The 144,179-nt window shown below is 43.6% G+C and overlaps 1 protein-coding gene across 6 annotated transcripts; it reads right to left on the bottom strand.

Moving 5' to 3' along the window:
• Positions 1 to 85,661: 85,661 nt before the first annotated feature.
• Positions 85,662 to 135,014, bottom strand: LOC146800041 (uncharacterized). 6 transcript variants are annotated; one of them, XM_085620954.1, is made up of 8 exons: positions 134,707 to 134,995; positions 127,544 to 127,652; positions 125,466 to 125,603; positions 123,772 to 123,864; positions 122,525 to 122,800; positions 116,876 to 116,986; positions 103,657 to 103,764; positions 85,662 to 86,972 (listed from the first exon to the last, which is right to left on the bottom strand). In XM_085620954.1, the coding sequence occupies exons 1-8, from the start codon at positions 134,728 to 134,730 to the stop codon at positions 86,146 to 86,148; spliced, it is 1,686 nt and encodes a 561-aa protein (XP_085477080.1). In that variant the 5' UTR covers positions 134,731 to 134,995; the 3' UTR covers positions 85,662 to 86,145. The 6 variants fall into 6 exon arrangements, with proteins under 6 accessions (XP_085477080.1, XP_085477079.1, XP_085477083.1 ...); XM_085620953.1 differs by having other exon boundaries at positions 127,544 to 127,670; positions 134,707 to 134,876; XM_085620957.1 differs by lacking the exon at positions 125,466 to 125,603 and having other exon boundaries at positions 134,707 to 135,014.
• Positions 135,015 to 144,179: the final 9,165 nt, after the last annotated feature.

Here is a 144,179-nt window from a genome sequence, read left to right as displayed (position 1 = left end):
TTCTTTTCCTGAACTTTGATTTTTTCTCACTGGTTCTGGGTCTTCATCATCACTGGAATCTGACTCTTCAAAATACTCTCTACCAGTCCCATCTTTTGGGTTTGGAACTCTCAGAGTATGACTCGCATGTACCCAGTTTTTCACACCAGCACACTTCACTGCAGTTGTCGTAGTTAGAATGACTTGTCTTGGTCTTCCCCACCTTGGAACCAAGCAATTTCTTCTTCTGTGAACTTTAATCCTCACCCAGTCTCCTGGACTCAGATCATGAGCTTGCTTCTTCTCAACTGTGGTAGCTTCTTCTCCAATCTGGTGAAACACAGAATGAACTGCGTCAGCCAGGCCTTTACAGTAATCCAAAATCATGTCATCAGTTATTGTCATCAACTTATTGACAGGTACATATGCATGTCGCATTGCACGTCCCATTATGATTTCGTGCGGACTTAAACCAGTAGTTCTATCTGGAGTAGATCTAATAGTCATTAGCACTAGAGGCAAGACATCCGGCCATTTCATACCAGTGGCTAAACACATCTTACCAATCCTGTTCTTGATTGTGCCATTTATCTGCTCAACAACACCAGAAGCCTCTGGTCTGTATGCACAATGTAGCTTCTGCTGTATGCTTAATGCTTCACAAATCAAACTCATGAGTTCATTATAGAAGTGTCCACCTCTATCAGACTCAATCGTCACCGGAAATCCGTACCTAGGAATCAACTCTCTTAACAGTAACTTTGCCACTGTTACTCCATCATTTCTCCTAGTCGGATAGGCCTCAACCCATCTTGAAAACAAACAGACTACCACTAGTACATACCTCAGTCTGTTCACTTGGGGCATTTCAATGAAATCAATCTGCATTCTTGTAAAAGGACCACCTTCTCTGCCTATTGTTCCCAAACTCACCACTGTCTTTTTCCCAGTGTTAAATTGCTGGCAAATCAAACATCTTTGACAGATACTTTCTGCAATTGTCCTGAACTTTGCATTGTACCAGGTTTGTTTAAAAGACCTGATCATCGCATCCCTTCCCAAATGTCCCTGGCCATGATACATCCTTGCCATTGCTGACAGTATGGAGCTCGGCATTACTGGTCTGCCATCTCTATAGACCCAAACATGGTCTGTCTCTCTTGGGGCACAACCTGCCTTGATCCAATCTTTCTTTTCTTCCTCCTCTGCCTCATCCTGCAACTGTTTCACTTCATCCCACGTCTCTAAAACATTAGTAAACATCACAGAACAAAAAGACATTTCACCTTCTCGTTCCCGATTAATTGATTGGTTATTCTTGGCGCAATATTGAGCAATGTCATTTGCATATCGGTTGCCAACTGTCACAAAATCATCTCCTTGTCCATGAGCAGCACATTTCACAACTGCTAATTCTTTAGGCAGCTGTATCGCCTCAAGTAATTTCCCAATCACTTCAGCATTCTTTATTGGAGTCCCACTTGACGTCAAGAAACCTCTTTGCAGCCAAAGTTGGCCAAAGTCATGCACAACTCCAAATCCATTCTGACTATCAGTCATCACAGTCACTCTCAAATCTTTCCCAATTTCACAAGCTTTTGTCAAAGCCACTGATTCAGCAACTTGCGCAGATTTCACTCCTTTCAATGATGATGCTTCCATTACTTCTGAAACCTTGCACACTGCATATGCTGCACATAGCACACCTTCATCATTCCTCAGGCATGATCCATCCACAAACAACACATGATCACTCTCATGCAAGGGAAGATCCCTTATGTCTGGTCTCGGTTTTGTACAGTAATCAAGCACATCCAAACAATTGTGATCATCCTCTGTTTTCACACCCACATTTTCAATATCCGGCAACAATGTCGCTGGATTCACATTCACACATCTCTCCAAAGTCACATTTGATGCTCCCAGAATGACTTTCTCATATTTAGTCAGCCGACTATGTGACATGTACTGAGTTCTGCTTCTTGTCAAAAGAATTGCCACATTATGAGGTACGAATACCCTTACAGGATATCCCATTATGATTCCCTCACTCTGTTCTAGGCTTCTGCATGTTGCAGCCACAGATTTCAGACAACCTGGTAAACCTACAGCTACAGGGTCAAGTGTCGATGAGAAGTACGCAATAGGCCTTCTCAGTAATCCATGCTTCTGAATTAACACTGAAAGTGCACATCCATTTCTCTCACTGCAGTACAATTCAAATTCCTTTTCATAGTCTGGCATACCCAAAGCAGGGGCTTCACACATTCTGCTTTTCAACTCTTCAAATGCTGCCATTTGTTCTCCATCTAGTTCCAATGGGTCTGTCATCTCACTTTTAGTCAGCTTAATCAGTGGCTGTGCTATCAGCGAGAAATTAATTATCCACTGACGACAATAACCCACCATTCCCAGGAACATTCTCACTTCCCTCTGGGTCTTTGGGGCCTTCATTTCCCTGATAATTTTGATCCTGTCATCAGTCACTTTTCTCAGACCTTTTTCAATATTGTGTCCAAGATAATGCACCTCTTTCTTGCAGAATTGCAATTTGGCTGGAGATACTTTTAACCCTCCATCTGCCAGATGATTCAGTAAAGCTATAGTATCTACTTCACAAGCTTCACGTGTTTTTGATGCCACAAGTAGGTCATCAATGTACTGCACTAGTACTGAGTTTTCAGGCATGATCAAACTCTCCAATGACTTTTTCAATAACTGATTGAATATCGAAGGACTCTCTGTATACCCCTGTGGGATACGACACCATGCTAAAATACGCTGGCCAAATCTAAATGCAAAAATCGGCTGGCTATCATGATGCAATGGAATTGAAAAGAAAGCATGACACAAATCAATCACTGTATACCACTCAGCATCATGTGGAATCTGATACAAAATCACTGATGGATTTGGCACAATAGGACAACATGCCACCACAATTTGGTTAACTTTTCTCAAATCTTGTACAATCCTGAACTTCCCATTAGGCTTCTTTAGCCCCATTATCGGTGAATTACACAGACTACTCAGTAGTTCTCTCAGAACTCCCTGCTGAATCATTTTCTCAATTATAGGAGTTATTCCCTCAATTATTTCTGGTGTCATTTTGTACTGAGGAATGTTAGGATAAGTAATTCCCTCTTTCACTGAAATTTTCACAGGATCTACATTATTCATCAATCCCACATCCTCTCCAGTAAAATCCCAAACTGTCCTTTTCACTGTGTCTCTCAGCTCTTGAGGCAAATCCTCCGGATCAAACACAGCATATGCACCAATTAACTCACTCTCTCTATTTTCTAGAGTCATTCGGTACAAAACATCCTCATCTGGTGTTTCAAAAGCTATTCCATCCGGTGTACAAAAAATTGTACAATTCATTTTACAAAGTAGATCCCTACCTAACAGGTTCACTGGACTAGTGTCACAGACGATAAATCTGTGCATGTCTGAAAATTTCCCTATTTGTACTCTTACTGGTTCAGTAAGACGTGTCCTGATTTGTGTATTGGCTACACCAACTACTTGGATTGCTTCATCCGAGAGAGGAAGATTTCTAATATCTGTTGACCTGACAGTTGATCTTGTCGCACCAGTGTCTACTAAAAAGGTAACACCTTCTTCATTTATTTTTCCATCCACAAATGGTCCTGCCTGGTCTATTTCTAGAGTTGCACCAAGTATGCACTCTTCCTCCTCTCTTCGGCACCGTCAATAATCACCCTCAGACTCACTCCCTTCATTCTTTAACAAGTACTGTTGTACCTGGTTAGAACGCCTTGGTTTGTTTACCTGCTCATCATTGTAGAATCCCGAATCCGGATTATACTTTTGTGATCCTCTATTCTGCGGCAAGGGCGGTTTTGGCTCTTGACTCTGCTGTCTCACAACTTTCTGTTGTTGCTGCTGTTGATTATTCCCCTCGTTCTGCACCTGTTGATTTAAGGATTTTCCCTCATTATTCACTAATGGTGGATTGGTACACTCAGATCTCCAATGTCCCAGTTGGCCACAGTTGTGACATGGGAACTTTTTTTTAGCTTCCTCAAGATTCCCCTTTCCTTTCCCTGCATACCTAGGTCTATTCCCTGCATTATTTCCTTCATTATTCGCCTGTTCCACCAACTGTGCTTCCTGTCTTTCCTCAACTTTCACTTGTGCCCACATTGCTTTCTCTTTCAGCTTTCTCTGTTTTGCTTCAATCTCATCACTGAAGTATTTTGCATGTCTCAGAATCTCGTCTATTTTCTTACTCTGCCAATCCACAGTATGGTCACGAATTCTTTCACTAATCTCAGGTCTCAGGCCATATACAAATCTGTATACAAAATGACTCAAATCCTTGTCACCCAGGTGTTCATCTCCACTGAATTGTTTAAAAGCCAGTATCAGCCTCTCATAAAAAGCATGAACTGATTCTTTCGCTTCCTGATGTGTTCGATCTATTTTAACCCAGTCTGTCTCTTTTGGAGGTACTTTATTTTTCAGGTATACGATCACCTGCTCATACTTTCTCATTACTTCTGGATCTGGTGCTCCTGTTCTCTGATCTCTTGGATATTCCTCAGTAGGCCAACTCACAACTATTTTACACTCAGCCCACAAGTCTGCTGGAACAATTATATCAAACAGACTATTCAGGTCAATCCACAGCACTTTTGACAATTTCACAAACCTGTCTACCTGCCTATACCACTCGACGGGCTTTTCTCTCAATAGAGGGAAATCATTCGTAAATGATAAAATATCCTGTCTGGTCCATGGAACATGTACATATCCTCCTCCAGGTAATTCTCTCATAGGATAAGTATCCACTGGTTTCTCTTTTTCTCTCACAGGAAATGCTGAATAAGTCCTATCCCCTGATTCTTCTCTCTTTTTGTACCACCTATCCTTCCACTTCTCAACATCACCCCATTTTCGCAATAAAGCGATCATCTCTTTAATCTGTCCTGTTCTACCAGTACCATTCAAATTTTCAATATCTTTATCTGTGAAATCCATCCTGTAAGACTTCTGCAAAACTTTCACTTTATCAATGTCAACTCCATAGTCATTTGCTATTGCTCTTAATCTGTCATGTGTATTTTTAGTTCTCCACGTGATATTTTTACACATAAACAATAATTCACCATCATGATGATTTTTAAGAATTTCTGTTGGAACTGTCCCTGCAACAAGCTCTTCTAATTCTACACGTAACCTAGCAACATCAATTGCTTGTGAATCTTTATCCCTCTTTTGAAGAACTTTCATCCATTCATTCAAATCTTCAGCCGTTATTTCAGATTTTCTCACTGGAACCACTTTTTTCTGCGGTTCTAAAATTGGCATCCCTGAACAACTAGCTTCACCAGCATCCAGTCCTGCATTAGACTGTACCTCTAATCCTTCACTACATGTGTCATGTCTGAATTTTCCTGCCCTTTTTCCTGAATCTCCTGAAGGACCAGCCAAACTTGTCAATCTATTCCCAACATATGGAATCACCAAACCATTCTCACCCGTCCTCTGCTTATCAAACACAGGCATAACCGGACCTATGGTTACGGGTACCGTAACAGCGTCTAGATTCTTTGTCAGCTCTTTAATCTTTTCAGTCAATTCCGATGTAGTTCTGGCTAATTCTCTCGTATTTTCGCCACTGCTTCTATTCTCTCTTTCCCTGAAAGGATTACCACTTCTTAACTCAGGTGTCACATTTTCTGTCTCAATGATACGCACTGTATCTCTTATCGGAGAAACAACTGGTGTACTCTCTTCTGGTTCCGGTCTATATGGAGGTGGTCTTTTGTAAATCATGTCATTTAAAACCTCATCCTCATATTCATTAACTCCATATCTTCTCACTTCTGCCTCAGGAACCCTTTCTGTTCCCTCTTCAACTGTTCTCATAGGATATAATCCCTCTGACATACTAGCATCTCGCCATCTCGTCATTCGATCATGATGAGTTTCACGACCATGTCTCCTCCCGAACATGTACCTATAGTTGCCTCCAGACCTCTGTTTCTCTCGCTCATGTACTTCCTCTTTCCATTCCACTAAAGCCTCGAACTGTGTCGGCCTTGGTCTTGGGTCAAGACATAACATCTTTTCCCGTAAATGTTTCAACACGGCCAAATTAAATGAACCATGTTCTGGAAATGCTAAAACTCCATCTTCCTTGGTATACCTAACCCAATTTTCCAACCATATACAGGTATGATACCCATATCTCGCAGCCATGAAGGATGCAGGCGTTTTCGATGGAGGTAACAATTCACCCTCTCTCGTTTTAACATCTTTATCCTTGTCAAACCAATTTTTAATCTTTCTGAACAAAGATTTTTTCTTTTTCTCTTCTTGGTAATACATTTTAACGTTTACCAAAACTTTCTAATCCCTTCCGTAATACAACTGCACAATATGATTTTTCAACCAATAACAGCGCGACTCACACTAACGCACCAATCCTGGAGCGTTTATGTCACTAGAATAGCTCTACCAATCCTTGCGCGGCTCACACCAACGCACCAATCTCAGGGCGAGCACTGTTCTGATCTAATATCCAATCAGAGCGCGGTCTGTCTGACGTCAGCAGTCGCTGCAGTCGCTGCAGTCGCTTCTGTCTCTTGTCACTCGTCTACCCCTCCTTTACAAACTTTCTCAGTATACTCCGTGTCAAATTTTACAAAATCTATTAGTTACAACATATAAACATCTCCATTGTCTGCTTCGCTAACCACAGAATAGTAAAGAAAATCTATTTCACAAGAATCCCGTTGACACAGTAGCATATCCCTCTACTCTGCCCTTCTAACATACATTCATTAATTGTTTCCTCTAGGACTTGTCCAAAGAGTCTTACAATCAACTAAATATGAGCATTCACGCACATTCATACAAGAAAATATATAGTACATACACACAGAATCCTGCTTTTCCCGAGAACAGCGAACAATCTGCTCCACTACAGAATTATAACACACATTAACCAAGCAGCTTCCCTCTGCCCAGTTTCTCAAACAAGCTCAGAGAATACCTATTATTTCTCCCGCGATAAGCTTTAACGGCGAACCTTACGGATCCCTGGGACTTAAAACCAGAGTTTCACAGATAACCTTCACTACCATACGCACTCCTTATATACCAGAATTATTTCTAATAGTAACATACGACAATGTCACTGATTCCGAACCCAGACAATGTGACGCGCAACTTCAATTGTCACACGTTTTCTTTTCCTGCATACATACAGGACCAACAATCCCGTCTTTCCCGAGAGCAGCATATACTTCCCTCTGCCCTACTACGGAACTGCTACTAGCTCCCAAGTTCCAGAAGTACTACATATAACTCAACATGACAACTCCAACATATAGTATTAGTACATATACCAACATCAATCAATAATCAATAATCAATAAGCTAATGTACAAGCAATCTAATCAGATCAAGACAATCATCAATAACCATCCTCAGTCTGCTACCAGGAAATTGATGCAGATTGGGGTGTACAAAATCTCCCTACTTCCACGGATAGAGTAATTTCACAGTTACACGCACATACACTCACCATACACTAGGGCCCATTTCACTAACATACACTCAAATAATCCACCAGCACTGAACCTGTATAAAGAAAACTCCTAAACACCCCACATCTACACTGAGGTCGATAAGACCTAGTTATTGTAATTGTCCTAAGTCATAATCTAAACAATCTATACAACAATAATCAAATAGAGTACTCAATAATTGACAAGAAATAATCACCAACACCGTATTTAAAATTATGATTCTTTATCTAAAATTAGTCAAAAAATTAATCAGAGTAAATCATTTTCTCATAATTACCTATTCTAGCTAAATGTCAGAATGGGTCATCAGGACAAGTCTCTCAGTAGAAATCTCCCGAGTCACCGTCCTCACAGCATCGATCCTCACCAACACAGGTTTGGGAAGAAGTGGCAAAGTGGCCTCCCACCCTCTCTAGGCTAACAATATTTATAATGAAACTTGCAATATTATAGAAACATAAAATGTTCTACACGTCCGCCGAACCGCTGAGCAGAGCGAGCAGGAAAGGATGTAGCATCGCTACATTTGGAAGATCTCCGCTCAGAAAAAATCACAAAAATAAAAAGACAGAACAGGAACTAAAAAATGTATCTTTCAACATCCACATTTCCTCGGAACTAACATGATGACTTCAGAGTCCATTCAGTTCATTCGTTATGGCTCCTTTGTCCTCCAAGGTTATTCAGACGCTTCTTGGTTCTTGGAAACTTGCCCAGCACTGCTGCTGTCCTCACGGAAAATTTTAACCAGGCGAAGACTGCGGTCAGATGATTCGACCATATTCAGCAAGGCCCTCTCATCACAAATCTCTCACTCGAGGCCAGGCTGCAAACGGCGGACATTTTATTCTAGGCCAAAATAGACCATCTTAATTAAAAGAGACAAAAACAACGTTACCACAGCATAGTGATTAAACAGTGTTAACCCCACTAATACCCTTATGTGTATGTAATTATCTAGCTTTTGTAACACAGAAAAGCATTAATTCAAAAGCGTTTCGTGCTTTAAAATAAACAGCACTCAGCAACGTTTATTTAATAAAACATGCACATTTATTAAATAGCAATACGAAAGCATTCCCTCGTGTCGGTTTTCTTCTCTTTAGTTCATGTTGGTAAGTTTAAACATATACACAAAACAAATAATTAGTAATTTAATAATTAGTAATTTTAATTATGACAAATAGACAAACCAGAGCTTAAAAACCCAATAGATTTTCATCAGAAAATCCTGCTCCAGCAATCCCCCCTTTGGTGATTTTATCACCAAATAACCCAAAAAAAAATTTAGTGAAATTTAGTCCCATTTTAGGAGAAATTGGAAATGTCTTTTTCTCCTTACACAACACTACACACTAGACACTCTTTCATCATCCCTCTTTGTTTCTAAATAGACACTCTCCCTTAATTCTTCTAATTCAATTTCTTGTGGTTCTCTTTTCAACCTTTTATTTCTCTTTTCATTGTTTCTTTTAATTAATTTATTTTTCCCTCCCCTTTTTTTACAACACAAACACACCAATCTCAATATCAATAAAGCAACAATTATACAAGTTAAAGGAAACAATATCTTACCTATAATAGTACTACCTATTTTTGCAATAAAACTCTTAACAGCAACTATTTTATTAGCTATTTTAGTCCAAATACTTTCAGCTTCAAGTGGTACTAATTCTTCATGCAAATCAGTAATATTTTTGATATAGACCTTCGGGTCTTTGCTTTCGTCTGGAATGTAAGTGCAACAATGTTGAACTTTTAACATTCCACAAACTCCACCCTCCTTAGCTAATAGAATATCAAGAGCAAGTCTATTTTGCATAGACATGGCACGTACGGCAATTAGTTCCGTATTCACCAAAAGAAACCCTCCAGCGGTATTTGTCGATAAGCGATCCACCACTGTTGACAGTTTCCGAATCCCATAAGCATTCAAAGAAATTCCCACTGCTGGAATTAAAGCTCCAAAAATGTCACCCACTATTTCAGACCAAGTTTCCCTCTTGAAGCGCATTAGTAAATTAATATGTTCTACATCTTCTATTCTATCTATATGAAAGATCTTTGGAAAAACCAGGCCCACATAACACGTGCCATACCAATGGTCAGGCAACTTGTAATAAGCCTTGTTCCCACAAACATAATACACTCCTGGAAAAATTGTATCTTCTCCACCTCTGAAACCCCATCCTGTTGCAATGAAGTATGTATCATGACATTCACTAGTCCCAACAAAATATGTATCATATTGGGATTTCCCTCTTGTAATGCACAGCTTACCCTTCTGTGGTGCATCTAAAGTTAAAGTTGGACTAACCCCATTTCTTAATTCTTTTCCCATCTCAATGTCCCAAATTGTCTCACTCACTTTATATTTCCCTGCCTTTTCATGCATACTCAATCTCCTTTCCTCCACCATGTTTAGGAAAGCTTTCTCCTCTTCTTCCAAACTACAAGTTAAATTATTCTTAAAAATGTAATCTAATGTTAATTCTTCTTTCTCAATAAAAATCTCACCAAAAATGTTAGCTTCTTTAGCTGGATTCAGCTCTTTGTTCATTGGCAAGTGCCCAAAAATACTATCTTTGTTAGACATCTTATAATCTATTTTCCCTAACAGATAAAAAACACTACTTAATACACTACAAGAAATTCCATACGTAGCTGGTAAATGGTGATAAGTAACACCCTCTGAAACGGATGCAGGTAATTGCATACAAACGTAGCAATCCCTAACTTCCATTGTTTTCACATATTCGTATAACAACTTTGAAAAAACATTACTAGAAAAATCATTAATTGACCTATCTTTATGCATATAAGTATTACTAATTCTAGTTGGAACTACTTTTTGTAAACTTTTCTCCACATTTGTCTCATTCTCAGTATGTATTTCAAATGTACCTATTGAAACTCTAAATGTAACTAATAAAGCTAAAACACCCCATAGAAGCATTAATAATCCAGTACAGCAGCAGCACATTCTACACCATCTTCTTAAGAAGGCACATCTACTTTGATTATTCTCTATATTAGCCATTTTACTACTTTGACATTGTCTTTTGACTTAGCCTCTACTACTCCACTACTGAAATTTCTCGAACTTTGGATTACTTCAGACAGCTGAATTCCAGACTTTCTCCTTATCACTTTCTCCAAGTGATTTCTTCAGTTCACTCAATTTGGATATTCATCACTTTTCACTCCTTCTTCTTCAGCAACATCAAATTGTATCAGATCATCAACAACATCCTGTGCATCCGACTCTTCTCCAATGTCAGTCAGGATAACTTTTAAGATTCCAACAGATTCTTCCTTTTCCTCAACCACTTTTCTCAAGATCCCCTCCGGATTGTCTCGATTCACTGTTTCTTCTTCTCCTTCTTCAGACAGTGCCACATAAGACCATTCCGGTGATCTGTACTTTTGGTTGGGTCTTCTAATTCTCTTTATTTCCTCAGGTTCTCTTGACTCCTTTTGCTCCTTCCTCTTTACTTCGTTTTGACTCGACACTTCATTCACTTGTTCAGCTTTCGATGTATTCCCTCTTATCAGTCTGTATCTCAGCCTCTTTACTCTGTTGTTAGGCCAAAAATCTCCTCTTACAACCTTTTTCGGTCTTGCTTCTGTATTATTTCTTTCTCCAATCCAAGTTCTCTTTCTCAGAACTCGACCCTCTGATTTTCCATTCTCACTTTCAACCGATTCTGTTTCAAATGTCTCTTGTTCTTCAGCAATTTTCTTTCGCTCCACAGTCTTTTTCACCACTATTTGAGACTTCCCTACTTCTGTCCCTCCTCGGGTCTCCGACACGCAATCTTCTTGCTGTCTACTTGTCCCTTCACCTAGCTTGTCAAGAATGTTCCCTACACCTCCTCGGGGGTCTTCCGCAATCTGTCCCTCTCTATCTTCTTCTGACCCTACTTCTTCAGGTATAATCTCAAGTGGTTCTTCAATCTCCTCCTCCTCTGATTCAGGAGTAATTTCTGTGGAACTGCTCTTTTCTTTTCTTTTTCCTCCACTGCTTTTTGGAACTTCAGGCTCTCTTTCAGAATCTGATCTCCTTTCTGAGATTCTCAATGGTTCTCTTGAAGTCTTTTCTGCTTCTTTTCCTGAACTTTGATTTTTTCTCACTGGTTCTGGGTCTTCATCATCACTGGAATCTGACTCTTCAAAATACTCTCTACCAGTCCCATCTTTTGGGTTTGGAACTCTCAGAGTATGACTCGCATGTACCCAGTTTTTCACACCAGCACACTTCACTGCAGTTGTCGTAGTTAGAATGACTTGTCTTGGTCTTCCCCACCTTGGAACCAAGCAATTTCTTCTTCTGTGAACTTTAATCCTCACCCAGTCTCCTGGACTCAGATCATGAGCTTGCTTCTTCTCAACTGTGGTAGCTTCTTCTCCAATCTGGTGAAACACAGAATGAACTGCGTCAGCCAGGCCTTTACAGTAATCCAAAATCATGTCATCAGTTATTGTCATCAACTTATTGACAGGTACATATGCATGTCGCATTGCACGTCCCATTATGATTTCGTGCGGACTTAAACCAGTAGTTCTATCTGGAGTAGATCTAATAGTCATTAGCACTAGAGGCAAGACATCCGGCCATTTCATACCAGTGGCTAAACACATCTTACCAATCCTGTTCTTGATTGTGCCATTTATCTGCTCAACAACACCAGAAGCCTCTGGTCTGTATGCACAATGTAGCTTCTGCTGTATGCTTAATGCTTCACAAATCAAACTCATGAGTTCATTATAGAAGTGTCCACCTCTATCAGACTCAATCGTCACCGGAAATCCGTACCTAGGAATCAACTCTCTTAACAGTAACTTTGCCACTGTTACTCCATCATTTCTCCTAGTCGGATAGGCCTCAACCCATCTTGAAAACAAACAGACTACCACTAGTACATACCTCAGTCTGTTCACTTGGGGCATTTCAATGAAATCAATCTGCATTCTTGTAAAAGGACCACCTTCTCTGCCTATTGTTCCCAAACTCACCACTGTCTTTTTCCCAGTGTTAAATTGCTGGCAAATCAAACATCTTTGACAGATACTTTCTGCAATTGTCCTGAACTTTGCATTGTACCAGGTTTGTTTAAAAGACCTGATCATCGCATCCCTTCCCAAATGTCCCTGGCCATGATACATCCTTGCCATTGCTGACAGTATGGAGCTCGGCATTACTGGTCTGCCATCTCTATAGACCCAAACATGGTCTGTCTCTCTTGGGGCACAACCTGCCTTGATCCAATCTTTCTTTTCTTCCTCCTCTGCCTCATCCTGCAACTGTTTCACTTCATCCCACGTCTCTAAAACATTAGTAAACATCACAGAACAAAAAGACATTTCACCTTCTCGTTCCCGATTAATTGATTGGTTATTCTTGGCGCAATATTGAGCAATGTCATTTGCATATCGGTTGCCAACTGTCACAAAATCATCTCCTTGTCCATGAGCAGCACATTTCACAACTGCTAATTCTTTAGGCAGCTGTATCGCCTCAAGTAATTTCCCAATCACTTCAGCATTCTTTATTGGAGTCCCACTTGACGTCAAGAAACCTCTTTGCAGCCAAAGTTGGCCAAAGTCATGCACAACTCCAAATCCATTCTGACTATCAGTCATCACAGTCACTCTCAAATCTTTCCCAATTTCACAAGCTTTTGTCAAAGCCACTGATTCAGCAACTTGCGCAGATTTCACTCCTTTCAATGATGATGCTTCCATTACTTCTGAAACCTTGCACACTGCATATGCTGCACATAGCACACCTTCATCATTCCTCAGGCATGATCCATCCACAAACAACACATGATCACTCTCATGCAAGGGAAGATCCCTTATGTCTGGTCTCGGTTTTGTACAGTAATCAAGCACATCCAAACAATTGTGATCATCCTCTGTTTTCACACCCACATTTTCAATATCCGGCAACAATGTCGCTGGATTCACATTCACACATCTCTCCAAAGTCACATTTGATGCTCCCAGAATGACTTTCTCATATTTAGTCAGCCGACTATGTGACATGTACTGAGTTCTGCTTCTTGTCAAAAGAATTGCCACATTATGAGGTACGAATACCCTTACAGGATATCCCATTATGATTCCCTCACTCTGTTCTAGGCTTCTGCATGTTGCAGCCACAGATTTCAGACAACCTGGTAAACCTACAGCTACAGGGTCAAGTGTCGATGAGAAGTACGCAATAGGCCTTCTCAGTAATCCATGCTTCTGAATTAACACTGAAAGTGCACATCCATTTCTCTCACTGCAGTACAATTCAAATTCCTTTTCATAGTCTGGCATACCCAAAGCAGGGGCTTCACACATTCTGCTTTTCAACTCTTCAAATGCTGCCATTTGTTCTCCATCTAGTTCCAATGGGTCTGTCATCTCACTTTTAGTCAGCTTAATCAGTGGCTGTGCTATCAGCGAGAAATTAATTATCCACTGACGACAATAACCCACCATTCCCAGGAACATTCTCACTTCCCTCTGGGTCTTTGGGGCCTTCATTTCCCTGATAATTTTGATCCTGTCATCAGTCACTTTTCTCAGACCTTTTTCAATATTGTGTCCAAGATAATGCACCTCTTTCTTGCAGAATTGCAATTTGGCTGGAGATACTTTTAACCCTCCATCTGCCAGATGATTCAGTAAAGCTATAGTATCTACTTCACAAGCTTCACGTGTTTTTGATGCCACAAGTAGGTCATCAATGTACTGCACTAGTACTGAGTTTTCAGGCATGATCAAACTCTCCAATGACTTTTTCAATAACTGATTGAATATCGAAGGACTCTCTGTATACCCCTGTGGGATACGACACCATGCTAAAATACGCTGGCCAAATCTAAATGCAAAAATCGGCTGGCTATCATGATGCAATGGAATTGAAAAGAAAGCATGACACAAATCAATCACTGTATACCACTCAGCATCATGTGGAATCTGATACAAAATCACTGATGGATTTGGCACAATAGGACAACATGCCACCACAATTTGGTTAACTTTTCTCAAATCTTGTACAATCCTGAACTTCCCATTAGGCTTCTTTAGCCCCATTATCGGTGAATTACACAGACTACTCAGTAGTTCTCTCAGAACTCCCTGCTGAATCATTTTCTCAATTATAGGAGTTATTCCCTCAATTATTTCTGGTGTCATTTTGTACTGAGGAATGTTAGGATAAGTAATTCCCTCTTTCACTGAAATTTTCACAGGATCTACATTATTCATCAATCCCACATCCTCTCCAGTAAAATCCCAAACTGTCCTTTTCACTGTGTCTCTCAGCTCTTGAGGCAAATCCTCCGGATCAAACACAGCATATGCACCAATTAACTCACTCTCTCTATTTTCTAGAGTCATTCGGTACAAAACATCCTCATCTGGTGTTTCAAAAGCTATTCCATCCGGTGTACAAAAAATTGTACAATTCATTTTACAAAGTAGATCCCTACCTAACAGGTTCACTGGACTAGTGTCACAGACGATAAATCTGTGCATGTCTGAAAATTTCCCTATTTGTACTCTTACTGGTTCAGTAAGACGTGTCCTGATTTGTGTATTGGCTACACCAACTACTTGGATTGCTTCATCCGAGAGAGGAAGATTTCTAATATCTGTTGACCTGACAGTTGATCTTGTCGCACCAGTGTCTACTAAAAAGGTAACACCTTCTTCATTTATTTTTCCATCCACAAATGGTCCTGCCTGGTCTATTTCTAGAGTTGCACCAAGTATGCACTCTTCCTCCTCTCTTCGGCACCGTCAATAATCACCCTCAGACTCACTCCCTTCATTCTTTAACAAGTACTGTTGTACCTGGTTAGAACGCCTTGGTTTGTTTACCTGCTCATCATTGTAGAATCCCGAATCCGGATTATACTTTTGTGATCCTCTATTCTGCGGCAAGGGCGGTTTTGGCTCTTGACTCTGCTGTCTCACAACTTTCTGTTGTTGCTGCTGTTGATTATTCCCCTCGTTCTGCACCTGTTGATTTAAGGATTTTCCCTCATTATTCACTAATGGTGGATTGGTACACTCAGATCTCCAATGTCCCAGTTGGCCACAGTTGTGACATGGGAACTTTTTTTTAGCTTCCTCAAGATTCCCCTTTCCTTTCCCTGCATACCTAGGTCTATTCCCTGCATTATTTCCTTCATTATTCGCCTGTTCCACCAACTGTGCTTCCTGTCTTTCCTCAACTTTCACTTGTGCCCACATTGCTTTCTCTTTCAGCTTTCTCTGTTTTGCTTCAATCTCATCACTGAAGTATTTTGCATGTCTCAGAATCTCGTCTATTTTCTTACTCTGCCAATCCACAGTATGGTCACGAATTCTTTCACTAATCTCAGGTCTCAGGCCATATACAAATCTGTATACAAAATGACTCAAATCCTTGTCACCCAGGTGTTCATCTCCACTGAATTGTTTAAAAGCCAGTATCAGCCTCTCATAAAAAGCATGAACTGATTCTTTCGCTTCCTGATGTGTTCGATCTATTTTAACCCAGTCTGTCTCTTTTGGAGGTACTTTATTTTTCAGGTATACGATCACCTGCTCATACTTTCTCATTACTTCTGGATCTGGTGCTCCTGTTCTCTGATCTCTTGGATATTCCTCAGTAGGCCAACTCACAACTATTTTACACTCAGCCCACAAGTCTGCTGGAACAATTATATCAAACAGACTATTCAGGTCAATCCACAGCACTTTTGACAATTTCACAAACCTGTCTACCTGCCTATACCACTCGACGGGCTTTTCTCTCAATAGAGGGAAATCATTCGTAAATGATAAAATATCCTGTCTGGTCCATGGAACATGTACATATCCTCCTCCAGGTAATTCTCTCATAGGATAAGTATCCACTGGTTTCTCTTTTTCTCTCACAGGAAATGCTGAATAAGTCCTATCCCCTGATTCTTCTCTCTTTTTGTACCACCTATCCTTCCACTTCTCAACATCACCCCATTTTCGCAATAAAGCGATCATCTCTTTAATCTGTCCTGTTCTACCAGTACCATTCAAATTTTCAATATCTTTATCTGTGAAATCCATCCTGTAAGACTTCTGCAAAACTTTCACTTTATCAATGTCAACTCCATAGTCATTTGCTATTGCTCTTAATCTGTCATGTGTATTTTTAGTTCTCCACGTGATATTTTTACACATAAACAATAATTCACCATCATGATGATTTTTAAGAATTTCTGTTGGAACTGTCCCTGCAACAAGCTCTTCTAATTCTACACGTAACCTAGCAACATCAATTGCTTGTGAATCTTTATCCCTCTTTTGAAGAACTTTCATCCATTCATTCAAATCTTCAGCCGTTATTTCAGATTTTCTCACTGGAACCACTTTTTTCTGCGGTTCTAAAATTGGCATCCCTGAACAACTAGCTTCACCAGCATCCAGTCCTGCATTAGACTGTACCTCTAATCCTTCACTACATGTGTCATGTCTGAATTTTCCTGCCCTTTTTCCTGAATCTCCTGAAGGACCAGCCAAACTTGTCAATCTATTCCCAACATATGGAATCACCAAACCATTCTCACCCGTCCTCTGCTTATCAAACACAGGCATAACCGGACCTATGGTTACGGGTACCGTAACAGCGTCTAGATTCTTTGTCAGCTCTTTAATCTTTTCAGTCAATTCCGATGTAGTTCTGGCTAATTCTCTCGTATTTTCGCCACTGCTTCTATTCTCTCTTTCCCTGAAAGGATTACCACTTCTTAACTCAGGTGTCACATTTTCTGTCTCAATGATACGCACTGTATCTCTTATCGGAGAAACAACTGGTGTACTCTCTTCTGGTTCCGGTCTATATGGAGGTGGTCTTTTGTAAATCATGTCATTTAAAACCTCATCCTCATATTCATTAACTCCATATCTTCTCACTTCTGCCTCAGGAACCCTTTCTGTTCCCTCTTCAACTGTTCTCATAGGATATAATCCCTCTGACATACTAGCATCTCGCCATCTCGTCATTCGATCATGATGAGTTTCACGACCATGTCTCCTCCCGAACATGTACCTATAGTTGCCTCCAGACCTCTGTTTCTCTCGCTCATGTACTTCCTCTTTCCATTCCACTAAAGCCTCGAACTGTGTCGGCCTTGGTCTTGGGTCAAGACATAACATCTTTTCCCGTAAATGTTTCAACACGGCCAAATTAAATGAACCATGTTCTGGAAATGCTAAAACTCCATCTTCCTTGGTATACCTAACCCAATTTTCCAACCATATACAGGTATGATACCCATATCTCGCAGCCATGAAGGATGCAGGCGTTTTCGATGGAGGTAACAATTCACCCTCTCTCGTTTTAACATCTTTATCCTTGTCAAACCAATTTTTAATCTTTCTGAACAAAGATTTTTTCTTTTTCTCTTCTTGGTAATACATTTTAACGTTTACCAAAACTTTCTAATCCCTTCCGTAATACAACTGCACAATATGATTTTTCAACCAATAACAGCGCGACTCACACTAACGCACCAATCCTGGAGCGTTTATGTCACTAGAATAGCTCTACCAATCCTTGCGCGGCTCACACCAACGCACCAATCTCAGGGCGAGCACTGTTCTGATCTAATATCCAATCAGAGCGCGGTCTGTCTGACGTCAGCAGTCGCTGCAGTCGCTGCAGTCGCTTCTGTCTCTTGTCACTCGTCTACCCCTCCTTTACAAACTTTCTCAGTATACTCCGTGTCAAATTTTACAAAATCTATTAGTTACAACATATAAACATCTCCATTGTCTGCTTCGCTAACCACAGAATAGTAAAGAAAATCTATTTCACAAGAATCCCGTTGACACAGTAGCATATCCCTCTACTCTGCCCTTCTAACATACATTCATTAATTGTTTCCTCTAGGACTTGTCCAAAGAGTCTTACAATCAACTAAATATGAGCATTCACGCACATTCATACAAGAAAATATATAGTACATACACACAGAATCCTGCTTTTCCCGAGAACAGCGAACAATCTGCTCCACTACAGAATTATAACACACATTAACCAAGCAGCTTCCCTCTGCCCAGTTTCTCAAACAAGCTCAGAGAATACCTATTATTTCTCCCGCGATAAGCTTTAACGGCGAACCTTACGGATCCCTGGGACTTAAAACCAGAGTTTCACAGATAACCTTCACTACCATACGCACTCCTTATATACCAGAATTATTTCTAATAGTAACATACGACAATGTCACTGATTCCGAACCCAGACAATGTGACGCGCAACTTCAATTGTCACACGTTTTCTTTTCCTGCATACATACAGGACCAACAATCCCGTCTTTCCCGAGAGCAGCATATACTTCCCTCTGCCCTACTACGGAACTGCTACTAGCTCCCAAGTTCCAGAAGTACTACATATAACTCAACATGACAACTCCAACATATAGTATTAGTACATATACCAACATCAATCAATAATCAATAATCAATAAGCTAATGTACAAGCAATCTAATCAGATCAAGACAATCATCAATAACCATCCTCAGTCTGCTACCAGGAAATTGATGCAGATTGGGGTGTACAAAATCTCCCTACTTCCACGGATAGAGTAATTTCACAGTTACACGCACATACACTCACCATACACTAGGGCCCATTTCACTAACATACACTCAAATAATCCACCAGCACTGAACCTGTATAAAGAAAACTCCTAAACACCCCACATCTACACTGAGGTCGATAAGACCTAGTTATTGTAATTGTCCTAAGTCATAATCTAAACAATCTATACAACAATAATCAAATAGAGTACTCAATAATTGACAAGAAATAATCACCAACACCGTATTTAAAATTATGATTCTTTATCTAAAATTAGTCAAAAAATTAATCAGAGTAAATCATTTTCTCATAATTACCTATTCTAGCTAAATGTCAGAATGGGTCATCAGGACAAGTCTCTCAGTAGAAATCTCCCGAGTCACCGTCCTCACAGCATCGATCCTCACCAACACAGGTTTGGGAAGAAGTGGCAAAGTGGCCTCCCACCCTCTCTAGGCTAACAATATTTATAATGAAACTTGCAATATTATAGAAACATAAAATGTTCTACACGTCCGCCGAACCGCTGAGCAGAGCGAGCAGGAAAGGATGTAGCATCGCTACATTTGGAAGATCTCCGCTCAGAAAAAATCACAAAAATAAAAAGACAGAACAGGAACTAAAAAATGTATCTTTCAACATCCACATTTCCTCGGAACTAACATGATGACTTCAGAGTCCATTCAGTTCATTCGTTATGGCTCCTTTGTCCTCCAAGGTTATTCAGACGCTTCTTGGTTCTTGGAAACTTGCCCAGCACTGCTGCTGTCCTCACGGAAAATTTTAACCAGGCGAAGACTGCGGTCAGATGATTCGACCATATTCAGCAAGGCCCTCTCATCACAAATCTCTCACTCGAGGCCAGGCTGCAAACGGCGGACATTTTATTCTAGGCCAAAATAGACCATCTTAATTAAAAGAGACAAAAACAACGTTACCACAGCATAGTGATTAAACAGTGTTAACCCCACTAATACCCTTATGTGTATGTAATTATCTAGCTTTTGTAACACAGAAAAGCATTAATTCAAAAGCGTTTCGTGCTTTAAAATAAACAGCACTCAGCAACGTTTATTTAATAAAACATGCACATTTATTAAATAGCAATACGAAAGCATTCCCTCGTGTCGGTTTTCTTCTCTTTAGTTCATGTTGGTAAGTTTAAACATATACACAAAACAAATAATTAGTAATTTAATAATTAGTAATTTTAATTATGACAAATAGACAAACCAGAGCTTAAAAACCCAATAGATTTTCATCAGAAAATCCTGCTCCAGCAATCCCCCCTTTGGTGATTTTATCACCAAATAACCCAAAAAAAAATTTAGTGAAATTTAGTCCCATTTTAGGAGAAATTGGAAATGTCTTTTTCTCCTTACACAACACTACACACTAGACACTCTTTCATCATCCCTCTTTGTTTCTAAATAGACACTCTCCCTTAATTCTTCTAATTCAATTTCTTGTGGTTCTCTTTTCAACCTTTTATTTCTCTTTTCATTGTTTCTTTTAATTAATTTATTTTTCCCTCCCCTTTTTTTACAACACAAACACACCAATCTCAATATCAATAAAGCAACAATTATACAAGTTAAAGGAAACAATATCTTACCTATAATAGTACTACCTATTTTTGCAATAAAACTCTTAACAGCAACTATTTTATTAGCTATTTTAGTCCAAATACTTTCAGCTTCAAGTGGTACTAATTCTTCATGCAAATCAGTAATATTTTTGATATAGACCTTCGGGTCTTTGCTTTCGTCTGGAATGTAAGTGCAACAATGTTGAACTTTTAACATTCCACAAACTCCACCCTCCTTAGCTAATAGAATATCAAGAGCAAGTCTATTTTGCATAGACATGGCACGTACGGCAATTAGTTCCGTATTCACCAAAAGAAACCCTCCAGCGGTATTTGTCGATAAGCGATCCACCACTGTTGACAGTTTCCGAATCCCATAAGCATTCAAAGAAATTCCCACTGCTGGAATTAAAGCTCCAAAAATGTCACCCACTATTTCAGACCAAGTTTCCCTCTTGAAGCGCATTAGTAAATTAATATGTTCTACATCTTCTATTCTATCTATATGAAAGATCTTTGGAAAAACCAGGCCCACATAACACGTGCCATACCAATGGTCAGGCAACTTGTAATAAGCCTTGTTCCCACAAACATAATACACTCCTGGAAAAATTGTATCTTCTCCACCTCTGAAACCCCATCCTGTTGCAATGAAGTATGTATCATGACATTCACTAGTCCCAACAAAATATGTATCATATTGGGATTTCCCTCTTGTAATGCACAGCTTACCCTTCTGTGGTGCATCTAAAGTTAAAGTTGGACTAACCCCATTTCTTAATTCTTTTCCCATCTCAATGTCCCAAATTGTCTCACTCACTTTATATTTCCCTGCCTTTTCATGCATACTCAATCTCCTTTCCTCCACCATGTTTAGGAAAGCTTTCTCCTCTTCTTCCAAACTACAAGTTAAATTATTCTTAAAAATGTAATCTAATGTTAATTCTTCTTTCTCAATAAAAATCTCACCAAAAATGTTAGCTTCTTTAGCTGGATTCAGCTCTTTGTTCATTGGCAAGTGCCCAAAAATACTATCTTTGTTAGACATCTTATAATCTATTTTCCCTAACAGATAAAAAACACTACTTAATACACTACAAGAAATTCCATACGTAGCTGGTAAATGGTGATAAGTAACACCCTCTGAAACGGATGCAGGTAATTGCATACAAACGTAGCAATCCCTAACTTCCATTGTTTTCACATATTCGTATAACAACTTTGAAAAAACATTACTAGAAAAATCATTAATTGACCTATCTTTATGCATATAAGTATTACTAATTCTAGTTGGAACTACTTTTTGTAAACTTTTCTCCACATTTGTCTCATTCTCAGTATGTATTTCAAATGTACCTATTGAAACTCTAAATGTAACTAATAAAGCTAAAACACCCCATAGAAGCATTAATAATCCAGTACAGCAGCAGCACATTCTACACCATCTTCTTAAGAAGGCACATCTACTTTGATTATTCTCTATATTAGCCATTTTACTACTTTGACATTGTCTTTTGACTTAGCCTCTACTACTCCACTACTGAAATTTCTCGAACTTTGGATTACTTCAGACAGCTGAATTCCAGACTTTCTCCTTATCACTTTCTCCAAGTGATTTCTTCAGTTCACTCAATTTGGATATTCATCACTTTTCACTCCTTCTTCTTCAGCAACATCAAATTGTATCAGATCATCAACAACATCCTGTGCATCCGACTCTTCTCCAATGTCAGTCAGGATAACTTTTAAGATTCCAACAGATTCTTCCTTTTCCTCAACCACTTTTCTCAAGATCCCCTCCGGATTGTCTCGATTCACTGTTTCTTCTTCTCCTTCTTCAGACAGTGCCACATAAGACCATTCCGGTGATCTGTACTTTTGGTTGGGTCTTCTAATTCTCTTTATTTCCTCAGGTTCTCTTGACTCCTTTTGCTCCTTCCTCTTTACTTCGTTTTGACTCGACACTTCATTCACTTGTTCAGCTTTCGATGTATTCCCTCTTATCAGTCTGTATCTCAGCCTCTTTACTCTGTTGTTAGGCCAAAAATCTCCTCTTACAACCTTTTTCGGTCTTGCTTCTGTATTATTTCTTTCTCCAATCCAAGTTCTCTTTCTCAGAACTCGACCCTCTGATTTTCCATTCTCACTTTCAACCGATTCTGTTTCAAATGTCTCTTGTTCTTCAGCAATTTTCTTTCGCTCCACAGTCTTTTTCACCACTATTTGAGACTTCCCTACTTCTGTCCCTCCTCGGGTCTCCGACACGCAATCTTCTTGCTGTCTACTTGTCCCTTCACCTAGCTTGTCAAGAATGTTCCCTACACCTCCTCGGGGGTCTTCCGCAATCTGTCCCTCTCTATCTTCTTCTGACCCTACTTCTTCAGGTATAATCTCAAGTGGTTCTTCAATCTCCTCCTCCTCTGATTCAGGAGTAATTTCTGTGGAACTGCTCTTTTCTTTTCTTTTTCCTCCACTGCTTTTTGGAACTTCAGGCTCTCTTTCAGAATCTGATCTCCTTTCTGAGATTCTCAATGGTTCTCTTGAAGTCTTTTCTGCTTCTTTTCCTGAACTTTGATTTTTTCTCACTGGTTCTGGGTCTTCATCATCACTGGAATCTGACTCTTCAAAATACTCTCTACCAGTCCCATCTTTTGGGTTTGGAACTCTCAGAGTATGACTCGCATGTACCCAGTTTTTCACACCAGCACACTTCACTGCAGTTGTCGTAGTTAGAATGACTTGTCTTGGTCTTCCCCACCTTGGAACCAAGCAATTTCTTCTTCTGTGAACTTTAATCCTCACCCAGTCTCCTGGACTCAGATCATGAGCTTGCTTCTTCTCAACTGTGGTAGCTTCTTCTCCAATCTGGTGAAACACAGAATGAACTGCGTCAGCCAGGCCTTTACAGTAATCCAAAATCATGTCATCAGTTATTGTCATCAACTTATTGACAGGTACATATGCATGTCGCATTGCACGTCCCATTATGATTTCGTGCGGACTTAAACCAGTAGTTCTATCTGGAGTAGATCTAATAGTCATTAGCACTAGAGGCAAGACATCCGGCCATTTCATACCAGTGGCTAAACACATCTTACCAATCCTGTTCTTGATTGTGCCATTTATCTGCTCAACAACACCAGAAGCCTCTGGTCTGTATGCACAATGTAGCTTCTGCTGTATGCTTAATGCTTCACAAATCAAACTCATGAGTTCATTATAGAAGTGTCCACCTCTATCAGACTCAATCGTCACCGGAAATCCGTACCTAGGAATCAACTCTCTTAACAGTAACTTTGCCACTGTTACTCCATCATTTCTCCTAGTCGGATAGGCCTCAACCCATCTTGAAAACAAACAGACTACCACTAGTACATACCTCAGTCTGTTCACTTGGGGCATTTCAATGAAATCAATCTGCATTCTTGTAAAAGGACCACCTTCTCTGCCTATTGTTCCCAAACTCACCACTGTCTTTTTCCCAGTGTTAAATTGCTGGCAAATCAAACATCTTTGACAGATACTTTCTGCAATTGTCCTGAACTTTGCATTGTACCAGGTTTGTTTAAAAGACCTGATCATCGCATCCCTTCCCAAATGTCCCTGGCCATGATACATCCTTGCCATTGCTGACAGTATGGAGCTCGGCATTACTGGTCTGCCATCTCTATAGACCCAAACATGGTCTGTCTCTCTTGGGGCACAACCTGCCTTGATCCAATCTTTCTTTTCTTCCTCCTCTGCCTCATCCTGCAACTGTTTCACTTCATCCCACGTCTCTAAAACATTAGTAAACATCACAGAACAAAAAGACATTTCACCTTCTCGTTCCCGATTAATTGATTGGTTATTCTTGGCGCAATATTGAGCAATGTCATTTGCATATCGGTTGCCAACTGTCACAAAATCATCTCCTTGTCCATGAGCAGCACATTTCACAACTGCTAATTCTTTAGGCAGCTGTATCGCCTCAAGTAATTTCCCAATCACTTCAGCATTCTTTATTGGAGTCCCACTTGACGTCAAGAAACCTCTTTGCAGCCAAAGTTGGCCAAAGTCATGCACAACTCCAAATCCATTCTGACTATCAGTCATCACAGTCACTCTCAAATCTTTCCCAATTTCACAAGCTTTTGTCAAAGCCACTGATTCAGCAACTTGCGCAGATTTCACTCCTTTCAATGATGATGCTTCCATTACTTCTGAAACCTTGCACACTGCATATGTTGCACATAGCACACCTTCATCATTCCTCAGGCATGATCCATCCACAAACAACACATGATCACTCTCATGCAAGGGAAGATCCCTTATGTCTGGTCTCGGTTTTGTACAGTAATCAAGCACATCCAAACAATTGTGATCATCCTCTGTTTTCACACCCACATTTTCAATATCCGGCAACAATGTCGCTGGATTCACATTCACACATCTCTCCAAAGTCACATTTGATGCTCCCAGAATGACTTTCTCATATTTAGTCAGCCGACTATGTGACATGTACTGAGTTCTGCTTCTTGTCAAAAGAATTGCCACATTATCAGGTACGAATACCCTTACAGGATATCCCATTATGATTCCCTCACTCTGTTCTAGGCTTCTGCATGTTGCAGCCACAGATTTCAGACAACCTGGTAAACCTACAGCTACAGGGTCAAGTGTCGATGAGAAGTACGCAATAGGCCTTCTCAGTAATCCATGCTTCTGAATTAACACTGAAAGTGCACATCCATTTCTCTCACTGCAGTACAATTCAAATTCCTTTTCATAGTCTGGCATACCCAAAGCAGGGGCTTCACACATTCTGCTTTTCAACTCTTCAAATGCTGCCATTTGTTCTCCATCTAGTTCCAATGGGTCTGTCATCTCACTTTTAGTCAGCTTAATCAGTGGCTGTGCTATCAGCGAGAAATTAATTATCCACTGACGACAATAACCCACCATTCCCAGGAACATTCTCACTTCCCTCTGGGTCTTTGGGGCCTTCATTTCCCTGATAATTTTGATCCTGTCATCAGTCACTTTTCTCAGACCTTTTTCAATATTGTGTCCAAGATAATGCACCTCTTTCTTGCAGAATTGCAATTTGGCTGGAGATACTTTTAACCCTCCATCTGCCAGATGATTCAGTAAAGCTATAGTATCTACTTCACAAGCTTCACGTGTTTTTGATGCCACAAGTAGGTCATCAATGTACTGCACTAGTACTGAGTTTTCAGGCATGATCAAACTCTCCAATGACTTTTTCAATAACTGATTGAATATCGAAGGACTCTCTGTATACCCCTGTGGGATACGACACCATGCTAAAATACGCTGGCCAAATCTAAATGCAAAAATCGGCTGGCTATCATGATGCAATGGAATTGAAAAGAAAGCATGACACAAATCAATCACTGTATACCACTCAGCATCATGTGGAATCTGATACAAAATCACTGATGGATTTGGCACAATAGGACAACATGCCACCACAATTTGGTTAACTTTTCTCAAATCTTGTACAATCCTGAACTTCCCATTAGGCTTCTTTAGCCCCATTATCGGTGAATTACACAGACTACTCAGTAGTTCTCTCAGAACTCCCTGCTGAATCATTTTCTCAATTATAGGAGTTATTCCCTCAATTATTTCTGGTGTCATTTTGTACTGAGGAATGTTAGGATAAGTAATTCCCTCTTTCACTGAAATTTTCACAGGATCTACATTATTCATCAATCCCACATCCTCTCCAGTAAAATCCCAAACTGTCCTTTTCACTGTGTCTCTCAGCTCTTGAGGCAAATCCTCCGGATCAAACACAGCATATGCACCAATTAACTCACTCTCTCTATTTTCTAGAGTCATTCGGTACAAAACATCCTCATCTGGTGTTTCAAAAGCTATTCCATCCGGTGTACAAAAAATTGTACAATTCATTTTACAAAGTAGATCCCTACCTAACAGGTTCACTGGACTAGTGTCACAGACGATAAATCTGTGCATGTCTGAAAATTTCCCTATTTGTACTCTTACTGGTTCAGTAAGACGTGTCCTGATTTGTGTATTGGCTACACCAACTACTTGGATTGCTTCATCCGAGAGAGGAAGATTTCTAATATCTGTTGACCTGACAGTTGATCTTGTCGCACCAGTGTCTACTAAAAAGGTAACACCTTCTTCATTTATTTTTCCATCCACAAATGGTCCTGCCTGGTCTATTTCTAGAGTTGCACCAAGTATGCACTCTTCCTCCTCTCTTCGGCACCGTCAATAATCACCCTCAGACTCACTCCCTTCATTCTTTAACAAGTACTGTTGTACCTGGTTAGAACGCCTTGGTTTGTTTACCTGCTCATCATTGTAGAATCCCGAATCCGGATTATACTTTTGTGATCCTCTATTCTGCGGCAAGGGCGGTTTTGGCTCTTGACTCTGCTGTCTCACAACTTTCTGTTGTTGCTGCTGTTGATTATTCCCCTCGTTCTGCACCTGTTGATTTAAGGATTTTCCCTCATTATTCACTAATGGTGGATTGGTACACTCAGATCTCCAATGTCCCAGTTGGCCACAGTTGTGACATGGGAACTTTTTTTTAGCTTCCTCAAGATTCCCCTTTCCTTTCCCTGCATACCTAGGTCTATTCCCTGCATTATTTCCTTCATTATTCGCCTGTTCCACCAACTGTGCTTCCTGTCTTTCCTCAACTTTCACTTGTGCCCACATTGCTTTCTCTTTCAGCTTTCTCTGTTTTGCTTCAATCTCATCACTGAAGTATTTTGCATGTCTCAGAATCTCGTCTATTTTCTTACTCTGCCAATCCACAGTATGGTCACGAATTCTTTCACTAATCTCAGGTCTCAGGCCATATACAAATCTGTATACAAAATGACTCAAATCCTTGTCACCCAGGTGTTCATCTCCACTGAATTGTTTAAAAGCCAGTATCAGCCTCTCATAAAAAGCATGAACTGATTCTTTCGCTTCCTGATGTGTTCGATCTATTTTAACCCAGTCTGTCTCTTTTGGAGGTACTTTATTTTTCAGGTATACGATCACCTGCTCATACTTTCTCATTACTTCTGGATCTGGTGCTCCTGTTCTCTGATCTCTTGGATATTCCTCAGTAGGCCAACTCACAACTATTTTACACTCAGCCCACAAGTCTGCTGGAACAATTATATCAAACAGACTATTCAGGTCAATCCACAGCACTTTTGACAATTTCACAAACCTGTCTACCTGCCTATACCACTCGACGGGCTTTTCTCTCAATAGAGGGAAATCATTCGTAAATGATAAAATATCCTGTCTGGTCCATGGAACATGTACATATCCTCCTCCAGGTAATTCTCTCATAGGATAAGTATCCACTGGTTTCTCTTTTTCTCTCACAGGAAATGCTGAATAAGTCCTATCCCCTGATTCTTCTCTCTTTTTGTACCACCTATCCTTCCACTTCTCAACATCACCCCATTTTCGCAATAAAGCGATCATCTCTTTAATCTGTCCTGTTCTACCAGTACCATTCAAATTTTCAATATCTTTATCTGTGAAATCCATCCTGTAAGACTTCTGCAAAACTTTCACTTTATCAATGTCAACTCCATAGTCATTTGCTATTGCTCTTAATCTGTCATGTGTATTTTTAGTTCTCCACGTGATATTTTTACACATGAACAATAATTCACCATCATGATGATTTTTAAGAATTTCTGTTGGAACTGTCCCTGCAACAAGCTCTTCTAATTCTACACGTAACCTAGCAACATCAATTGCTTGTGAATCTTTATCCCTCTTTTGAAGAACTTTCATCCATTCATTCAAATCTTCAGCCGTTATTTCAGTAGATTTTCTCACTGGAACCACTTTTTTCTGCGGTTCTAAAATTGGCATCCCTGAACAACTAGCTTCACCAGCATCCAGTCCTGCATTAGACTGTACCTCTAATCCTTCACTACATGTGTCATGTCTGAATTTTCCTGCCCTTTTTCCTGAATCTCCTGAAGGACCAGCCAAACTTGTCAATCTATTCCCAACATATGGAATCACCAAACCATTCTCACCCGTCCTCTGCTTATCAAACACAGGCATAACCGGACCTATGGTTACGGGTACCGTAACAGCGTCTAGATTCTTTGTCAGCTCTTTAATCTTTTCAGTCAATTCCGATGTAGTTCTGGCTAATTCTCTCTTATTTTCGCCACTGCTTCTATTCTCTCTTTCCCTGAAAGGATTACCACTTCTTAACTCAGGTGTCACATTTTCTGTCTCAATGATACGCACTGTATCTCTTATCGGAGAAACAACTGGTGTACTCTCTTCTGGTTCCGGTCTATATGGAGGTGGTCTTTTGTAAATCATGTCATTTAAAACCTCATCCTCATATTCATTAACTCCATATCTTCTCACTTCTGCCTCAGGAACCCTTTCTGTTCCCTCTTCAACTGTTCTCATAGGATATAATCCCTCTGACATACTAGCATCTCGCCATCTCGTCATTCGATCATGATGAGTTTCACGACCATGTCTCCTCCCGAACATGTACCTATAGTTGCCTCCAGACCTCTGTTTCTCTCGCTCATGTACTTCCTCTTTCCATTCCACTAAAGCCTCGAACTGTGTCGGCCTTGGTCTTGGGTCAAGACATAACATCTTTTCCCGTAAATGTTTCAACACGGCCAAATTAAATGAACCATGTTCTGGAAATGCTAAAACTCCATCTTCCTTGGTATACCTAACCCAATTTTCCAACCATATACAGGTATGATACCCATATCTCGCAGCCATGAAGGATGCAGGCGTTTTCGATGGAGGTAACAATTCACCCTCTCTCGTTTTAACATCTTTATCCTTGTCAAACCAATTTTTAATCTTTCTGAACAAAGATTTTTTCTTTTTCTCTTCTTGGTAATACATTTTAACGTTTACCAAAACTTTCTAATCCCTTCCGTAATACAACTGCACAATATGATTTTTCAACCAATAACAGCGCGACTCACACTAACGCACCAATCCTGGAGCGTTTATGTCACTAGAATAGCTCTACCAATCCTTGCGCGGCTCACACCAACGCACCAATCTCAGGGCGAGCACTGTTCTGATCTAATATCCAATCAGAGCGCGGTCTGTCTGACGTCAGCAGTCGCTGCAGTCGCTTCTGTCTCCTGTCTCTTGTCACTCGTCTACCCCTCCTTTACAAACTTTCTCAGTATACTCCGTGTCAAATTTTACAAAATCTATTAGTTACAACATATAAACATCTCCATTGTCTGCTTCGCTAACCACAGAATAGTAAAGAAAATCTATTTCACAAGAATCCCGTTGACACAGTAGCATATCCCTCTACTCTGCCCTTCTAACATACATTCATTAATTGTTTCCTCTAGGACTTGTCCAAAGAGTCTTACAATCAACTAAATATGAGCATTCACGCACATTCATACAAGAAAATATATAGTACATACACACAGAATCCTGCTTTTCCCGAGAACAGCGAACAATCTGCTCCACTACAGAATTATAACACACATTAACCAAGCAGCTTCCCTCTGCCCAGTTTCTCAAACAAGCTCAGAGAATACCTATTATTTCTCCCGCGATAAGCTTTAACGGCGAACCTTACGGATCCCTGGGACTTAAAACCAGAGTTTCACAGATAACCTTCACTACCATACCCACTCCTTATATACCAGAATTATTTCTAATAGTAACATACGACAATGTCACTGATTCCGAACCCAGACAATGTGACGCGCAACTTCAATTGTCACACGTTTTCTTTTCCTGCATACATACAGGACCAACAATCCCGTCTTTCCCGAGAGCAGCATATACTTCCCTCTGCCCTACTACGGAACTGCTACTAGCTCCCAAGTTCCAGAAGTACTACATATAACTCAACATGACAACTCCAACATATAGTATTAGTACATATACCAACATCAATCAATAATCAATAATCAATAAGCTAATGTACAAGCAATCTAATCAGATCAAGACAATCATCAATAACCATCCTCAGTCTGCTACCAGGAAATTGATGCAGATTGGGGTGTACAAAATCTCCCTACTTCCACGGATAGAGTAATTTCACAGTTACACGCACATACACTCACCATACACTAGGGCCCATTTCACTAACATACACTCAAATAATCCACCAGCACTGAACCTGTATAAAGAAAACTCCTAAACACCCCACATCTACACTGAGGTCGATAAGACCTAGTTATTGTAATTGTCCTAAGTCATAATCTAAACAATCTATACAACAATAATCAAATAGAGTACTCAATAATTGACAAGAAATAATCACCAACACCGTATTTAAAATTATGATTCTTTATCTAAAATTAGTCAAAAAATTAATCAGAGTAAATAATTTTCTCATAATTACCTATTCTAGCTAAATGTCAGAATGGGTCATCAGGACAAGTCTCTCAGTAGAAATCTCCCGAGTCACCGTCCTCACAGCATCGATCCTCACCAACACAGGTTTGGGAAGAAGTGGCAAAGTGGCCTCCCACCCTCTCTAGGCTAACAATATTTATAATGAAACTTGCAATATTATAGAAACATAAAATGTTCTACACGTCCGCCGAACCGCTGAGCAGAGCGAGCAGGAAAGGATGTAGCATCGCTACATTTGGAAGATCTCCGCTCAGAAAAAATCACAAAAATAAAAAGACAGAACAGGAACTAAAAAATGTATCTTTCAACATCCACATTTCCTCGGAACTAACATGATGACTTCAGAGTCCATTCAGTTCATTCGTTATGGCTCCTTTGTCCTCCAAGGTTATTCAGACGCTTCTTGGTTCTTGGAAACTTGCCCAGCACTGCTGCTGTCCTCACGGAAAATTTTAACCAGGCGAAGACTGCGGTCAGATGATTCGACCATATTCAGCAAGGCCCTCTCATCACAAATCTCTCACTCGAGGCCAGGCTGCAAACGGCGGACATTTTATTCTAGGCCAAAATAGACCATCTTAATTAAAAGAGACAAAAACAACGTTACCACAGCATAGTGATTAAACAGTGTTAACCCCACTAATACCCTTATGTGTATGTAATTATCTAGCTTTTGTAACACAGAAAAGCATTAATTCAAAAGCGTTTCGTGCTTTAAAATAAACAGCACTCAGCAACGTTGCAGTTCCGTAGTAGGGCAGAGGGAAGTATATGCTGCTCTCGGGAAAGGCGTTTCGTGCTTTAAAATAAACAGCACTCAGCAATGTTTATTTAATAAAACATGCACATTTATTAAATACGAAAGCATTCCCTCGTGTCGGTTTTCTTCTCATTAGTTCATGTTGGTAAGTTTAAAAATATACACAAAACAAATAATTAGTAATTTTAATTATGACAAATAGACAAACCAGAGCTTAAAAACCCAATAGATCCTCCTCCTCCTCCTCCTCCTCCTCCTCCTCCTCCTCCTCCTCCTCCTCCTCCTCCTCCTCCTCCTCCTCCTCCTCCTCCCCCCCCCCCCCCCCCCCAGTGCCAAGGATCAAGTCCCGCCTTCTCAGACCCTGCAGCATATGCCTTAAAGTCATAGTATTCCTTTCTGGCCTGTGAATAAACGAGTTGTGTGTCTTTTGGTGCATGAACTGAAGGGGATGGCCAGGGCACAGAGTCACACAAGTCCACCCCCATCTCACAATGGCCTTGGAGGCCTCTGGCACTGGGAACGGGACACGAGAGATATGGAGGATGTGGACTGGGAGACAGCAGTAACGACCATTAGGGCACGTTTTCGCTTGATTCAGCTTAAAATCCTCCACAGGGTCTACATTGCTCGGGACAGGCTGAAGAAGATGCAGAAGATCCCCAAACCCACCTGTCTGTGGGGCACAACACTTGTTGGGTAATTTTTCCTTCCATATGTGAATGCTCAGAGATTCAAGATGCTGGGTGTCAATATTGACAGACCTGGAGGCCATATTAGAAGAAGAGCTTCCACTGAGCCCACAATTTGTGCTTTTAGGAGTGCGGGGGACAAAGACATGCCCCGTAAGAAGCTACTATTTTGTTCGCTGGGCTTGTTGGTTGCTAGGACGGACGTGCCGAGGGTGTGGAGGTACAGGAGGTATTCACTAACGCACAATGGATTGTAGGAATGGATGCTTGCATGGTAGCTGAAAAGGTGGTTTATGCTGCCAGGGGTTGTCCTAAGAAATATGAGAAAGTATGAGGTCAATGGAGGGAGGTCTGTAGATTTGAGGTGGACGGTTCTCAGCTTCACTGAACGTCGAGATGGGCCCGGCTGGCCACAACATGAGAAGACCAGAAGATGATAGAGGCTGGCGACTCCTGATGTCACCTCCCATTCCCCCTACACTTAGCTCCTGAACACTCATGAACTGTTGTGAATAGATCTTCCTATCAAAGATACGATGGCCTGACTGTGATTCTCTTTGTACCTTTTTTGATGTAATTTTGGTATGCTCGTTTGTATATTTATACATAAAATTACAGTAAAAAGATTCCCCCCAAAAAAGAAACTTTAAGCTCCTGGAGTATGGCCTGTAGCACCTGATGCCTGAATGGGGCAAGGACCAGTAGATCTTCTAACCAAGACTGGATCATTACATCCTCTCCAAGTAGAACAGCTGTCAGAGGTGTCATGAGTTTGGTGAACACTCGAGAGAAAGATTTCAAACTGAAAGTCAGTACTTAAAAGTGCCAGTGATAACCCCCACATAGAATCTTAGAAATGTCTGGTAACAGTCCTGGATGGAAACATGCAAGTAATCTTTGATGGACAAAAGGAAGTTCCTTTTGTACACCAGCGGTAGGATAGGTTGGAGGGTCCCTCCTGAAATAGAAGGTCGCCACAAAGAAGTTGATATTCTTCAAGACTAGAATCAGCATTGTGACTTAGATTGTGCCATCCCATGAGCCTTCTATGTGCCTCCATTTCTTGTCCAATTCTTGTTGGCCGGGTCTCATCCAGAGTCTGCCAACGGGAACTAGGCCTATACGAGACATAGTCCTAACAAGGACTTGTACTGTTGGACCGTTACTGAATGTTTTGCAGACAGACTCTTTGTGATGGATTGGAGCTTTATTGTTCTTTAGATCTTTTGTGACTGAGTATCAAGTATTGCATACAGAAACTGGATCTTTATGTCAAACAACCAAACATTAATAGGGCGAGGCAAGTCTGAGGGACTCGAGGCAGTGGAGGTGTTGGCTGCTGCGTGGTGGATTGTTTATTTGAACATCCAGGTCTTGAGTTCTTTCCTGAATTGCTGGAGCAAGGGGGTGTTCCTGAGGGAGATGCAGGTGGAGGATGTTCCTTGCCTTGGCCATCAGGTGCAAGAAGGAGGGTACTCTGCTGTTGGTACAACGGATCTAGGTGGTGCCAACAAGGAAAAGAAATGTGGATCGGAGGAGTCTGATCGGTTGGTGGAAGGTCAGGCATTTGTTGATGTATGCTGGTCCTTTCTTGTACAGGGCTTTGTAAGCATGGGTCTTCATCTTGAACTGGCATCTCTTCTGAATCGGGAGCCAATTTAGTTTCTTGAGGTGGGGTGTGATGTGGGTGAGTCTTGCTGCTGAGTTTTGTATCGTTTGAAGTCTTTACAGTAGGCATGCAGTGATTCCTATGTAGAGTGTATTTCCGTAGTCCAGCCTACTGGTGACGAGGGCCTGCGTGAAGGTCCTTTTGGTGTTGACTGGCAGCTACCTGAAAATCTTGTGGAGCATGTAAAGGATGTGGTAGCAGGCGGAGGAGACTGCATTGAGCAGTTTTTTCATAGATAGCTTGCTGTCTGATGATGCAGAGTTCGCGAGCGTGGTCTGTCGGGGCCGGGGGAGGGATGAGTTCCGTGGGCCACCATGCGCTGTTCCAGGGTGAGGTATTGTTCCCAAAGATGAGGACTTCCGTCTTGTCCGTGTTGAGTTTGAGACAGCTGTCCTTCATCCATTCGGCAACGTTCATCATGCATCTGTGGAAGCTGGCTCTAACTGTTGAGGGGTGTTCGGACAATGAGAGGATGAGCAGGGTGGCGTTGGCTTAGGAAATGATGTTGAGTCTGTGCGATCCGATATGTGGACCAATGGGGTCATGTAGGTGTTGAAGAGGATGGGGCTGAGGAATGATCCTTGGGGGGACTTCGCAGACGAACTTTTTGGGCTCCGAGGTGAACAGTGGTAGACAGATCTTCTGGGTTCTTCCTGTGAGGAATGAGGTGATATATTGGAGGGCGCCTCAATGGATCCAGATGTGGTGGAGTCTATCGATCAGGATGTGAGGGGAGGCAGTGTCAAAAGCAGCTGACAAGACCAGGTGGATGAGTGCTGCAATTTTTGCCATGGTCCAGGAGGTCCCTGATGTTGTCGGTGGGTGTGATCAGGGCTGTTTTGATGCTGTGGTTAGCTTGAAAACCAGCTTGGGGGGGGTCCAGGAGGTTGTGTTGTTCCAGATGTTGAGTGAGCTACTAGTTAATCACTTTCTCGAGGACCTATGCAGGGTAGGGGGGCAGAGAGATGGGCTGGCAGAGAGAAGTGCAGGTATGTGGGGCTCTAACGATTTTTCTCTGTTCAGCATGAGACGAAAGTTCAGAACAAGACTGATGCAGGCGTTTGTAGAAGCCTTTGCCTCTTCCTTTGATGTATCCTTGACAAGCCAGTCATCTAAGTATAGTTATACCAGGTGACCTTGTTACCTGAGAAAGGCTGCGACTGATGAAAGACACTTGGTAATATCTAAAACGCTGACTTGCTCCCCTGGAACTAATAATGTTGTCCTGCCACTGAAAAACAGAGGTATTTCCGCGTTTATAGTGGATAGGTATGTAAAAGATCCTTAGGATCCAGGAAAGTTAGGCAATCCCATTCCTAAATCATCAAGGGGACATCACGAACATGAAAACAAAGCTTTCATCTACAACTTGTTCAGTTGTCTGAGGTCCAGGATTGGTCTCCACTGTACCGTCTTCTTCCTTATTCAAAAAGAACCTGGAGTAAAATCTCAGTTTTCTCTGGAAATTTGGAAATTATCTCTATCACTCCCTTGTGGAGAAGGAGAATTTCCTGTAGCAGCTCCCTCAAATGCAGGTGATGTTCCTTCTTGGGCCGTTCAATATCACACTCAATGTACATTATTTTCTACAAGAATATATGTTTCTCTTGGAGTAAAAGTTGTTTGTGTGTGTGTATTGTCTCTCTATAAGTCTCTAGAGCAGGGTGACGGAATCCTGTCTTGCTGCTTAATTTATGGAGAGAGAGACAACCCAAAGTCCTGCAGCACAGTTTCAAGAGACTTAAAGGCTGAGATTACTTGTTAAAAAAGGAGTTCCTTTGGATTAAGCATTAGAATTTAAAGGTTTGTTTTGCTATTACTACTCTGGAGACACTGAATTCTTTTCACTTCAGGATAACCCTCAAAACTCCCACAAGGAATAGGTCAATAAGTTATGTTCAACTCAATTAGTAATAGAGAAAGAACAACCTTAAGTGCTGAAGTTTTTAAACATTTAATTTTTCTCTTTCAGATCTCCCTTCCAACTGTTCCTTCCCCCAACACACTTTCCCTCGTCCGGCCACAGCCATCCTCTGTGTCAAAAAGGCAATCAAAATTGTTGGTGCCTGCAGGTGAACCCCAAAGATCTTCATGCAAGCTCCAAGGAAAGGACATCGCCGACACAGGGTGAGCATCTTGAATCAGTCCTTCCGGAGGATGGTGCTGAGAGAGCACAGGTAAGACAAAGGCCTTCATTTTTCTTTGGCACGGGAACTAGTGGGAGTAATAATCACTATCTACTGCTGATGCCAGTACCTTCTCGATGGCCCCTTTGGCCAAAAGGGTCTGCACTTCCTGCCATAAAATGGTTAGATGGTCCACCGTCAGTCATTCGAGGGATGGTGAAAGGTGCGGTGCAGAGGTCAGGAAGGGTATGGGACTCTCCTTCTGTACAATTTGCAGGACCCACTTGTCTGATCTTATAATGTGCCAACCAGGTAAGAAATGTTGGATCCTAACAAACAGTTGGCTGTGCTTCACTAAGGGTACGCTAAAGGGGATTGGCAGATGGGGCTGTGGGGTTAGTAGGCTGACTGGTACTGTGTCCCTGAGCTGGGGCCCGGTGGGTGCCATGCCTCAGCCACAAAAAGGATGGGTGCTAGGCTGAGGTTAAAGCGTCTGTCTGTATGAGGTGCCTCTGCCAAATCTGTAAAACAATTGGTGCGGTGGGCCTAGGCTCAAGGATGGTGCTGTAGCCCTGCTCTCTTTAAAGCACTCGAGTGCAGTATCTGCCTTATCCCAAAAATATGAGTCTAGACTAAGGGCATGTCTGTAAGGCACAATTGGACATTACCCTAAAAGCCTGTCGATCACAGCCAGGCATGGTGAAGAATAATAACGCTAGTGTCAATTATTCACCTTATGAAGTCCAGAGTAATTGAAAAGACTTCCAACTGCAGATTCCTCACCTTTTGAGTATTCCTCTGGCATCAGACTCTATCCGGAATCTTTTCAGCAGTACCTCTGCATACCAGCAGGTCCCATGCACTCTAGGTTGTCCCATGCGGGTCCGTACTGATGCCATTCCACTACAGAAATGATGTCAGGGGCCCATGTTGGCGCCACTACCCCTGCTGAAGTCAGTGCCATCCTTTCTGTGTCACCAGATGAGGACCCAGAGCTATATATTGTCTCCTTGAGACCGTTTTGTATCTTAATGTTATAGTGTGCAAATGTAATGTCACCTCAGGATTCAAACCTTGCAAGAAATGTCTGTGACAGATCCTCATTATGTTTGCCTTCATTAAAAGCATACATACAATTCTGCATCACGTTTGGTAAAATCAATGTAATACATGCGCATACAATCATTTACAAGAGATTCAATCAATATTAATAAGAGCTTCATTTAGTTATGACCAATAAATAATAAATTCATAGCATGTTAAAATTTCAGACCCATCTTTTCATGTGCGAATCCCACTGCAAGCAAGTATTTACTCATCCTAAAAACTAGTTCGTATCTTACTTCAGGACTAGACAAGTATTTCCTGAACCCCATTTTATTGCAGATAGACAAGTCCATTTCTTGCAAAACTTGTCATATGCTGTGCAAAAGAACAAAATATGAGCAATGTTTCCAATCCTGCCTAAAGTGTATAAAGTTGAAATAGAGTCTTCAGCAACATTGTTAGGCCACTTCCACTTTGTAGTAAAAGTTTTAATTTGGAGGGATTCAAAGCGAAATTTCAAATACAATATTTTTGCCAGGTGAGGTTGGACTGTGTCTGAAAACTCTTCAAAACTTGAATTTGGCTTGGGAACGAGGACTTATGTTGTTGCCTACCTAGTCTAGGATTTTCATAAAGAGTGTTCAAAAGGTACTCCCAATATACTTGCTTCAATTGTTTCTTGGAACTCAGTGATAGTGTTTGTGGTTTGCTTCAATAGGAAGCTAGGCTGATTTGCTGAACCAAGTCTGGATGTGTCGAAACCAGGGGAAAGTTACAGATCTATCAAGCTCCAACAATGCATTGTGCTAATTCATGCGTTGTCCACAGTCTTATCCAATAAAGCATGGACTAAGGACTACTACATGGTCTATTTGTTTGATATTTAAATGCTGGCACATGGGTGTTAATGGTGTTGATGCTGGTAAACCTAGTAGCCCTCTCATGAACTTGTTTTCACTCCGAATTAGCTGTTTTGGGCTACCTATACCCCACAACTTGGCCCCATATAAGGCTACTGATTGAGCCTTGTGTTTGTGAATTACTGAGGCAGGTGTAATTTTTTTGGTTGTGGATGTTTGATATTTACTAAAGATAGCCCTTGAGCTGTGTACAAGGGCCGCTTTTGCCTTATTTATTTGTGGGGTCCATGATAATCTAGAATCCAGTGTTACACCCAAGTAACAGAAATTCGATACATGCCTCAATCTTTGCTCACCAACTGTGATATCTTTCTTAAAGCACTTGTGAGGTTTTATGGCCATGTGCTTAGTCTTATTGATGGTTATTTCTAGTCCCTTTACAGCACAGTATGCATTGAAGCCACCAAGTAGGTTTTGGAGCCCCCTCAGCGTCGGTCAAAATGGTATAGTCTGCGAAAAGTAATGCAGGGACCGGGGTCCCACAGAGTTTTGGGGAACCATGGCTACATTTCTTAAGGTGGTCAAGGGCATCACTGATATAGAGTGAGAACAGGCTAGGTGTGAGTATGTACCCCTGCTTCTCTCCTCTGTTAATAGGGATTGGTTCTGTGAAGTCGCTGTACAAGCCCCAACCGGACTTAGGCCTAGTTACCTTGATGCAGGCTAATTGTCGGGGTCAAAATATCATCAGGTACCCCTTGCTTCTTCAGCGAGGCTCTTAAAGGATCCTCTTGGAACAAGATTGAGTGCCGCCTTAGGTCTATGAATGCAATGTACATATGCCCATCCCTTATTTATGGTATATTTCCACAGGATGCATAGTTGCCTGAAAACCTGATTGTTTTTGTACTGGTTATAAACTCTACCTGGTAGGGTGTTAGGATGTTATCGTCCATCCAATGATTCAGTTTATTCAGGACTTGCCTGGCATAGATTTGTTGCATTACATCTATGAGACTAATGGGCCTATAGTTCCCGGCTCGTACTTGCTCCCTTTCTTGTAAATTGGGGCTATTTCGCCCCCTTTCCATGTGGAAGGGACCGGTGCTCCCAATGTTACTAATCAAATCCACATAGGGAACCGACACTTCTTTATCGTGTTCAAGCAAGTCTCCTGGAATTTTATCCAAACCAGGGGATGTTCTCATTCTAATGGCATCATTTGCCTCCGCCATTTCTTCTAGGCTGAAGTGGAGCATATATTTCCTGTCTCTATTGTCATGTAGTTCCTATAGGACTCATGCAGTTTGGATAACATAAACTGTAGAATTGGTGGCAGACTGGTTACGTACACCCCCACGAGAAATGTTAGCCTGTTTGCATTTAAGCTAGCTCACAGAGAGATTAGTTTCTGTTAACCTTAGAACGTGACAACCCTGATCCCTCAAGATCGTGGAAACAATGACCTACTTTTCGCTCAGTCACTCGTGCTCATTTAGTTTATCTCAGAGATACACAGAATAAACAGTCTGGGTGTTTCAATAAGGGTTAATTGAACAGTTGTTATACTCGTGTAAAATATATGAGCTGCAACAACCATTAGACAGTAGCAGAGATATATGATTAGCAGTACAGCGAATATAAAAGGATAGTACAGTTCTACCATCTTGCAATAAGCATGAATAAATACGTGAATATAAAATGCATGATAAAAGTGTGCTTACTCCTACAATGCCTATCTAGATGTACCTAAGTGTACCTAACATGTGAGTAGATGTAAAGCCAAGAATCCCTCTAGGTTTAGTCGAACCCCATTACCTGAAGTGTGAGAATGCAGGAGCACTTCTTGGTCTCGAGTTGGACACCCCACGAGGGATGTTCAGACCACTGTCAGCTGGAGCCTCTGCATGCAGGAGCCTCAGCGTCTCTGCTCAGTGTGTCAGCCTGGAAGTCTCTGTTCCCTCTAGCTAACACTAGCAAGAGGTGCTGTATTTATACAGACAGTATCTAAGGTTCCTTTGTCCCTTGTTACTTGTATTAACCATTGTTGGATTTAAGGATGACGTATGGGATGAACCATGTACATAGATATGGGGAGGAAGGTAGGGGAGGAAGGTGGTGTAGCCCCCAGCCTAGTTTCTAAAAACCCTTTTGGATATTCATTAATTCTGTATCAGTCTAAAGATGAAGTCATAGAACGCCATTGATCAGGGAAACCCTCCTTCTGCGCCCAGGACTAGAACTAGGTAAAAAGTTCAATCCTACAAAGGCTCATTACTGTGTAGTGTAGGGGAAGTGATTTATGTGAAAGGGTATGATGTTACCCGGGGCTATTTTAGGGTACCTATATGAAACATAACACCCACTCCTCTTCCGAACAGTCAACAATGATAAAAATGCTAGTGAACTATTCTCTGTACTAGATAGTAGTGCATAAAACATTTATCAATGAGCTTAAAATAATGTTTTAGAATCATTTTAAAAACTGCTTAAAAAGAAAAAGGGGAGACATTTTGTTTTTCTACGAAATTAGTTTGTTTGAATTGTCCCTTAAGCCGCAGTCCTATTGAGTTCGTTTATACAAGTTGAATTCCTACAAGCGTCAAAAGGCCATGCTTTTCAGTGAGAAAGTGTCAATTTATAGGAAATGTTACAAATTTAGTTGAGTTTAGAAGAAAGGAAAATCCGAATTCTTTACCAGCACTTGATGAGACAATTATTGATTAAATGTCCTGGCTGGGAGACGCAACATCATCGCTGCTTCCTGCTGCAGGTGACGGTCCTTGTAACACCTCGCAGAGTACGTCAATGGAGCACAGATGATATTCAGTACTGCCACTAACTGATGCAGAGGCAGCCGGTGCAGTAGTCGATAACTGGGTGCTAGTGGTGCTAATGGTGGAGCTAAAGCTTACTCCAGTTGTAAAGGGCACCTGTGGTTGCTCAAAGAATGCGGTCATTAGTATAGAAAGACGCTGGGGACATTGCAGAGCATGAGACCTTAAGGGTTCCAGCCTGGTATTCAAGTCAGCAGGCATGTCCTCTGCAAGTGCCAGACAGAGGTCCAAAACGCATTCGTCACTGCAAAACAGGCATCGAAGAACAAGTAAGATGCAGTCCATCCAGACTGGTCTAAATGATAGGAACCAAGAGGCGCTCAGTTACCGTAGGCGAGGTGTGCCTTCCTGCTGTACCATGCGTTCATGGTATTTCCGCTCCAGGAGCGCTTTTGCCATCTCGTTGGTGATTGGGCCGTCCACTGCGAAGCAGATAAATGACAATCAGGATTCCCGCTATTAACAGCAGGATCAGAGGTAGACCTCCAAAAATGCTTCCAAATACGGAGTGTATAAAGTTAGGAATAACTCAGAGGATTGTCTGAAAGGTGCTAAGGAATCTTGACCCTATGGTCTTAAATAGGTGTACAATACCACTCGTATCAGACATGTTAAAGATACGACCCACCATTTCTGCGAAATGAATGGGGCAGTTTGTACGTATAAGTGCCTGTATCTCAGTCGAGGTCCTTGCGATTTGAAGATCAAAGGTCTCTCGAGCGGAGGTTAAGGGTACCGTTTGCTGTAAAGGCATGGCTTTCAGTCTGCTCAAAGTATCAAACTGTATAAAAGAAACATTCAACAAAGGCCATAATGGTGCCTCCCTGACTGTACTTGTCAGGGGAAACAATACTTGCATACAGAAAGTAACCCTGGAGTTCACACTGACCAGATAGGCAATGCCCGGAAGCATACCATAGCAACTTTGATCGTTCAGCATCAAGTAACTCCCATTCGAAAGCAGCTCGACTACTGGTGTAATCACGGCAGCTGGAGTCCCTTTCATGTAGTAAGACAAATTTGCTACCGAACCATTACATGCTCTGTGCAATAAAATGTCCTGGCACATGAGAGAACAGCTCAAAGCATTCTCGCAGTTTGTACCACTTAGAAACACTTCTCGATCCCCACTCTGGCATCGAAATCTATATGGTAAATCCCAGGATTCTTTAATGTAATCCTTACCCATTTTTTCATATTTGCCCGTCTGCCTATGCTCAAGGCAATATTGAAACTGAAAAGTAGTGACCGGTAGAGTTATGCGTCCATGGATAAGCCATTCAGTAGACGGAGCTTCCGCTACTGTAAATGGTAGTCGGTCCAGTTTTTCAATACGCAGCATTGTATATTTAGCTCCCCTTTGTGCCATTTCAACTTGTTTATCTGTTAGATTATATTCAGAATACAGAGACGTACTGTTTATAAAACGCCAAGGCACAAAGCCTGAACGCAATGATAGTAGCGTCCAGCTCAATAACATGATAGAACATAATTGAGATTGCCCGTGTTGTAATATAGCCAAATCGTGTTCTAGGATGTCTATCGCAGAACACACAATGCTGCCTAAAGAATATATTCTGGAGGACAAAGTTGTTAACCCATTGTCTACCACAGCTAATGGTTTTTTCAAGTTAATACGGTCTATTTCCTGTATTCTTTCTGCAGCCTCTTGTTGAGATATTTTCCAGATTTCATTATAGGCAGCATAAATACCAGCATATATGAAACGTTTCTGGTTTGTCTTTCTGGGACCTAATAAAAAATCCCTAAAATCCTTGTCTTGTGAGAGTAAAGATAAGTGTTGTTTCACGTCTGTAAGTGTTGAGGTTTTTGGCCAATCAAGGCACAACTTTCCAACACTGTATGATGTCACTACCCCTGGGTAATCTCTCTTTGTATATAATGTGGGTCTGACCTGTGGATACTGTTCCCTTCGGTAATACCCAAGAATCTCTTATGACATATGTTTGTGTCTACAGGCCAAATCACCCATTCTTTCCAATTTGAGTCTGTTCTATTGTACTGTAAAATGTCATCTACTGCTGCCCCTTCCTTTGTAGTTGAATTTTCCACCCCTGTGATGGTGTTGAAAACCGAGGTGTAGTAAGGCTCTTTATCTTGGCTAATCCAAGACAGGATGTTTGTTGTACAGTTTTGTTTAAGAATTATCATCTGCTGTGGAATGAGGCATGCTCTAAATAGCGCTTCTGTTCCCTGGACTTGCCAGTCTTCAGAACCCCAGACTGATTTTAAGTCTATTGTGTCCATCCATAGGTTGAAACCCTGTTCAGACAATTGGGCAATAAAGGAAGCAGAATAAATCTGTTTGATGTTAGTCAGTATAAGTTTCAGTGCCGATGTCGGTGTAACCTGTTTAATCTGAAAAATATGAAAATTTCTGTGCAAAGGTATGCAAACTACTCTTTGGTGGTGTAGGGCAATGCTCCCACTGATGGTACTCAAAACATTTCTAGGTGAAATAGATTTGTGCAGGAAATGATGACCATAATGTTGGTAACCTTACAAAGTGTCATAGTCTGAATTACCTTCCAACATTTCAGTATTCGGAAATACAGCCGGTTGTTTTTCAAAATCAGACATGTTATTAACAGTTTCAGTTTCCCAATCATCAGAAAAAGTACTGGAGGTAATGATATCACTTAATGAAATTTTAAATAAATGAGGAATTTTTAAAATTTCGGTCGGGCCGAATATATCGAAATCAACCTTGACCCAAACTATACCGTCTGGTATAGGAACTGCTGTGATGTTCACTGATGACAAGTCTCTTTGTTCACGGTGTGATGATTGATGTGGTTTTAAAATCAATTTGACCTTTTGGGCTGTAGAGCTTTGCTGAAGATATCTTTCATTAATAAGCATGCTAAAATTTATTACTAAGCCTAGCAGGAAAAGAAAAAACAGTATCCCAGTAATTACACAGAGTTCTACCCAAGGCGATACCAGGTATGTCTTTTGAAGAAAGTTCTTGATTTGCCGCTTGATTGATTTTTGGAGGTTTTCATCGAGCCCTGAAAGGAACGAGAGGAACGTGTATCAGTATCCTGATACATGTCAGGTTTGCTAATGTTATCCCTATTCCTGATATTATAACTTTTTTCAGAGTGCTCCTGTGGAGGAGATCTACCTCGGGATTGAGATCTTTTTTTCTGTAGAGATTTGTTGTTTTTTTATTGTCCTACTTCTTTTTAGAAGAAGCAGGTGTCCGCTTAGAAGTGTCCTTTTCAGGACTGCCCATCAGTTGTGGTTTTAAAGCTATCCCATCCAAACTGTCTCTGCCTAATTCTGCATATGCAGTTTCAATTATTTTGGGTAGTTCGTGTTGTTGATCCAACAGGCTGAACTCCCTTACGTGTTGGCAGATTACCACTGACGTGCTTCCCCTTTAATATTAGCTAGTATTATTGCTGACACCTGGTCGTAGTTATTTAATAACTTCATCCCCAAGTTCAGAGCAGGCTCTGCTCCGTACTTGTTTTGTATTTGTCTCAATACATCGGGTATCTCCACTAATGAAGGAATACCATGAGTTCTGGTATACATGGCAGCAAAGACTGTACCCCAAGTGGTACAATCCTCTAACTGTGGTGTTATTCCCATGGGCTAGCAGATTGTTAACATTCTGTGTTTTTCAAATGTAGTATTTGAGAATACAGCCTCGAGCGGAGTTATTTTCTGAGCTACCCAGAATGGTATTTGTTCACGTTTCGTGTGCATTTTGCCCATTACTGCGTGTGATGTTTGTGAAGTTATTTTGGTTGCTGTACCCTTAGATTGAGTTCCATTTGTTGCAACTGTTGTTGGTTGGACTGTAAAAGTCCTCATGACGAATTGTGTCATGTTTCTGTAGATTTTAATTAAATCCTTGTGTTGTGTGAGTAAGTCTCCATGTGGCATTGTATCAATGTCAGGATGTGGTGTGTAGACCACTAATGTTGCCCCGTCTACTCGAGCGGGCCTAATCTTACTTTGTTTCTTAAGTGGGGTAGGGCGCCTTTAAACCAGTATTTGTGTTCCTGGTAAGGGAGTGGAATCTCTATGTCCTCGAACGGACCATATTCCAATGGTGCATCTCTTTCTGTATAGTAGTGAAATTTCTATGTTACTGCATCTGCTGCTGGGAATGTAACCCACAAGTAGAATACCTCTGTTTTATTTGATTTGTGTGCCTCAATCATGAAAGCTACTATGCCACCCCAGGCTGGTAAACCATGTTTAAGTAGTTTAAGGGTGATTGTAATTCTGAATTTAGGTGCAATTAGGATTCCATCCACCTCCTCATCTTCTACTGAGATGCGTCGAGCCACTACGGGGTTATTTTCACCCCACAGCCATCTTTGTAATAAAGAAGTTTGTTCAAGGGAACTAAGATAAGGTTTTATGCACAATTTAGGAACACTATGTCCTTCAAGCTTGATTAACCAGAAGCCAATAAATAGGATTTTTCGCCTACTCAGCTGTGGTGGAGTTTGTGCCCACCCACTCCAGACGTCTCTGGTGTTTTGCGAGTAGGGTTCTCTGAGAATTAGCATGACTGAACTACTCAGATTCTACTGTTAAATAAGTACCAAACCAACGTTGGTGGTGCCATGTCATGTAGTTCTTATAGTACCCATGCAGGACCTGCGTGTTTGGATAACATAAACTGTAGGACTGGTGGCAGACTGGTTCCGCACACCCCCACCGAGAAATGTTAGCCTGTGTGCATTTAAGCTAGCTCACAGTGCCACTAGTGTCTCCTCTTATCGGGAGAGATTAGTTTCTGGCAACCTTAGAACATGACAACCCTGATCCCTCGAGATTGTGGAATCTATGTACTACTTTTCGCTCATTTAGTTTATCTCCGAGATACACAGAATAAACAGTCTGGGCGTTTCAATAAGTGTTTATTGAACAGTTGTTATTCTCGTGTAAAATAAATGAGCTGCAACAACTAGTAGAAGAGATATATGATTAGCAGTACAGTGAATATAGAAGGATAGTACAGTTCTACCATCTAGCAATAAGCATGAATAAATACATGAATATAAAATGCATGATAAAAGTGCAAGCACTCCTACGATGCCTATCTAGATGTACCTAAGTGTACCTAGCATGTGAGTAGGTGTAAAGCCAGGAATCCCTCTAGGTTTAGTGGAACCCCATTACCTGAAGTGTGAGAATGCAGGAGCCCTTCTTGGTCTCAAGCTGGACACCCCGTGAAGGATGTTCAGACCACTGTCAACTGGAGTGTATGAATGCATGAGCCTCAGCGTCTCTGGTCAGTGTGTAGTCCTGGAAGTCTCGCTTCCCTCTAGCTAACACTAGCAAGAGGTGCTGTATTTATACAGACAGTATCTAAGGTTCCTTTGTCCCTTGTTACTCGTGTTAGCCATTTTTGGATTTGAGGAGGACGTATGGTATGAACAGTGTACGTAGATATTGGGAGGAAGGTGGTGTAGCCCCAGCCTAGTTTCCAAGAACTCTTATGAATATTCATTCATACTGTTTCAGTCTAAAGATGAAGTCATAGAACGCCATTGTTCAGGGAAACCCTCCTTCTACGCCCAGGACTAGAACTAGGTAAAAGGTTCAATCCTAAAAAGGCTTGTTACTGTGTAGAGGGAAAGTGATGTAGGTGAAAGGGTATGATGTTACCCAGGCCTATATTAGGGTACCTATATGAAACATAACACTATTTGTGCAGCCATTCAAGAGCCATTGTGGGTGTTGAGAATAGTCAATCGGTTCACAGTAGAGGTCAGGGAAATGTGGAGTCCAAGCAGCAGGATCCAAATAATGCTACATGGAAGTAGTTGCATCTTTACTTTCATGGGCAACTATCTTCCAAAAGGGGATAGAGTCTTTGGACTTTGCCGTTTGGTGCAGGTCATTCCAATTCATCTCCCCCCAGGTCCTTTGTGCTACACGTAGTGCTTTCCTATATTTAGCCCTGGCCTCTCTTACCACTAGTGCATTTCCTGTCTTTAGGCTCTTAAGTAAGAGCTTCATAGCCTCTTTGCATTCTCTGGTGTACCATGGATTATACAAGTTTGCTTCCTGCTGCTTGTCTTTTTTTTATTTTTTAAATATGGCAATTTAGTTAAATATGACCTTAAACTTGTTACCAATGATTGATGAATGTCGATAATTGGTATTTCTAGGGGAGCGCGAGCGACTTGTGGGCCTGCAACTTCAGAAAAGGCATTATTGTCTAAGGTCTACAGCTTATTCAATGCATGACACCATCTAACTGTCCTGCGGTTGTTTCCAATCATCAGTTGTATAGACAATGTATCCCTAACAGATGATCAGGTTTCTGAAAGACAGCCTAGCATTTCTATGCATAATGGAGGATGATCGCGGTCTTCTCTATTATCAATTTTAAAGGTGGTTATCCTATTCCATGATGTTATACTATGTAGAACATAGTCTATCTTTGATCGGGCACTACCCCCTTTGAATGTATATGAGCAGGTATTATCGATGTTATCAGAGCTAATCCTGCATTGCATTCCCCCAGACAGTGTTCTAACGTGAGGTGTACCAATTGCATAGCTGCTACCGTACATGGTACTTGTGGGCCAGCCTCTAATAGATGAATGCCTCTTGCCATATCCTCATCCTCTCTTATTGATTCTAGGCCATTTATTGGCTCATATGTACAGTTAAAATAGCCACCTCTTATAATTATATCTTTGGGAGCTATATTTTTGAGAGCACTATCTAATGTCTCTATGACCTGTGAGTCGAGATTACTTCTGTTTGGTCTATTACACGCGTTAAATAAATGCAAGAATTTTACTTTTTGTATTTAGGCTTACTCCTAGGATATCTGAATAATCTATATGATACACACTAACCTGAACATTTAATGTCATTTTTAACCCATAGGACCAGTCCCCCTGATGGCCACTTGACGAGGAAATTGTGTTAACGTGAAAGGTTTAATACCCTAGCTGATGTGGCAGATCTATCAGCCAAGTCTCCTGAAAGAGGCATAGATTAAATCAGTCAATGTACCTATGCAAATCAGGATCCACTAACTTATATTTTAAACCTGCCACATTCCACAAAACCAGGCCAGCAAGTTCTGAGTGGGATATTTTAGGGATATTTAATTCAGCATTTAGTCTTACCTCAGTACTAGTAGTGAAATTTAACTTTCCACTTCCTTTGCTCTGTGCTACCTGGTGCAAGGTCCTGTCCAAGTTTGCAGCAATCATTCCCTCCCGCTTTTGGGCCTGGTCATGTAGTTTTTATGGTACTGGTATCAACTGGGGCTGGTTGACTTAGACCATCTACAGCCTCATTGTCCACCATGGTTTGGCTATCGGTTGCTTCGCTGGTCAGAGCATGATGGTGTCTCAGTAAGTGGTCTGCATCAGAGGAAGGTCTGTGTAACCTCATTGTCATTTTTAATATTGAGCTAGATCTTAACCGCACGGCAATCAGGCCATCCACTGTTGTTTTATCAGTAACAATAAGGGCGAGCGTGTCGTCGTTTCCATTCCCACTTTATAAACATTCGGCCCACACTATGTCTGAACGCACAACCGACAAACATTGCTGTTTGTAACCAATCCAAAGGATAACTTTTGTTTTGAGGGCATCCCCATCATCCCAGCTTGATTGACCTAACTTTGGGACATTTGTTAGATACATTCTGTGTTCCCAAATTTTGTTTGTGTGTTTGCTAGTGTGGTGCATAGTTTTTAGATCGAAGTCTCCCCTGTACTGTGTCATGCTACATGTTGTACCTGCATTTTCCATCTGGTGAGTGTGTAGTGTTTGTTGCTATGGAATTCTAGGCGGTGGATGATGTTGATTTACCCGTGGGACACTATGACCCTCTATATTCATTAGTTTATTATCTCTGCCTAGCGATGTGCTATGATCAGTATCGTGCTTCCTTCGCCAAAGTGGCGATTCAGTGGGCTTATGGCATTGTTGGGTTATGATGGGCACTGGTCTGCTATGCATAGTTGAGGGTCTTTGATTCCGTATGTGAAGTTGCTTGGATAGCGTATCACTCTCTTCAACCATCTTGCTACAGGTTGATTCCACCCGGCCCTTTATATGTGGCATCAGGGAATTGACTAAGCCTAAATGCTTCAAGTCCCACTTTTAAATACCATGCACCTATCCTTATTGACTACATGGCGTATATAAGGGTGGCTCAATATTTAAAAGGGAGATCTTTACCTGCCAAAAAGGACCATTCATAGAGGTGAGGCTGCAGGTTTTACACTGCAGTAGTCAGGTTACAATGGTAGGCCTGGAACATGGTCTATTTTATCACACTAGGGGATGACGCAACAAGTGCTGCGGTCCACAGGTGACCGTTAACTTTTTATGCCATGGGTTTATTTTCTCAACTTATACTATGGCCATCTAGAAAATGCAAACACGCCAATCAGCGATTAGCCATACCTCCAAGTGCTAATGGTCAGAGCACATACACAGCGCTGCCCCAGTGTGCAGAGTCTGAAAAACAGCAATAAAAAAGTGTCCAACAAAAGGAAACAAGCATTTGCAATGCAATAGGTCTCGCAGTTGTGAGTTTGAGCTATTGGGATTGTAAATGGCAATGCCTTTTATTTACGTGTCGGTTTTTAAAACATAAATGAAAGGAATTGTCATTTACAATGCCAATAGCTTAAACTCTCGCAAATGCGAGACCTATTGCATTGCAAATGATTGTGGAGGACTTGTGCCCTGGCTGCATTGATTGGCTGTCAATGGAGACACAAAAGTAAGCTAGGCTGACACTTTGGAATTATGCTGTTAAAGATGTTAAATAGAGCAGTGATCGCAATTGTTAACTCTTGAGTGATGAAATGTACTGGGGTAAAAATATGGAAAGGAATTAATTAATTATTGGTGATTTGACTATGATTTACGGTGCGGCCTGATGGTAAATATTCAAATGAATTGTTGGATAGTTTTATGAAGTGATGATCAATTTTGGTAATGCTCAATAAAAAAAAATTGTAAAAAAAATAATAATTTCTCCTTTAAACAGTAGTGATAAATCGCTCGGGAGAGTTTCAAGATATACTTAAAAAGTTAAACATGACAGGATGTTGGCTCGTGGTTTGTCAGATTTGGTGGTTACAGTCGGCGCACGGTTGCGTCACGGGCAGGCAGCTGCAATGTCTTTTGACAGCTGATAGAATTCCGACGGCGCGTGCAGCCAGTGGTAGCTTTACGTGCACTTTGATTTTGTACAACAAATTCTGTGCTCGTACGCATGGCTACTCTGGCCAAACACGAACATGAAGGATATTCAGAAGAGTGGACTATTCTCGAGGTTACACGCTCAGGCGGTACCCTCCACAAGGGAACGTTCGTGACGTACTTGATGTGACAAGCACGATAAGAAGTAGGAAACACCCCACATTTCCCCTTCGCCTGTTCTTTTGATAGCCATGGTTGCTATGTGAAAAGGGGGACGGGGCTCAATTAAACCAAGGAGGTTGTGATTTTTTCCTTATCAGATATTTACGTGCTTGCTTCGACATTTTTTGCAACGCATATAGCTATAAAATATCACGTCTTGTGATTACAGTTACCACCTCCTACGGTTAATTTATACGAAGTTAATGTGCCTGGTCTCATTTCAGTGCATTTGCATCTCATTTAAATGCGGAACGCTCGCTTTAGCGGAGACTATACGTGCATCTTCGTATATGATGACAATTGACAGTCTTGAGTTTGCAAGTCAAATTCGTTGGAATCGTTGCTCATTTCTTTTTTTATATGTTCCAGCATCAATCAAGATGTGTTTCAAACAGAAGGGTGCGTCCTACAACTTTTGATATCAATAGATTTTTTTTCATCTACAGAGAATAGAGATGTCCAATGATCTGGTATTTTGCACGTACTGTTCTCATGCCATCGCACAGAGGGATGTCTCCTTTCAGAGATCTACAAATATTCCCCGGAGGCTAACCGATAGCTCACCAGGAGCAGATTTGCGTATAAGTCCTTAACAAAAGTGTGCTGAAAGCAGTAATATTTTTATCTTAAGAACGCCATCAACTTAAGCAGTTTACCGAACCAAACCAAACCCCAACAATGGAATTCTTCCCACAAGCCAGACACGCAGGCATCCGCTGTTTATTTTTGCATCGCACTTTCACTTTAAAGTGAAAGCGAGATGCAAAAATAAACACGCGGCACCCTGTCTGCTTTTTTGTCCGGCCCAATGAATGAGCCGGACTGGAGCATGCAAGGCAGCGTGACAAAGCTTCTGATAAGAAACTTCGTCACGACAGCCGTAATACAGGCGAGCCAGTCCGGGTGGGCCGGTCAAAAAAGGAAAAAAGGAGGCACCCTGGAAAGCTTATTCCCAATGGCGGCGCACCATTTAACATAAACGATGACGTGAGCCAATGGGAATATGGGGCGGGGCTTCAAGCCCTTTTCTGAAATTACTCGTATGCATTAAATCTCGCCGAGCGAGCTGCGCATGTGCTCAGCAACGCTAGGGAGACCTAAAAACAAATTGGGGTGACCACCCAGAAATGGTAGATTTTTCTACAGGCACTAGCAGCGTCCCACCATCCATGACTGTTAGTACTCTTTCAAAATCAGTTCTGCTGGTTTCACTTCCAGGTGTGTGACCTTTGCCCTTCTCAAGCACAGCTGTACTTTCAGATTGTGATCTGATTCCAACCTCCATTTAGTCTTTGAAAGTGTACATTGCTGCCCATTAACTTGAAATGTTTGATGCTGCATATTTGTAAGTAAGAAAAGAACGGAATCCTTGCTAATGTCAATATTATGCACTGTCGGGACATATTATCAGATTTAAAGCCCTTCGGAATGTCAGTAGACACAGGATGGGCTTGAGTAGCTAACAGACCCCAACAGAAGATGATGTAGAGAGTTCACGTACATGGGCTCTTCTAAAACAATGTTAGCAAAGCAAGTAGAGACCCAAAAGAACGATTTCAAATCAGAATTCAAAATATAAAGCTCTGGTTCATCTAAGAAAAAAAAACCTTTTTTCATAAGCAATGGAGTGTAAGATTCCAGAAACTATATGACGGAGGTATTCATAATATGTACCAAAAATAAGTCAATTTGAACTCCACAGAAAATAATTCACCTAATATGCTGCCCTTAATACCAGTTGAAAAGGCTTGGTTGCTGAATTGTAAAAGTTGCTGAAGATGTCTGGACTTGTGTTAGAGTTTTTATGCATTTATAAAAATTGTGCATAGTCAGGGCTGTGCAGAACGTGGATTTACTCTCATATTGTCACATGCATGCTAACATGGTGCTATTGCACCTGAAACACATTTTTTATGACTTTTTAAAGTGCCATTTTCTGGCTTGTGCTCACTAGGCCTCACCACAATCTTTTTCAAAATGCTTGTTTCCTCCTGCATGTTCACTGTTCATTATTTCTGCAGCACACATTCAAGCAGAGTCATGTTTGTTTATTTGCATGGTCTCCAAAACAACTTTCCAATATGGGCACAGTGTACAAAGCTGGCTCTGTATATACTATACCAAAGTAAGATATAGTGAGCACAGTCCTCCAGTGGATCCCCAGAGGCTTAAGTAGATAATACTTAAAGCTCTATTTGTGGTAGTGTGGTCGAGCAATTAGCCTTATCAGAGGGCTCTGTTAAGCATTTGTAGTACACTCACGCAGGAAATGATTACGCACACTCAAAGACTGAATCTAAGACCAATTGTTTTGTATAAAAAAATATTACTTAGTCATTTTATTGTTAGAACCAAGAGTAGTTAAAAAAAAGAAATGCAATAGGTATACTTTCCAGTATAAGAAGTACCTCTGTACTGTCAATCAGTAATTGTAAAACGTTAGCAATTGTAGACAGTAAACATCTGAATATAGTTGGAGAAATGCAATGCAATCCTATGGAAGGAAAAAAGGTACATGCATTAACAGGTAAGTACATGACTTAGTTTTCCAGTATTCGAGGGTTAGAGCAACACTTGCCAAGGGTCAGTTTAAGGTAGGTTCTGGGGTGACCAGGTGTAGAGGTCACTGGGCCCAATGTTAAGTCAATGAAGACTGTGGGCACCCACAAGAGGAGCTGGTTGCAGGTAGGTACCCGCAGTTTTAGGGCACAGACCCCGGAGTTGAAGAAAACACAGGGAGTTAAAGCAGGCACAGGGGTGGGGGAGGGGGTTGGGCACCAAATGCTTTCCAATGGGGAATCTCGGTTGCACAAAGCAGCTGCAGGCTCAGATCAGAAAGGTGACCACTGGCTACAAAGGTAAATTGGGATTCAGGGGAAGGTCTGGGCACCGTCGGTTGGGCTCCCCAAGGTAAGGGTCTAAGGATGCAGGGGTGCCTTTTGGTGCCAGATTTTCTTTACCAGATCCAGTTGCGGTCAGGGGGACCCTTCATGCAGAGGCTGCAGGCAACTTCGTGGGTTCCAGGAGAGATCAGCCACCGATGGAGTCGAGGTCTGGATCACTGAGGAGAGGTCGCTGGACAGGTGAGACGCTCAGACTTGGGACATGGGCGTCTGGTGCAGAGTGGGAAGGGGTCACGGATCCTCCTGGATCCGTAGTCCTTTAAGTTGGAGTTCCCTGGATAGGGCCGCTGCCCTCTGAAGATCTGGTCTCTGTTAAAGAGTGGCAGTATTCGTGAAGGTTCTTGGAAGTTGCTGGCCACACAACAGGTGTCGTCTTCATCACAGGCTCTTCAAGCTGGAAACAGGCCGGTAGGGCTGGGTGCCAAGTCAGTCTTTGTCAAGCTTTTCTGCACGACACCTTCTTCGTCCTTCTTTGTTAGATGCAGGAATCTGAGGATCAAGGTGGCCCCTAAATTCGGAATTTAGGGGCTTTACAGGTACTGGCAGCTGGAAGCCAATGGGCTACTTGCATTTTAGGGCGACTACACCCTTTGTACGTCCCCTCCCTTTTGGGAGGGGGCATCCCCTAACCTGATTGGGTAGAATCCTATGGAGGGGGTCACCTCGGTCCCGGGGCACCTTGGGGGTGGTCCTGGCAGAGGGGGGACACACTTCTCCTTACTACTGAAATTACCACCAACCTTGCCACCAAAAGACAAGCTTGGTCGAGGGCAGGCATCTGCAACAGCTGGAAAGGCTCTAGCTAGCATATCAAAGGGCAGAAAGCCTTGAGGCTCACCACCCTGAATGCTGTTCCTGCTTGAGGTTGGTGTGAAGCACCTCCACCCCAAGCAGCCTTTGTTCCTGACCCACGAGAGCACAAGGGCTCCCACCTCAGGGAGTCAGAAACATGTCTGTGTGTGGCCGGCTGGTGCTGACCTGTCAACTGGACATGAGGGAGTAGGTAATTTTTCAGGGGGCATCTCTAAGATGCCCTCGGAGAGCATTTTACAATAAATCCAACACTGGCATCAGTGTGGCTTTATTGTAGTAAAATGTTTGAGTATTTAGTAAAACACACAAGATGATGGATGGAATGTTGAACATTGGCAAAACATTCACCCCCAGTCACAGATCTGGGTTTAATCCATCGTTATTTTGCTCACCACGCCACCCCAGTTCAGACATGGTCATATGCAAATCAGTCTTGACCCTGTGCCTCATGGGAACAGTCCAGCCCGAACTGCCAAGCCATTTGTTCCCTGGACCGGAATCAAGCATCCTAGGACCGGTTTCGGGGTTTCAGCATTCCGTCCATCACCTTGTGTGTTTTGCTGTTCTCCCTATGAGGGAAGGGTATGCCCAGACGTGGGTCCCGTGCTCACTATGCCACTGGAGTCAAGCTATCCTGGCTGAAGAGGTCCTAGGATGCTTGATTCCGATCCAGGGAAGACATGGCTTGGCAGTTCGGACTGGACTGTTCCCATGAGGCACAGGGTCAAGACTGATTTGCATATGGCCATGTCTGAACTGGGGTGGCGTGGTGAGCAAAATAACGATGGATTAAACCCAGATCTGTGACTGGGGGTGAATGTTTTACCAATGTGCAACATTCAGTCCATCACCTTGTGTGTTTTGCTGTTCGCCCTATGAGGGAAGGGTATGCCCAGATGTGGGTCCCGTGCTCACTATGCCACTGGAGTCAAGCTATCCTGGCTGAAGAGGGTTGAAACCCCGAAACCGGTCCTAGGATGCTTGATTTCCGATCCAGGGAAGACATGGCTTGGCAGTTCGGACTGGACTGTTCCCATGAGGCACAGGGTCAAGACTGATTTGCATATGGCCATGTCTGAACTGGGGTGGCGTGGTGAGCAAAATAACGATGGATTAAACCCAGATCTGTGACTGGGGGTGAATGTTTTACCAATGTGCAACATTCCGTCCATCACCTTGTGTGTTTTGCTGTTTGCCCTATGAGGGAAGGGTATGCCCAGACGTGGGTCCCGTGCTCACTATGCCACTGGAGTCAAGCTATCCTGGCTGTAGAGGAGTGAAACCCCGAAACCAGTCCTAGGATGCTGGATTCCGATCCAGGGAAGACATGGCTTGGCAGTTCGGACTGGACTGTTCCCATGAGGCACAGGGTCAAGACTGATTTGCATATGGCCATGTCTGAACTGGGGTGGCGTGGTGAGCAAAATAACGATGGATTAAACCCAGATCTGTGACTGGGGGTGAATATTTTACCAATGTGCAACTTTCCGTCCATCACCTTGTGTGTTTTGCTGTTCGCCCTATGAGGGAAGAGTATGCCCAGACGTGGGTCCCGTGCTCACTATGCCACTGGAGTCAAGCTATCCTGGCTGAAGAGGGGTGAAACCCCGAAACCGGTCCTAGGATGCTTGATTCCGATCCAGGGAAGACATGGCTTGGCAGTTCGGACTGGACTGTTCCCATGAGGCACAGGGTCAAGACTGATTTGCATATGGCCATGTCTGAACTGGGATGGCGTGGTGAGCAAAATAACGATGGATTAAACCCAGATCTGTGACTGGGGGTGAATGTTTTACCAATGTGCAACATTCCGTCCATCACCTTGTGTGTTTTGCTGTTCGCCCTATGAGGGAAGGGTATGCCCAGACGTGGGTCCCGTGCTCACTATGCCACTGGAGTCAAGCTATCCTGGCTGAAGAGGGGTGAAACCCTGAAACCGGTCCTAGGATGCTTGATTCCGATCCAGGGAAGACATGGCTTGGCAGTTCGGACTGGACTGTTCCCATGAGGCACAGGGTCAAGACTGATTTGCATATGGCCATGTCTGAACTGGGGTGGCGTGGTGAGCAAAATAACGATGGATTAAACCCAGATCTGTGACTGGGGGTGAATGTTTTACCAATGTGCAACATTCCGTCCATCACCTTGTGTGTTTTGCTGTTCGCCCTATGAGGGAAGGGTATGCCCAGACGTGGGTCCCGTGCTCACTATGCCACTGGAGTCAAGCTATCCTGGCTGAAGAGGGGTTAAACCCCGAAACCGGTCCTAGGATGCTTGATTCCGATCCAGGGAAGACATGGCTTGGCAGTTCGGACTGGACTGTTCCCATGAGGCACAGGGTCAAGACTGATTTGCATATGGCCATGTCTGAACTGGGGTGGCGTGGTGAGCAAAATAACGATGGATTAAACCCAGATCTGTGACTGGGGGTGAATATTTTACCAATGTGCAACATTCCGTCCATCACCTTGTGTGTTTTGCTGTTCGCCCTATGAGGGAAGGGTATGCCCAGACGTGGGTCCCGTGCTCACTATGCCACTGGAGTCAAGCTATCCTGGCTGAAGAGGGGTGAAACCCTGAAACCGGTCCTAGGATGCTTGATTCCGATCCAGGGAAGACATGGCTTGGCAGTTCGGACTGGACTGTTCCCATGAGGCACAGGGTCAAGACTGATTTGCATATGGCCATGTCTGAACTGGGGTGGCGTGGTGAGCAAAATAACGATGGATTAAACCCAGATCTGTGACTGGGGGTGAATGTTTTACCAATGTGTAACATTCCGTCCATCACCTTGTGTGTTTTGCTGTTCGCCCTATGAGGGAAGGGTATGCCCAGACGTGGGTCCCGTGCTCACTATGCCACTGGAGTCAAGCTATCCTGGCTGAAGAGGGGTGAAACCCCGAAACCGGTCCTAGGATGCTTGATTCCGATCCAGGGAAGACATGGCTTGGCAGTTCGGACTGGACTGTTCCCATGAGGCACAGGGTCAAGACTGATTTGCATATTGCCATGTCTGAACTGGGGTGGCGTGGTGAGCAAAATAACGATGGATTAAACCCAGATCTGTGACTGGGGGTGAATGTTTTACCAATGTGCAACATTCCGTCCATCACCTTGTGTGTTTTTCTGTTCGCGCTATGAGGGAAGGGTATGCCCAGACGTGGGTCCCGTGCTCACTATGTCACTGGAGTCAAGCTATCCTGGCTGAAGAGGGGTGAAACCCCGAAACCGGTCCTAGGATGCTTGATTCCGATCCAGGGAAGACATGGCTTGGCAGTTCGGACTGGACTGTTCCCATGAGGCACAGGGTCAAGACTGATTTGTATATGGCCATGTCTGAACTGGGGTGGCGTGGTGAGCAAAATAACGATGGATTAAACCCAGATCTGTGACTGGGGTGAATGTTTTACCAATGTGCAACATTCCGTCCATCACCTTGTGTGTTTTGAGTATTTAGTAAAGCAATCATGGAGCTGTGGAGTTTGTGATGTCAAACCACCAGCCCATGTACTCAATATGGCTTCACTCCACTTACAATGTCCAAGAATGGACTTAGACACTGTAGGGGCATATTGCTCATGCAGCTATGCCCTCACCTGTGGTGTAGTGCACCCTGCCTTAAGTCTAATAGGCCAGCTAGAGGGGTGACTTACCTACGCCACAGGCAGTGGGTGTGGGCATGGCACACAGGGATGAGTGCTATGTCTACTCTTAGGTTTTGTCTGCACCAAAAAAAGTGTATGTGTTTGATGAGGGGTCTCGGAGGGTGGCACAATACATGCTGCAGCCCTTAGAGACCCTCTCTGGTCACAATGCCCTTAGTACCACTTGTACCTTTTACAAGGGACTTACATGTGGACCAGAGTTGTGCTAATTGTGGAAACAAAGGTACAGTTTTGGGAAATAGCACTGGCCCTGGGAACCTGATTGGCAGTGACCCAGGTTACACTCAGTCACAAAGTGCTTACAAAATCTGGCAAAAATCAGGGCCGGCTCTAGGGCGGTGCTTTCGGTGCCACCGCACAGGGCGCTGACTTGGGGTGGGGGCGTCATGTTCATCATTTTAAAAGCACCTGATGCCATGCGTACATTGTCCCAGCAATTTTCAGGCATCAATAAAAACGACACCTCCGGTGATTAATGTTCTTCCTGGAGAGAGACCGGAGCTTTGTCTAGTGAAAGTTTTGACTCATCATAGTGCAGAGGGTTCAAATGCCTGCTGCAAAGAACGTGTCCTATTCACATCACAAAGTGCATATAATATAAATAGGTCAATGGGTTACCGCTTTTGTCAGAGACCCTTTTGTTACTTGCAGCTTATAAGTTAAAATCCTAATGTAGAGCGGTGAGCTATTAACTTCCATCAAAGAGCTGCATACAAACTGCAAGGAAAATATTAGTGCTATATGTTTTTTGCCCAGTCTTTCGCTGCCCTAATATTGCAAAAGGGGTTGATTTGGGTAGAAATCAATTCTTAATAAAGAAAACCCCCAACAATGGTGTTACATTTTAAATTCTAAATTTGTGCTTCTCCAGTCCAAGGACTCAAACTAAACTGCCTACTAGTATGGATGACATGTGACTCCTACTCCTTGTAAGCCTCTCTCTTAGGTAACATTTCCCATTTACTGATTTAAACACTGATGATTGTCTCTGTGCAATGTGTGTGTGATTCAAAGTGTTTTGACACCTTAAACTGGTATGAGTGGCGCTATAAAACTAAATGAATCTAAGAGACAGTGGGACTTGAGGGGCACTGTCAAATGGTGGTAGTGAGGGAATCCGTGGCGGAGGTAGTCATTTGGGGGGCGCCAACAAACCTTGTTGCACATGGTGCCACCAGTGCTAAAGCCTTCCCTGGCAAAAAGTGTGTGTGTGGGGGGGGGGGCGGGGGGGTGTTTACTGCAACAGAAACCCACCTTCCTACACACAGTATCCTGCAGTTTCCCCAGGCCGTTCCACTACCTCACTGTACTGCATTCATTCACAATAGGTTGCTGTTGTTCTTGTAGCTAGTTTGTTCTGCAATCCCGGGATGGCAGCATAGAATGGGCAGAATTAATATTTATGTAGTGGGATAGTGCTCAGATGGTAAGGCAAAAGGACGTTCAATAGAACTGTGCTCTGATTTGCTAAAAGTGTAATTTATTTGCTCATACCATGATTAGTCAGCAGATATTGTTGCTTTCCTGTGCAAGAAAACTGTATATAAATCCTCAAATTTGGTGATGAGCCGGAATTTTTCTGAAACCCTACCAATGCTACCAGGGATGGTTTAATTTCTTATTGATTTTGCTGCTTATGCTCTATTTGCTGAGGACCTTAAAGGTAATAGCTACATGCATTTGTATTTATAATTTTTGTACAGCACCTTTTGATTTTTTTTAAATAAATCTATAAATCTCTATTCCTGGGGGCGTGGCTTGGAGCGACAAGATGGTGGTCGCACTCTAAGAGTGCTCTGGACCCCTTCTATCATCCGCTCCGAAATCCATCATCATCAGTGTATTCCACCTTACCTGCTCAACATCCTGGAGGGCTGTTTTGCCGAGGTGAGCCGGGGCTGTGTTGTTGTTGGGGGTGTGACGGCGTCTGGCTGCTAGATCGGGCAGCAGGCTCTGGCTAGCCCCCCCCGTACCTCACACGCTTCATCAGCTGGCGGCCCGGCGCTGACGACGCCCCCCGATGCTGTGAGCCCATGGGGGGGGGGCTTGCTCTCCGGGGACGACCGGCCGCCTGATTGGGGGGGCCGTGGGCGGGTCGTCGCCGCAACGTGGGGCCCTCCCCCTCCTTCCTTGGGGTGTGACCGGGACGGAGGGAGCTGCCGGCTGCTCCCTCCCAGCCGCCAACTGATGGACATCCGTTAGTGTGTGCTGGGGCTGTGTTGTCACCGAGGGGGTGGAGTGGAAATTCGGCTGCTAGATCGGGCAGCACCGGATTGACTGGCAAAGCCCCCCTTCCCCCGGGGGCCCCTCACCTGACTCTGTCGCGACCCAGCACTCCTGTTCCTCTCAGCTGCTATCGATCAGCGGGTGGATCCCCCGTCCCGCTGGACTACGGGGCTCGTCCGTCGCTGTTCCACCGTTAAAGTTCTCCTCTGGACTGCGCCATCACCCGTGGTGCTTTACATCCTACCTCCGACTTGGCATTCTGGCACGTGCCCCATCATTCATGGCCCTATGAACCTCGAGTGCCGTATTCTGGATCTGAGACATCTCCCGACCCACCGACCTGATTCCTGCACGACACTCAACTGCGGGGCTCCTGGGCGCCACTTGGCACTGCTTCCGCGATCCCACAGTCTCAACTCCTAGAGCACATACAACAGTTTTCGAGGAGGGAGTGCTTAGGCGGTGTAGGCCAAGCCCAGAAGGAGATATACCTGCACTATACCAGACCTTCTCCTTCGGATCCAACGCCGGCTGCTCTTGCATTCCGCGTTTCTTGCTTGACGGTCCTGCACCCAGGGCCTGATATACGATCGCTACTCCCCGCCGAGGTTGGTGGAACCTGCTGACGGCTCCGGCACGCTTTCCTCCCCGTTGACGGCCACCGGGGCCCTGACGGCGGACCTGCGTTGGGCAGAGACCGTCCTCCGAAGACACCCGCCCGCACACCCAGACCAAGATGGACCAATATACCACCACGGAACGCGGTCTGGGAGAGGGGATCCTCTGTACCTCTCCTACTTCTGGAACTGATCTCTCGACCATCCTGCAGGCCATCAGCACCTCCCAGGCCTCGGTGGAGGGTAAAATTGGAGAGGTCCGAGTGGACGTGGCCTTCATACGCCAGGACCTTCGAAATGCCACAGCAAGACTTTGAGGTGGAGTCGCGTATCTCCTCAGTGGAGGATGAGCTAGGACAATTGAAAACCCAGATGGCCAGTCTACAAAGCCGCACCTTAGACCTACATCGGCGCGCTGAGGACGCAGAGAATCACTTACAGCGAAACAACCTCCGCATTATAGGCTTTCCCGAAGGGATAGAGCAGGGGAAGACAGAGGCCTTCATTGAAACATGGCTCAAATCATGGTTACATGGTGATGCCCTCTCCGCCTGGTTCTCGATCAAACAAGCCCACAGCTTCCTGGCCCGAAGCCTCCTCTCGGTGCTCCACCTCGTCCTATTATTATCAGAATTCTTAACTTTAGGGACACAGATACCATGCTTAAGGAAGCGCGGCTCCATGGCCACTTGAAATTCCAGAATCAGACCATCATGCTCTTCCCCAATTATACAAAAGAAGTCCAAGCGCAACGATGTACATACTCGGAGGTCAAACTAAAACTCCGTAATCTCGGGCTGCGGTATGGCCTCCTTTTTCCAGCCCGCCTCCGTGTTATTTTTCAAGACAAGGCGATTTTCTTTGAGTCCACCCAAGCGGCCTGGACGTGGCTTACGGAGGAGCGGCCCTTGAGGGCCCAGCCCGCCCCCTCCTCGACTCAGCCGTCTTCCTCTACGGTGCATCCTCCTCCTCCCAAACAGCAGCGGTGGTGCACCAGATCCCAAAGGAGGCACAATCGCCGAGTAGGGCTCTCGCAATCACCTACCCTCGGACCTACGCATCAGCAACCCACTGGATCTTCCTGGCCCATGGGGGCGCGCACCCGGGCCGGCTCACTGGAACTGCTGGACCGGCGGTCTACTTCGCCCGCCTCATCCCGCCCTCTTGGATCGGACTCAGACCTCTCCAGAAGCCCTCGGATGCCTAGCTCGGGAGAGAGGGTTGGTACGGGACCTGCGAGCTCCGACAGAGCCACTGTTGCCTTGGACCATGTCCAGGAATCCTAAACTTCTAAAGCACTGATGATATTAGGTTATCCGTCGAAACAGAAGGGTCCGATCACCCCGCTAAACGTTTTAGCTTAGCTAGTTACTGTCTTTTGAGTTGTTTTGCTTTTTGTTCCTTCCTTAGGCCGACAGATGCTTCAGTTTCAGAAGTGTAGGGTGGGGGGAGTTGGGAAGGGTTGGTAAAGAGATGGAGCGATCCACAACCAGTTCAGCTCATAGTTCCACATGAGCTACAGTTCCACGTTCTTACACAGCGTCTTGTCAAAGTTCTACGAACCCACCAGCAACAGCCTCAACAACATCCAGCGCGTGTCCCACCCTTGACCTGGCATGGAAACAATGCCCATTGGAGGGCGCACACCTCCCCTTGTCCAACCCCCCCCCCCAATATTCCACATCTGATCTAGATGGCTAACACCAACAGATCGCTCCACGTTCTGTCTTGGAACGTGAATGGCATGCTAGATCGTATCAAGCGCACCGCCGTTCTCAAATACGCCCAGCGCCATGCGTCTGATATCCTCATACTCTAAGAGACTCATCTCCTAGGTAGCCAATGCCCCTTACTGGCCCGATATGGCTTTGATAAGGCGTGGCATTCCGGCATCAGTCGAGGCGCCCGGGGGGGGGGGGTTGGGGGTGGCCATAATAACTCTGAGAGGTCTGCCCTTTACTCTCACACTGATCAGAACTGACTCCCAAGGACGATACGTGACCGTCTCCGGAACTCTTGAGGGCCACGGCATCAATTTCACCTCAGTCTACGTCCCACCCGCCGCCCTTTCCCAAACCCTGCACTGCCTCACTGAGATTATTTCAGCCCTAGCCCAGGGACAGACCATCATTGGGACAGACCATCATTGGGGGTGACTTTAATGCAGTCTTACAACCGGGACTTGACTCGACTGGTGCCGCATCCATGGCGCGATTGTCCCACCAAACTATCCGACTGGACCGGAGCCCTCGGCCTCTGACACCTGGCGGATCTGGCACCCCCGGGAAAGACATTTTACCCACACTTCCGCGGCCCACCACACTCACTCTCGCATCGACTTGTTTCTCCTTCCTGCACTTGATTGCCACCTCGTCTCACATTTCGATTCTCCCTCGTGGATCACTCACCCCTATCCTTACGCCTTGGGGAACCACAGACAGATGCGCAACCAATATGGCGATTAAATGCCTGGTTTCTCGAGGACGAGCAGTTCAAGGAGGCGCTTGGGTTGGAGCTCCAACAATACTCTGTGGGGTGGCTAGGGGTTTGGTGCACTCGAAGCGGGCCGAGCAGACTGCCCGCTTGGCTCAGCTGGAAGCGCAAGCCTTACGGCTGGAAATTGCTTCTGCGGATACATCTGATGCTCGCTCTTCTAGGCAGCTGGCGGCCCTCAGAGATGAAATCCGTCACATCTCTCTGGAGTCAGCCAAAACGTTGTTGCGCTCTTCCGTGGCACATGTCTATGGTTGGGGGGATGAAAATGGAAAGCTGCTCCACAACTTGGTCTCCTACCCCAGAGCCCACAGAATCATCCCTGAAATTCAGGACTCTGCCGGTACCCTTCACCGCACTTCCCTTGCAGTTTTATCCTCAATAAAGGTTTTATTTTGCACTGTATGCTCTTTGATTTACAGAAATGCTTTAGTCTGGTAAGAGGTTTATTAAAGGAAATCTCAATGTAAATTGGGCATTTGTAGCCCTTCATATAGGCTGCATGGATATATGTAAAAATATGTGTGTGTATATATATGTATATATATATATATATATATATTTTTTTTTAATATGTGCTCCGGAGTCCCCGCAGGAAGGCGGGAATATTTAGTGCTTATGACTAATGATGAGGATCCTCTAGAAGAGAACAATATTTCTGGTACATACTATTCCTTTACACAGTTTCCTCGCACCTTATGTATGTCCCTAAGCTTCAGACTAGATCTGGAATTTTTGTTTTCAGCAATAGTCCTCCAGTGCTGCCAGTTAATATTGAGTGACTTCAATAGCAGCTCTGATCACTTAGGCTGTGACTACGGCATGACTGTCCTGCTGGTGTCAATTCCTTATATGTTTTCCATTCACAATCAAGGTGTATGGCAATGACCTAAGAAAGCTTAATGACAGCAGACAGAAAAAAACAGAACAATAAACATATTAGTACTTTGGAATGTTATAATTAACACCATCAACTTATACAGGAAGGAAAGCGGAATATGCAGGAAGAAAAGGTTACTTACTTGTCGTACTGGTTCTGCATCGTAGGAATCTGCATTGAAGTAATAAACAATGAATAATTCTGCGCAGCCTGCATAGACCCAGGGTCTACACAGGCAGCTCAGACTATTTTTAATGTTAATGACAATCACTGAAGATCTTCGATACAAAAAGTATAGTTACCAAAGGTAAGTATCTTTTTCTTATGGTGGACACTTCATACCGCAGGTTCCTCACCTTGAGTTCCACAGCAGTTCAAACCACAACATGGAAATAAACAGTGGCGCTTAACTAAAGAAACCATGCAGCACAGTCTACCACTTCACTCCGATATACCACATAGCAATGTTTGACAAAGAAGTGTAAAGAAGGGCGATTGCACCCTGTCAAATATCAGCCACCAGGATGCTGAGGATATGAATAATAGAAGCCACTATCTCCTTCCTCAGGAGGGCTCATATGCAAGCCATAGGCTGCTTTTGCCAAGGCACAACATATTGTAATGCTAAGAATGACTTGGTGTGAAATAAAGTATTACACAGTCAAGCAGAGTAATGTTTGTTTATTTCCATTGACATTCTTGCTGTTCTCAAAGAAAACTTTGCAAAATGGGCACAATAATGTTGCAGCTCTCAAGGCCCTTCCAGCATAGTGTCTTGGGTTCAGTAAACCCTACAAAGAGCTGGATTTTGTATGAACAAAAAAAGTAAGAAACAGCTCACCTAGGTTCTAGATTGTCTAGATGGCCCTCTTCCCTGGATGGATGTAGAGGGATTATGGCAGATGGGACACCGGTAGCATAGCCCATTTGGAACACAGACACCATATTTGGTATGATGAAGTATGAACAGGTAAGAAAACCAATCCCTGAGACCAACTCAGCCTGAAGCCCTCACTATACGGTGGAACGTGCAGGGCACAGAACAAAGTGCATTTCTTTTTGCAGCTGAGGCGAAAAAAGTAAATTAATGGAAAGCCCATCGGCTACTGTACACTACTACACACATATTGAGTGTCCACTAGATGAGCGGCCTCAAGAAAATGCCCTACTGTACAGCCTATTGCCACAGGTAGGCTAGTACAGGGCTCTTTAACTCATTCCTCTGTCGTTTGAAGTAGTGGATCGTGATAATGTTGTCCACAAGAATCTTTACAACACTTCCTCAGATGGAAGAAAGAAACGTATTCAAAGTTAGGATAATTGCTCTCAAACCTAGCACATTGATGCATGTACATTGTTCTGGCGGGGACCACAGGCCTCTGTCATCGCCCATAGATTAGCACCACAGCCTAATGAGCAAGCATCTGTAACATGGTGGGCTGAGGCTGTGGAGGACCACCACTATGACGGTGAAAGCACATATCCATCAATGGAGGTCTGGAAAGGCAGAGAGGAAGTTAGCTGCATGAGCAATGAGGTTCTCCTGATGCTGAAGCATTCGCTTCCTGAGGGACCATTCAAAGAACCTCATCCACCACCTGGCCAGTGGCACTAACAAGATGCAGATGGCCATTAAGCCAAATAGGGGAACAGCTCGTAGGACCTGGATCAGATTGGTTCCTAGAAACAATGGAACCATATTCTGATTGTTTGAGATCCTCTGAGATGAAAGATAGTTTGTCAAACAGGTTGTGTCAAAGCTTACTCGAAGCTCAATTTGTCCGGTTGGACGAGGCAAGACTTTGCTGTTGGATGGAGAAGCCCCAAAAAATTAATGTAATTGCTAAATGGACCTATCCTACATCAAAATATGCCTACGATTGTTCAGCTACAGTTATGGTATCATTCGTTGCTCCTACATAAATGGCACTTTTTAAATTTACAATTGAGTTATCTGTTGGGCCATTAGTCTTTCCTCCTCAATCCCATAGACTAATTGTTCCAGACACCTAACCCCTCTCATTCACAACTCTTGGTACAATCATTTGCACAACTCCGCTCCAACCTATGCAATTACGTATAGATGTGTATCCTCAACTGAAAATCCATATCATGTTAATACTAATCTGTTGTTACACCAGCAACACACATTAAGGACAACCCCTGGCACCATCAAGCACCTACTAAGGCTCAAAGCCATAAAGCTAGATAACTGTAGGCCTTCCCAACTCATGTATAGTACGACGCAGAAACAGATTGTGCAGAGATCAAGGTGGACGTCACGATCATTCTTCTGTAAGCGAATAGTTTGAGAACAGATACATAAAGTAACAGAAATACTGTCAGAAGGTACTATGCAGTCTTGCTCTGTTATCGTGTCAGAACCTCCATCCCAGCTTTATTTGTTCTGCACAGTTTCCCCGATACTCCAATGATCAAATCGCTTAATGACCGGGAGACATCCCCAAGCTTGTGAGCAATCGGATGCCAGAGAAGGAATAACAAGAAAGAATGCAGCAGCAGAATATTTTAAAACTGCACTGTGGTACAGTTCTTCAAAGAAACCCAGTGGGACACAAAGAGGTTGTAATAAATTGTGCACTAAGGAAGAAAGAATATGCAAAAAAGCAGGGGAAAAACAACAAAGATGCAGGAACCGGGACAGTGAATGACTGAACATACAACCAAGAAAGCAACAAGGCAACGTGAGTCTACTACAAATTCTTTGTATGCTACCCCTGCAGAACCGGGTTCACATCATACTGACAATCTGATTGGTCTGACTCTGAGCCTGCTCTGTAAGGCCCTTCTCCTACTCCTCATCCCAAGCCTCCCTAGACGTGTTTCAAGCCTTCCAGTCTTCACGACTGAACCACTGCTTCTGAGTCACCTGAAATCTTCTCATATAATTTAATCTCCAGCCCTTAACGTACATGTACATATGGATCATGACAACGTAGAGCCTCTTATCAATATACAGATTAACCCTCCAGAAGAAGTTACCTTAAATTGGCATCATTCAGGTGTACATACAGCTGAATCAAATAATGAGCACATACGCATTATAAATGTCACAGATCAAAATAAACAGCAATATTCTTTAGCACAGACATCCATATGAAATAGTTTCTTACCTGTAACTTCTGTTCTCTCATAGGGGAAATTTCCATTACTGTCCCAAGCACTAACTCGTCCTGCCCACGTGTGGGGACCCAGAAGCAGTTCTTCAATATATCTCAAGTGTGGAGCTTCGCCTTTCTAGAGGAAGGCCTGCAAAGACACTTAAGAAAAAGACAGACTAGGCAGCCTATATACCTAGGCTACAATAGCCAAATTCTTCTACATGAAGACAAAAAGGACCTAAATAAGGTAAATGAGGGCAATTCGAGTTGATCTGTTATTAGCATAAATCTCCCTCACAAACCCTTTTTTATGATAGGGATGAAGGAGAGCAGGACAGGGTAGCCTCATAGGCTGTCATTATATGGCTAAAAAATAAACTGTGCCTTTAAGAACCCAGACCATCATGCAAAGCAGGTGGCAGTTACTTCAGATCTTTTTGAAGGTGATGTGTGAACATATGTAGATTACATGAACACCTCCGTTCATACCACGAGGGAGAGTTGCTTATGACTATAATGGATATTCCCCTACAAGAGAACAGGAGTCACTGGTAAGAACTGGTCCTTTGCTCTTAGGGGATTCCATTTATAGTCATCATCACTGAATAGAGTACCAAGCCCATCCCCATATATCGCAGTGGAAAAGAGAGGATCCAATGGGAAGCTTAAGCAAATAGATTTCTGAGCGAAGCCCGTCCTACTTTAAATTCTGCAATGGCGTCAGAATCTAAGCACTAGTGCTTGGTGAATGTATGTACCGATTTCCAGGTAGCTGCTTTGCAAATATGTGGAATAGGGACATTGCGTAGAAAAGCAGCAGTAGCTGCTTTCCCCCTATTGAAGTGTGCTTTAGGCTTAGCTGAGAGTGTTTTGTTAGCCTTTAGATAACACAATAAAATGCAAGACACAATCCATCGTGAAATGGATTGCTTGGAGGTGGCTAAGCCTGTACGGACCGGACCATAGTTGAAAAACAATTGGTCCGATTTGCAGAGGTCTCGTGTATGGTCTAGACAGAATTTCAGAACTCTCCTAACATCCAGGGAGCAGAGAGATTCTGAAAGAATGTTGGTAATGAGATTGTCGGGTTGACATGGAAGTCCGAAACAACCTTAAGGATGAACTTTATGTGAGTTCTCATGACCACTTTGCTAGAGTGAAATGCAATATATAGTTCATGAGAGTAGGGTGCTTGGATCACGCTAACTCTGCGGGCAGATGTTATAGCCAGAAGGAAAGCGGTTTTCCAAGACGAGTGTTGGAGAGATGCCTTGTGCATGGGCTCAAAGGGATCCTGCATAAGGTGTGAAAGGACTACATGAAGCTCCTATGGAGGGGGAAGGGTACCTTATAGGAGGAAAAACCTTCTTCAAACCTTCTAGGAAATCCTTGATGGTGTGAATTCTAAAAAAAAATATTGTGAAGGATATTTCCTATACTCAGTAACAGCTGGCAGGTGAACTTTTATGGAAGAGAACTGCAGGCCAGATTTTGCAAAATGTAATATATATGGAAGATTACATCTTCTTGGCAAGTTGCACGGTTCACATTTTTGGAGGAACACCAGATGCAAAACCTCTTCCACTTCAAGGCATATGCTGACCAGGTGGACGGTCGCTTGGCCTCCTTCAGGATCTTCATACAGTCTTGTGGCATGTTCAAATATCCATACTGCACTAGCTCAGGAGCCATGCAGCCAAACTCAAGGAGAAATTGGGGTGTACCATCTGGCCTCCGAATTTCGTCAGCAGGTCTGGTCGGCATGGGAGCATGACATATGGATGCTGTGACCGATGAAGCAGGTATGGGAACCACCATTGGTGTGGCCACTCTGGAGCTATGAGGATTATCTTGGCTTTGGAGTGGGACAGCTTGATTAGGACAGCCGGGATAAGGGGAAATTGGTGGAAAAGCGAAAAGACATTTGCCAAACCAGTCGATCCATAGGGTATTCCCTAGTGCCCCTTGTTGGTACTACCTGGAGTTGAAGCCGCTGCATTTTTTTATGTGTGGTGCCAAACAAGTAGATGGAGGGTGTACCCCACAGTGCAAAGACATGCTGGAACAATGTTGTAGTGCAAGAACTATGTGGTTTTCTTGCAAAACTATGCAAAGGGCATTCGTCTGTGCATTCTGCACACCTGGAGTGTGAGTTGCCGTCATTTGCAGGTTTCAGACAATCAACCATTTCCATATTGTTTGGGCTTCTTGGCAATGACCTGAAGTTCATACCCACCTCTTGTTGAGGTAGTACATTGCAGTTATATTGTGTGTCTGAACAAGCCGGGTCTGTGACTTGAATGATGGACGGAAGGCATTGAGCGCCAGATGGACCGTCCGAAGCTCGAGGAGGTTGATGTGATAAGACATCTCCTCTAGTGACCACATGCCTTGAATTTGAAGATGATCAATGTGGGCTCCCCATCCCTGTAGTGATGCATTCATCACTATGGTCTAAGTCTGGAAGGTCTGGAAGGAACCTGTTGGTGAAAAGGCATTCCTTGAAGCAAATTGGCAGGGAAACACTTCCATTTGAGGGAATGTTTTGCATGGAGGGACAGTTCGATTGGACCTCCCACTAGCCCGTTAGCTGATCCCACTGGTCCTCAATGCATTCTTGGAGAGGTCGCATGTGGAGATAGGCATTTGGAGAGAGGAAGATGCAGGAGGCCATCGAAGAAAGGAGGGATGAGACCATCCTTACCTTGGGATGAGATGCTGTCATAAGAAAGACATTTCGGAGGGATCGATAAGCATCTCTCCTCCAAAAGACACACTTTTGCTTGAACAGTGTCGATGGAGGCTCCAAAATAATGCAAGGTCTGGACAGGGATTGGTTAATTGCGGTGATTGACATGAAGCCCCACGATAAGGAGGAGATCGCATGTCCAGTTGAAATGAAGCTGGGACTCTTGAAAGGCTGACGCCTTGATAAGCCAATCTTCTAGATATGGATAGACAAAGACCCGGTGTTTCCTGAGGGGTAGCGCCACGACTGCCATGCATTTCACGCATGTTCTGGGTGCTGACTTGAGGCTGAACTGGAGTGCTTGATATTGATAGTGGTCCTTCCCAATCACAACCTCAAGAATGTCCAATGTTTCTTTGCAACTGGAATGTGAAAATAAGCATCTTGGAGGTCAATGGAGCAGAGCCAATACACCCTTGGTGGAGTTGAGGATAGATTTGATGTAAGGCCAGCATCCGGAACTTTTCCAGACAAATCAATCTATTGGCGAACTTCAGGTCGAGAATGGGTCTGAATTCGTTCTTGCCTTTTTTTCTGTACCAGAAAACCTTGAATATATACCTGTTCCCCGTTGATGGAGAGGAACAGCCTCCACCGCATGTTTTTGAAGCAAGAGTTTGACTTCTGATTTCAGCATCTTCAGATGGCGATTGTATGGCGTTGGTGGTATGGCCGAAGGAGGTCTTGTGAACTCGAGACAGTTTCAATTGTGAACAATATTCAATACCCAGGCTTCTTTTTGTTATTTGTTGCCACTCTGTAAGAAAATGCAGAATAATCCTCCCTACCGGCGTGGGTAACAGAAGAGTGGGAAGGACCAAAGGTTTTGTGCCTGTGGTAGGCTTTCCACCTTGCGCTTGTTGCTGTGAAGCTCTTCCCCTAGGCTGTTTTTGCTGTGGTAATAGGGTCGTTGCTGTCACCACCCTTGATACCATGGAGGGGTTTGAACCCCTCCATGATAAGGCCTAAATGATTTTCTTTGTTCCTTGGACCTCTTTAGGACAACCGCCTTAATGGTGTCCATTTAGGCTTTTTAACCTAGCCACGTTATTGCCCGTGTGGCTGCCAAATAGGGTGGAACCAGAAAATGGCAGGCTTAAGATCGCCAAAAAGCGCGCCAGGACTGCAAAAGATCTGAAAGGCTCTGGCGGCGCAGATATGCGCCTGAGGAGAAACTGAAGTACAGGGGTGCGATAAAATCCTATCACAGACAGATTGCCGAAGCTAAAAAGATCTACTTCGAGCATAGAATAGACCAGGCTGATAACACGAGCCGGGAACTATTCCGAATTGTGAAGGAATTCGTAGAGCCGGTGGCGGCCGCTAGGGTTCACTCCCATACTGAGGAGTGGATCAAGCAGCTTGCTGACTTCTTTGTGGACAAGATCCGTAGGATTCAGGACTCTTTCGATCGGGTGGGGTCCCTGGAAGTGGCTGCAGCTGTGGAAAGTGATCTGAAGGTCCTTCCATCCGCTGCAGCCGAGCTGGCGCCCACTCTTTCGACGTTCCCCCCGCTATCCTGCGAGTCCTCTCTGGAACTGCTTTCCCGGCTGAAATCTGGATCCCCCTTGGATGCGTGTCCGGCTAAATGCCTGAGCTCGGTGGCACCAGCTATTAACAACTTGCTGAACCCCTTGCTCAACATGTCTCTGAGTTCTGGAGTGGTCCCTAAAGAATGGAAGCATGCTCTTATTCTCCTGCTCATTAAGAAACCTCTGCTCGAACCTTTACAGTGGGCCAACTATAGACCAATCTCCCTCCTCCCTGCTCTGGCGAAGGTGGCGGAGAAACATGTTCAGCATACTCTTACCACCTTTATAGAGAATAACAAACTGCTGCATGACTCCCAATCTGGTTTCCGTGCCAATTACAGTACGGAGACAGCTCTTGTGGAGGTGACCGACGCCATCAGAGAAACGCTTGATCTTGGGGGAAAGGCTATGTTGGTCTTGCTGGACCTGTCGGCGGCATTCGACACCGTCCCACACGCCGGCCTCCTCCTAAGACTCAGGGAGGTAGGTCTGCGGGGGACGGTGTTGGACTGGTTTCAATCCTTCTTAACCGACCGTCGGCAGGTGATCTGGGCTCCTCCGTTCTCCGCGGAAATGCCTTCGCTAGAGGTGGGGGTGACTCAAGGATCCATCCTGAGCCCCACCATATTTAACATTTATGTGGCCCCTTTGGCGAAGGTCGCTGAGGCATTTGGAGCCCGGGTCATCTCATACGCTGATGACACCCAGCTCCTGTTTACCTGCAGGAAGGGAGAGGTTTTTAATGGCGACAGAATCAGAGACTGCCTGAGTGCTGTTTTTGCATGGTTTCAGCACCATAACCTGAAATGTAACTCGGATAAGTCCGAGTTGCTCTTTTTTGGCTGCGCTGAGGACCCTGGCTGGAAATCGTGGTGGCCTTCCGACATGTTCCCCCCTGAGAAACCATCTGCCCAAGTAAAAAATCTGGGTGTGGTATTTGACGACAGTCTTTCTTTTCGTCCCCACATCACGGGCCTGGCGGGGAAAGGTTTCGGTATCTTGAAGATGGTGAGGAAATTTCTCCCACTGCTTTCCCTTCAATATCGCAAGAACATCGTGCAAGCACTTGTGGGCTCGCGTTTAGACTACGCTAACGCACTTTTCTCTGGTCTGCCTAAATATCTGGTATCCAGATTGCAAGTTGTCCAAAACTCGGCGGCCAGAGCCATCTTTGGCCTTCCACGGAGAGCCAGTGCCTCTCTACTGCGCGGTAGGCTGCATTGGCTGTCTATCCCTAGCAGAATTAGTTTCAAGGTCCTCACGTTGGCGTTTAAAGCCCTCCACTGCATTGGCCCAGCTTACCTCAGGAAGCGGATTGCTCTCTACGTTCCCCGGAGGAGTTTGAGATCTGCTGACCTGGCTAAAGTGGAGGTACCAGTGATCAAACGCGTGCGGATGGGAGGCCGGTCTTTCCAGTTTATGGCGGCCAGTTTGTGGAATGAGCTCCCTCTGTCACTCCGCAAGGCTAACAATCTTCTGGCCTTTAGAAAGGAGCTCAAGACGCTCCTCTTCTCCGCCTAACCAGTGGGCCTACAGTGTTTCTGCCGCTGGGTTTTTCTTGGTTGTGTTCAGGACTCTCTGCCAAAGCGCCGGGACACCCGTTCTGGGTAGCCGTGCGCTCAAGAAATATAGTTCTAACATAACATAACATATTGTTGTGACTTCGGTTTCAAAGATGTGAGACAGAGCTAACTAAGCATTTCTGCAGAGGGCCACACCATGGCAATATTAGTCAGTGGCTAGGAGAGAAGAATCGGCAGCCGCACTGATTATCTGGTTTGAGACCATCAAACCATTGTTGATTATTTCTAAGAAATCCTCCCATTCGTCTCTAGGCGGATCTTCGGCAAACCTCTGGACAGACTCCCACAATGCCATATAGTATTGTTGAACAGAGCGGCTGCATTTGCTGCTTTCATGGACGTGGCAGAAGTGCCACATGCTTTGCGGCCCACCGAATCCAACTTCTTGCTCTCCTTATCTGGTGGAACTGAGGAGGGAGGCAAGTGTGGATTATGTTACCTTGTAAGCATCTCTTTACTAGTATTACTACAGAGCCTGGAGGAGGGTCCAAACGTGGGAAGAGTGGATCCTGCTCAGGAGTTCTGTACTTCTTTAGCAGCCTGGATGGAGCAGACTTGGCTGAGGTCGCCGTCAAAAAGAGGTCCATGGCCAATTCCAAGAGATCTGGTACTAGAGAAAGGAGAGGTCTGGATGCTGTGAGTTGATGATGCGTCCTGAATATCACAGATGTCGAAGATGTAGGCACCATCATTTGGAGATTTAATTCTGCTGCTTCTCTCACCAAGACCTCATGTAAGGTGGTAATATAATCTACCGGGGAGACTCTAGATGTAGGAGAGTCTGTAAGGGTAGGTGAGTAGCATTCCTGTAGATGTGGAGAACAAATATCTGGAGTGATTTAGAGAACAAGATTGTGATCAGGATCTATGTGACAGACGGTGATGATGACGTTGTCCTGATGAGGAATGTTGTGACTTATGGTGAGAACGACGGCACATTCTGGAACATGATCTTGGAGGTTTTAGTACAGCTGAAATTGGCGCTGAAGCCGGCGGAGGAAGAGATGAGGCTGGCAAGACCTTAGGTGTAAATGGAGAGTACGTCCTGAAATAGTCAGACCCTGGTGACAGGGAAGTGCGTCTCCTCTTCCTTTGGAATATTCCGGACATCGACATGCTCCTCAAAACCGAACGCCTGTGACGCCTCAACATTGATCTGCTCCTTGACGTCAACCATCCGCGCCTCTTTGACGTCGATAGGACTGTGTGTCGACGTCGACCTTCTCCTCGATGGCGATCTGCTGCTATGAGTCGATGGCAGCTAGTCCCCGTGTTGACCTACCCAGTTTCGACATCTATATTCTTCTTTTTCTTTGCGTCGATCCATGTTTTGGCGGCAAACAGGTTGGTGCCTACCTTGTCTTGACGTCAATGCCCTCAATAAGGGAATTACACCATTTTATGAGCAGGAAGGATTATGTTACTTACCTTGTAAGCATCGGTTCTTGGCATGTAGAGCTGTAGATTCACAGGCTTTGCATACTCCTGCCATCTAGTGTTGAGTCCAGATGTTTGCACGTTGTTTTTCTTTAAAGAAGTCTTTTCCAGTCACAAGGTAAGATGACTCCTCTTTTTGGTGATACTGCGCATGGGCATCAACTCCATTGTTAGATTGTTTTCCCGCAAGAGGGTGAGAATGGAGTTAAAGTAGTATAAATATGTCCATGCATGTGTAATTTGAGTAATAAGAACTGCAACAACCACTGGTGTCCGGGGGTGGGGGCACATGTGAATCTACAGCTCTACATGCCAAGAACAGATGCTTACAGGGTAACATAATCCACTCAAGGCATGTGCGCTGGGGATACACATGCTTTGCATAGACTGTATGACACCATTCTCCTAAAGTGGTGGCTAACCAGTGGGTGTAGCAGTTGTTTGAAACAATGTTTAGCACTGCTTGTCCTACATTAGCTTGCTGACATGCTAATACATCCACACAATAATATTTGGCAAATGTGTGTGGTGTAGACCATAAAGCTGTCAGCTATGGAAATGTTACCTAAAAAGGCCATAGATGCTCCTATTGTGCGGGTAGAATGTGCTCTAAGAGGAATAGTTAAAGTTACATAGCAAGCCTAAATACATTTAACAATCCCTCTATACATACTGGATTTAGAAATAGGACTCTCTTTATGAGGTGGAGCAAAGGCAATAAAAAGTTTGTGTTTTGCGAAAATCTTTTGTCCTATCAATATAATTGTTGCCTCAGAGGACGCGCGGATAGCCGCTTGTATTTTGCTTCGCTCTGTTGTGTTTATCATTTGTTTTAAAAAAAACGAAGCTGAAACTTACCTAGAATTTCTATTGCAACTGCATTTTTTAAAAACTCACGGCACTTGCCTCTTCACTTTCGTCGTCTCTTCCTGACACTCCCCTCCCCTGGCCCTTAGCCTATCGGCCGTAAGGAGGAGGAGCAAGAGGGCGGGGCTTAGCTACAAATGCTTGCAGCAGCGGACGTGCGCAGCAGGCGCGCCTAAGGCAAGCCCGTCTGCGCCCGTACGGGACCAGGGGCCAAAGACTCTGGCCAAATCATTATGTATTCCTCCAAACTATTGCACTCGCTAGCCAACCGCGGCCTATCCCTTAACCAATCTATTGAAAATCGCCTGAGGGAGCATAACATATACGTTCAACCTCCCCACCACGTCTTCCCCCTTGTCTGCAGCCCCTCACCTCCCATCACCTATCCGCCCAAAACCATTAGGCAGACTTCTCTCCGCACACTGTATCTTAACACTCGCTCATTGGTCAAACACCAATTGGACATCTTTGTGCTACTTAGTCTTGAAAAACCAGACATTCTCCTGGTCACGGAGACCTGGCTCACTCAGGATTCTGCTCCCGACATCCTCGCAGCTCTCCCCTCGGAATACTACATACTAGCTGCCAACCGACCTCTGGGTAAAAGCGGTGGTGGAGTCACCGCCATCATTCATAAAAATCACGTTTTTACTGCCCTCACCCCTCTGACCTTCCCAGAGGTGGAGAACCTATTGTTTTGGTGTTATTATACCGTCCCCCCTCTGCCATGCCCACTTTTCCCTCAGCCCTCAGTGAACAAATGGCAAACCTGCTCACCAATTACGCTAGCATTATGCTCATAGGCGACCTGAACTACTGGTTCAATGACGCCCGGGGTGGGCCTTATGCTGCGGAATTGTCAGAATTGCTTGTTAGTCTAAACCTTATCCAACACGTCTCCACCCCTACACATACTAAAGGACATATCTTGGACCAAATATGGTTCTCAAACCTTACTCTTTCTGCACTTCCGGTCTCACCCTGCATCTGGTCCGATCATCACCTCATTAATTTCACGATCACTACTATGATCAACAATCACACTCCCTCTAAAGGCGGTGGCAAATCCAGGAAATGGAGTTCCATCGATAAACCCGGCTTCATTATCTCTTTAGCTAGGTCCATGCCCCCCTTCAACCCAGATGTTGAGGTCATGGACACTGCAATCTCCGACTGGCTACTTAAGGCCTGTGACTCTTATGCCCCTCTTACCAAATTCACTTGCTCTCGCCACACTGACGCTCATAAGTGGTTTTCTGCGGAGCTCAAAAAACAAAAACTTGGGCTACGGCAAAAAGAAAGAAAATGGAGATTACATTATACTCCGGAGGATAAACTCCAGTTCTCTTTAGCCCGCATTGATTATAAAAAGGCTATACGGGAAGCCAAAGCCGCATATTTCTCTGCTAGAATTCTCAACGCTCAAAACAAATCTAAAGAGATCTTCTCCATAATCAATGATTTATGCAACTCAGATAGAATTCACCCTGATCAGCCACCTACTCAGGAGTTTTGCAACTCCCTGAACTCCTATTTCCTGGACAAAATATCCAATATAAAAGCCAGCATTCTTGCCCCATGTTGTTCAGACAACACTGATCCTGCTACAACTAATCTCTTTACCTTGGACCGTTTTCCTGCTCTATGCCCTCAGATTCTATTAGAACTACTGGCTCGAGTCAAATCCGGCTCCCCCAAGGGCTATTGTCCCCCACACATTCTTAAGGAGGTTTTTTCCAACCTCCCTCACTGTGTGCTTCATTTCCTAAACGAATCCCTTTCTCAAGGTAGGGTTCCCTCTGCTTTTAAGAATGCAATAGTAGTCACATTATTAAAGAAACCTGGGGCTGACCCTCTTAACCATTCCAACTATTGCCCCATATCTCTGCTTCCCTTTTTAGCAAAGATTCTTGAGGCCCACGTTACCAAGTCCCTATCGAATTTCATCGAGCAATCCGACCATTTGGAACCCAACCAAGCTGGATTCCGTCCAGCACACTCTACTGAAACGGTTATCCTTGCCGTATTAGACACTTTGCGAACCAATGCAGACAAAGGCTTTCATCAGGCTCTCATCCTCCTCGATCTGTCGGCAGCGTTCGACACGGTGGACCATCACATCCTCTTGTCCCGGGTCGAACAAGCAGGTATACAAGGCTCTGCGTATAATTGGATCAAATCATTCCTCGGAGACAGAACGCAGGCAGCGCGTCTCGGCACCTTCACTGCCCCCAGGATGGTCTCCCCCTGTGGGGTCCCTCAGGGATCGTCCCTTTCCCCTCTTTTGTTTAATCTTTACCTCAGACCCCTCATCAGCTCTCTAAAACACTTGAAGGTCACGACCTTCCACTACGCAGACTATCTTCAACTTGTCTTCACGTTGGACGGACCAAACTCAGCCTCCGAATTCCAGGCTACCGTGCTCCACATCCAGCGCTGGATGAACTCTAACCATCTTAAACTTAATCCCGGCAAAACTGAATTAATCTTGCCGGGAACTAGCGCGATCATGTGGGGAACCCATTTCTGGCCTACTGACCTTGGACCACTCCCCACTCCTTCCCCTTCAGTGAAAAGCCTTGGAGTGATACTGAACTCCGATCTTTCGCTTAGAGGTCAGGTGGGGTCCGTGGTTTCCTCATGCGTCTTCCAGCTTAGGAAAATTAGGGAAATTGCTCACCTACTTACCCCTTCGGCCCTTATTCAGGCAGTCATAGCTCTAGTGCTATCGCGCCTCGACTTCTCCAACTCCATTTACTTTGGCTTGCCCATGTTTTTGCTCAAACGTCTTCAAATGGTACAGAACCAGGCAGCCAGACTAATACTTGGGCAACCTAAATGGCACTCGGCCAGCCCTCTGCTGGCCAAACTACACTGGCTCCCAGTCGCACAACGTGCAGCTTTTAAAACCGGGTGCCTACTCTTTAAGGCTCTGCACGGCAGGAGCCCTAAATTTCTCAGTAGCCGTATTGTGAAATACACCCCACGTCGCAACTTACGGTCTGGCAACCTCATGCTGCTTGCCACTCCGACTATCAAGTTCAAACGCCAGGGGGGGCGTAAATTCTCGTACCTTGCACCTGGCTTTTGAAACTCGCTGCCCCTGGACATCAGAATGCAGGACTACCTAATGGGTTTCAGAAAAGCCCTTAAAACACAGCTGTTAGCGTCCTCATACAATTAGTCTACCCGCCGCGTCACTTTGTTACAATTAGCGCCATGAAACCTTCTGGTGTACGTGCGTCTTATAAATTTCTTCTAACATAACATATATTAGGAGTGCTCTTTTGACATCAGGTGTATGTAGAGCTCTTTGTTCTACTGTATCAGGTTGAGGGAAGAACACAGGTAACTCAAATGGTTGGTTAATATGAAAAGCAGAGACCACTTTTGGAAGGAATTTGGGGTTTGTACGAAGAACCACTTTCTTTATGAAGATGAAAGAAGGGTTAATGCCTGTAGGTAGCTCACCAATTCGTTTTAGTGAAGTGATAGCAATTAGAAAAGTAACCTTTCATGAAAAAAATTGTAATGAACAATTGTGTAATGGTTCAATAGATGGACCCATAAGCCTTGTGTGAACAATGTTAAGGTTCCAGAGAGGTGCAGGTGGTACCCTGGGTGGTATTATTCTTTTAAGGCCTTCCATAAAGGCTTTAATTTGTGGAATTTTGAATAAGGATGAACGTTGTCTATTTTGAAAATATGCAGCTATTGCTGCAAGGTATAGTCAAATGTATGTGTAGGCTAAGCCAACTCGCTGTAGATGCAAAAGATAACAAATAACATTTTGTATAGATGCATCTAGCAGATCAATTGCGTTCTTAATACAATATATCACAAACCTAGCATGCGATGGTGGTAGGTCTTTTGCTTCTTTACGAATTGTCAGAATCTGGTGGTAGGTTTATATATCCATACTCTATGACTACAAGAGCCAAATTGCTAGGATGAGCTTCTTGAGGTTTGGATGTCTGATTTCTCCATGGTTCTAAAAGGGAAAGTTTGAAGTTATGTGAAGCTTCTGGTGTGGACCTACTGAGAGTTCTAATAGTGTGGTGAACCATGGTTTGTGAGCCCATGTGGTAGCCACCAGAATCAGTGTGAGAGATGTTGGTGTTCTAAAGACAGTTTGTGAATACAAGGTGGAATATTGCCTGTGAGCACCAGGCAATGACCATGTTGGATAACGCCCAACACCCATTTGTCTGATGATATTGATTTCCAAATGGGAAGAAACTGTTGTAATCTCCCCCCGACTGGTGATGAATGATCCGGGGAAAGTGATAGCAAGTCACTGCTTATTAGTGGATGGAGAGGTGCGTGTTGGTGTACCTCTACCTCTCCCTTTAAAATGTGTTTCCCCTATATCCACCCCTAAAGAATCCTCTAGAGGGAGATGATGGTGTCTGTGTTTTGTATGAAGATGCACCTGCATCTGTTGTATTAGTTTTAGAGCCTCCTATGTAAAAGGAGCGACAAAAGCAACCTCTAGTGGAAGGAGACTGAAGTGCTCCCATAGATTTCGGCACTTCTGTGTCCTTTTTCATCTATTCAAGTGATTGGTCTACTTAAGGCCCAAAAAGATGTTCCTTATCGAAAGGTTCATTAAGAATAGTTTGTTGAACTTCAGGTTTGAATCCAGATATTATGAGCCATGCATGTCTCTTAAGTAGAATACCTGTGTTGACTCCTCCAGCTACAGTATCTGCAGCATCTAACACACATCTGATGGCGAATTTGGAAATAAGTTTCCATTCCCGCCCTATTTCCTGCCCTCTTCTCTTGGTTTCTTCTGGGAGATATCACAATAATTCTTCCATCTCTTCCCAGTGTTCCCTATCATACCTAGCCAATATACCTTGTGTATTGGGTGCACGCCAATGGTTGGCTGATTGAGCAACTACTCTCTTCCCCAAGGCATCTATTAGTTTTGATTCTTTATCTGAAGGTGGTGCTTCCCCTGAGGGTTGTTGCCCTTTTAACCCCCTGAAAGCGCGAGGAATTCCCCGGCGGATGCGGGCGAATTCCACGCGTGCGCAGTTCAGACGGCCCCTGGTCGTCCGACGCACACACCAACTGTGACATCGGACGGCCACGGGCCGTCTGACGCATGGAAAGGGTTAAAGGCATAAGAGATTCAAACAGGAATCCTCTTCAAGGGCTTCTTTATGTAAAGTCACTCCATGGTAAGTGGCTGCCCTAGCAATTATCTCCTGATATGCAGTATTATCAGGAGGGGAAGGCTGAGCCAGATATAGATCCGGGTCTGTGTCTACAAGTGGATCCATAGTGTAGCTATCCTATGGATCAGGTGGTGGAAGATCATAAGTATCATCATCATCTCCTATATCAGGATTTGTATTTAGAGAGCCTGGTGCTGTGGTGTGTAGAGGTTTTGAAGCTGGTATAATAGGTACTGGTGAAGAAGGTGGAGGGGTTTGAGGAATATTAATAGGACCAGTAGCCATGTCCTTTTTCTTTTTGAGAGGGATCTTGCAGTCCGTGTCCATTTTCCCTTTGAAAGATGGTATTACTGGCTCAGTTGTAAAGTGCCCAGTGTCAGGATTGCTATAAATGTTCTTTTGTTTTGCATCCAGCTTTTACTTCGATGTTTCTAGAACAGGCTCCGGTGGATTTAGAGGGGCGTCTATGTTTTGGTTCAGAAATGTTTGGTAGCGAGCTGGATTTGTCCTTTTTATCTTATGAGCCTGAATGTTTTGGAATCGAAGGGGTGTCGTCTCGATCCGAAAGGCTTGACTTGATGCTTTAGTGCAGAGCCGGAAGGCAGGGCGCTGGAATCAATCTTGGTGCCTACTATGGCCTGATGGCAGTGGTGGCCCAATGGCCTTTTGTTTGGTGGAAGCGGGTTTGGTGGGCAAAGGTGCTTAGGTAACCATGGCACCCTGTCCAGCTGGAACATTGTGGGACTCTATTTCGATCTCCAACTCAGAAAATCAGAGTCTTGGACAAAGAAGGCCTCTTTCGCTGCAGACGCTTCCATTTCCTCTTGTTCGATATCTTCTTTGAAGATATCAGGGGTGTCCTCGATACTCTGCCGCTGCATTTCGCTTTGTCGAGCTCGATGGTCCCGCAGAGTCTTTTTGGATCGGAACGATCAACAAGCGTCACAGTCTTCTTTATGCTCCAGGGAGAGACAGAGGTTACAGACCTTATGAAGGTCGGTGCGCGGGTATTTGGAATGACACCAAGGGAAGAATTTAAATGGCGTCCGTTCCATCGGTAGTAGACTCGATGATGGATTTGAGTGGAAGTAGATAAAGGAAAATGATCTAGGCAAGAAGGTCGTTGTTAGAGTTTCCTGACTGGAAAATGAAAGTTTTCTGAGTTTTTGACGCGCCGAAGGGGGAAAACGCGATCAAAACAATACCGATGAGGGTAGAGTGAACTGCGTACCAAAGGGATCCCGATTAACAGTTTTGAATCAGAGCGCTGCAATACACGTCCAAACACGATGGTGAAAAGACGATGGTGGAAAGAAAACAATCCAACAATGGAGTCCATGCCCATGCGCAGTATCACCGAAAGGAGGAGTCATCTTACCTCGAGACTGGACCCAACACTAGATGGCAGGAGAATGCAAAGCATGTGTATCTACAGCACACATGCCTCGAACACCTCTTTTTGGCTGTTCCAAGTCCACCAGAGGTTGATGACACAGCCCTGGCAGAGGACGGACCCTCTCCTCGCTCTGAAGGCTCACCTGCAGACTGTATCTACTTCCTGCGCTGTTCTTCCGTGCCCTGAAGGTGAATCTTCTCCCCATCTCTTAGGGTTCGCCTGGAAAATTTCCTGCAGTGATAATTTTCAGAAAGATGTCTTGCTGGAAGACAAATAATACAGACATCACGGGGGTCTGTCTTGGCTTTCTTTCTCCCACAGAAAGGGTATTTATTAAATAAAGATGGCATTTTTAAACACACAAAAACATATTCCCATCAGAAAGTTACACCAAATGAGAGTTAAAAAACATTGAATAAAGTAGTTTTCAACAAAATTCACAGGTGTATTTTGAAGAGAAAAGCCTTAGAAAGGCTGAGTTCAGTGCTCCTAGGTTCTGCTGCTGAGAAGCAGGAGCCGGAAAAAAAACCTGAAGTAACTGCCACCTGCTGTGCATAATGGGATGCTGGTGGAGTTCTTAAAGGCACAGTTTCTTTTTTAGCCATATATTAACATCTTATGAGACTACTCTGTCCTGCTCTCATTCATCCCGATCCTAAAAAAGGGTTTGTGACGGAGATTTATGCTGTTTACCAATCATCTCAAATTGTCCTCATTTGTCCGCATAACTGAACATAGGAGTAACATACGTTGCCAACGCACAACTACAAGACTATACAGACATTTTGTGGAGACACAACATACTCCCGACTCATTACACTGGGTCATACTAGAATCCCATGCACAGATTTCTAAATCCTCCCTATTCAGACTTGAACAGAGATGGGTACATAGATTATCCAGCCATATCGAGGGTCTCAATGATGATATACCCTGGAGCACCCTATCCTAAACTGGGAACTGTATGCCCTAATCTCCTGATCCTACTTCACTCTGATGTTTGGTCCATTCCTTTGAATAGTCAATGCTATTAATTTTCTCATTGGCAGGATACGAGGCTCCTGTTTCCCTGTGTTCCCCAGTTGCTATATATGAACACTCTTTCAAGCATTATTCATATACCGACGGGCCATTCTACGCATTGTGTGATTACTGACACACCATTTCTTACACCTGGACCTCAGGAAGTTGGATTGTATAGGGACTACAACATTGATACTCAAACCACACGCCATGTTGTAGACACAAGTATTTCCTTATCTACGTCCTCATGACACAGCCCTCAAGCAATGCAGTGCTTATACATTACCAATGATGATCCACAATCTTCTGATCGATATTCGACTGTTTGAATTTCACATGTGTTAATATTGTTACACATCCGACGCCATTCGGGAGTGGTTTATTTATACCTGCATCATCTGATGCAGCGTATACGGTACGACAAACGCCACTCACAATTGTGTCGCCCCCTCCCGGATTATTAGTCCTGCAGTTATAATTATTGTTCTGATCTTTGACCCTCTAGTTCACGAGTCAAAAGCTTTGGACACATTATGGTGGGTCACGTACTTGTTTACACTTCGTAACCCAACAGCGAGACACGTCACCTGTCCCAGAGACAACGTCACGAGGTTGCTCAGCAACAAAGACGCACCTCCGTGCCTGGGACCAATCACATGACTGTACTCCATTAGCGCAACACGTCACGACGTGCTTCCCGCACTCGATGACGCACCCGGAACCACAGTATATTTTCTCGTACTCCCTCTCGATACCCACCACCCCGGTTCCTGGCGGTTTGGGTAGGTCGTTTCCCTGTACGTGAATCCACGTCGGTGAGTACTGAATCTAATATTGTTTTTCCTCCCTACACCCGAGGAGCCACATCTGCCAACTGACCACCGGAACCCTCCTGATCTATTCCAACAGATTCCATGTACCGAGGCCAACACCCCCTGACTCGATCTTGGTGTCCGGTACGGGTTGATCGGCCAGGGCTATGGTTACTGTGGCTCTGCCTGGCTACCTTCTACCCCCCACAACGGTGCCACCTTATGTTTGGTGACTTCTTATTATTTTTTCCAAAACATAGATACTATTAACGATGGTTTTCCGGCAACTTTTATGTCCTCTCTAGGACCCAATTGGTGTCCCTTTTAGCCGCCAACACCGTTGCTAACAACAGTAGCAACCCTTTTAGGTGAGTCCTTTTCCATAGAATCATTGGATATTAATTTATCTTTCCCTACCCCACACTCCCGAATGGCGTTCGAGACACTACTATGTAATGAAATTGCGTGTTGCACGCCCGAGCACGGTGATCACTTACGACACAATTATCCATAGTTATGTACAGTATGAAGAGTTACTTTTAATTGTTATAAAGAGTTTCTTTCTTCCCCAACAGGAACAAACCATAAGAAGTGGTATGTAGAAATCACTTTACCACGTATTATTGTAGACAGTCTTATTTTGATCCTGATGAATTGCCTTGATCCTCCTGACTCTTACGGCAAGAAACATGTTGATCATATAGAGTAGAGCTTATGTCTAGATACCTAACTCCTAGCATTTAGCCACTCTACACATTTTTAACAGGGCAGTTGACCTTTGGAATAAAATTGAAGTAGGACCAACTGACCCCCTTTTAAAACCCACTTTTCTGCTACATCACTTCACACTAGGCCCCTCACCCCCAAGCACCTTCGGCAGGAACAAAAGATCCCCGACAAAGAGCCCCGGTTTCGGGAGCCCGTCAAGGATTGCAGCGCCGACTTGACGAGGGGCAGTGCTCATATGATGAAGCATGACACCTAGCTTGCTGGGTGTGTGAGAGCACTAGTTCAAACTAAGGGAATTTCCCTCGCTTTCTTCTGATTGGTCTCTCTTATCATTGATCAGCTGAGATACTCTCTTACCTGCTCTTCTCCGCCACTGTACACGAGGAACTTTGTACCCTTCTTTGTTACTAGTCTCATGGGGTATGTACACTGGACCTCTCTAAACAACAACACCCCTAGTCCCTCCCTTTGATAAAAGGAGTTCTTAAAGGCACAGTTTCTTTTTTAGCCATATATTAACATCTTATGAGACTACTCTGCCCATCTCTCATTCATCCCGATCCTAAAAAAGGGTTTGTGACGGAGATTTATGCTGTTTACCAATCATCTCAAATTGTCCTCATTTACCTTATTCTGGCCCTTTTTTGTCATCATAATGAAGAATTTTAGCCATTGTAGCCTAGGTATATAGGCTGCATAATCAGTCTTTTTCTTAAGTGTCTTTGCAGGCCTTCCTGAAGTAAAGCGAAGCTCCACACTTGAAAAGATACATAAAAGAACTGATCCAGGGTCCCGCATGTGGGCGGGACTATTCAGTGCTTATGACTATAATGGATATCCCCTATGAGAGAAACATGAGGTTCCAACCAGGTATAGCCAAACACATTCAAATAGCATCCTTCACTAATCAATACACGTCTGTTCTAACCTTGCCAAATACTATCCAGATACATGATACAAAACATGACTAAAAACAATGCAAGCGGACTGGCCTGATTCCGGTTACTCACCAAATCTTAAACCTTGACAGGATTTTGAAACCATACAAATGGTAGTAAGTGCTATCCAGATATGCATATGTAGTCACAATTTTAAAAATAACACCATTTTGAACATGTTATCTATTTTAATAAATTTTTTCCTTTAGGAGGCTGCAATTTACAGATTTTCAGTCACTAACACAATTTGAGAGTTTAGTCAATAAATAACTCTGGTTTTCTGGACCGACTCATTTTTTAACATTGATGTTGTTGAGAGGTGTGGCACACTAATGTCAGAAAACCAATACATACTGGAGGCTCCGATCACAAAATAAAGCACTTTGGTCCCTTTTTGCATGGCCTTGGTTTAGTGATGCTGTTATGAGACCATCAACAGAATTACAACAGTCTTAAACCTTGTAAATATTACTTATGTTTTCAAAACAGAAACTTTACTTCTGCCACCCGCCCAGGGTTTTTGAGGATTAGAATGGCAAGCCATTTATTCCTGGTGATGTGGTCACTGCAGATGCTTCTCTTTAATATTCATTAAAATTGCAACTTCTGAAATGCAGAGATTTATTGTTAAATTAATGCAATTAGACCCACATCACAGCGGTATGGAGTTTTGACTAGGCGGTACAGTTACCTCCCCACTCGACTCTTTTTTTCCTGTGTGAACTTTCAGGTGTCGTAGAAGCTGTATCTTTTGAGTAAATCTCACCTCACACTCTGTGCACTGAAAAGGCTTCACCCCTGTGTGGATTCTCTCGTGCTGCTGGAGCACATTGCGTTGACTAAAACTCTTCCCACACTCAGTGCAGAAAAATGGCTTCAATCCTGCATGTATTCTTAGGTGACACTGAAGATGTGCTTTTTGAGTAAAGCTCTTTTCACATATAGTACAGGGAAAGGGCTTCACTCTTGTGTGGATTATTTGGTGTTGTTTAAGAGCATTGTTTCGGCTAAAACTCTTCTCACAGGCAGAGCAGGAAAAAGGCTTCAATCCTTCATGGACTTTTTGGTGACCCTGAAGCTGTGCCTTTTGAGTAAATCTCTTCTCACATGTATTGCAAGAAAACGGTTTCACTCCTGTGTGGATTATCATGTGACGACGAAGATTTGCTTCCACAGTAAAGCTTTTCTCACACTCAGTGCACTGAAAGAGCTTTACACCTGTATGAATTCTTAAATGAAGTTGTAGAGATGCTTTGCGATGATAGCTCTTATCACACTTTGTGCAGCGAAAGAGCTTTACATCTGTATGAGTTCTCATATGAAGTTGAAGAGATCGTTTCCTTATAAAGCTCTTGTCACACTCGGTGCAATTATAGAATTGCTTTCCTGTTTGCATTCTTTGGTGCAGCTCAAACATGGATATCACAGTAGAGTCCTTCTTACAATCTTTCTCACTTGCTATTACTTCCGTGGATTGGTCTGTAGACCGAAAAGAAAACATATTAGAAGATATTTATTTCAAAACAAATGCAGCATTGAAAGATTATATAGCTATATACCTATGATACATAAAGTCAGGGCAGCCATTAGATGTACATGTGCTAATTGGTCAGACATGCATTAAGACATATATTAGGATGCTTAAGGACAGATAAGAGTCAGTCCATAAACTGTATAGATGGGAAGCGCCAAAGGGTGTTGTGATTAGTTAGCATGAGATGATCCAGCTACAGGCAATGTTTGTGATTTCAGTGGCATGAGTATGATGATCATCACCACCAATATGATTCCTAGATATAGGACTATACAATTACAGGCATCTAAGCCCTGTATAGTACTACAGAGAGACAGGAAGAGAAGAACAGATTCTTATGAACCCTATATCTGACTTCTACTATACCATTACACAGCTATGTTATAGACAAGAGTTAGCCATATCGCCCTAGAAACCCTTGGCATACAGGTTGGTAGCCAGGCCAGGCTCAAGGCTTGAACACGGACTCAGGTGATTTCATATGCAAGAAACAAACATATATATTTAGTCACAGTTTAGAAGAAAGAACCTCATTGTACAGACAAAAGAAAATGCAAAGAATAATATGATTTACATGCAGGCACCACAGCGGGATTAAAAACTGACAAAAAATAAATAAATCAGGAATGTAAAACTTTACAGCTATCACAATTAAGAATATTCAATTCTATAATGGGTACGGAGGTGAGAATTAAGCATTCTACTGTCAAAGTGACACTTCAATACACATGAGGCTTAAGGTACAAATTAAAAGTTTGATAGTACAAGGAAATCAATCAACAAATATTGCATTTGTATCACACCTTCCCACCATCTTGAAGGCCCATATCTTTGCAATGAACTGTAGAATAAGCAAAGATAATCCTTTCCATCTTCTGTAAACCGTAGCGATCCAAAACAGTACTGTCTATTTCATCTTCTATTCCTGTTGCTTTTCACTGCCTGAAATAAAACTGAGTAATGTTTCCCCTCATGTTTAACTAGAATATGCACTAAATTAACTCAGTATGAAATCATCAACACAAGGATGTGGCTTGAGCGGAGAATGGCACATATGTGAAACAGCTAAGCTCTACACCATTGTCGCTCATTTCTGGAGTCTATGGCAACCACACCTGGTATAGTGGAAACAAGCCCTTGGGCACAGGCAGGCGTAACCAGGCGATCTCAAATGAGCACTGCAGATAGCTGCTGGAGCTACAGTGGTGCTGCGCTATGCTGCTAGAAGATTCCCCCCCAGCAACTAACCCTGAACCAGCAGTGGTGAAGCTGCCCCAGCCCCATTGGGCCTCTGAGGTGCACCGAAGACATTGTGCCCCCTCTCCCCCGACTGAAAGTGATTAGGTATAGTCAAGGAAGAACTAGGTTAGAGAGTGCCAAGATCTCTCAAGCGCAGCTGCGATCTATCAGCGCCTGGTCCTCATCTGCAGGTAGGTGGGTGCCTTGCCAATTGTTTGTCCTCCTCAGGGAGGCTCACTCTGAGAAACATGGGCATGCCAGTGTGTAAGACTGCCCTTCTTGACTCCCTGCGACTGATGAGAGTTACCACTGATTACTCCACTAGATTATCCCTGTTGTATAGCTTCAATCTCACAACTTCAGACAGGGTGCCTCAATCCAATCTCTTACACAGGAGAGTATCTCATATACAACAACAATTACACAACTCCTTCAGTGCCTTCGCTTCAAAGAGACCTTCTCATGTGCATGTGATACCACACTTGAAGCTTGTGCCCTAGCGACCCCTTTGTTGGCACAAACGTTCACCAGGCACTATTTTAAGAGACTGGCGAAGCGGTCATCATCTTGGGAGATGGGGGGCTAGCTAGAATGGCTGACAAGCCCAGTGACAAGCTTCCCTTACTTATCACCAGTCTGAGACCTCCATTGCTTATGTCCTGTGCTGCACACAGCCCCAGCTGGTGCAAGATCTACACTCCACTGAATTTGCCCCGCTACCCAAGAGGCATATTCTGCTGATCAGTGCGTTGAATGGTGTGACAAGTGACTTTGACATTAACAAAAAAGCTGAGATTCTTTGTCCAAAGACCAGCCAGCAGAAAACACAGCCAAGACTGACAAAAGGGCACAACTCCTGAAATTGCTAGATCTTAACTGGACTGACAGGGTGATGTGTCACTCCAACCTCACTATCACTCAAGAATTCCTGCAGCAATTTCTCGCTAACATAAAGGTGAAGGTTGGAAGTAGCATGCAACCTTTAGGGGCCTATCGTCATGAGCTAAAAAATAAAGTCACAGGCTTAGGCAAAGGGGTCGATGACCTCGGGAAAACGGTAGATGGTTAACACATCAACTGCGCTTGGTCGGCACACAAATGCTTGCCTTGGAAGGAAAATATATGGATATTCTCCTCAAGCAATATCCAGAGTCAACAACATATGAATTAGGGGACTTACTCCAAAGGCAGATGGGCAGGACATACAAGCTTTTGCAAGGATTCTTTTGCAATCTATCAGGAACAAACTGGATGACAACCCGATCCATACCAACCGACAAAATGGTGGGATCCACTTTGCAAGGGATAGACACCCAAATATTCTGTTAGTGTGCTCATGTATAAAGAGAAGCAGGAGATAATGGCACTACTCTCCCACAATCCATCCTTTGACCCCAACCCCCTAATTAACTTCATTAAGCATAGAGAACTCATTTAAGGGATTCATGATTATCATCTCAAAACTGCCGATATTGAGGGAATTAGAAACACACCACAGTTTCTGATTTCCAAATAAATCTTACAAAATTTGAAGCATTATCACTTAAGCATGCCCTTTTCAGAAAAAAATGTTTCTTTCCCCCTCTGCTGGGCAACGAAGGCAGACTCGCCTTGGAGAATACAACTAGCACCCATCCCTTTGAGAGAAATCAGAATGGATTTACTGAGAAGGCACCTGGGACACCGTTTCGTTGTTGGGGAGAAGGACCACCGTAATGACTGTACTTTCTATAATCCTGTACCTTTTCTGGCTGATTCCTCTCCCAACTTCACCCTGCTAGTCAGACAATTTTAGCACGCTCTTAACAGCTTCATTTGTGGGGTCGAAAGCTAAAAGTTGGGAGTAAATATCTCCCCTGACCCACAGCTCAAGAAGGCTCATCTCTATCCTGCCTCTTTCAGGTACCTCAGTTACACTTCTTAGTAAAATTGGGAGAAATACAGATGGTAAAACAGTTGTGTTTTATTGACCAATCAATCACAAAGCCATCTCTTTGGTTGGTTTAGTAGTTGGGGAAACCAACAGAAGATGCAGCTTTTACTCATCTGCCGGCACAGAAGGGAACATGAAAGGCTTAGATCAGTGTTTCCCAAACTGTTGTTTGTGACCCACTGGTGGATTGCAACCATTTTTGGGTGGGTCAGGAAAGTCCAAGCAACAAATAATGAGGTCTGTAAACTCTGTGTTTATCTTTTCACATTTGCATTTCTTCAACGACAGAGGTTGAATGTCAGACTATATCTTCTGACAAGTTCGTGCTTCTTCTTTAACATGAAATCAGTTTACTTTTTATTTTCTGACTGCAATGTGAGAAGAGGTTTTGAAGTGAATTATGTGCCAATATTAGGATGTCTTTTTTTTTTTTTACAGCGGACAAAACCTAAATACCAGTAAATTAACTTTATGCATTCATCCGTTAGGAAAGCAAAAATGAAGCACGCGTTTTTTATAATTCTGAAGCGTGCTAGAAAAGCAGATTTTAATAGGATCAAAACAAATAATTCCACTTTAATTAGTGATGCATAAATGATAAATATTCACAGGAATCCCATTTGCACACATTATAATTTGAGTACATTATGCTATATAGATTAATCAGTAAAACGGTATGTCTTTAACTCCACTTCTCCAAAATTGGTATAATTTATGTATTCCAATGCTTGAATCATTCCCAGTCTTCAGGCTGGGAATCCTTAGTACATGAAAACAGCAGTATACAGTTTAAAATATACATAACAAAGAATAAAGTGTGAAATGGGCATAGGCCTGAAACAACCGTATATTTTTAGTAGCACATCGATCCCATTAGAAAGAACCCAAACATCAGCCTATGAGGTTAAAGCTCAAACAATTCTACTCCCCCCTAAAGGCCACCATAGGTCAGATTTCAAAGCACAAGTGTGAGCATACAATATGATGAGCCTCTGAACCGAGAGGAGGAAGGGTGGTATGTGAATATATAAAAAATACCAATGTTTGAGAACTGGAGTTACAGGTTAACTAATTTCTTCTCCAACATTGGTTCTTCTAAATATTCACATGCTTGAATCAGAATAGCAAGCAGTACACATAATACATTGCATAAGCAGGCAGCAGGCTCACCTTTACCCAAACAGGTTTCTCAGAACTGCCTGTCCCACTGCTGGGTCAGCTTCTGCGTCCATGTCTAGGCAGTACTGCTTCGTGAATGTGTGCTGTCTCTTACAGGTGGCTGCATGGCAGATGTCTTTTAAGGACACCCCCGTAAAGAGCTACACTAATGCCATGCTCCTGGTTGAATGCGCCCTCACTTTTCCTTGTAGTGGGTGCTTGGCCTTGGCGTGACAGAAGGAAATACAGGCGGAGAGCCAACAAGCTATCCCCTGCATGGATAGGAGATGAACTGGTCTGGGCTGTCAAAGAGAGACAAACAACTGGTCTGAAGAGCATATGTCCTTTGTTTTGTCTATGTAGGACCGGAGACACCTACGCAAGCCTAATGAATGTAACAATCTTTCTGCTGACATAGATGGATTTGGAAAGAAAGATCGCAGAAAGACAGGTTCATTTAAATGTAAATCAGAAGGAACCTTGGGTATAAACTTGGGGTTGATTCTCAATATTACTTTGTCCTTTGAAAACTTAAGGAAAGGTTCCATGATGGTGAATGCTTGAAGTTTTCCGAATCTCCGTGCAGATGTCAAAGCCAAAAAAACAGACGATTTCCATGACACAAATGTTAAATGTGCCTTATGTATAGATTCAAAAGGAGGCAACATTATTTGACTCAGCACGGAATTAAGCTACCATGGAACTGATGGATGTCGAAGTGGTGGAAATGCTCCTTTCATGAATTGTTTCATTAATCTTTGGGAGAACAGTTCTCTTAAATCTTGAGATTGCATCCAGATGAACCCTGACTGAAGAGTATATAAGCACATTGTTTGCCAGACTCAATAAATACGGAAGGACTTGATATAATTTTATTATTATTGGATGATGGCCTTTATTCCTTCACCACATACAGAAATGCTTCCATTTGGCGTCGTATGTCTTCGTTGCTGCCGGTGGTCAAGCTTGTGCTAACTGTCGTGTGGCAGATACAAATGGCCATCTCTAGGTGGTGTGGTTTCAAGCTGTCAAGTTCAGCGACTTGGGAGAATCATCATTGCTTCTTGGGCTCTGCAAGAAGCTGAAGACCTGTCTTCAAAAAAAATAACACCAAGCAGACAGTCGCCCATCCATCGGCAGAGCGCCTGGATACCCTCATGGATGATTAGTGTGCTATGCAAATAATCATAATATAGACTGCCCGGCTGGAACTGGCTTGGTTTAGGGTAGGTGAACAAAATGTATCCTTCACGTTTAATTCAACTTTAGGCCATTTCCAGACAGTTGTATACTTTTGGCATTATAATCGTTTCAGACAGGGGGAGGGTATTAGAAAAGAGCAACGCATGGGAGGCAAGACCGAGGGTGGAAGGCAAGCTAAACAGTCAGATCTTGCACCCCCTTTCAGTCAATAATTTCGGGAAGCTTTTTGACCAAGGCATGCGTATGTACAGTTAAGGTTCCCACTCCAGCCAAGGAACTCCCAAATGATAACCTCTCTCCTTACCTGCCAAGACATCCCAGCTCTCACAGCCTCTGCTACTCCATTTTGCCCCCAATGCCATAAGGATAAGAAAGTTGAGATGCATTAGGCGTTTGAGCAACTAAAGAGCATCAGAGAACAAAAGCTCTGCCAGGCCCAGGTGAAGAGGAAACATTATAGGCTGATGTAACAGTAAAAGCTGCCCAATGTTTGGAGGCTGAGAGAGTGCTAGAAATGGGCCCATGGAGCCATCAATCCCAGATGTGTCTGATGGCTCAGTGGACTAATGTATCCGCTGCAGGGATTTGTGTGAGCCTGAGACTCATTATCAGAAATTCATATGCCCCCAGGTACTTTCATTTTTCTAAGGGCCAACAGAAATGAGTACCATTGAGATGTATAACGAACAAGTTACTTGCCTTCGGTAACATTATCTGGTAGAGACACGGTCTAGCCGCAAATTCCTTAACTTTTGAATTCTCCCCAGGGGCCAGGCTGGATCTGGAAATCTTTCGGCAGTCCCTCTGCGCGCCAGGGGACGGATCTTATGGATCCGTGATGACGCTGATTCCGGTTATGACATCAGTGGAGTCACATAAGTCCCTTCCAGGGTGCGGACGTCAGTTTCTTCCATGAAACCCTCAGCGCTAAAACGTGGACCCACAAAAGAAACCGGCTGTGTGTGACAAAAAAAAGATATATCTATTCTCCAAAGCATAATTAGAAAAAAGAAATAAATGGCATGACAATACCCACACAAGGGCCATAGGGAAAGACCCAATGGTGTAACGAAGAAACTGGAAAAAAGGGTATAGCAATACCAAGTCAAGATGTAAGAAGTAAGACCAAATGGTCAGTTGACTCACACAATTACGTGAAACAGTAATCACTGGTAAATAACTCCAATACAGAAAAGGATATAACCCTTACATTATAGAACATTCGCAGAGAAGGGATGATGGGCAGGACGTTAAGGAATCTGCGGCTAGACTGTCTCTACCAGATAATACGTTATCAAAAGTAAGTAATTTGTTTATCTGATAGAGACATCTAGCTGCAGATTCCTTAACTTTTGAATTAAATAAAATAGCTATACCCACCCAGAGGAAGGTCTGCAAACTAATCCTACAAATGCTCTCAAGAGGACCAGCTGGTTGAAATTCACCACCGACCAGACATATGTAGGAATTAAATGTAAAAGAGCATGGCTCTGTATAAAAATACGTGGTACTGACCACAGCCAATGTAAATAAAAAACAACCCAGCAGGCACAGAAAAACAAAAGCCTCAAGGAGAACAGAATAATACCATGTCAGAAGACATCTGACAACAGACAGACAACAGTATTTAACCCCCAAAGGGTAAGTAAGCCCTTGGACTAGAAGGGAAAAAGGCAACGTAAGTGCTATGCAACCTGCATTCTCTACATCAGTAAAACAATATCTTAAGAAAATCTGTCCTGATAACTCCAGTAAAGAAGGGCCTTCAAACCTCATTCCCATTAAAACCACGATGAATGGCCACATTCATTGCAAGTTGGGGAAGATCAGACCAAAAATTGCACTGAAACAGATATAAATCTGCAATAAATATTGATCAATTATACCCAGATCTATATATCCGCGTTCCACGCCTACATATAGATCAGAATTTTAAAATAGAATGTAATATTCTTAATACATATAGCAGAACTATATCTCAGCATACGTTAATACATATGTAATACACTTATGTAAACATTGTATACACCCGGATAAAAGGAAATGAAAAACCAGTCCCAAAATACCATATATTATCGAGAGATATCGCATCCTTAATGAAACACACTATCAATAGTGCCAAAGCCAACGAATATGAACATTTTCAGGATGTTCTTAAATTACAGAAAGATTAAAAAAAAAAAAAAAAAAACCTTCTTCTCTGAAAAACAGAAATCCTCAAAACCTTGTAAGACATGGCTATACACCGGCCTACTGCATCTCAGCAGCAGAGCTCATGGTTCAACCATGTTCCGAAATTGAACAGAAGAATATAAATTTCCGGATCCAGTCTGGCGCTTGGGGAGACTTCAAAAGATAAGGAATCTGAGGCTAGATGTCTATCTCAGATAACAAATAATGGTTATTGTTATGTTAAGTTAATTTTATACAGCGCACTGCTACCCAACAAGGATTTCCCAGCGCTAAACCTGACAGAAGACAAAAGAAATAAAGGAAATCGGGCTGAGACACGTACTGTGAACTGTGTGTTTTCGCCTATGCTGCATATGGTGGGATGTTTTTACTGAATTACGAGTTTGAACATTTGTCTGCTGCTATTTTCATTTTCCTCTTACCCGCATTTTAAAAGCTCACAAATTGCCTATTTTGCACATTCTTCCTTCTTATCTCCCTATCTGCTGGTCGCGGCGAGGGTTGGAGGGCTTCCCTCGTGACGCCATCCTGCTACTGGCGCAGGTCAGCGCGCTAGTTGTTTTTACCGGGACGCATTTAATGCGCGTCGCACGGACGCGCAGCGCCTGAGGGGGTTTCCCGGGCTGAGACACGTACTGTGAACTGTGTGTTTTCGCCTATGCTGCATATGGTGGGATGTTTTTACTGAATTACGAGTTTGAACATTTGTCTGCTGCTATTTTCATTTTCCTCTTACCCGCATTTTAAAAGCTCACAAATTGCCTATTTTGCACATTCTTCCTTCTTATCTCCCTATCTGCTGGTCGCGGCGAGGGTTGGAGGGCATTTCCTTTCCTCCTGACGCCATCCTGCTACTGGCGCAGGTCAGCGCGCTAGTTGTTTTTACCGGGACGCATTTAATGCGCATCGCACGGAGGCGCAGCGGACGCGCGCAGCGGGCGCGCCGCTGGCGCGCCAAAGGCAAGCCCGTCTGCGCCCGTCCGCGCCCCGGTAGCGACCAGCGCCAGAAACGCTGTACCACGATCCGTGCGCTCTCTTGCTACTGCCGGCCGTGTGGTATACTCTGGCGCCGCTCTCAGGGGCCTGAATGTGGCAGTCTGTCGGCATCCACATTCGTGGGATGTGACAGCTATCCCGCTTGGAGCCTGTAGTTCCTGTGGCTTCCAGTTGGGGCTGGACTGTGCGCTTCTCCCCAATTTAACCCCGGGTTTCAAAAGGGGAAATAACCCGGTGCAGCTTTCAGCTGCACTCATCAATGTTCGCTCATTAAAAAAACATCATGCGGAAGTTCATGGGCTGCTAGAGGATGGGGCCTTGGATATGCTGTTTCTTACGGAGACCTGGCTTGACGCCTCGGCGGCCCCCATAGTCGCGTTGGCTACCCCTCTGGGCTACAAGATCCTGAGAGCTGATCGTAAAGGGTCAAGAGGGGGAGGTGTTGCTGTTATCTACAAAGAATGCTGGGATCTCTCTTTGGGTGACTCTCAGGACTGGGCAGGCTGTGAGGTACTGGACTTTAGTGTCCGACTTTCAGCTCACTTCACTCTTGGGGCCTCCCTGATCTATCGGCCTCCGGGCCCTCCTGGCTCCTTTCTCCAAACTTGGGGAGATTCCCTTACTGCTAGGGCGGTCAGGTTCTCTCATTACTTGGTGTTGGGAGACCTGAATTTTCACTTGGATATGCCTCATGAGAGGGAGGTGATGGACATATTGGATCATCTAGCCGTGGCCCAACTTGCCCAGCTTGTCCGCCTGCCTACTCATCAGGCTGGTCACCTATTGGATCCTATTTGCTCCAACTTTGCCATCGCGGTTAATGACCCTCTCCCTCTGACGTGGTCCGACCACTATATCTCGTATTTCTCCTGGACAGTCTCCAGGACAGAGGCTTGGTCGCCTGGCTTTTCGAAACCTGTCTTGGGGAAAATTGACACCTAGGACTTTGTGCACGCTTTGGACTCCACCAGGCCGGTACTGTCCGGGAGCTTAGAAGAGTGTATGACGGGATTCACGGATTGGTTGTCCAAAGCTGTGATCTCTGTTACCTCTCGTCAGCCCATAAAACCGGCCAGAGCATCCCCTTCTAAACCATGGTTTACCCCGGCTCTCAAAGCTCTTAAACACGACTGTAAAATCTTGGAGCGGGCATGGCGGAAGAGCAATTACTGCCTTGTGGCGAAATCAAAACTACGTACTATGCAAAGATCTTATTATGATGCCATATCGGCGGCAAAAAGGCAGTTTTATGCGGTCCGCATTGAGGCGGCCAGGAACAATTCCAAAGAAATCTTTGCTATAGTTCAGAGCTTCATCTCTCCATTGGCTCAGAAAAGTGCCACACCCTCTTCGTTTGATTGGTGTAATACTCTGAGTTTTTTTAGAGATAAGATACTGGCCATTCAGGCATCTTTTTCTCCTGACAGTGATGCACGGGATGGCGTACGGAATGTTCTGCCCACTCCCTCTACCTTACTGTCTGCTTTTTCTCCGGTCCCTCCCTTGGAAACTTTGAAGATTCTTAAAGGGCTTAAGTCGGGATCCCCTGCCGATGCTTGCCCGGCCAGACTCTTAGCAGAGGCTGCTGATTGTATCTATCTGGAGGTCAATTTGATTATCAACCTTTCCCTTCAGTCTATGGTGGTCCCTCAGGTCTGGAAGCAGGCCAAGATTCTTCCTCTGCTGAAGAAACCGTCTTTGGACCCGCTCAATCCGGTCAGCTATCGCCCCATCTCCCTCCTGCCAGCTATTGCTAAGGTTTGTGAGAAGGTGGTGCACAAACAGTTGTCGGATTTTGTGGAGACGGAGGGTATTTTACATCAAGCACAATCGGGGTTCCGGACTGGCCATTGCACCGAGACGGTTCTTGTCGAGGTGGTCGAGGCGGTTCGAACTTGCCTGGATGCTGGGGGCAGAGCTGCCCTGATCCTACTGGACCTCTCGGCGGCCTTCGATACGGTCCCACACGGCCTTTTGTTGACCCGTCTCACTGAGATTGGAGTCTCTGGGGCCGTGTGGGGCTGGCTCAGGTCTTTTCTCGAGGAAAGAGCCGAACAGATCTGGATCCCCCCGTTTAGTTCCTCCCCTCATTTGGTCACTACGGGAGTCCCGCAGGGCTCTGCACTCAGCCCTCTGCTCTTCAATATTTACGTCACACCGTTGATTCATCTTGCTGAGGATCTGGGGGCTAAGGTACTGGCGTATGCTGACGACACCCAGCTACTTTTTACATGGGATAAGACCTCCAGCTCTGTTCTGGCCGCCCAACAGTGCCTTCGATCCATCTTCTCTTGGCTGGCTAATGCTCAGCTCAAGTGTAATGAGCAGAAATCCGAGATCTTGCTCTTCGGCACGTTTCCTACTGACTTCCGTCAACAGTTGTGGCCTCAAGAGCTCCCTCCTCCCTTTTCGGAAGGACAGCCCACTAAGAACTTGGGCATTTGGTTTGAGGAGAACCTGTCCTTCTCTACACACATTAAGAAAACGGCCGGATGTTGCTTTGGTCTTATTAAAACACTCAGGAGCTTCTTCCCACTGATCCCGCAGGCAACCAGAGTAACCGTGACCTGCGCTCTGATTCTCTCTCGGCTAGACTATGCCAACTCCTTGTTTACTGGGTCACCTGGTTATTTGGTTAAGAAGTTGCAGGTGGTCCAGAACACGGCGGCTAGGCTAGTCTTAGGTTTTTCATCTAGGTCGAGCGTCACCACGCACTTAAAATCTCTACATTGGCTGCCGATCGTGGCCAGGATCAAATTTAAATCTCTGGTCCTGGCACATCGTGCTCTTCATGGGCAGGGCCCACTCTATCTTCAAAGACGCTTTGCCTTCTATGCCCCTGCAAGGGTCCTGCGCTCGTCGGCCCTCCGCCTGGCTGTCGTCCCGCGCTACAAGCTTCAGAGGATGGGAGGTAGCTCTTTGGTGGTCAGAGCTAGTAGGGCCTGGAATGCCCTTCCTCTTGATCGCCTCACTCAGGAGCTTGCATCTTTTAAGAAAAAGCTGAAAACATTCCTTTTTGTATAATTGTCTCTTTCCCCCCCTCTGGTTCGCGCCGGGACACTTGAGTAGCTGAGCGCGTTACAAATGGAATAAATGAAATGAAATGAAAGGTGAATTATTGGTTAAATAACCACTTTTTTGAAAGTTTATGAAAATTCATATATGAAGTTTCATTACGAATTGCAATGGGAAGAGAATTCCAATATAGATGGACCAAGACAAGCAAACAAACGACCTCCCATTCTTTTGAGTTTAATTCTGGGCACCAAGAATTTACCGAGTGGCCGAACGAAGTAAACGAGGGGACTGGTAAGGGTGAACTAGAATTTGCAAATATTTAGGAGCAAAGCCAGCTTTGACTTTATGCATATGACTCGTGTCCTTAAACGTCACACGGTTTTCAACCTTAAGCTAATGAAGATTGCGCAAAGCACTGGAAGTAGAAGAATTTTTAGAGAGCTGGCAGAGCAGCCTGGCAGCTGAATTTTGTACCACCTGTAGTTTCCGTGTGACATCCTTATTTGATCCCAAATAAAGGATGTTTCCATAGTCCATTCTAGATGTCACAAGCGCCTGCACTACGGTTTCGAGTGGAAACCGGAAGCATCCAAATAATTTTTTTCAACCATTTTAAGATGGTGAAACAGGTGGCTGCCACCTTTACAGCCTGCTGCTTCATAGATAATTTGTCATCAATAAGGGCTCCCAAATTGCGAACATAAGCAGAGGGCAGAGGAAGATCACCCATTTCACACGGCCAATGCTGGGGGCCCCAAAGATGTTTATTTTTACCCAAAATAAGGACCTCAGTTTTTTGCAGTTTAGCTTAAGAAGATTAGCTTCAATCCAAGATGCAATATTCCTCAGACCAGTCTGAAGAACTGAAGGTCCAAACGTCTTTTCCATAGAAAGGGAAAAGATGATCTGGGTGTCGTCGAAAAGGCACAGCCCCGCCTCCTCTGCTATTGTCGCCAGAGGTTTAACATACAGATTAAATAGAAGAGGACTTAGGATAGAGCCTTGGGGTACCCAATAAGAAGAAGAGTGAATTTTAGAAGTGGCTCTAGATGAAAAAACTTGAAAAGTCCGTTTGGCAAGAAAAGATGAAAGCCAGCCAAGTGCTGAGCCAGTAATGCCAAAGGATTGCAAAGATTTAATTAACACAGTATGTCGTAACATTTCTGATACTCCAAGCAGAGTTGTCTCGGTGGAATAACCGGCCCTAAAGCCGGACTGAGAGGAGTGTAGAAGGTTAGTAGATTCAACAAATTGAGTTAGTTGCTGGTTAACATGCTTATCCAAGATTTTGGAATAAGTAGGAAGCAGAGAGATAGGCCTAAAGTTAGATGGCTGAGATGGATCCGCATTGGCCTTTTTTAAAAGAGGAAGAACCATCACGTTTCCAGTCTGAAGGAGCAATAGCTTCTTGAATAGAGGCATTAAGCAGCTGCATAATTAACATCAAAGAGGATGAATCCAACTGCTGCAGCATAGATGCAGGGATGAGATCACAAGGGGAACCAGATTTAATACTATTTATAATCTTTTTAGAAGAATTACTATCAAAAAGTGTCCAGGTTTGTAGTCTAGTGGAGTCCTTCGACCTGTAATCAGACTCGGTCGTAGAGGGCGACATAACAGATGCCACTGTGAGTATTTTGTAATACAGAGTATATTTGCTCTACTTTATCCACAAAGTAGTTAGCGAGGCTGTCGAATTGTTGTTCATTTAAGATAGGTGGCATTGACTGTGTTTCAGAGCCAGCAAGGTTTTTTACCATAGTAAAACAGGGTACGCGAACAATTCTGGGCATTGGAAATAGTGGAGGAAACATATTCCTTCCTTGCTAATTTACAAAGTGCTTGGTAGTGTTTTAAAGCTGAAGCCTTTCCTGTGTTAGAGCCTCACTTCAGGCACTTATTACACGCCTCATTTACTACCTCTCGCCTTCCGGAGGAATGGAAACAAGCAATAGTACTACCCATTAAGAAAAAAGCAAACATTAGCATGGACATAATGGACAACCTACGACCCATATCCCTGCTACCCTACGTGGCCAAGTTAGCTGAGAAAATCGCTAACAGTCAACTTATGGAACATCTTGAGACCCACAATGTTTTCCACAAATCTCAGTCGGGTTTTAGAACTGGCTTCTCTACGGAGACAGCTCTACTGAGGGCCACTGAAACCTTACGAGAAGGAGCAGATAAGGGAAAGACAATGGCCCTTATCATGCTTGATCTCAGTGCCGCTTTTGACACTGTAGCACATTCCATCTTGCTACAGTGTCTAAATAAAGCGGGAGTCACCAACAAGGCACTGGGTTGGCTGAAATCTTTCTTAACTAACAGGACCTTCCAGGTTCAAAGAGGTACTTTCCTCTCTGACAGGGTGATGCTGGAACAGGGGGTTCCTCAGGGCTCTGCCCTGAGTCCCACCCTGTTCAATCTCTACATGGCCCCTCTGGCAGAAGTGGTGCAATCGTTCGGCGTAGAGCTTGTCTCCTACGCCGACGACACGCAACTCTTTATATCTCTGACCCAGGCCCCTTCTAAGGAAGCTGATAACTTCAACGCGTGCATGTCCAAACTGGCTATGTGGATGAATGAACACTGTTTGAAACTTAATGGGACAAAAACAGAGGTCCTCATTATAGGAGGTAATGAGGTCAAATGGACGACAGAGTGGTGGCCCAGTTGCCTGGGACCCCTGCCCTCGCCTGCACAAGAGGCGAAGAACTTAGGTGTATGGGTGGATAATAAACTGTCATTTGACAGCCACGTAAAGAAGACTGTTGGCAAATGTTTTGGGGTGATGAAAACCCTCAACCGCACCCTCGACCTGTTACCCATTAACTCCAGACGTACTATGACGCAGGCACTTATAACGTCCCGTATTGATTACGGCAATGTATTACTCATGGGGACTTCAGTGAAAAACATAAAAAAGCTACAAGTTCTACAAAACTCGGCAGCCCGCCTGGTACTAAGGCTTCCCCGCCGAGCTCCTTCACGTCCCTCTCTAGCAGCCCTCCACTGGTTACCGATCAGTAAGAGGATTGTTTTTAAAGCCATGCTCTGGTGCCATAAAATCATTCATCACAGAGCTCCGGCATATATATCTGATTTGGTGTCTGTGTATGAACCTAACAGATCTCTTAGATCCAAAGGAATGGGTCTACTCAAAACTACCTGCCCCAAAAAAGCTAAAATGGGTGGCAGATCATTTCGCACCTTAGCTGCCAAACAATGGAACCTCCTGCCCCTAGATATTAGGCTGGAGAGTAATGAAATCAGATTTAGGAAGAAGTTGAAAACCTGCCTCTTTGCTGTGTGAACTGGTTCGCTTCTTTTTTTCCTCTGCTGCTGCTCTCTTTCTCCATAGCGCGGGGACACGCCGGGAGGTGTTACCATGCGCTCTACAAACTCCTTTAAACTAAACTAAACTAATTTAAATTTAGAGTCCTGCATGTAGTTCCTCCTCCAGTTCCTTTCCAGAGCTTTACATTTGTTTTTTTCAGTTTTTAATTGCTCTGTAAACCAAGGGGCAGGAGGACGGTGATTATGTTTTTTTATTTTTTTATTTCACTGCCAATATAACCTTCTGGGTATATGTGTGCATTACAAATACATGTCATATGTTATGGTGCTTCAGACACAGAGAACGGTAAAGCTTCTTACCCTAGTGCCCCCAAAGATTGTGGGGAACCATATCATGGGGCTGGCCTTTTGGCTTGACTGTAGAATTTACAATTAGCTTGTGGTGTATAAATTAGTTTGAGAAGCAAGCAGCTGCTCTGCTGAGTCATCTACTCAGTGGGGACGAGGCCATTCTTACACTGAGGACACCAGCTCAAGGCAGAGTGCAGTTTGGATGTGTTGCTTGATGTTTTGCTAAGGGTTTTAAATAGACTTATCGTGATGCTTCCCTAGCCAAGGACTTACTTGTACAGAATGCGAACCATCAATTCCTACTCTGAGGGGGTCTTTTAGAAACATGATCAATTTTTCTACAGTTTATTTATACATATAGTTATAAATACAATATCTGCGGATGGGGAGTGACCAGATGGCAGCTATGGAAGACACCACTGACTATCAGCAACAATCCAAATTGCTAAACAAGAGAAGGCAAAAATTAACTCAAATTCTTTGATTGATTTAACAGATGGATGCATATTTACCCGCCCATACAGAAATGTAAGGGGTCTCTGCGACCGGGCCCAAGAGACCGGTTGCAACAGCCAAAAGTGAGTGAGACAGACAGACAGACTCACACACACACAGACTCACACCGTCAGTCACGCCCTGGCGGAGATATCGTGGTAATGGTGGTATGCACTTTGTGTACCCCTGGGGTAACAACGCTATGTACTTTGCTAGTGGTTTGTTAAAAGACAATAACCATCTCCAGTTCAGCCACAGATTGTCAAGTATACAGGAGTGGATGGAGTGCGAGAAAAATTAAAGTTGAGGCAAACTGCCACAACCGCCGGAGGTAATCCACGGATGTTTAACTCTACAATGTGCCTTGCAGGTTCTTAAAAATATGATAAATATGAAACATTAGGATGCATTTTATTGTACACTCCAATTCTGAGCACATTAGTAAATAAAGCAACATGAAGCACAGTAAGTATGAAGGCATGTAGAATAGGGGGCATGAGATATGATCAAGACAGACACATTTCTCAAACTAGTTCCAAGTAATACTCGACTCGAAAAGAGAAGACTATTGAGCTGAGAGGATTAAAACAAAGAAGAATACCATAAACTAGTGGCTAGGAAAAAGGAGCGCATGATGTATGTGTGGACTGTAATAGCTCAATACATTAGAAATCCTATCCTAACATAGGGTTATAGACGGTCACTTGCACATAATTTTCAGGTTGGTGCCATTAACTCACCTGGAAAATTACAGATGATTTGTTTTATCTCAGTGTCTTGACGATTCCCTGAAGACTCTGCCTCCTCTTTAATGATTGATGACTTAAGAGATGCTATATTGGACATTCCTGTAAAAAACGTATAATTAATTCGCGGAAGAAATGTGATCAATGTAGAGCGTACTTGGACCTCATAGGCAAAATGCATAGGGCAAGGGTGGGATGGTCTCTGTGCAAGTCCAAGAGCCTCACCACCAGCTGCGACGAATGAATGGAGAACAGATGGCGATGTATTAATGACACCTTCAGCGTCTCTCAGTCATTGAGAGTGATAGGGTGTGAATGTGAATAACACTAGCCACATCTGGTGCCCTTTAAGAGGAAAGCAGAAGCAAAACACTGTTGCAGGATTTCACTGGGACCTGGTATGTAGTAGGGCAGTTAATAATCTACACTGGATAATAAAACATCCAAGAGTAACATTTGGAGACACACTAGCATGTTAGCACATAGCAAAAGCTTTGATGCCGAGGGAACGATGTTGGAATGCTCAATGCAACGGATTCAAAGCCTGCGGAACCAGCACTTTTCAACTCAGTTCGCCTGCTTGGAACTCAGTGCATTCCTCTGCCTTCCTCTTTTGCAGTTAGCTACCTGAAATTCATTTTTCAAACCCTAGCCCCACTGAGTTTCTAGCAAAGGTCCTTGAATTGCAGTCTCAAACCCAATGCTCAACGCAAAATTCTGGTACTTACTAGACAATAACATTATATATGTATGTGCTAGTATTTATATAGTGCAAACCTAGCTAGGAAGAAACGCAGAGCTGCACATTATGTGGGGGTTGAGATGTGATGTTTAGGATCGTATTTATCAAGTGAGGATTACATATTTACTTTCCTCATATTACATTTCACATTTTTAAGCATAGGGAGATTAGGGGCCTAATTTTGATGGACGGATGAAGTACCATCACCATAGCGAAGTACTACACTTCCGCCATGCCAAGGGTACTCCACCCGCCAACACTGGAGATCTTTGTTGCCCCACCAAACATCTATGGCATTTCCAGGAACCACCACCACAATGGTTACTATAAATGCACTGAATGTTTTATCTGGCGGTGACAGACAGCGAAAATGATCCATGTGTTCGCCCAATCTGAATAGGGCGGCAAACACATGGCTAAACCTCCAGCGGCCCGTTCTCCATCTGAGGTGTATGTAGGTGGCGGAGACTGACTAGTCTATATCTTGAAGATCCGCTAGGCTCTAAATGATGCAGGCAGAACGTCACTTTGGAGTATAGGGCACTCCATTTCTATTGCAACAGAGTATTCTCTCCACCAAAGACTACATCAGGCTCTAAGTGATTTGCCCAGAATTACACAAAACTGAGTTAATTACCAAGGCCAAGATTTGAATCTAGGCTTCTAGGTACTACAGCACATCTCCTCCCAAATACACTTTTCCAGGATTAGAACATAAAGAGGCTTCGGAATCAAAAATGTTCTTACTATTTTGTGGCCGGTCATATTTTTTGAAATTGTAATGCTGCAATCTGGTTAGATAACCAAGTTACTCCCTTTGAACACTAGGCTGAGTAGTTAAGGTTTACGGTGAGAAAGTGGTAGTAGGTTGGGAATTGAGATACAGGGCCCAATTTATATGGTGGCAGTCAGGCCATCCGTCCTTGGTGTTGCAGGTTTCAACCAGTCTGTCGATTTATATATTGGATGAGTAAACCACTGTCAGTCTTAACAGAGGTACCGCCCAGCAGATTTAGAAAATGACACCAAGCTGATGGTTAAAAGAAAAGAGACTGCTGGCACTCAAAATTCTTCAGAAAGTTGAGATCTGGAAACCATGCTCAGATCTGAAGACACTCCTGCAATAAGCAATGATATTCAGATGATGTTTAAGTTGCTAAGGGCCTCCCTGCGTCAAGACCTAGTAAGGTCAATTTCAGAACTTCACCACAACCTAAGGAAAACAGAAACCAGACTGGAGATCAAATGGGGACATTTGCAGAAGAACAAGCACCCAAACAGGTTGTCCTATCTGAGAGCTTGAAACTCAGTGCTCAAAATGAAAGACCAAGTCAAGATATCAAAAATCGCTCCTTCAGGAACAAGACTAGAATTTGCAGCATTAATGCTGATGTCGTCAACTTGGATTTGGAATCAAACATGCAAGCTTTTGTTTTGTATCTTATAGAAAAACGACAAGCCGGAAGGGGTGCTCGACAGGCCAGACAGTGTGCATTTAGCCTACCAGATTCTGCAAAAGTTCACACTTTATGTATTTACAAGAGTGCATTTCTTCAAGATCATAGAAATGCATGCTCAAGGGACTCTATCCAGTTCCGTATGGATTATATTCTTGTATTTCAGGATGTCTCTAATGCCACCCTTGCAAGACACAGGGAATTTAGGGCTAAATGTACTAACATTAGGAATCTGAATCGCAACTATGAAATCGGTATTCCTAATGTATGAAACTCTTCTGAGTTTCATTAGCGATTCCTAGTGTGTCGTAAATAGACCTACCTCATGAATATTAATGAGGTAGGTCGCAATATGCCACCCATTAGGAATCTCAGACATCACAGGGATGGTGGCCTGCTGAGGTCAGCAGACGACCAGGTCTGTGATCACTTTTTAATAAAGCAATTTTTTTTAATACCGAAAACAGAATGAATTTATATAGAAAAATTATACTTTGCAGCTTCATTTTTTGAGAGTAGGCAGTCATTAGGACCACTGCCTGCTCAAATGTTTTTATTTACATTCTAAAAGGGGAGTCTTATTTGCACATGGTTTACCACCTACTTAAAGTAGGTGATAAAATGCAAATATTTTGCAACGGCATTTCGGTCGTTAAACATTTTTACATACCAATGTGATTCGGTATTAGGAAGGGACACCCTAAACACACCCCTTCCTAATACTGTTTCGGTATGTATTGGCAATTCTAAACTGCGAATCAGTTACATGTTACCGAATCGCAATTTGGGATTGATCCAACCAAAGTGCATTTTCTGGTCGCAAACGGCCCGATTTGCAGCCTTTTGCAACCAGGAAAATGATTTGACACATCTAGCCCTTAATGAGGTGACCATGAGGCTGCATCTGAAGGCAATCTCATACAGATAGAACTACCCTGTTGGCTTCCACATCCCGATTGAAGATATGCCTCACACAAACCAGATGAGGCACGCAACGTACTGAAATTGTCTAACCCAAACAAGGGGGAAAAAGATGATGGTGAACAAAGAAATAGCGATAGGCAATCTGGGGACTGGAAGGTACAAAAGTCTCAGAGGGAACACAGGGAAGTCCTTGGGCAAAGACAAAAGCTGGAAAAGGAACTGCATCCTGCTTCCTCCGGAGAAGACTAAATATTAATCCTTACCTGTCTCATTGCAGCAACATGATGGCTATGGATGGTTATCAATCATCAACCCCAGAGAGCTGCACAAGACTGCCACTAAGAACTCTAGCCTTTCTGCTACGTCATAAAGCGCCATATTACAACTAATATGATATACTCTGGTCTCACATCACTGACTGGATTTCCTGTGCAAAAAAGCTCATTTACACAAGACAGACCCATCACCTGCACAAAGATGGTCGGAGGCCTAGCTTCCATTGGTTTCCCACCCAATTTCATTCTCACGCACTCTCCAAAACAAAAGGTGTAGCAATCCTATAAAGAAGAGGTCTGCTGTTCTAACCAGAAACCACATTAACAGACCCCAAAGGGAGGTGGTGAGCATAAGGGGCAAAATAGTAGACTAGCAATTTTCTGTTGCACGTGTCTATACTACAGATGATAGAAATCAATGTTGTTGTTTGCTGTTCCTTAAAATTGCAACCTTCACCTGAGATTACTTAATTTTACAGCGACAATGTAATGCTGAGCTCAAAAGAAATCTAGACAGATAGGCTCTTAGACAAGGTTAAACATAAACCGTAAAAAATTTAAACAGGGATAACTTTATAGCAGGAATTCAAGACAACAGGGGGAACACAAATATATTATCTCAAAACATCCTTTGAACTTTCAAGGAATTTTACTTTATTCTATAACTCAACCAAGCCTCAACTGTGCCTAAAGTGAATAGTTTGATAACTTTATACCACTCAAAATATCACCAGAACATTTAGAAAAGCGGCAGACCTCATTTACGCCAATTGAGGTCAGGATGGCGATCCAGGGAATGACTCGTAACAATGCCCTGGGTGCAGATAGGTTCTCAGCAGCATTGTATAGACTAATGATAATACCAGACAAAGCCACAATAACAAAACCACTAAGAGCTGATTGGGGATTCCTCTGTAGAGCATTGGCCACGGCTAATCTGACTCTAGGGAAGACCTCCTTCATTCTACCTATCTTTATACGACCAGGATCATGCATTAAAATCAATGGGTAAATTTCACAGCACATATCCCTCAGGAGGGGCACAAGACAGGGTTGTCCAATTTAACCACTGGTCTTTGCCGTCGTAATGGAGCCTCTGATAAACAAGCATTTACAATGCAATGGTCTCGGCATTGTTAAAGCTAGAGCTATTGGCATTGCTCATGACATTATTTTTTTAAATGTTTTAAAAAAAAAACATTTAAAGAAACGGCATTGTTATTTACAATGTCAATAGCTTAATCTCTCAAATGCGAGACCTATTGCATTTGCACCCACACACAGAAACCACACACACAAAGCCACCCACAGAGCCACCTGCACAGAGCTATTCACATAGAGCAGCCCACACACAAATAGAGCCACCCACACAGAGCAACCTACACACACACAGAGTTACCCACAGACAGACAGAGCCACCCACGCATAGGGCCACCTACAAAAAGCCAGCCACACACACAGAGGCACACACATACAGAGCCTCCCACACACACACACAGAGCCACCCACACACACACACAGAGCCACCCACACACACACACACAGAGCCACCCACACACACACAGAGCCACACAAATACACAGAGCCACATACACACAGACATTAGGGGGTGAGGGAAACACTGTTTCTGTATTATAGGCGACAGACAGTCAATAACTAACACAGCATTCAAAATAAAGCTACCAACACCAACTGCAAAAATATGGCAACAAATAGTACAACCAAAGAAAACCTTGCGACTCCCTATGATGAAGGTGGTACGCAATTAACAAAAAAGCAGTTTGAATACAAACATCGCAGAGTGTGGGGGGAGGGGTTCAATGCTGCAGAAACCAGTGGGCACCCCATGCAGGGAGCAAGGACTAGATCACATCGAAAACGGGGAGCTAGAAGCGGAAACAAGCAGGACCGGAGGGGTAACGGGCGGCAGAGGAACCAGGAGGCGTGGGTGAAGAGGGCAGGGGTTCAATGCTGCCGGAACCAGTGGGCACCCCATGCAAGGACCAAGAGACGGTGGGGACACCTCGAAACCAAGGCAGTGGCAGGGGGAGGCAAACAGGACCAGAGGGCGTGTTTGCGAAGTGCAGGGGTGCTGCAGGAACCAGTGGGCACCCCATGCAGGGAGCAAGGACCGAGTTGAACGGCTCGAAAGCAGAGTGTGTGTGTGAGAATGCTGAGAAGCAGGGAGCCGGGGTTGCATAAGTGCAGGGACGGGATGCACAGCTGCAGGGACCACTGGGGCCCCCATGCAGGGACCAAGGACCGAGTTAGACACCTCGAACACAGAGTGATGTGGGGGGAGGGGCGCAGGATGCTGAGAAGCAGGGAGCCTGGGTGCAGAAGTGAAGGGATGGAATGCACAACAGCAGGAACCAGTGGGCACCGCATGTAGGAACCAGGTGTCGCTCTCTCCTCCTCAGGAGTTAAAGTTACAGGAGGGGTGGGTTCTGCAGGGCAGAGCGGGTAGGGCTTAACCCTGCAGATGAAGGGGGTGCCCAGAGTCCAGCGCCGGCTTCCCTAGGGGCAATGGGCGGGTGCAATAGCAATATACGAAGCGGCGCACTTCAAGGGGGGGGGGATTGGGGGGGGAGGCCTCGCAAACACCCATGGAGGAGGCACGGATACTGAGACCCCCAAAGTCCCCGCCACGCACACAATGACCGCTCCGAGCAAGGAGATCTGGAGGAAGAGCGGCCACGACCCCCGTGCAGTGCTCGTCCAGCACGTCCGTGCAGGGGGCGTTCTCTAATGCACTATATCCGCCCCCCTTGCACGCGCCCGGCCAGGGCCCCCCAGCACTCACCTCTTGAGCGGGTTGTGAATGACAGTCGCCATCTTTGCTACAATGCATCAGAACAGTGTCCGCCTCGGAGTTCCCAAAGCTTTTTAGGACTCGATTTGTTTTATAGCTCGAACTTCACCCGAAAGTATTAGAAACCTTTACATCCGTTCAGTGCTCGTCCAGCACGTCCGTGCAGGGGGCGCCCTCTTCAGCACTATATCTGCCCCCGTGCACGCCCCCGGCCAGGGCCCCCCAGCACTCACCTCTTGAGCGGGTTGTGAATGACAGTCGCCATCTTTGCTACAATGTAACAGAACAGTGTCCGCCTCGGAGTTCCCAAAGCTTTTTAGGTCTCGATTTGTTATATAGCTCGAACTTCACCCGAAAGTATTAGAAACCTTTACATTAGCACACAAGTTACATTACACTAGGACGCATTCATTTTTAGGTCTCGGCTAGCGATGGCTGCGCTTGCGCAGTCTCGCTCGCGAGAGATAATGACTTGGGAGAAGAGGGGCTTGAACCCGCCCCTCTTCTCCCCTGTTCTCCATTGGCTGGCCTAGTAAATGCTGGCCAGCCATTGGAGAAGAGGTCCCGTCACTCCAATAATGCCCCGTCCTTTTCGGATCGGGGGGCGTGTTTTTTGCGAAAAGTCTCAGGGAGGAGACAACAGCAAAACACGCCCCCGAATCCGAAAACGACGTTGCGTTTCTCCGAGGCATTTCTGGCTGACCTCGGAGAAACATGGTTACCAAGTCGGCGTGCTCCTGCGATTTGTAAAAAGGTATTTTTTTTTAACTACATATCCCGGCCTTTCTTAAACCGTGTACAAATGATCGGTATTTATTTCTGGGAAAAGGTGTCAGTCCTGCCTGGTAAGCGTGCCCCAGCATTTGACAAAACATACTCACGGGCGTTAACAAATAACATGAAAGGAACGGCGTGTGTTTGCGTCAGTCAGTTGCACACAGTTACAGACATTAGTCACAACTTCGAGGTAGCTGCTTCCTTCCACTCCCTGAGTTTCGATCGACCTCACATACAAGGTTTTTTTTTCTTTCTTTCAAAAGTGCTTTTGCACACGATAATGCCTGCTCTCAATTTAGCCGGGGAACCCTTTAAAAGAAAAGTGTTCAGAGCGAGGACAAGCGTGGTGGCCATCTTTACTTTGAGCCGTTTCTAAAATGGTAACAAAAAAGCAAGTCACAGCATTGAATACTTTCGATGGTAACAAACGCATCCAATATCAAGAAACCGTTACTGCACCTTGTGGCCGGTAAAAAGGACCATGTGTTTTTTTTTCTTCGATTTCTATTTGTGGACGACATCGACTTCGATTGTAGCTCTAGTGTAAATCTAGACGTCATAAAATCGTAAATCCTGCCTCCCTGCCAGGCTCTCCCATGATTACGTTACGGTATTCCTGGTTTTACCTACACGTACCCAATGGAAATATGAAGATAGATTCTCAGAGTAGGGACTCCTCGATTCCACCGTAAAACAGTTGTGTGAAATTGACAAGACACCGGAGGGATTTTTCATGTTTATTAATGTTGATTTAAATCGTGTCAGTGTTATTACTTACTTGATACAATTTAAAATTCTGGTGTTGCTTTTGTATATTCGCTAACGTTATTACTATAAATTACAGTTTATTAAAAACAACTGTTCAAAGATAATTGAATAATGTCCTTCAGCCGGCTAATGTTTCAAGAAGGCCACTCCGTTTCCCACAGTCCTGCAGGCCGCTGTTTTCGCCCCACTTCCTAGAAGATTCCGAACCCTGATTGGACGTCACGATGGGCTGTAAGTGCAGCTGATCGTCCCTGGGAAGCGTTGTCATCGTGAGTGCGGTTCTGGAGTAGCATTAGCGGCGGCACTGCGTCCATTGTCCCTGTAGCCCCAGTATTGCAAGAGCAGAGGAGCTATGAACCACATTTTCGGCAAGTCCAAGCCCAAGGCACCGCCGCCCAACCTGACTGACTGCATCGGCAATGCGAGTTCTTAGGAGCGTCTGCCTCCAACTTTGTGTGTGGGAGAGAGGGGGTGTTACATGTACCGAACACAGTGGTATTGTACGATTTATAGAGGTGAGATGTGGGTAGTATAGAGGCCTGATTCCAAGATGTGTGCCTTGGGGGTTTAACTTGCCCTCTAGTTTCTCCCTATCTGCCTTTGCTTGTTATAGTATTCGTCCTTCGGGCGTCAGCCATTATTTCTGAACACCTGCATTGGCATTTGTATTGCCCCCTAAGAAACACTTCATTTTATATAAATGTGGCGCTATCGTTGCCCAGAACACCGGTGAACCTCCTCTAAGAGTCTGATATAACACGCGTGAACTCCTAGCGCCTCTTGAGAGCGTTTAATATTATCTAATGTCACTCCCCTCCTGGTCTCTCAAAACGACGTATTGTACGCTAATGGTCACATCAAACTCCCCTGTCACCCTCCCCAGGTGGGACACATGGCATTAGACAGCGCCTGGCCTCACTACATCTGTATCGCATATTATTCAACCAATCGCAGTATTCGCTGTTCTCGCTGCTGACCTATCAACGAACTTGTGTTTGTTGTAAGGTTTAGGTTATACACTTAACTGCTTTCCGGTGACTTCCTGAAGCATAGACCCTAATACTTATGACACTATACACTTACGCTAGTAGTTACTCGTGATTGCGTCGGGTCTGCTACCCTCAGGAATACTGGGTTTTGTGCGGGTGACAATCAAACAGTATTGCTTGAGCACAATCGCTTTGTGTATCACTTTTACTTCCTGGTGTCCTTTGTGTTGCATTTCAGTGGCTGGGCCTGGCAGGGGGCTGATCCCGCAGACGTCACAACAGCCTCCACTGGCACCACCCACCCAGGCAGGACTGGTCTCATGACTTGTCTCAGGTGCTGTGGACAGCTGTCGCTGGCGAATCTAACGTGCTCTTTGAGCAAAGAGGGGCTACGGACTCGCAGCATTTATCTGCGCCGCGCATGCAATGTGCAAACTGGTTTAATGCCGGGTGTGATTCACACCAGAAACAAGTCTTTTTCAAGTCCTTTGTGAATTTGATTACACGAGTAGTTTGCATGTATCCTGTTTTAAATAATTTCGTAGAGTGCTAATTGCTTCCAATTTATAGTGCTCTCGCAACGTGCAAGTGGCTTCCCCCACCCTCCCCCGAAACCACTCCCAAAGAGAGACAACAGCGATAGCGTGGTTCAACCAAGGCATAGTCTTTTATTTACTGTGTGTGTATGTGGCTCTGTGGCTGTGTGTGTGTGTGTGGCTGTGTGTGTGTGTGTGGCTGTGTGTGTGTGTGGCTGTGTATGTGTGTGGCTGTGTGTGTGTGTGGCTGTGTGTGTGTGTGGCTGTGTGTGTGTCTGTGTGTGTGTGGCTGTGTGTGTGTGGGGGAGGCTCTGTGTTTGTGTGGGAGGCTCTGTGTGTGTGTGTGGGAGGCACTGTGTGTGTGGCTCTATGCGTGGTGGCTCCGTCTGTGTGTGGGTAACTCTGTGTGTGTGTGTGTGTAGGTGGCTCTGTGGGTGGCTCTATTTGTGTGTGGGTTGCTCTATGTGAGTGGCACTTTATGTGTGGGTGGCTCTGTGTGTGGGTGGCTTTGTGTGGGTGGCTCTCTGTGTGGGTGCAAATGCAATAGGTCTCGCATTGGAGAGTGATTAAGCTATTGACATTGTAAATAACAATGCCGTTTCTTTAAATGTTTTAAAAACAAAAATATAAACAAAAATAATGTCGAGCAATGCCAACAGCTCTAACTTTAACAATGCCGAGACCATTGCATTGTAAATGCTTGTTTGAGAGGCGAGGGGAGATTAAGTGATGTGCCCAGAATCACAGAATAGTGAGCCGACGCAGAGACTTGAACCTGATTCCCTAGTTGCAAAGTCAGCAGCTCTGACTGGTAGCCACATCTTCCCTTAAAAACAAACTTCACTGAAATCCTCCACAAGCACACCATTGCCTTTCTCCGAGGTCAAGCAGAAATGCCTCGGAGAAAGGCAGCGGCGTTTTCGGATTGGGGCGTGTTTAAACACGCCCAGAGAGAGAATCGAAAAAACACGCCCCCGAATCGCAAAGAGACGGGGCTTGTTTGGAGCGACAAACCTCTTCTCCAATGGCTGACCAGCATTTAAGAGGCCAGCCAATGGAGAAGAGGAGAGAAGAGAGGCGGGTTCAAGCCCCTCTTCTCCAAGTCATTAAATTTCGCGAGCGAGACTGCGCAAGCGCAGCCTTCACTAGCCAAGACCTAAAAATGATTAACGAAAATCAAGCAATAAAAGGGCCGACACTCAAAAGCGAGAAGTACAAGGTTGCCCTCTTCACAGATTAAATTCTCTGCTTCCAGCTGACCCTTCCATCCCGGCTCTAAAAGAAGAACTAGAGAAATTCTCCAATGCGCAAGGTTTCAAATAAATTACTCCAAGTCCCAGGGAATGGGTGTGATTGACCCAAATTAGGAATCCTGACCTCATCTTCTAAAATGGGGCCTAGAATTTACTGAAGGCCTGTTCCTATAGTAGGGGCTAAACATACCAAAAGATAATAACATCTATACTCCTGCAATGTCTCTTTCCTGTTGTGAATCATTTTCAAGGACCTATATTAAAAGAACAACTATCTTGCTTTACCAGAATCGACAGCATAAACATTAACTTTCTACCAAGACTGCTATATACAATTCAAATTCTTCCATTTCATTTTTCAAAACAAACAATCAAAGAGATACCACAAAACTGTTCTACGGGCCCGATTCAGCATTGGCGGATTAGTTACTCAGTCAGAAACATGATGCATATCCCGTCCACCTTATTACAAATGCATTATATCTTATTCCATCACATGTGTAACGTATAACCCGTCTGCCAAACTCTAAATTGACCCTATGCAAAAAACTCTCCAAGGGATGCCATGGACTCCCAGACATCAAACGATTCATATCGGCAGAGCAAATTCGAACTGCACTGAAATGGATGAATGAATGGCTTATTAATCCCACTTCTATTATGGCTCCCACAATGGCAGAGATGAAAAACTGGATATATTTCCTGCTTTGAGGTTACTACTTATGTTTGGGGAGAAGTAGAACTAGAAGCAAAAAGATAACATTGAACCCATCATGCATGACAAGACTGAGATATAACCCAGATTTTATCTGGGGCCAAGAAGACCCATACTTTACCAATCAGTATGGTCAAGGCCCAGAACGACTGAAAGATTTATTTATGGACCAAACACTTAGAACTAGAGAAGACTGCGAAGAGCATTACCACTTATGCACATAAGCTCTAGGCCGAGCAGTCAAGGTTAAAGTCCCAGAGAGTGGTAGTAGGTTTGGAAATTAGATATAGTGTGGCAAATGTGTCACACGTGTAATACCCAATGTTCATTCATAATTTCAATAGATAAGGGACGGCTAAACCCAAGTATGGTGAATCTATCTATGCAGCGTTGACAGGTTCAATTTAAAGAACTAGAGTGGTTAAGCTCAGACGAAGGCAGAGCATTCCAACAGATACAAACAATGTACCCACATGCAAGGTATAACGCAATTTTATTTAGCATTGGGTCAGATCTCACCACAGCTAGATACAAATATATGACACAGTGGGAGGAGGAACCGGAGAAACCATTTACCGGGAACACTGGAACATTATATGGGAGAGAACGGAAAAAAAAAACATTCACATGCACAAAGTATAAAGACAGCACCAACAAACTGAGACACACTGGTGTTTGACCCCAGCCAGACTAGGTGCTTTTTTGGTGGCTCTGACCTGTGTTGGAGACAGTGCCAAACAAAAGGCACAATGATTCATATAAGGTGGTCATACCCAAAGATTAGACCCTATTGGGCCACTCTAATTAATCTTATAAAATACATCATAGGTATTACATTGCCTCAGACACCAAGAAAGGCCATTATTGTGAGGCAGCAAATAACCTTTACAACCTCTCCCAGGCAAACTGTTATCACACCTTGTGTTAGCGAGGAGAACGACGCGGGACAACCCTGGGGGTAGTAAGTATTGGAACAGTGTCATGAGGACTTTAACCCCTGTGAGAAGTGAACAAGTTGCCCAGTGATGTAAAGGGTGCCTGTGGGGAACCCATCAACACATTGCATATGGGAAAAAGAAAACCACCAGGTCTCCCACAGGGAACCACCATGGAGTACTATCAGAGGCGCAACTAGAGCCAAATTTCGGGGGTGTGGGGCTGTTTCTTATAGCAATATGCTGAGTTGAGATGCAGGGGCTCTAAGAAGGGGTGAAAACATAACAAAGCCTCGTTAGCAGGTAAATGGTCTTTTAAAGACCTGTGAAGTACTCTGGTGCGGCTGTCGTGTGCGCCCGGGAAGCTGTCGCAGCTGGGCTGACACACACGATGTGGAGGGGGGGGGTCGTTGCACGCCTGAGTCCTATACCATCCAGACACCTGCTTCGCAAAGGCAGAACGACAGGGAGGTGCTTGCATGATACAGCGCAGAAACCACCCCTGGAGGAGCTGTCCCAGTGCAGAAATCTTATTAAGCATTACATTTTTCCTTAAAAAAACGCTTTATTTGAAAGCAATCAAGGCATGGTGGTCTCTTGCCCTCAGCAGGCCACCATCCCTGTGATGGAGTCAATTAATAGTGGGTCTACAATTGCGGCCTACCTCATTAATATGCACAAGGTAGATTTATTTGCGACCCACTAGGAATCGCTAATGAAACTCAGAAGAGTATCATTTACTAGGAATACAGATTTGCTAATTGTGATTGGGAGAGAATCGCAATTAGGAAATGGGTATTCGGGATATCTGACCCGAGTTCGATTGGAAGGATGGCGGAAGATTAATTATGATTGGTTACAAGATATTGAGCATGAGTCATAAAGATACACAGATGAAGACGCACTGAAACGTGAAAGAACACAGACTTTAGACAAAGGCACACAGACATCTAGAAACAATTTTGTAGTGCGTTACAAATGAATATATTAAATAAATATGAATGCTCCTATGCATAAAAAGATAACTTACCTAAAAAGCAGTCAATGTTTTTAACTTCCTCTGGATCCTGATAAACTATGGGAAAGGCCACGCCCTCTTCTTTGATGCTATCAGAGATTATCACTGTGGTGAACTCTTCATCTGTGGTAACAAAAACATCAAAGACAAATTTCACAGTCAGTTACAAAAGCTAAAGATGGGTCTGTCTGTACGTCTTACCTTCAAGCTAGCAGCATTACTTCCACAGATTTCATTAAGGCAGGTAAAAAAGATCCCTTACCTCTCACACATATTGGTCACCTCAACACAATCATTGATTCCACAGTCAATCACAGTCACACCAAGTCATTTCTCACACACAACAGGAAGAAATTAGCTACTTACCTGTAACTCCAGTTTTTCGGCGTTGGTATCTTTCATAGATTCATATGCTGGAATAATTTCTTGTCGTCATTCTGGTAACCCCTGGTAATCTAAAAATAGCAGTAAACAGTGTTAATATGACCACAGGTCTCAACAACAGTGTCTGAGGTGGCGTGGCAGGTGGTGGTGGCAGTGGTGGGGAAAACAGAGATGGAGGAAGAACAGGCTTCGGCTTCCTAGCTGGCTGTTGAGAAAGGCATATGGTGTATAGCCATGACGATGCGGATAGAGTTCATAAAAAAGGTCCTCATCATATGTCTGTAGCTGATCTTATAGTCTTAAAAAGTATCCTCCTCATCCACTGCGTCACCTTCATATTCTGGCAAATAGCGGGTATCCAACTGTGTAGGGCTCTAGGTAGTATGTGAAACATCCTGGTTGCTGCATTTCACCCTCCAATTCTGAGTCAAAGATTTGCGTTGGGAGGTTTACCATCAGTTGAATATGTGAAAAATTGACTGACATGGAAGATATCTTCCTAAAAAGCACGATTTGTGGTGTTCTGAAGGCAAGCAACAGGTTTACAATTTTAGCAAATATGCCAACAAAACTGTACAAGAAAAGAAAATGTTGGCACACTATTACGCAAGAAGTAGTCAATTTAGAGCAGACAAATCCTCAGAAGCGTGCAACTGAACCACAATGTGGGTAAAAGAAATCCAGTTGATTAAAAAAGTTGAAGAAAAAACATAAGTTAGGAATGAAGGTGTTACTTAGACATGAGTAGCACCAGACTCAAGATTGGCTTCAGGTTGAATAGGAAGATGCAAGAATGTATCCAAACGTAGATATGAGGATGTTTCTGCAAGAAACAAGGAATTTAAAGAACGTTGTGAAAAGTTATTTCACAGCAGATAACAATATTAAGAAGTCAACAAAGCAGGTAAATGGAGATGTGCTAGATAAAGGCAGAAACAGCCCCACACCAGGGGACAGCAGCATGGTCACTTAAATCTTGAAGATCAGGCAAGATAGGATCCTTGGCCTACATGGGCTGCCGGGAACCCTATTTAAGGTGGATTACATATTTTAGGCATCCCTGCTTTCTTCACCTTACCACCATTGCTTCATAACAGCCACAGCCCTAGCTTCTTGGTAAGTATCAGCCCTACAACCAATACATAAAAAGGGCAATAACACAGAGCCAAGCTAATAATAAATTAATTGTGCAGGGAATTAGCAATATTACACATATATGCCCCAAATGTAGACGACCTGAACTTTTACCACTCCCTTCAGGAAACCTTAGTAAAGGAATTGGAGGTGCCTCTTATATGGGTGGGCAAATTCAGTTGCATGTTGGACCCAGAGCTTCATAGGTGCCCCCCTTGCAGAGGTACAAAACCCCGAATGACTGAGAAACTGCGAGAGGTAATGGGGAACTTAGGGATGCATGACATTTGGTGCTAGAGACATCTCACCCAGAGGATATACACCTGCTACTCCCCCACTCACAGCAGGCTAGATAGGGTGTTGGTAGCAAACTCAGATCCCGATCTGTCCATCAAGGTGGCCCAGCAGGCTTGGCTCCTCCAAGACCACTCCTCGATCACTTGCACAGTCTGCTGGGGTTTCCCGGCCCGACAACCGAGGGTCTGGCGGTTGCAGTCAGAGATATTGGACGACTCGCTGAGTAAACAGCACAGAGGGAGCTTTGGCAGACTACATCACACTAAACTGGGAAGGGGCAGGCACGTCTAGGGCCACAAAGTGCGAGGCCTTGAAGGCAGTGGTGCGAGGAGCTTGCCTTAGTTTGGTGTGTGGGGTCCGCAAGCAACTCCAAAGGGAGCTGAGTGCAGAGGAGGCGGACTTGTTGGAGATGCAAACCCAGGATCGCATGGTCCCATCAGTGGAGACTAAGGAATGGGACATACAGACACGCATGGGTACTGGGCATCGTGGGGGCATGGAAGACCCCGGATCGGGAGAAGACCAGATCGGCCAGGAGTGTGTCACAACCCAGCTAAGGCACTTCCAGCGAAGCCCGTGCAGAGGCGGAGGTGCAGAGGTGAAAGCACCCGCTGCCGCAGTAGGTAAAAAATGGGACCCCGCGACTGTAAACGAAATTCTGTGAGGCTAAATTAAGCTCCCCCAACAGCCCCCGCTGCACACACATGAAGGCTGGGCTGTAGCGAACACCCAGAACGGCGGCCATATTGGGAGAACATTTTAGATTGACCGGCCCCTAACTGAGTAGCGGACACAGCGAGGTCCATCGTTAAAAGACAGCCTGGAGCGGATCTCAGAGGGAAAACTGCTAAGAGCAGCAGGAGTTAAGAGGACTACAACTCTGCGGCTGCAGTTCATTTTTCTGCAATCACCATGGTCTTCTTTTAAACAAAACAAATAGAAACTCTTCAAAATAAACGAAAATCTTTAACCTTAGGGCAACTCTACAAAAACTATCAGTGGCACACCTCTTCCAAAATGGCAGACTACGTGGGAGCTGCATAGTGCTTCGAAGAAACTAATACTCCGGGCATTTTCTAAACGGTTGGTCTGCCAATTGTGAGTGTCATCCTTTGTAATTTCATCTGTTAATCCGACAAACAAACAAACTTTGGCTCCCATCGCTTCGAAAACACTGTTAAAAGGAAAGCAAGAATAGAAAAATGAATCATCAGTGCCATCTTCTGGAACTTTTTTTTATACATCTGCCAGACAAATATTTCTAAACCAAGTTAAACGTGATAGAGCCTCCTTCTTGCACCCTGCCCATAAATATGACAGAAAACAATTCTCAGTGAAGCTACATGATGACAATTGTGATAGAGACAATTTATCTTATTTTAGCTGAACTGTTCCTCAGAACCCCTTCATTACTGATCAGATCAAGTTCATCCCCTAACCACAGTTGCTCACATCAGGGTCTCCACAGCGCAAAAGACTAGCAATGGGACTGTTTTTTACACTTAGTCCTACCACAGCCTCACACACATCGAGAGAATTGCCTGGGGCGACAGCTGAGTGCCCTACAACCCAGGGCCTTCACATTCTATATGCCTGACCTGAAGATGGCTGTCCTGGCCTGTCCTCTGGAAGCATTGCTATCGAGTGCATATCAACCCTACAGTAAGTCTTAGCTTCCCAGTAACTCCGGGATGGGTGCTGCCAATTGATCTATGACTATGCCCCCCCCCCCCCGGACTGAAACCTTGAACATTGTACACACCACGGAGCCGGATCAACATGGTCCATGCCCGGTGGAACTTTAATGGAACTTTCGATGGACCTTTGATGATGCCCCCTGGGCGGATACCAAAACTATTTGTACTTACCTCGGTGCACGAGCAACCTTGGCCGATACCCGGTGGAGCGGTCATATGCAGCTATAGAGGAGTCTGGCCCTGGTTTCACCCCCTCGGCCGTCACCTACCTAGCCAGTCATCTGACATTGTTATCCTCGTTTCCCCATTGTGTTTCATCCCCCCTTCTCCTCCATCTGTGATTCTTTGATTTAATTGATGTAATAACGTAACCTGTAACTCTGGGCGGATACCAAAACTGTTTGTACTAACCTCGGTGCACGAGCAACCTTGGCCGATGCCCGGTGGAGCGGTCATATGCAGCTATAGAGGAGTCTGTCGATGGTTTCACCCCCTCGGCAGTCAACTACCCAGCCAGTCATCTGACATTGTTTTTCTCGTTTCCCCGTTGTGTTTCCTTCCCTCCCCCTCCTTCTGTGATTCTTTGATTTAATTGATGTAACTATGTAACCTTTAACTCGCTGATCCTCATGTAAAGCGCTCTGATACCTCCTGGTCTAGCCAGCGCTATATAAAACGTTTCAAATAAATAAAGGCTGTTTCACTCCTAGGGCAGCCCAGAAAGTGTCAGGATAAGGCCACGGAAGAGGTAGAGCAGAGCTCTGCCTGGGGACTCCCTGACACAGAACATGTAGTACAAACATGAGCTAAGGTGGTCCGGGGGCGGGAGATGGAAAGATGGCCCTGCCACCTCATTGGTGAAGGTCGGGTTGCTTCAAATGAGGAGGATGTGCTACTGAAAAACGCTGTTATTGAGGCCGTTGGTCAATTTAACACGGTTTACTGGTGGATTCCCAGCCTGATAACAGGGAATGATTCCAGCATGTGCATATATGAAAGATCCAATGCTGGAGAAGAAAGAGTTATGTTGGCTACTGCCCTAGTCCATGCTTTTCAAGGCCATCTGTTGGCATCCTAAATCAGAAATATTTTCTGAGCCCTGACCCTTTCATTTTGGCAGCTACGGGAGTATTGAATGCATTTTAAAGTGTATTCCCTAGAGGTGATGCCACAAGTGAGTTTCTGGCATATATGTAGACAAGGCTTTAAAAAATGGCAGAGGCCGGTCAAAGATGTGCAAGCAGTGTTAGAATTATTCCATAGCAAGTATTCGCAAGTTGCTTATGCACCCATAACAAGACCAGGTACTTTCACCATTTGTGTAAGACCAAAGACTACAAGATAAACATGAAGGCGATTTTGAAGGAATATTACTACAACAGAGAAATTTAGGAAAGATTTCTGGCTGCACTAAGTGCAAGGTAAACCTATAGTCATTACTGTGGTTGTGCCACCTCTTGAATCCGTGGCAATGAAGAATGAAGTTGAGGCATCATGGGTCTGTTGCAGGTCACTGGAGAAATGTAAAAGGTATGAGAGACATATGCATGATTACAATACCAAAAGTATGAAATAGAACCTGTGACAGATACCCATTTAAAGATTGGTTGAGTTGTTAGGTTGAGTACTGTCGGAAAAGTGATCCTAGTTCTCTACTAACAATGATAGAGTTGTTATGTTTATATAACACACAAAGACTGTGGTGTAATGAGCCCTAAAAGGTACAGTCAGTGTGCTATCACTTAAGAGCTAATGGTCTGCCGGACAGAAGTAGGTATGGTGACATGCTATGGGTCTATGTTACAGGACGGCATTCGTTGACCTTCAATAACGTCTTATATTGATGAGTAAAACAGTAAAAATTAAGCTGTGATTAGGTTTCATTGATACATAGAACTTCTGGTCTAGGAGGAAATTACAAGGCAATGTTAAAACTGGTCACAGTCAAGACAGAATGTCACGATTATGCTAGCCAGATGATGAACGAGAGAGATAGTGCAGAATAAAGTGATATTGTTTGAGATCAAAATCCACAAACGGTTAAAAAGGGGTTGTCTGTGAAAAGGTCACAATGTATTGTATTAGGTATTAATAGTGTAATATGTGACAGTGAATCTGAAAACTCAACCATTAAAGTAGTCCTTCCCACCTGCGCTGAGCAGATCTGTGCTTTCCATTGTGTCTGTGCTGTGCAGAGGAGACCTTGCCCTTCTGTCTGTTGTGAGCACATCAGAGCTCTCCTCTATGTCTGTGCCAAGCAGATTATGGCTCTTCCTCGGGTATGTGCCAAATAGCTCCAGGCTGTCCCTTCTGTTTGTGCCAATCAGATGAAGGTTCTCCCTACTGTCTGTGTAAAGAGGATTTTGCCCACATCGGGCATCCTTTCTGCTTATGATGAATGAATCCTTCTCAGAAGTTGGTATGCCTGTAAAAAAAAACAATCTTAATTAGACTAAGATTATCAGACAACATCAATGATAATTAGTTTGTAGAGAGACCGTAGCTCTTCCATACTTCGTTGAAAAAGCGTCTGTTTTTTAAGAGCCTTTATATGTTCAGTGTAACTAACAAACACATAGCAAAGAGCACACTTAAGACCTTCTGTAAAAATAGAATTGCAATTCTACACATATAGCATTTCACAATGCGAGAGGTACAATGGAAGCACCTCCTTTTCCTGTGGACTGGCTCGTGGACAGAAGGCACTTATGTATCAGAGTAACCCATCAGCCAAACTTACATCCCAAGGCATTTGTAATAAGGAGGGCAGGTTATAAGTGAGGTCTTGACGGAAAAACCCGTCCACCAAATCAGGCCCTTAGTTTGGATTGGGGGGAAAAAATCTCAAGATCTAAGATCACGAGGTGAAAAGGTGGGTAAAGAATTCCATCCGCATTTCACATATGGATGTGTTTGTGTGAGTAGCATCAACCCCTAGGATGTCTGTTCTTGTGCACGTCTATGTCCGCTGATGCTTATGTCAGCAAAAGAGAATCAATGTGCCTGTTTGGTGCTGCAGGAAAATACATACATGTATGTGATATTTACATAGCGCAAATCTACCCTAAAGTCAGTGGGGCACTGTACATAGTCAGAGGCAAATACACAGTCAACGTGTGAGAGAAAGGGTAGCTGGTTTGTGGACTGTTACTGGGCCATAAAATAGAGTTCATTAATGAGGCGCGTCTTGAAGTCTTTTTTAAATTGGAGTAGGGATATCGCTGCTGATTATAGGTGTTCCTTGTTATTTGTTTTTGCACTACTCACTTCCCAGTCTGATTGTGCCCTGGCAGCAGCCTGCCTAGAATCAACTGTGATAGGTCAGCTTGTCTGAAAGGCAGGCATGGGTTCCTGATTGTCTGTTTACAGTTGAACAAATCGTACACTCTCACTCACTGTGTCGTTTGTTAGAATCCTCCCCATCCGTTGGCTCGAGCCCTTCCTTTACTTTGGCTCGTAATGAAAAGACACAGGTTGCAATCACAGGGCCTGGTTAAAAAAGAAAAGCAATGGGTAAGTGATGTACAGCTCCTAGAGTAATGACCCAATAAAGAGTGGAAATAAGGAGTTTTTAAAAAGTGAGGTTAGAGAAGAGGACTAGAGATTCCTGTGCAATGGCAGCCATTGCCACAAATGTGTGCAGCGTGGATAAAGTGGAAAATAAGACATTTGTAAACATTTCTTAATATTAACAAATGTATATTACAAAAGACAAATATTAGATCATATCAACAACAAATAGACAATCTGAATTGACATTCGGAATGGGATGGCAATTGTGCAACAGGTTTCTATGGTGTATTCTTCCACTGTCAGGATGTGATGGTGGTTGCAGGCACAATAGCCCTCTTGTTTGTGTAGAAGAGTATTAGGAGGAATAGGTTTCAGGGGCAATGCAGAAGAGGGCAATGGAACGAGGGAAAGAAGGTGACAGTCTGAAAGGAGGAGCAAAAATGGTAACAAGCAAGACAGAGGTGCTACCCATCAAAGTTTCCACTAATCGGTCAATCGACAGAAAAATTATCTGACAAAACCTTCTCATTGTAGTAACCTGATGCCTCTCATGCATCATCCATAAGTTCAGAGCTGTGGTAGTGGACTCCCTCGTCTTCAGTAAGCCTGACTGAATTCCTTTCTACCTGCTCTCCTAACAAACGTCTGGTTCTGTTATGGAAAGTTAAAAAGTCAAAAGCCTTCAAAAATGGGATTATTATAAATATGGAGGAACCTTTACTGATAAGCAGAAACCAAATTCAAACTACTCTTGCTGATATACAGGGGTTTGGTGGGCACTTCACTATCACAATTTTGAGGGGAAATAATGGCATTTGGCCCTCCAATCCAAAAGCCAATTAACTCTCTTTTCCCTATTCCAAACACAAAGCAAGACTCCACATTAGAGGCCTCCCTTGACTTAGAGCCTCCAATAAATTCCTCAGTGGACACATTTTCATATCAAGACAACCAACAGGCCACCCAGCTGCAGTAAACCCCTTGTTGTGTGCTGATGCAGATGCCAGTGTTCTGTAAAAAAGCAATTACAATAATTTTGTCAAAAAGCTACAGTCACCAGCAGCTGTTGCTAATGTACACGTCCGTGTAGGATTCCATCAAACACAAGGAGATGATGGACGGAGCGCTGAAACTTTTCAGACACTCACCCCCAGTCACTGATCTGGGTTGAATCCATCATCGTTCTTTAGCTCACTTTGCCACCCCAGTTCAGACACAGCTATATGCAAATCAGTCTTGACCCTGTGCCTCATGGGAACAGTCCAGACCGAACTGCCAAGCCATGTCTTCCCTGGACCGGAAACATGCATCCTGGGATCGGTTTCTGGCTAACAGCCCTCATCAGCCAGACTAGCTTTAATCCAGTGGCAAAGTGAGCAAGGGACCCACATCTGGGCATACCCTTCCAACTTAGGGCGAACAAAGCAAACACAAGTAGATGATGGACGGAGCGCTGAAACTTTTCAGACAGGTTTCGGACTAACAGCCCTCACCAGCCAGGTTGATCCCTCCCACTGCAAATGTCCTTTACTGAACAGAGAGCGAGAAAGAGGCACTGGTAGAGGGAGCGGCCTCACCTCGTTCCTCGAATGTCCTTGCAGTTAGCTTGCTTTTTTCGCCTTTCTTCTTGGTCATACAGGCATTCTTCACAAGCTCCCTCAGGGTGCCCCTGGAGAGGAAGCTGCAGCGACAACACTGGCTAGGGTCATGAAAATCTATCAAACACAGGATACAGATCAGGTGAGGGTCTGTTTTAGCCATTTCTCTGCCGCAATATGGGCAGTTCACAAAAAGAGATGGTATTTTGCACAAAAAGAAAAATATTTCCAGCCAGGAAATTACGGACAATACTCTCCTCCCTTAGAACATTGAAGGAATCCTCTTTAAAAAGGTTCTGGCGTGATTTTAAGAGGAAACCAGCCTTAAACAGGCTGATCGCAGTGCTCCCATATCCTGTCAGCAAGATCCGGAAAAGAGCTGAATCAACTGCTACCTACAGGGCATAATAGGATACTGGAGATCAAGATGCACTTGGAGGCATGGTGTTCTACTGTCCATCTTACATTGCTACAGCCTATATTGTTACATGACCCTTTGCCTCCCTATTATTAACTTGAATTTTATTTTTAAAGGGTTTGGGAAGGATGTTTTTAAATATCACATTGCTTCCTATACTGTAACTTGTTAAGGATGTTTGTATTTTTTTCCATTTTTTAAAGTAAATTGATGGAATTGGTAATTTATCCTCTTCTTTGGCTACTAAATTATACATTGTTACCAAATGTACTTCATGTCCTTTTCGAAGTAATGTAAAGGTATTGCACAAAATCTGACTTGCGATCGCCGCACATAGGCAGGATGATTAATTGTTTATGAATATCAATGGGGTGGCTCCAAGGAGAAATTTGTACTTTCTCAACAGATTTTCAGTATGCATAGAAAACTGCAACTGCTGAATGTTTCCACACCAACTTGTGCAAACTCTTGTGAAATCCTGACAGTCGTAAATCCACACTCATGCAAAGGCATAGCACTTTTGAGACTTTCTTTAAAAATGGGGCCTTAATTGTTTTGTTAGAAGTTGCCCATTATAGATTTAAGTTGCTTCGCCATTATTTTCTTTAATGGTCATACATCAAACTTGATGTCTTACAGAAATGGCCTACAACGTTCTCCTTACAACGGCACCATAGTTTAGCAAAGCGGTCTCTAACCTTCATCTATTTTATTAAGGTGCAAAAATATTTTGTAAACATTTAGTAAACAAACAAATTGCATGATAGTTTGGCAAATTTGTCTGTACCTATCACACATTTTCTTTCAAATTGCAACTATCTTGGGGTGCATTTTAATTTGAATGTAAGCATTCACCAATGTTACTTTAAATGCTTTAACGTGCATACTATCAAGGAGTATTCTGGAAACAATATAAACCACCACAAATAGCTATATTTACATGCTTTTGTAAGCATTTTACACTGGAACCACGGTCTCTAAACCACGCTGAATTTGCAGCTCACCGTAGTTCTAAAGAGCATTTGTCCTGACATGAAAGATTTCGAGTTTATGAGTCGAATATTCAAGATTGAAATCTAATACATTGGGATACATGTCTTGCCTTAACAACAGCAGAAAATCCTCATTCCCACAACCACACTGCAGAACTGTAATCTGGCAGCCAAAGGGCTAGTGCTGCGAGGGTTGGATCTGCCTACCAAAAGACAAAATAACCATGAATATTTGTTGTCTTTGACCCCAACAGTATGTTCTGGGCATCCGGGGAGTAAAATGTCCCACCCAAGCCTAGAACACTGACTACTCCCCACACACATCGCCAATATTCCTTGCCTCTGGTGTTGCTGATATTAATGCACTGATCATGAGGATTCAAGTTATGGTACAAGTGAAGTCTGAAGTCACACCAAATACATAAAGGTACTTTGATGTCATGCCCTACTATACCAAACATGAAGTAGTTAATTACACATAATACATCAAAAACAAATAGAGAAAAAAAAGCCCAATGAGCGTAAAATAGTGAAGATAAAAACAAGGGACTATATAAAACACTCACTATAAGCACTGTAAAGAAGTAAACTGGCCAGTAATTTACAGAATGTGCAAACCTTAAAAAATCAATTTGGTGCAACTTTACCTAGTGACAGCAAGACTTGGTGAATTTCTTTCATCAGATTTGCATAAAGATCCTTCTGCCATTTTTGTAAAAGCTCCCACTCCTCCCGAGAGAAACAGGCAACAACATCCTGGAATGTAAGCAGCGCCTGTAAGGATTGTTAATTACATACACTTATGCCATACTCCGAACTAGACAGTCAGCCACAATACAGAAACAATGTTGATAAGATAATGCAGGGTATTCTTTCCTATAGCATTTGGATCACTCAAACGCTACATGATGATACAGTAATGATGGTGACAGACGAGCCACACTCTATCACAGATTAAGCACAAGACCCCATCTTCCTCCAATCTATCAAGGTACAGGTGGTACTTCAAATGAACAAAATACCAATGCTAGAAACTCCTCGCATCTTTAAATGTTTTATTGTTTAGTCAGAGTTGCCACTGGTCACGAGACGCCCCAATACCAATTCACTGTTTAATAACTGCAGATGCATTTGAAATGTGTGTTGCAGGTACAAAAGCACATCCACGTGTCTGGGCCACAAGCTGTTTTGTGAGTTAGAGTAAAGCAAACACTTGGTGGCAGACGAGGTTTGATGACTTCTCTGAATTCCAGGTGGCTGCTTTGTAACCTTAATTCTAGGCTGATGGTATACAATTGTTGGGACCCATAACTTGGAAGAGTCAACCCTCCTGATGAGCACACCTGCATTTATTTCCCTGTTCATTTTTCATCTGCTGAAGATCTTCGATCTTGTCCAAAGGCATATTGTGAAAAAAGCATTAAAAAGTAGCCTACGCCTTTTGGATTAGGCAAATGACATTAAACGTTAAAGTCTGCTACATGGAAAGAAAGTGAAGGTGCTTGGCCTCCCGATTTGACGTGATGTGCTCTTTAAAGTATGAACACCATGTTCTATGTCATTTGTAGTTATTTTATCTTCTAAGAACCTACAGAGTAATTCTGTAGTGTGCAGAGTACTAATCCTCTCACTATGTTGGTCCTGAGGGCTGGTGTTATGAATGCAGTAGTCCCCAGGTTAAGTAGCTAAAAACGAACTCCTTTCATGTTATGGGATTAAGAGTGTTAGCAGTTATGAGTAAACATGGAAACTAAGATTACAGAACTGAGTCACAGTGAAGCGTTACAAGTCTGAATATGTGGGCAGGTGTAGGGAATTGATCTGTTGATCTTATACAAATGTGAACTTGACAAAGACACCCATGATCAATCTTTAGTTAAGGTGACCCCCCAAAAAACCTAGATAACGGATAATGACTAGACTCAACTGTACACATGTGTCGAATCTACATGCAGCTGGAATTTTAAAATGTAGAAATATCCAGAAACCTACTTAACTGTACAGACTTGATGCAGCAGTACACATAGCGGTACACCTGTAATTACAAAATGTAGTAATTGATAATGTCCACGGTGAACAGATTTACAAGTAAATAGTAGGGGAGATAAATTGAACTCTGAGAATACACTACTGCTTTAAAAGGCCAGAGTCCATCAGGCACTCACAGTGAAAAGCCCTGGAATATGTACTAGCCACTGACTATACTTAGATCCTCAGAGACACTGGACATATTTACTGAGACACATGCTTTGTTGAAAAATACTTGGACAGAAAAGTTTGCGCGACTGTTGGTAGTAAAAAATAAAGTACTGCCCGAGTCATTATCCACACTAGGTGCAAAATCTGTATCGTAACTTCTTTAAATTCTTGAATGCACTTGCCCCCAATGATAGCATTGGTAAAATAGGACCTACAAAAAGACAAGAACGGCCTCAGGAATTTCAATAGTGAACAGCTGGTAGAATCCTTATAACTAACTGGAAAAATCAGGGAAAGCTTTAGACAATAAATGATGGATACACTGCCCTACAAAACATTTACATAGACGTTGCTCAAACTACAGTGGAGTATATCTAACTCAAGCAGAAGGTAATACAATGAAATACCCATGTGATACCTCAGCATGCTTTAAATCTGCAATTCTGGGGGTGAGGAGGTCTAAAACTCACAAAAACACTACCCGATCCTCAATCAACTTTTTTTTTATGGCAGCACTGTCCACTATAAGTCATGCACATTTTAGAGAATAATCACTATGCAAGTAAAATCCATTTTAAGTCATTAGATGTACATGTGTCTCTGAGGTGGCTATTAACGTTTTTTTCTGTTATTAGGGTCATACGTTCTTACTTCTTTTGTGGATCACATTTGTATCAGACGGTCAGCACACTGCTGCCACCACCTACTACTTTTTGCCAAATGTCTGTTTTTTGCTGATCTGGTTCTTCACAATCCAGCACCAGGATGTACAGTTTACATTGTATACAAATAGAAGGGTAACAAATATTATCATTTGACTGAAAGTGTAATGAAGCAAGTATATTGGTCCATAGGTGTATTGTCTACTGCACATAAGCAAGAAAGTCAGGATGCTGTGCAGGAGCAATGCCCTCCTGTGCCAACAAACAACATGGAGCTGAAGGTTACTATTATTGGGGCAAGGGGTGTAACTATCTTCTGATTTAATTAACAATAAAGGAGACTGTCTCAAAGTAGAAGAAGTGAATTTTCCAAAAGGTGAATAACTTTGTTGTGCTTTATTTAGTTTCTGAGCAGTAGATCAATGGCCAACACAAAAAAAAATGACTGGTCAAAATGACTATCCAGGAACCAAGAACATACTGGGCTTGAGGCGCTTTGGATTAATATCGGCCAATATCTTACAACTCTAGTCATCTTAGCTGTCCCATTCCAGGTTCTCCCCATGTCGGGATGTAGTGCTAACCTGTTCTAAATTCACATTTGTTTCCTGGACCACATATGTTAAAAATGTAAGAGAAAATGTGGCTTTACAGAGGTTAGACGTTAATTGTGGTGGTTATGGAGGAGAACCAATTAAAATTAAATTATATTTTCTAGAGAGCATAAAATATAAAGGCTGATTAGCACACTGGAAGATTTATGTAGCCACTAAAGGAGATAACATTTTGGGATAGTCACATCAGAAAATAGACGAAATAATGTTTGACCTCAACTCTGGTTTTCTCATCTCAGTAAATGAAATAAAGGAGATATTTGAAGTTTCGTCAGAGGAAAACCTCCAAGTCAATTTTCAAAAACAAATGATGCTGCCTGAAAAATGATGTTCTCCAGATAAAAGATCAAAAAGGGTTCTAAACCTGTGCTAACTAGGAAGGTGAGGAGAATTCTGATTGGCCTTCAAGATGCTGCTGAGGAAGAACTAAGGAGGATGTGTGAAGCTAATGTTACTCAAACTGTAGAGGCCCCCAAATGGCTTGCTCCTGTGGTTATAGCAAATAAACCAAGTGGTAGTTTATGCCTATGCATAGATCTAAGGGAAGTATAAAAGTGAGCTGTAATGGGCAGGTACTTATTGCCAAACATATGTCAGATGGTTAAACTGTTGTATTTGACTAAATATGTCTTAACTATTGATCTCAACATCTGCATCCTGACCCTAAATTGGCTCATTTTTGTTTTTAACAATAGTGTTTGGATTGGTGTTGGTGTCAGTATTTAATTTATTTTGAGAAAAATAAATTGTAAAAAAAAAAAACACCCTGATAAGTATGGCAATGTACAATGACCACTTTGGTTGCAATTATGGCAAACCCCTTTTGCATTACACTCTCTTGCTTCTCCCTCCATTCATCATTATTGTTTTTCTTGCTGTTTATTAGTTACACATTTCCAAACTTGTCCTTTTTTTTGTTTTAAAAGCACTAAGATATGCTCTACTCTTTTAGCTACTGTCAGTACTGCAGAAAGAGGGGAACCATCCATTTGCCAAAGTTCTTCCCTTATTTGATAATTTCTGCAGTGCACCATAAATTGATCCCCGATCCTTTAATCTGTCAGACCACCAAACTTACATGAACCAGCAAATCTTCATAGGCCTAAACTCTCATCACTCCTCTACACTCCCATTCCAAAATTATATGTCTCTAATGCAGTTCTTAATCTCAGGTACAAATTAAACTTTCTCGCAAATTTCAAAATCATTCAAACCCCTAGCATCCGCAGCAGACAATTCTGGTACATTATCTAAAATGTATAGTCTTGGTCCTAAATCAGTGCATCAAAGGTGATGTGCTTCTTTACACACTCAAACTGGTCCCATGGATTTGACCATACAGGGAATACAATTGGGAAGATAAGACGTAGCTGGGGTAACTGTCTGAATCTTGTTTCGTCTAGTATTACTAAATTCCTTGCAGCTGTTGCAATGTCCAAGACAGGAGCATAGCTCAATACTGAACAGGTCACCCTAAATTCATGAACATTGAACATGAACATTGAAGAAATAAAAATTTACAGGAAAATTATATTTTTGTATGGCACCCACAAATTCTTCACTTATAACCGAAAGAGATTAACATGTTTAAAAGGCAAAGAGAAAACAAAATATTCTATATGTAGTCTTTAGATGTATAATATAGTACAGTTTCTTGCTAAATCATGATTAATACTGGTTTGTGTGGTCTTATTTTTCTCCTTTGTGTATTGAGCTTGTTTCTTTGGACCTTTAATTCACTCGGTTTCCCAAACTGCAATGCTTTCTGGGGAAATTATTACGTAAACACTGCCTTTCACTGTAGCTGGATCCTCAGAGGCTTTTCTATCTTGTTCCAGTGTCACTGCCTCAGGTCAGGGATTTTCTTTAATGAAGTCTCTTGTGTTGAGACACTAAGCCTTCTCCCATCTTTATCGCCACATGTTGAATTCAAATTGTACACAAGCTGAATTCTTCTAGAACAAGGTTTATTCTTAACAGCTTCTTAGTCAACAAGAGCTCCCCTCCATCTTCATCAAATGTCTTCCATCCCTCCCACCTAATCACCGTATTATACAACATCATTACAATCCATATACTAACACCAGTACGTCACCCATACCACTCAACCTTTAGCAACACTGTGGTATTTGAGTTTTCACACTGTGGTTTCAGGCATGCCACCACTCACTGTAAAGGGAGACTCACGATTATTTTAAACTTAAAAATTACATTTTTTTTCAGGCAAAAATTAAACCTGCTTAAAGCAAATTGGGATTTTTTAAAATACTTTACAGTTATTGCTGGTTTATTTTTCTTTGTGCTCATTTTCAGCACGGCATAAACAATAAATTAACACGGGTATGCTTTTTCAATAGCAGTGGTTTGATATAAGGCCTCTTGGTGGGTACTGCTTGGGGAAGTATCCAATGGATGCTTAAGGAGTGTCCGGTGCAAGAAGTTCTAGAGTATGTATAAAATGTTATATTTCAAGTTGTGATCAGCTGGTGTGGAGGTTCCTGGTGGACTGGCCGTATAGCACATAACTTGGATGCCAATAAAATCTATTGAGGAAGGAATAACAAGCAGCCCTGTGGAGGGGGAGGGGCGAGCAAGACAGAGAGGCAGAGCGAGGCACCTGCGTGGGAGAGCGAGAGGAAAGCCATATGGCGCCTCTGCTCGTAAGCGCGCACATGCACGCAAGCTGTAGGCTGGGCATGGTAGCATTTTTTTAAGCCCTTACTAAAAGTCTCGCCAGACCAGCGCATGCGCTGGGTCAGGCGAGACCTAAAAAAGAAATGGGCGCAAGATGTGGTGAATGGTCTGCAAAACACAGCATACTTTTTAGGATTACCTGGAAAGGAATTGTGTATGATATCATAGGTATAATATATGGGGTTGCGGTCTCATGTGAAATTTTAAGTATGTAAAATAGCTTAAATTTGTGTTTTGATTTTAATGTTCTTATTTCCCATGCGTTGGGTCTTGATTGGGGGACGTATCCAATGGAAGCTTCAGGAATGTTCTGTGAAAGGGGTTCCAGATTGTATACAAAATTTTATATTTCAAATTGTGATCAGTTCACGTGGATGCTACTGGTGAACTGGTCGTACAGGACTTTGATGCAAATAAGATATATAGAGGACACTTTGTTGCATCGTCTTTCCACTTCTACTTGTCGCTATTACTTCTGGCTGTAAAACGGTCAATAGGCAGTCAGACCACAGTGTCTTCAGGATCAGAAAGCGAAAACAGAAGTGGCAGGCTGTAGTATTCAGCTGCAAAGCAGGCCAGGCTGGTGAAGAAGGAAGGCTGACGGGCGCACCATATACTCGGTCTTTGCGCTGTGTATATTAAGCTAGCAATGAGAAAGAAAAACTGCCTTGTAAAAGTGGATACTATCTTTATTGAGATGTATATAGATTTTGTACATTGTCCCTTGACGTAATTGCATTCCCTACTCCTTGTTGTGTACATGAGCCTCCCATGCTATGACATTTCCCAGCCTCCCATGGCAGTTATGTGAGTAAGTGGTTAATGTTTATTGCCTAAATAAACATCTTACCAATTTGTCTTCCCCTCATGCTCATTACAACAAAATGCAAATGCCAGACCTTTTTTGACAATATTGCTTGGAATATTTATGAAGCGTTAGACTGGGAGATGTTTCACCTCCAAGTAATCAAACGAACACTGAACTGATTCTCGACTATTTTGCAAGAGAACATTTACTTTCTTGTTTTTTAGGAGCATCTTGAAATTGGCCATGAAGTTGCTTTTTATCCGCCTATTGCATAAATTAATGCACTATCTTAGTTTTATGCCCGATGCTGCCTAATAGCGGGCCCCTATTGTTTAGTGAACTGTTGGCTGAACAGAAAGCTCTCTGGCGAGTCACATCTGTGACTTTCGATATCTCATCTGTTAGAGTTGGGAGTGATTTGTGCCTACTGTAAAATAGCTACTGTTCAATGTAACACAATACATGACGGAGAACATAATATAGGATGTTGCCTAACGGATAGAGCGGTGGACCTTGAAGTTAGGGAACAGGGTTCGAGTCTCGGCAGGGGCAGTAAACATCCTCGGATTCTCTGCAAATCACAATCTCCCTGTGCCCAACAAAATGAATGTGTTTGTCTGTAACACAACTGGTGCTCATGTAAAGCTCAGATACCTTCGTGTCGCGTTCGCGTTATATAAAATGAAAAAAATTGGAAGAAAAAGAACCGTTTCCGTTACCACAGAACAGTCTCGTTGCTTGCACGGAGTGCGGCGAACGTTTCCATGACCTCTTCCACGCACACCGTAATGTTTGCATACAAACACCCAGCTTATGTACAAAATATTACGCACCTTGTCCGATTTCTGGTACGCCATTTCTTCCTGTTAACGTCAGGTGAAAATGTAGATACTGAACTGTGACAAACCGTAGAGAGGCCCAGAGCCCCTCGCTGTAAATACTCTACTATTAGTGAGCAGAAATAGCCCACACAAGGGCCCGCCCTCTCATTAATAATGAGATAAGCGCACAGTGGGGCTTTCCCTCAGTAAAGACGCAGGTAAGAGGATAACGAGGCTTCTTTCTCCTCGAATTACAGGGTGATACAACACAGCGCCCGACTCACGCACCAATGGCATCAGTAACCGTCATGCGCATTCTCAACTCTTAGGTGCGCATGCGCACCCAGGGACGCCTAGCTGAGCATGCGCAAAGAAAATATACTACACTTCCTCTTCGTTCTCAAACTGCGCATGATGCCAAAGAGAAACGCTCACATACAGAAATACGCAACAAACCGGCGCATGCGCATACAGCAGAAAACATGAACGAAGGAGTACCACAAATAAGCGTGTGCCTGGAAGAACGTTCATTATATTTATTTTATGTATTGCTCCTCATTTTAGTTCCTTCACAGTATCCACCCTTTCAGAGACAAGTAGGTCTCACTCTTTAAACCCTTTGAGCCGTCAAAGCGGTACCTATTCTGCAGGGCCGGACCTAAGATTTTTGGTGCCCTGCGCAATACGAAAGACAGGAGGCCCCTTTTAATTTTCATGTGATGTTTCATTACAGGAAGTGAAATCATTGGGCAATTAATCTTTTGCATTGTTGAAATGACTTGCATAATGCAACTTCATCGTTAAAAATCATAAAAGGGCGGACGAACCACCGTGGAACATGATAATTTAAGAATGCATTTAAAAACATATGATTAAAAAGACCACGAGGTCGTGAACACAGACAGAAGGCAACTGGTTAAGTAAAAATGTTGACAGTTATATCGGTGCGATTGGAAGTTGTGTATGTACAGATTATTTTTGGGCTACTTAAATTAAATTACTTTTTTGTCCAGTTCTATTGCCGCAATTCCAGAATTTTATGGCTCTGCAACACAGGGGAATCAACAACCTTCCTAGACACTTGATGACTGCTGCTCTGCATGTTCTTATTTGTTCCTTCCTAAAGGCCTCCCGAAGGACGGTTTTTCGAGTTTCTAATAGTGAGGGGCAAATGCATAACAGATGTAATAATGACTCGTCCCCTTGTCCGTAAAGGCGGCATTCCTTGGATGGCCATGTGTATTTCCATTTCGGGGTCAGGTCCTTCGAGGGAAAAGACCCCATTCGCAGCAGCATCAGATAGTGCTTTTTCAGGTGAGAAAAGTGTTCGGACAGGTACAGTTGTGATTTCAGAATCTGGTAGGTATGTATCACTGGCTAAGCGTGGCATTTTTTTGAGATGGTATTTTTATCTATCAATAACGATATCTGCTTGATGGCGTTATTCACAGCAGATTTCAATCCAGGGTATGTTGTAGGGGTAAACCAGGCCTCCTCTAGCTGTAATGCCGAGAGGGATTCTTTCAAAACTGTCGTGGTTGAGTTGACTAGCCTTGCTTGGTTTTCAATTTCCACCCAACAGTGGTGAGCTCAGGTGTTGTCTTCTGCTTCCCTCATCCTCCAGTAATACTTTACTAGTGCACCTTGTCTAGCCGGGATTTGGTTTTTTAGTCCGTATTCAAGGTGGATTTGTGCCTGTGAGGTATGTGACGGTATTAAAAACAATCTCTTGAAACATGTGGTTTGTGCTGTGCTTAGAACTGTAAAACACACAAGATGATGGATGGAATGTTGCACATTGGCAAAACATTCACCCCCAGTCACAGATCTGGGTTTAATCCATCGTTATTTTGCTCACCACGCCACCCCAGTTCAGACATGGCCATATGCAAATCAGTCTTGACCCTGTACCTCATGGGAACAGTCCAGTCCGAACTGCCAAGCCATGTCTTCCCTGGACTGGAATCAAGCATCCTAGGACCGGTTTCGGGGTTTCACCCCTCTTCAGCCAAGATAGCTTGACTCCACTGGCGTAGTGAGCACGGGACCAACGTCTGGGCATACCCTTCCCACATAGGGTGAACAGCAAAACACACAAGATGATGGATGGAATGTTGCATATTGGCAAAACATTCACCCCCATCACAGATCTGGGTTTAATCCATCGTTATTTTGCTCACCACGCCACTCCAGTTCAGGCATGGCCATATGCAAATCAGTCTTGACCCTGTGCCTCATGGGAACAGTCCAGCCCGAACAGCCAAGCCATGTCTTCCCTGGACTGGAATCAAGCATCTTAGGACCGGTTTCGGGGTTTCACCCCTCTTCAGCCAAGATAGCTTGACTCCACTGGCGTAGTGAGCACGGGACCAACGTCTGGGCATACCCTTCCCACATAGGGTGAACAGCAAAACACACAAGATGATGGATGGAATGTTGCACATTGGCAAAACATTCACCCCCAGTCACAGATCTGGGTTTAATCCATCGTTATTTTGCTCGCCACGCCACCCCAGTTCAGACATGGCCATATGCAAATCAGTCTTGACCCTGTGCCTCATGGGAACAGTCCAGCCCGAACTGCCAAGCCATGTCTTCCCTGGACTGGAATCAAGCATCTTTAATATTCAGGATTTCTGAGCCATAAGAAATGGAGGGAAGGAATTTTGCTGCAATCACTTTTAGCAGGTGACCAGTAGAACAGCCTGTAAGCTTTTAAAAAAAATCTTAAATGCAAACAGCAATTGTTGTGCTTTTGTGCGTTCGTGTTCCAGATGTAGTTTAAAGTTGAGGTTGCAGTCTAATTGGAAACCTAGGTATTTGTACGAAACTACCCGGGTTAACGGTTGCATTTTCCAGGAAAATGTGCGCTTTTTCTGTGTTTTATTGTGTTTGGAGAAGCACATCACCTTTGTTTTTCGATGGTTGATCGTTAATTGTGCCAGGGTGGTGTAAACTCCTAATTCCGTTATCAGTCTCTGCAGGCCTGCAGGAGTTTGTGCTAGCAAAATAATGTCGCCCGCATATTGGAGACACGGTATCGGTGTTTTGCCCAATTTTGGGGAATCAGCTTGAATTGACCGAAGGTGCTTGTCAAGATCTGAGATGAAAATGTTAAATAGGCAGGGCGCTAACACGCAACCCTGTTTTAGCCAATTGAGTGTTGGAATCTTGCTGGTTAAACTACGCCCATCTCCTTTCTTAATTTGGACCCACGTGTGAGAGTAGAGATTAATTATAGCCTCCAGGAGTTTGGTTGGTTCCCCCCAGCCTTGCTTTTTTGCCCATAACTTAGCCCTTAAAACTTTATCGAAGGCCGCTTTAAGATCAATAAAGCATGCGTACAAGGGCCTAGATTTTGCAAAGGCTTGATTGGCTAGGAGGGTAACTGCAGAGATGTTAACAAGGGTGCCCATCCCTGCCCGAAATCCAGTGTGCGTGTAAGGTATCAGGTTGATTCGACTGACCCAGTCCTCTAGGTCCACCAGGATATTCAATGCGTATATTTTTGCCTCCTCATCAATTAATGCAATCAACCTATAGTTGGATGGATCAGAGCGAGAGCCAGACTTGTAAATTGGATTTAGAATGCTTCCTCTCCAAGACTCAGGGAACCGACTGGAGGCAATGGCATGGGTAACAAGCATTGGCATAGCCAATAGATCTCGCCTTTGGGACCATATAAGTGTTTAGGGTGGAGATATTGGCTTTGGCTATTTTTAAACTATGGCAGCCAAGCGGACAGATAAGCCGAAGTAGAAAAAAAGAACGTTTGATGTACCCAACGCTTGTAGATCTTGTTAGTGTGGAATAAAACGATAAAGAGATCCTTATGTTTTAATAAAATGTGTGGTGTTTTCAATATCAAGACTGAGGGACTGAGACAGTGCTAAGAGCAATGTACACAAAGTTTGGCTGTAGCAAAGTCCAGTGTTTTCCTTGTGTAGTTTTTAATATTTTTAACAACCCCCCATTTCACATGTCCAGCACATGTGTGCGTTGTGTTGTGTCTGTTTTAACATATTGCTTTAGCATAAACGTTTGTTGGTTAAGATCCTGCAATGCACCCTAGTGGGCATTTTGCGAAAGCATGTTGTTGCTGAAAATGTGAACTTTAAAAAGTATTACTGCTGGCAGGCAGGGCATGGAGGGATAGACAGGACGGAGAGAAGAGAGAGGAAGCGAGAGAGAAAGAGAGAGAGAGTGAGAGATGGAGGGTTTGGAGAGAGACATGTAGTTATACAAAGAGAGTTATTACTTACTGTCCGAGGCTTCAAGAGTCATAGCCTGTGAGCCCAGGGTCACTCACAGAGTGTGTGTGTTGTCGGGAGCATGTACAAATTCCTAGTGAAATCCGACAGAAATATCACACTACCCGACTGAAAGCACGTATACCCAACTATTTACTACAGAACATATTTTTAGGGGGTGTAACGACCCAGCCCACCTCCCCCTCCCAGGTATACCCCTGCCAGGTATCTTTAGTGGTTGTAAAGGCCGGCATTCTGCAGCCGCACAGACAGGTATGCAAGACAAATATGTGCCCCTGTATTTATTAATTATTTTGAAATTAAACAAGCCCGGCCTTTGAGCTGTCCTGGTGCATCAGAAGTGCACTAAAAGAAGACTGGCAGAGGAAAAACCGAAACCCAGGGGCCTAAACAGCCGTTGCACGCTGCGCGCTAATGAGGCTGTGCAAACTTAAATTCTTATTAAATATTTATAAGATAGTTTGTTATGTATGCTTCATGACAGGCCCTCTTGAGAGTGTTTTAAATAGCATCAAATGTAATAATGCACAAAATGACGTTCAGAAAATAAAAAATGCATTTGGGATCACGAGTCCGTGACAAGTAGGATTCTGTTTAAATTACACTCACACAGAACCCCAAAAAGCCAAACAGTAAATATATGACCAGTGAATGGCAGCAAAACCGCATGTGCTATTTTCAAACGGATATAGACTATAAATATAGACTATGCTTTTTTTATATAAACAAAAACACACTCTAATTTTACAACAGAATTTCCTAACTTAGTGCATGGTCTCCTACTTATAAACAAAAACAGTGAACGTTATTTTCTTTCTTATGACACAAATGTGCCCAGTTCTCTCTGGGTTCAAGGGGGGTTAGGAGGTGGATTAACAAAGTTTCCCAAATCTCCACAAAGGTTATCTCCCACACAACTGGATAAAGTGATTTTTTCTCAAATATGCACAAAAGGTAAAAACATTGCACACTGAGTACCTTCGGAGGAACCTGTAGAAAATATCTGGGACAGGTGTTTTATGTCAAACAGCAATCACACACAGAGGACATCGATAATTCTATTTTGAATACCGTGTGCATGAACATACCAACAAAGACACTGCTATTGAGTACCAGTATTATAGCAAGGATATACTCTGCAAACTGTACACTAACACGTCCTGCTATTACGGGATTATTTCAAATACATCGTTTCAAAGAGTACACAATGAGCGATATCTTAAGCTTTCCTAAAAATCGTAAAATTAGTCAATGGATACAATTTTCATCGCTGCTGTATTAATTTGATCGGGAAGAAATGGCAGAAAGATTTCAGAATTCTTCCAAGCAGTTATTGAAAGAGAGGGCTAGTCTAATGGCACTTCAAACACCAGAAACTAACACAAGTGACTTGCGCAGCACAGAGAGGCACAGACCACACACATCAGCGAATAGCTAGGTCTCGTTCTGAAATAACGCAGACCTCTCCTGTATTACAGCAATGTACATAAGCAAAAGCCTTGTTATCCCCAAACAGTTTAAATTTAGCAACAAGGCAACAGATCTTCCTGCTTTATGGCCATGGGCATAATTTGAGAATGTTTTATTTACTTCCTGAATGAAGGATTCCCAGGCCTTTATGCTCAATGGCTCCACGTTGAATCTCTCCAGAAGACTGGTGTATGTACCAATGATATCCTAAATGCTATCCTTTTTCCAGCAGAGATGTTTTAGGTTGTAGCATTGTATTTGAAGAGACAGCGCCTTAGCTTTCGCTAGAATTGCGAAGGTTCCTAATAGTGTGAAAGATTGTGGTTGATGATCACTTTCCGCCCTATCTATTATTTGAAAATTCGCAATGTACGGGAGAAGATCGTTGTCGGTAAAGGTGTAGTCGATGGTCGAACGTGTTTTATGAGTAACCCTTGTGTGTGCTGCAGTGTAATCTGTCGGGCTTCGACCTTTAAGAAATAGAAACATGCTGGTGCACAATAAATCCCATATAATGAAGGATTTGTTTTGAAAGGGCTGTTAAATCCATGTGGACTTAAACAATACAGTGAAAAGGTCACAACTTGTGTTTGCTTTTCAGTCTGAAAGCAATTTGCTTTTGAGTGCAAAAATAATAGAGGTTGAGGATTTAGGATAAAAAAACATAGTCCGACGTGCGCATAATGTCACAGTTAAAAAGGGAACAAACGCTATTGTTCCTAAAACAGGAGCTGCGTTGAAAACAACTTAAACAAGCGAAAGCCTGGTCAACCCTAAAACCTGTGCACAGAAAATAAAAGGGAATATTCTCACAGCACGCGTTGGTAGGAAAGCAACTTTTAAAACAAGCGCTGGTCACACGCTGCTCCCAGCACCCCGGGCGCCGCGTTAATTAACAATCGCCTTTCGAATTAGCGTGGTGAAAGCGACCATGCTAATTCAAGCTTTTCAAGCACTCGTGCTTGTGCTCCACCTTGCGGGAGTGAGTAGCTGCGGCGCGAGAGCCATATGTTTTCAATTACCACACGCGCCGCTGCTTGCTCCCGCAAGGTGGATGCCAGCACAAGCACGAGTGTGCTTGAAAAGGAGCAGACCAGTTTCTAAAGGTCATCTCCCAGAGCAACGCATGCGTGCTGCCTAGGCGAGACCTCAAAAAGGGAGTAAGGAGACCAGACCAAAATGAGGGATCATGCCGGTGTGGTAAATAATTTAATTACCGGGACTTAATTTGATACGGAAACATAATAAAAATAGCTCAGTAAATAAGAGGCAGAATCCGTGGTATTAGAGGTTCGGAATGGGCTTTATTCCAGAGGTCGATTATAATCGGTTGCTCCAGGTTCCATCACCACGAAGGTTCAGGAAGTGAAGTACATACGTTATTGACAATCAATTACTTTTATACAATAAGCATTACAGTGAGGCCAATACAAGAGGCGTAACAATTGATAGTGGTGATAATATATTCATACGTAGCAAAAATAGGCGTAACTGGGAGTGATGAAAGAACGTCATCAGATGTGATGTCATAAGAGGGTGGTTACATGAAAGAATTTCGCAATGTCAGCAGAAATATTTGGCTGATATGCGCGCGCAGCAGTATGACGTGTGATTGACGTGCAACTAGGGGGTGAAGGGGACTTGACATTTAGCTCTACATATGGCGACAGAAGTCTGGAGGGTCAAGTCAACCTAATCCCAAATCATATCTAACATCCTATGTTTAAAGAACTATGTTATCCAAAAGAGAGGTCTCTTCGAGTGGAATCTTATTCTATACTGACTATACTGACTATACTGACTGTTAGTGCGTGTACAAGCGTCTAAGTGTCTACACTAGATGCGAGGGCGGAATCTTCCATAGTAACAGGGCTATGAATTATTTGCATGAAGACAGAGAAGCCGGGCCTTTGCTTGGTAGCTGGAAGAATGTTTACTTAAGCTACTAGACAGGAATGCATTGGGCAGGGAGCGGAGCAGATAATTTTCGAAGGTGAAATACAGTTTTTGGCAGGCAGCAGGCTGATGTCAGGCTTCGTGAGCCGCGCAGAGAATGAGACAAAGTTCATGGTCACAGATGCAGGCTCGGACTGGAGCTTCAGAGACAGAAAGCAAGAAAAGCTTGATGACAGAATCAGGGCCTACTTGCCTGGACTGTAAAAATGGCATAAGTGAACCATATAAAGGCAGTGGCCTTTCGTACTTAGGAATGGAATATCCGGCCCATTCATGGCGGATCAACAGAGGACATGTTAACGGTGGACGCACATGTATTTGCGTCTTCATAACTGGAACTGGAGGGAACATACATGTACTTGTAACATGCACATAGAACCGTTGGGGTCCAAGATAGGGGACATAACTGACCAGAAAAATCCATATTTCCACATTCCCTCCTTGTCCCCTACTTGCCCGTCAAGAGATATCAATCTTCATTAATCCATTGATCTGTTCATATAGCATCATTTGTTCTTCTTTCTTCTTCCGGGATCTTGAATGGAAATCTTGATGTGGAATGCACGATGTGGCACACAGACCACAAATCGCTGGTCCACTTTGCAGGCATAAGCAGCAACTGAATAATATGAGAAGGCCAATACCTAGGAAGGATAGAACTCTCCATCCCCAGGCTGATATCACGCTCCAAAACCAACCGGACCAAGTCCAGGTGCCTGGATTCTGGTGTATCTGGCTTACAATCTTATGAAGGCGGGTTATGGCCTTATATACAGATGGCGAATTTTCTGGTATGAATATGCAACAGCTTGATCCGATGACCCTACAAGCTCCGCCTCTATCGGCCAGGATGACGTCAAGGACAAGACGATTTTGAAGCACAACAATCCGCATAGCAGACTGCTCTTCTGTTAAATTGCCTAAGGCGGAAATAGTTTCGTTCACTACTGCTTCAAGGGTTCTAGTCAATCTACGTATCAGCTTACTATTAGTAACGGTACCTATATAGGGAAAGAGACCTTTATTGAAATCTGTGTATTTTTCCCATGCCGTTTCAGTGTAATCGACTATTGGGAGATCTCTCCTTTCTCTATTGTGTACTAAATGAGTATTTCTGTGATAATCAGGAGGAGCTAGGAAAACAGGTGGCAAAAGGAATCCAATGTAGCAGGTACCATCCCAATCTAGAGGCAAACGTACATATGCCGTCTGACCACATATAAAATAGGAATGGCGGGAAGCTCTAAATGTAGACTTGCCTTGATCACTAAATTCTACTACAGTGGTGCATCTACTATGGCCCATATGTATGGAACCATTCTTTCTTACACATAATTCACCTTTTACTGGAAATATTGACATAGCGGGCAAAATTGGAGTAGCTTCGGATTCGACATTTAGGATCATAAGATTAAGCGTAAAATTACCTAATCCATATACTTCATTTTCTAGATCAGTTCCTGTTCTTTTGGGAAGTCCCTCCTTGTTAGGATAGCAGACCTTAAGTAAAACTAAATTCAAATGTCCCCATACCCAGTTATCTTGATAAACTGCAGAATTCGAATCCAGAGAATTAATTAGGCTAAACCATGCTCCACAGGAGCCGTTGTGTGTGAACGGGTATGGAAAAAGAGGTAGAATTCCTTTATAGTTCTGATGGGGAGGGAGTCGGCCACATATCCAACAATTTGTAGCATTGCTAACCTGATGGGAATGATGTAACATACTAATAAAAGTGTTATTGCGCAGCGCAAATCTGTATGACAATTCAAGCGGAGGTAATTCACT

Source organism: Triturus cristatus, chromosome 8 (assembly GCF_964204655.1).
Source record: "Triturus cristatus chromosome 8, aTriCri1.1, whole genome shotgun sequence".
NCBI lineage: Eukaryota > Metazoa > Chordata > Amphibia > Caudata > Salamandridae > Triturus > Triturus cristatus.
Note: the sequence above shows the minus strand (reverse complement) of the source record. Positions and strands in the feature narration are given on the sequence as shown.

Coding starts and splice junctions, on each gene's coding strand:
- LOC146800041 (XM_085620953.1), bottom strand. CDS start 134,730: ATGGCGTACCAGAAATCGGACAAG. Junction 125,604..127,543: donor CCAAGTCTTGCTGTCACTAG/GTAAAGTTGCAC, acceptor TGTGTTTGATAG/ATTTTCATGACCCTAGCCAG. Junction 103,765..116,875: donor AAACATTGACTGCTTTTTAG/GTAAGTTATCTT, acceptor CGTTTTTTACAG/GAATGTCCAATATAGCATCT.